This window comes from Cyprinus carpio, chromosome B18 (genome assembly GCF_018340385.1).
Source record: "Cyprinus carpio isolate SPL01 chromosome B18, ASM1834038v1, whole genome shotgun sequence".
Lineage (NCBI taxonomy): Eukaryota > Metazoa > Chordata > Actinopteri > Cypriniformes > Cyprinidae > Cyprinus > Cyprinus carpio.
Genome location: NC_056614.1, coordinates 3745292 through 3879663, shown reverse-complemented (window position 1 = coordinate 3879663; position 134372 = coordinate 3745292). Strand labels below are relative to the sequence as shown.

The 134372-nt window shown below is 37.5% G+C and overlaps 8 protein-coding genes across 13 annotated transcripts; 7 read left to right on the top strand and 1 right to left on the bottom strand.

Moving 5' to 3' along the window:
* Positions 1 to 19538: 19538 nt before the first annotated feature.
* LOC109069416 (eukaryotic translation initiation factor 3, subunit M) lies at positions 19539 to 24907 on the top strand. Its single transcript, XM_042743512.1, has 11 exons — positions 19539 to 19695; positions 20119 to 20251; positions 20344 to 20482; positions 20568 to 20691; positions 21462 to 21556; positions 21629 to 21712; positions 21789 to 21888; positions 21981 to 22062; positions 24121 to 24264; positions 24528 to 24588; positions 24731 to 24907. Exons 1-11 carry the CDS (start codon positions 19654 to 19656, stop codon positions 24852 to 24854), a joined length of 1128 nt encoding a protein of 375 aa, XP_042599446.1. The 5' UTR covers positions 19539 to 19653; the 3' UTR covers positions 24855 to 24907.
* An 8242-nt stretch (positions 24908 to 33149) lies between these two features.
* LOC109069418 (transmembrane gamma-carboxyglutamic acid protein 4-like) lies at positions 33150 to 37373 on the top strand. Of its 2 annotated transcripts, none has more exons than XM_042743599.1 (7): positions 33150 to 33347; positions 33643 to 33752; positions 34006 to 34169; positions 34448 to 34475; positions 35095 to 35233; positions 35355 to 35540; positions 36583 to 37373. In XM_042743599.1, the coding sequence occupies exons 2-7, from the start codon at positions 33653 to 33655 to the stop codon at positions 36608 to 36610; spliced, it is 645 nt and encodes a 214-aa protein (XP_042599533.1). In that variant the 5' UTR covers positions 33150 to 33347; positions 33643 to 33652; the 3' UTR covers positions 36611 to 37373. The 2 variants fall into 2 exon arrangements, with proteins under 2 accessions (XP_042599533.1, XP_042599534.1); XM_042743600.1 differs by lacking the exon at positions 33150 to 33347 and adding an exon at positions 33360 to 33461.
* An 855-nt stretch (positions 37374 to 38228) lies between these two features.
* LOC109069417 (glutamine and serine-rich protein 1-like) lies at positions 38229 to 54969 on the top strand. 2 transcript variants are annotated; one of them, XM_042743511.1, is made up of 14 exons: positions 38229 to 39232; positions 39349 to 39575; positions 41509 to 41609; positions 41699 to 41854; positions 42706 to 46188; positions 46383 to 46639; positions 48252 to 48368; positions 48479 to 48612; positions 49638 to 49858; positions 51132 to 51269; positions 51364 to 51461; positions 52496 to 52642; positions 52789 to 52884; positions 53966 to 54969. In XM_042743511.1, the coding sequence occupies exons 2-14, from the start codon at positions 39490 to 39492 to the stop codon at positions 54104 to 54106; spliced, it is 5175 nt and encodes a 1724-aa protein (XP_042599445.1). In that variant the 5' UTR covers positions 38229 to 39232; positions 39349 to 39489; the 3' UTR covers positions 54107 to 54969. The 2 variants fall into 2 exon arrangements, with proteins under 2 accessions (XP_042599445.1, XP_018941596.2); XM_019086051.2 differs by having other exon boundaries at positions 38229 to 39575.
* A 2223-nt stretch (positions 54970 to 57192) lies between these two features.
* On the top strand, positions 57193 to 72373 carry LOC109069400 (DEP domain-containing protein 7-like). Of its 4 annotated transcripts, none has more exons than XM_042743702.1 (9): positions 57193 to 57309; positions 63385 to 63778; positions 65044 to 65174; positions 65314 to 65506; positions 66904 to 67124; positions 68694 to 68836; positions 69250 to 69375; positions 70561 to 70639; positions 71431 to 72373. In XM_042743702.1, the coding sequence occupies exons 2-9, from the start codon at positions 63393 to 63395 to the stop codon at positions 71643 to 71645; spliced, it is 1494 nt and encodes a 497-aa protein (XP_042599636.1). In that variant the 5' UTR covers positions 57193 to 57309; positions 63385 to 63392; the 3' UTR covers positions 71646 to 72373. The 4 variants fall into 4 exon arrangements, with proteins under 4 accessions (XP_042599636.1, XP_042599635.1, XP_042599633.1 ...); XM_042743701.1 differs by lacking the exon at positions 57193 to 57309 and adding an exon at positions 57398 to 57763; XM_042743699.1 differs by lacking the exon at positions 57193 to 57309 and adding an exon at positions 59459 to 59841 and having other exon boundaries at positions 63370 to 63778.
* Positions 72374 to 73210: 837 nt separating this feature from the next.
* Positions 73211 to 87646, bottom strand: LOC109069419 (cleavage stimulation factor subunit 3-like). The gene is made up of 21 exons (XM_042743510.1): positions 87455 to 87646; positions 86673 to 86774; positions 86430 to 86525; positions 81708 to 81740; positions 80952 to 81049; positions 80167 to 80233; positions 80049 to 80083; positions 79831 to 79957; positions 79601 to 79678; positions 79258 to 79420; positions 78774 to 78883; positions 78508 to 78624; positions 77763 to 77837; positions 77421 to 77564; positions 77216 to 77318; positions 76724 to 76793; positions 75741 to 75936; positions 75397 to 75547; positions 74632 to 74726; positions 74443 to 74503; positions 73211 to 73745 (listed from the first exon to the last, which is right to left on the bottom strand). The coding sequence occupies exons 1-21, from the start codon at positions 87479 to 87481 to the stop codon at positions 73543 to 73545; spliced, it is 2151 nt and encodes a 716-aa protein (XP_042599444.1). The 5' UTR covers positions 87482 to 87646; the 3' UTR covers positions 73211 to 73542.
* A 562-nt stretch (positions 87647 to 88208) lies between these two features.
* Positions 88209 to 90977, top strand: LOC109069401. The gene is made up of 4 exons (XM_019086040.2): positions 88209 to 88538; positions 88866 to 88902; positions 89365 to 90660; positions 90744 to 90977. Exons 1-4 carry the CDS (start codon positions 88393 to 88395, stop codon positions 90909 to 90911), a joined length of 1647 nt encoding a protein of 548 aa, XP_018941585.1. The 5' UTR covers positions 88209 to 88392; the 3' UTR covers positions 90912 to 90977.
* Positions 90978 to 91706: 729 nt separating this feature from the next.
* rpl35a (ribosomal protein L35a) lies at positions 91707 to 94819 on the top strand. Its single transcript, XM_042743509.1, has 5 exons — positions 91707 to 91806; positions 92244 to 92282; positions 92761 to 92913; positions 93754 to 93898; positions 94756 to 94819. Exons 2-5 carry the CDS (start codon positions 92272 to 92274, stop codon positions 94777 to 94779), a joined length of 333 nt encoding a protein of 110 aa, XP_042599443.1. The 5' UTR covers positions 91707 to 91806; positions 92244 to 92271; the 3' UTR covers positions 94780 to 94819.
* Positions 94820 to 96109: 1290 nt separating this feature from the next.
* abcc5 (ATP-binding cassette, sub-family C (CFTR/MRP), member 5) lies at positions 96110 to 133618 on the top strand. Its single transcript, XM_042743507.1, has 29 exons — positions 96110 to 96262; positions 98061 to 98255; positions 108670 to 108818; positions 110334 to 110489; positions 110819 to 110963; positions 114733 to 114966; positions 115177 to 115350; positions 115426 to 115573; positions 116726 to 116874; positions 116965 to 117072; positions 118512 to 118865; positions 118955 to 119026; positions 119155 to 119279; positions 121039 to 121111; positions 122281 to 122484; positions 122576 to 122719; positions 123260 to 123356; positions 123453 to 123637; positions 124789 to 124935; positions 125056 to 125185; positions 126187 to 126469; positions 126571 to 126757; positions 127778 to 127867; positions 127995 to 128184; positions 130210 to 130369; positions 131098 to 131176; positions 131278 to 131391; positions 131487 to 131651; positions 132380 to 133618. Exons 2-29 carry the CDS (start codon positions 98136 to 98138, stop codon positions 132479 to 132481), a joined length of 4284 nt encoding a protein of 1427 aa, XP_042599441.1. The 5' UTR covers positions 96110 to 96262; positions 98061 to 98135; the 3' UTR covers positions 132482 to 133618.
* Positions 133619 to 134372: the final 754 nt, after the last annotated feature.

Below are 134372 nucleotides of genomic sequence, written 5' to 3'. Positions count from 1 at the left end.
AGTATGTTTTAGTCTGAGGTTTTGTTGAATTTACACAATTTTGACCAGCAGGCGTCATTAGCATGTGATGTTTTGAGCGCTTCGAAGCAGTGAATCATTTGCGATGGGAGAAAGGTTCATTTCTCCCATCACTACTTCCCTCAAATGTCTGTTCTGGAAGTTTGTAGGTTTGGCGAACTGATACGAAATTCCGCGAAAAGGATGGATTGCTTTATAGCAGCAACAAATACATGTGTACAGAGATCCACTGGAATTACGACGATAACTGTAGGGGGCTCCAATGTCGCAAAAATACTCAAAAGTACATAGTTGCTTTAAAACCACAATTAAATCAAAACAGACAAAATTAGTTATACTTAAAAAAAAAATGTTATTCATGTGCCCTCGTTATCTTTAATCAAAATAACCTCCCCTCCCACTTGCAAAAACATCTCTTCTCTGATGATGTGTTCACCAGCACAAGGGCCTATTTTTTTTTTCTTGTTCAATAAACCGTTTCACTCGGATATATGTAACAATAGGGAAGAAAAGACTATCTCAGCTTCCTTTTCACACTGACTTTAACATAACAGTTTTTTTCAGTTGCAGCTAGTCTCACAGGTCCTGATCTCCAGCTGGAACACTCCACAGTCTCCTGGAACCAATTACTCAGGTTATGTCTCAATTTGTTCTGGACTTAAGTTCAGTCCAAATGAAGAGTGACATACAGTGATGATGATGATGATGGTGGTGGTGGTCTTTTGAAGAAGGTTCAGTCCAGTAGCCATCACCCCTTCTTTACCTCTTCACCCATGGACATCTGGAGTGCTGGTCTGAAAATGTAAATAACATCTCTGACCTCTGCTTGCTGAGAACTCTGGAGGTGTGTCTGAGTGAGACATAGCCCAGCAGAGCCGATTCCTCAATCCATGCATCATCTGCTTTATAACAGCCAAATATATTGGGGGAATTCCTCACTGAGACATAAAGAGACCAGAAACCAGATTTCACATTGCATTTGTATACAATTCATTCAGCAATTCAGCAACCTTATTAAAGTTACACTGTGATGGACTGGCCATCCATCCAGGGTGTTTCTGAACTGAACTGAAGCTGATTTTTTAAATTTATTATTATTATTATTATTTTTCATAATTGATAAACTTCGCCTAAAGGCCTCCTGTAGCGAATCAATACATTTTGTAAGACAAATATCCATATTTAAAATGATATAAACACCTTTTTCTCACTTCTGCTAACTGTCGTAGGCGGAAGCAGTTCCGGCGGATGACATGGGATGTATGCATAGTGTAAGCCCCGGTTATTATTGACGGCACTGAAGCACCACAGAGAGAGAACAAAACAAAAAAACAGTCATGAATTAAAAGAACAACGGTGCGTTCCAAACGGGAAATATCGCCCTCCAAAGTGCAATTCGGAGTTAAAACAATCATGGTCGCCATATTGAAGGGTTGTTCCAAACTGAAGTGCTCAAAACTGACCACTTCAAAGGGTCCTTCGGAATGAAGGATTTTAAAGGGTACAACTGATGGACACTTCGGGCTCCCATGATCCTTTGCGCAGATTTCTTTGCATGATGACAGAGCTCCATGTGGGCACGTGATGAAGACACAGAAGGGCACTTCAAGAAACAGTTGTTTGGTCCCCTACACCCTTCAACCCTTCGAAACTCTCACTCCGGAGGGTAAACCCTTTGGAAGGATTAGGGAATAGGGATGAACCCTTTCGAATGGAATGCAGGGCATACCTTTGGTAAAGCAAGGAAACTTCTTCTTCTTCAAACACCTCTTCTTCTTCTGTTTTTAATTTATGTCGGCAAACACAAACAAATAGGTGCATTCCTGTCACCTAATGAGCTGGATTGTGGTCAATTTATGGAACAGGAAAAAAGACTAAGGGTATACAGGTATTCAAGGCCAGGCTTTAAGATGGTTTAGATCCTACCTCTCTGAACACTATCACTATTTAAACGGGGACTCACATGGCTTAATGGTCAGAGAGTTGGACTCATAATCCAAAGGTTGCAAGTTCGAGTCTCAGACTGGCAGGATCTAAACCATCTTAAAGCCTGCCCTTAAATACCTGTATAGTTTTGTAATCAATCTATGAGTATGTCCTGATCAATAGCATCGAATGCAGCACTAAGGTCAAGTAAAACTAGCAATGAGATGCAGCCTTGGTCTGACATAAGAAGCAAGTCATTTGTAATTTTAACAAGTGCAGTTTCTGTGCTATGATGGGCCCTGAAACTCTTGAATCTATGAAATTTTTCATAGATATAATTTTTTTGCAAGACGTAATTAATAACAGAATTTCATTTTTGGGTGCACTATTTGGGTGTTTTTTAAATTGGTTTTATAATAGCATTTAAAGATGTGCTGTAACATGAAAAACGTGCCGGGTGAAGTTGAACTGTGATAATATTCATCATATAATACAGCCTCTCCTATTATATTGCTTAATTACACTAAGTGAAGCTCTTGGGAATAATAGTGATGTAACAGTTGACAGCAGAGGCCAGTGAAAGGTAAGAGGTCTCAAAGAGGTCAACTGATTGAATAACAATGTCACAATTCCCTGTTCACTTAGTACAGTGGAATAGATGACATTCACTTCATTTAAGACGTCCAGGAAAATGACAATTATTTGCTTAATGCTCCTTAAGATGAACTGCTTGTGGTATTCCTCATTTGTAAGTCGCTTTGGAAAAAGTGTCTGCTAAATTAATAAATGTATATATTCTAAGTGTTAATCAAGTGGCAAAGCCAAAGTATTTGAAAAGAAAGAATTGACACTGTTATTGAACTGAATTGAATCAACATTGAATTGACTTGAGCTGGATAATGCATCAATTGCCTTCTGTAGACATGCTTTATAGTTGAATTGAACCTGTTTCACAACTGATAAACTTTGAGACACTGACACTGTTATTGAACTGACCTGAAACAACACTGAACTAAATTGAGCTGAATAATGACATTTGTTGTCTTCTGTAGAGCTGCTTTACAGCTGAAATTGATACAACGTTAATTTTACAACGTATTACAACTGGAATTATACAACATTAACACTGTTGTTCCCTTTCAAGGGAACTTCAAACTGCGTCCTCTAGGGGTCGCTATGGGGAACACCTCGTCGTGACCCGCGTCTGAAGCATACATTGAAAAATCACCAACGAGTTGGCCGGCGACAGCCTCTGACGTCACTACCGGCACGACTATAAACAGGCACCGGGAGAACACGTCATTCTCTTCTTCATCTTCACTGACTGTTTTGTTTGAGGCGTGCATCTGAAAGAACCGGTAAAAGCGCTCTTTCTCTGTCTATCATGGCGACTACTAGCAAGCGTTTAGACAATGTGTGCATCCGTGTCGGCGTTATTTGACACCCGATGACACACACGATCTTTATTTTGTTTGGGTAAAGAGCACGCACGCGATGTCTTTGAGGAGGCAATCTGCGTGCATTGTGAGCATTTTTTCAATGAAAAAGCTCCGCTCTCGTTTGTCTCTCTTTCCGAGGAAAAAAAAAGGAAAAAAGGCAGCCATCTGCTTTCCGGACCCGCCGCTGCTGAGGCACGGAGGAGAATGAGCTCGTGAGAATTTCAGGTGGATCTGTCTGAATGATTTAGAGAGGGACTTTCCCTTTCGCGCTCGTCGGTGGCGGACGAGAGACAGCCTCAGGAGGATGATATATCTTTATTGTTGTCCTTTTGAGGATGTTATATCTTTAACACTTTCTGATACTGAGGTTAGTGCTCTGCTGGGTTTTTACCCAGGGAAAGCAGGAGATATTTGAGGATGGTGAAGAAGCTGAGGCTGAGCCTTCTCAATTATCCTGCCCTGCGTATGTAGAGCTGTTGGAGGTTATGGATCGCGCCACAGCAAAGTTGGACTTGCCATGAAAGTACGCTAACAAGGAGATGCCGTGAGGCCGCCTTGATGAGTGTTATCTTTCCGACTATAGCCCTCCAGCTCAGGTGAGCCTTCCATTTCTGCCTGATCTCCACACAGAGATCGAAAGGAAATGAAAGAGGCCGTTTTCTTCTCGCATCCATCGGTTTCGGCATAAGAGTTTTGCCGACATCAAGGCGATGCACGAACACGGCTATGAGAGGATGCCCCCTGTAGAAAGAGCTTTCTTTCTGCGGGGGAGACATCCTCTCTTAATCTCCCTTCTTGCCATCTAAGCCCCTTCAAGAAATACATCTCGCTTAAATGGCAAGGCGCAGCAGCAGGTCAGGCTGTGGCTTTATTACACACGATGGTGGTGCTTCAAGCATATCAGACTGATCTGCTAAGAGACCTGGATAGAGGCGAAGGCCTTTTTCCTGATCAGGTAGCCGAGCTGCGCCGCACCACAGGTCTCTCTCCAGGCTACCAAGCAGGCCGCCTCTGCCATGGGCAGGACTATGGCGACCATGGTGGTAGCGGAGAGACTTCTGTGGATGAACCTGGCAGACATCGGGAAGAAAGAAAAGGCTTTCTTTTCTAAGCTCAGGTTTCGCCTTCTGAACTTTTCGGTATTTCCATTGAGACGGTGATCGAGAAGTTCGGGGAGACGAAGGCGCGCTCCGCTGCTTTCAGATCCTTCGTTCCACGAAAGGTCCAGGTCTGAGCCCGAACAACATAGGGGTCCTGGTCTGTCTCGATCTGAGGATCAAAGACAGGTACAGAAGGCTAGTGTCGCGACTCGCACTTCTCCCCCACCTACGGCCAGGGGTAAGAGGAATCATGGGTCACAAGGATGTAAGCAGAACCTAAGGGATGTGATCCAGATGAGGCACCGTTCTCGTCTGAATCAGAGCTATACCGAGGTATCTACTCGTATCTACTTCTGCTTTTATCCTCCCCTTCCTAATTCCCCTGTAACCACCAGCTCTCCACCTGATCGAGGTTAGGTGGAAACCTCTCACATAACAGTCTCCTATGCTGGACCTATAATGTTTTTATCTGGTTCTATGTTCATAGCAACCACCTTACTGATGGTCCGGACTAAAAGGAGGCGCCCCTTGAGCGGGGCTCCAGCACAGGAGGGTGGGAGTATAAAAATAACCCTTTCTGTATATACTTATGTGTATTAAATTGCTGGTGGTTATGTGTCTACTAATAAACTCTTTGAGTTTCCTTTGCAGTGCTCAGTTACAGTGTTTACTAAACACTTGTCAGCACCAGCCACCCGGCTTCATGTTCCGGTATTAGGCGGCTGAGAACACAGGTTTCTGCGGGAGCCTCCTTGATCATCAGGCCTGGCACAGCACTGCAGGGAATTTCATGGATGTCCGGCCAGGTCACCCTGAGGGGTCTCCTGGCCGCTTAGTTGTGCTGTCGCATCCAGCGGGAAGTGAAGGTGGCAGTTACAGAAGTCTTCTTGTATATGCTGCCTCAGGTGATGCTCCCCTCGCTAGAGGTTTGTAAAATTTGAGCTTGCCTCTCCCGTGCAGTTCAGCACCTCTGCGATGCTTAGGAACCTTTAGGTACACACGCTAAGCTCTGTGTACTTTCTGAAAACCACATGGTGGTCATTGTGCACATGAACACTTTGCGCACTTTCTAAAAATCCAGGTAAGTGGTAAGTGTGCACGCAAGACTCTGCAGACTTTTTGAAATCCTGTACGGCAAGGGTTACGCGCTCCGCCTCGTTCCCTTTCTTGAGATGATTAGACCTTGGTTCCTTGGGCTCCATTCAGCCAGTGTGTATTTGTTTATACACTTCAAGCATCACTTCCCTCAACATGACGGGCTATTTGGGCGATTCTCGTGGTAGCTTAGCAGCGCTCCCCTTTCCCAAGAAGGGTCGCCTATGAGCGTGCTACTCTGAATTCGGAGTTCTCCTCTCATATGAGACTGAGTTCGCTGTTTTTCCCCAGAGCGCTCCAGCATTACTTCCACAGATCGAGTTGATGACTCTCAAACATACTGTTTTGAGATGCATCATTCCATCTATGAGCTGCTCTATCAAAGTGCCACGAGAGCCCCTCCTTAGAACAGTATTTGAAAATCCATGCTATGGTAAGTGTGCACGTGAAGTCTTTGCACACTTTCTGAAATCCACACTGTGGTAAGCTTTGCACGCTAGTATTCTGTGTTCTTTCTAAAATCCTATATGGTGAGGGCTTCGCGTGGTTGCTTCGTGCCCTTTCTTGAGTTGGTAAAATCCCTGTTCATCTTGGGCGCCACTCCACCTATGTATCCTCGGATACCTATCTAAACAGGGTGTTGCTACTGGAGATCTGTTGAGACAGCTCCTTCAGCAAGCTTTTGTGAGAGCAAGCGGTAGCCCCTGTGTGACAGGCAAGACTTAGTATAAAATGCTAGGTTCTTAGCCGTATCCCTTTAAAGGAATCTTTCCTGATTCCAAGCCTTCAGCTCTACCCCGGGCCGAGGCCCTAACAATTAAGTTAGGTATGTAGCTTAGGCCTTTGGCCATAAGGGGTACTGTCACAGACAGCCGTCTAAACGTCCCAGGGGCAACTCCCATGGAAATGGCAGAGTTGGTACTTAGTGTTTGCCATGAATCTGGCCTGCACTCCCCTCAGCATGGCGGCGTGGGTATACTGTTCCCCATAGCAATCCCTAGAGGACGCAGTTCGAAGTTCCCTTGAAAGGGAACATCTCAGGTTATAAATGTAACCATGGTTCCCTGAGTAGGGAACAAGACACTGCAGCCTCTAGCTCCCTGCCATGCTTCGGATGCAAGCTTCAGACGAAGAAGTGAATGACGTGTTCTCCCGGTGCCTGTTTATAGTCGCGCCGGTAGTGACGTCAGAGGCTGTCGCCGACCAACTCGTTGGTGTTTTTTCAATGTATGCTTCAGACACGGGTCACAATGAGGTGTTCCCCATAGTGACCCCTAGAGGACGCAGTGTCTCGTTCCCTACTCAGGGAACCATGGTTACATTCGTAACCTGAGACATTTTCCTGTTTATTACTGTAAAGCTGCTCTGAAACAATCTGTACTGTATGAAGTGCTATAAAAATAAATGTGACTTGAATTTAATAAAACGTGACATTTTGCACCTAAAGGAAAGTCACAAAGAGCAAGTGATCAAAAAATGCTAAAAACTGTACATGTAGTTAAACATGACCACAAAATTCAGTTTCACACAAATCCTTGTATATATTTCTGTGCATGAAACATGAGTGAAGATTAGAAACATTAACAGAAACATTAAAGGGATCATAACTCAAGCCCTTCTTCACTCGTGTGTGAAACCTTCTTACACAATGATTTCCCATCCGTTCACATCCCACTGATAAACACTGCCAGGACTTTGTCATCGCAGTCTCTTTCTACAGTTCCACAGGATGTGTTAAGAGACTTGTTTTGCTTGTCTGTCACATCACTAATCGTTTTTTCTTCTGTAGCGTTCTTGGGCACAAATATTACAACATCTCTAAAATCAAAATCACATGTCACACTTACCGATATAAGCTCTGCAATGTCCTGTAACAGAGGAATTACCCTTTTCAAAAACGCCGCAAAGAAGAAGGGAAAACAGAGAAAATGGAAATTAAGGAAGTGTTTGGGCTCCATAGAATAGGCTAGGATTTCGTAATCCAATGACTATACATGTCAAAAGGTCCACTAAACCAAAACAAATATGGAGAAATAACTAGTGATTTAAAAAACAAGTCACATGATGAAAAATATCTAGTAGTGGTGCCTGCTAACTATTAGTACTGCTTATTTTTAAAGGGAAAGTTCACCCCAAAAAAAATTTAATTCTGTCATTAATTACTCACCCACATTTCGTTCCAAACCCGTAAGACCTTCTTTCATCTTTGGGGCACAAGTTGAGATATTTTTGATGAAATCTGAGAGCTTTCTGACCCTCTGAAGACAGCAATGCAACTGACATGTTCAAGGCCAAGAAAGATACAAAGGACATCATTAAAATAGTCCATGTGACATCATGACACGGAAAAGAAGAAATTGTTTATTAAAGTTGTTATTTTAAACCCAGATTTAGGTCTTTAATCACATGTAAACATCTATCAATGCACATACATTATGGTGTGTCACACATTGAGCTTTGTTGATATATGAACAAAAGCTTAAAAATTAAATCTGTTTATCATATGTGATTGTGTCTCTTCAGAAGACTTGGATTAAACCACTCAGTTCATATTGATTTATTTTACGATGCCTTGAATGCACTTTTTGAAGCATTTGGTTGGAACAGACTTTCAGTGGAGAAACATAAACCACTCATTAAAATATATTTCAAAGATTAATGAAAAACACAGATTTAGAATGGTGTGAATAAGTAAATGATGACAAAATAATTTTTTTATTTTTTTTATTTTTGGTGAACTATCCCTTTAAAGAGACCGTATCGACCTTCAATGCATAACTCATCCCGCTCAAGTTTGTGAACATAAATGACACCACAAATCATGTGCCTTGCTGGGGAAAGATTTGCTATTACCCTTCTAAAATACCAGATTTGTGATTTTTGGCTCATGGACAATAAAAGGGGGAAAACCCCAACAGAACGAGGGAAGAACACAAACTATATCAAGAGACCTGAATACAGATGAGAGGGTGGGCTCTTTCGACTTAGGTTATAAGCAACATAGTAATCACCCAGAACATACATGAAAACTCCAAAAATACAGTAGCAACATCTTAGATTTTACAGATTTTTTTAATTCATTAACTGATTATAATAGTAAAATGCCAACCTAATTTATACCTTTAAAATACACTGACAATCACATTTACATTTACATTTACATTTAATCATTTAGCAGATGCTTTATCCAAAGCGACTTACAATTGAGAACAACAGAAGCAATCAGACCAACGAGAGAACAACAACAGTATACAAGTGCCATGACAAGTCCCAGTTAGTCTAGCACAGAACTCATAGCAAGGTTTTTTTGTTGTTGTTGTTGTTGTTTTCTCCCCAAGAATAGGATAGACAAGAAAAGAAAACGTCCACAAAAGTCACTTTGATTTTTGTGGACCTTTTGATACGTGTAGTGACTGGATTATGAAATCCTAGCCTATTCTATGGAGCCCAAACACTTCCTTAATTTCCAATAACACAGATGGTAATGAATGAGAGCCCCATAATGAATCACAGTTCATCACAATAGTTTTTTCAAGGTACATGGTCTCATACACACAAATACAAAACACCATCTCACACATGACACTAAAATAATGCAATTACATGTTAAAATTTATAACATGTTACTCTGTATAACATACACATATTGGCATTGATGGTTCCATGAAAAACCTTTAACATCCATGGAATATTTCCATTGCACAAAATGTTCTTCAAAAGTGGAAAAAGTTCATTAGATTACACAAATCTTCTTCACACTAAGCAAACATGGTTCTTTTAAGAACAGGGAACTGTTATTTTTTGGCATCACTGCAAAAATCCCCTTTTATTTTTAGTGTAAGATTTAACATAAAACTCTTATATACATTACTGTTGGGACAACAGGAGAAACATACAGTTATTTCAGTGAAAACTCATCTAATATGAAGTGTCACAGGGAATTCTGGGAACATTTTCACTGTAAATTATAAGATTACTTGTTTTGTTGTTGTTGTTTTACTATAAAATTGATTAAAGATATATTACAGTTCATCCTTACACAGTAATGGAATATACTGTTAAAGGGGTGCTATTATGCTTTTTCACTTTTTCAACTTTAGTTAGTCTGTAATGTTGCTGTTAAAAGATCTGCAAAGTTACAAAGTTCAAAGTCCAATTCAAAAGGAGATATTTTATTTAACAGAAATCACTTTTCAAAAACTACAAAAAACGACTTGTTTGGACTACAACAAATATTTTGCGGGATTTGTGATATCACAAGATCGACGAATGGGACGAGACCTGGTTGAGCTGCACTAGAGAAGGCAGCGAGTGTTATCACTATGTCAGAGACACACTAGCTTTCCCAAGGCAGACGAGCTTAGAGTGGTTTACAGTCATCCGGGTTTAAATCACACTCAAATTGATTTGATTTTGACGCAATACTTACACTGAAGCTCGCAGGCTGCTATGGTAAGGTGCATGACATTTCCCAACCAGGCGCCGAGTGCTGCCAATCACAACACACACTGGCCCAGCTAACCAATCACAACACACACTGGCCCAGCTAACCAATCACAGCACACACTGGCCCAGCTAACCAATCACAACACACACTGGCCCAGCTAACCAATCACAGCACACACTGGCCCAGCTAACCAATCACAACACACACTGGCCCAGCTAACCAATCACAGCACATTTCATATTCCAGAAGACGGGCCTTCATTTGATGCAGGAACTATTCCAGCCGTTCATGCCAGACTAGGAAGAGAGTTATTGTAATAATGTAAAATATAATGAAAAATAATAAAAACCTAGCAAAAAACCCATTATCAATTACTCACCCACAAAAAAAAACAAAACAAAATCAAGACCTTGTAAAAGAGCATAATAGGACCCCTTTAACATTAACAGGCTTTTTTACCATAGTATTTTTAAAGTCTTTTACTGTTAAAATGACAATCATTTTTATAGTGTGGTGAGCAACTGGTAAAGAATTAGATCAGAAGGAATCTATTAGCACAGACAACCAGAAAAACTAACACTGGCTTATTGTCACTCTTTGGCCCTTTTACAAATACACCTCATCAAATAAACAATAAAATGAAACCCCACCTAGGATTGAACATTGTCACTGATCCAAGGTAATGCCTCCCTGGTGTGAATGTGCAGAAATCAACTAAAACACAAAGCTGGGAGGGATTATGGAAGGGATTTCTTACCAAATGTATTTCAGAGATATAGTGGTTCTCAGTGAGTGATTTTAAACATCCACAAGAGTATGTTTCTTAAAGTGTGCTTTGAGCTGACCTGAAGAGGGTTTATAGGATGAGTGAGATGATCCAGGGTCTATCAGACCGAAGAGAGATTACATCGGCTCAGAGATAAAATCACAGTACAGTCAACACAGCAACAGAGAGGAGGCTCCCAAAAACAGAAACACAAATCATTCAAGCTATTACTCTCACACTTATCAATACACCTCCTTCCATCACACGGCCCTCTGTGTCATGCTTTATATATGTGTGTTTGTGTGTGTGTGTGTTTGTGTGTGTGTGTGTGTGTGTATGTGTGTGTGTGTGTGTGTGTGTGTGTGTGTGTGTGTGTGTGTGTGTTTGTGTGTGTGTGTGTTTGTGTGTGATGTTTGTTTGTATTTTCCATTTACATTTAAATTTTAGTTTAAAGTGTCTACTTTAATGTTTCAATTCTTTTGTGTTTTTGGAATTTTTCTTAGATAGTAATTTGTCTATAGTTTCGATACAGTTTTAGTTATTTTAGTTCATCAAGTTAAACTGAATGAAAATGGGGAATGTTGCTTTGGCAGCTGGCTGAAATCAATAAGTGACTTTTATATATATATATATAAATATATATATATATATATATATATTATATACAGTATATATATTTTATTTTCAGTATTAAAAACATTTTAATTTTTTAGTTTTTTAGTTAGCTCATGTTATCCCGGACAGCCCCATAAATTTAATATATAGAGATATATGTTTATAATATATATAAAATCCCCGTAGTAACATTTGTATTATGTACATATATGATGATTTATTATATGGTATTATATGTAGCAAGCATATAATAATAATTATATATTTTAATTATATATTCGACTTTATTACTACACAAAAATAATATATTAATATGTATACATTTTTGAACATATTTTTGTAATTATTTCTCTAAATGTCCATCTTTTATATTTACCTATATAATATCAACATGCATTGACAGATTTTAGGATGGATATATATGTACATGACATATATATCCAAAAATGTATTATGCATACATAAACCTATATAGATATAAATGGTAATATGTGACCCTGGACCACAAAACCAGTCTTAAGTAGCACAGGTATATTTGTAGAAATATATTAAGTAGCTAAAGATCATGTTCCGTGAAGATATTTAGCAAACAAACTACCCTAAATAAAACAAAACAAAACTTAAAATTAAAAAAATAAAATGCAAAGAAAATAAATTTAATTTTACGATTGTCTCAATATTTAGATTTTTAGATTTTAGATTTTTTTTTTTGCACCCTCAGATTCCAGATTTTTAATGGAATGAAATCAATGGAAAGCTCATTTATTAAGCTTTCAGACGATGTATAAATCTCCATTTCCAAAAATGTACCCTTATGACTGGTTTTGTGTTCCAGGGACACATATGTGAAAATTTTTGTTCCATTTGTGTTTTTACTTCTAATGACAGTATATTTCATATATGGAGATTTCATATATATAGATATTGCATATGCATATGAGGCAGAGCAGACAGCAAAACTGAACTTCAAAATGAAAGGTATGCTTATATGCTCTTTAGGCATCTTCATATCCGTGGGATCAGTGGAGTGTGAAGCGCCTGGATCTTGTTGCGTTTTTTTTTTTTTTTTTTTTTTTTTTTTTAGCATGTTCATCATCAGGCCATTTTAGCTTTGTGGTAAAAGCCTGTTATCTGTGTCTCTGCAACAGCAGGTGCATGTGAGTCAGTCCACAGGGGCCAAAAGGTCACAGATCAGCTGAGTTACAGTAAAGAAGTTAACATCTTCACCCTCGCACACCCAGCACACAAAGTATGAGACATTCCATGAAAACTCGGACCAAAAACCCGTTCTGTGTGATTTCATCACCGCATACTCTAAACACAGTGTTGTGAAATAGTGGATGTTAACAGATCACACTGATAATCACCATGGCTTTGTGCATTGTGTATTTGATATATATTTGAATCTAAAAAGTCCATCCATTTGGACTACAAAGTTTCACATAAACAAAATTATAAACTTAATGTGATGCATATTTGGCAGTCGTTTATAAATGAAACGGGTATTATTTCTGTAATACACTATAAAAATGATATAATCAGTAAGTCAAGTCAACATGTTTTTATAATTTACCTAATTTCAACTATGTAATAAACTGGATGTGTTTTAAATATACAATAACCAGGTTTATATATTTATTGTCAATAAAGCCAATTTGTTTAAATCTCACACATTTTAGCTGTATGCTTCTTTCACAGCTTGCCATATTTAACCATATTCATCATTTTGAACTGAATTTTGAACTGACTTTAGCTGATTCTTAGCAACTAGCAATTCTTAGCATTATGAAAACATGATTATTTAAATAAAATCTATGATTTTGAGTTCAGAAATCTTACCAGTTTCATTATATGTATCACTGACAAATATGCATCACATTAAGTTTATTTGTTTATGTTTAAACTGTGTAATTCAAATTGATGGAAAATTGATATGCAATTCTAATACATAAATCACAGATACGCAACTAAATAATTTTGAACGTGATATCGTAGAGTTATAATTACACTGGACTTGTGTCTGGAATAAAACTGATCCCCAAACAAATAACTGTGATCAACTTTACTGTTACTCTGCAAAGTTTTGCTGCCAAAATAAAAGTGATTTCATGCAATCAGGAATTTTGCATGATTGCGAAAGATCTCCTCGAGCAGATTTCATGCTCGTTTTTGATGTCCTAGCGTTATGAGCAGTTGATTTGTGCTAATCGATGGAATGTTAGGCTATGTTAATAAGTGCCAGCATTTGGTGACATTATATTAATATGTTTCGGCACATCACAATCTTTAAATAGCTCGAGTTATAAAGCCTATTCCCTAATGAATTAAACAGTTTATTAACATACAGATTAAAAGTGTGAACGGTCTCTCTTTCTGTTTATTGTACTGTAGCATATGCGTTGGTGTTTGCATGCGGGGGAGGGGTGCGATTATCGAATAATAATCGAATAATACTACACGATCTTCGAATATTTTTTTTGCCTGAAATGCCCATCCCTAGAATGGACCCTTACAAACGTGTAATTAAAAATACTTTCTTAAATCATTTAAATTATTTAATTATTATTTTAACATATTAATTCAAAATTTTATTTATATTAAAACATCACTTAACCACAGTAGTGACTGTTGCTAAAGCAAGAAGCTATGCAATCAGTGTCTGAAGATTATGCAATGCAACTTAAGTCATTCAGCTCCTAAAAAGTTAATTTTAGGAATCGATGGCTCTATATTTTTTCCATATGGAAAATCAGCTTAATTTCTCGATGACAGAAAGGTCACAGATGTTATTTCTTCATGCATGATGCCCAGTGACTCATAAAACACTTCCAGCAAGAGAACACACTCAATACATTAAGTAATACTGTAACAGGGTCGTAACTTCAGTCATCTCGTAGACATATAGACATGTTAACGATTATTACTCAGTGGGTACTCACAATCAGTACACACACTGTCCAGAGAAACCGTGCTAATGCATGCTGTAGACTGGAAACTGTACTAACTCCAGTAATATTCATTGTACTCTAACATCTTCCCCCCTTTGTAGTGGGCATTGGTCCCACATTCCTGTCCAGCCCCCGTCTGTTCCTGCGCACCTAGAATCAAGTCACCCGCGATGTGTGTGATTCAGTCAGGCGTGGCGCTTTCTGATGAGGTCACTGACCTTGCTGATAGAAGAGAACGGTCCTGATACGGGGAGGTGAGGAAGGTGGTTACACAGACTGTGGGAACAGAGTCTGGACTCTCTATTTTGTATCTATCACACTAAAGAGGAAATTTAAATTCCAGCAAACCACAGTTCAAACAATCTCAAACAATGTTGCAAAACTGTATAGTTTGGAACAGCTCTTCATCTGCATAGTTTCTTGTTAGTTTCTGATGTCCCGTATGCTACATATATAAGCAGATCCATATATATATATATATATATATATATATATATATATATATATATATATATATATATATAAAATCTTTGAAAAAAAGTAAATGAATAGAAATAGTAGGAAAAAGACTAGTGCTTTTATTAAAAACATACATGTCAATAGGAAGTTTCATCATCAGGGTTTCTGCAGGTTTTATGGAGGTACATTTTAAAGCTTAAGGGTGTTTGGAAATTTGTGTTGTGAAAACACAAAAATACTGAGAAAGATATTCATTTTTAGCAATGCATGCAATATTCAATGGTATGACTATTCGTGTAGTACTTTAATATTTCTGATTTACCACTTTTTAATGCCTTAATTTATGGAAGGGTGAATTAAGACATTTTTAAGACCTTCTTAAGAAACAGCATCACTGAACCTTATTAAAAATAATGGATTTATTGGTTTCGATAAGCTTATAGGATTTGAATGCAAATGTTCAAACAACACTATTTCACGGCAACTACTTTACATTTTGATGAACTGGAGGCTAATTTGTATGAATTCATACAATCTTATTCGTATATTTTCATAAAAGCTGCCGACACCCCATTGATGGCTAGATTTAGGTGTGGAACTTTTCTGAAAATGTTATGTTTTCGTACAAATCACACTGTACGAATTAGTTACATTTTCTCATGATATCGGATGGGTTCATCCCACACAAACAAAGGCAGAAACAATCCTGTCAATTGACAGCTGATGTTTTACATAAATATTATAAGCCAATCAGGAATTCCAAGTTTTTTCAGCATTTATTTATTTATTTATTTTTTATATATAATTTTTTTAAGTTTTCATACAATCTGCCTATACGCCCCACTGATGGTAAGGGGTGGAGATTTATGCTCCACATAAATATTTTTCTAAAAATCATACATTTTTGTACAAATCACATTGTACGAATTTATGTAAAATTGGCACCTAACTAATAACGTTTTCTCATGAGATCAGGTTGATTCATATAATAATTTCCAACATAATTCATTTCAGCAACACCACATGATTGTGTGAACTGCGCTCCATATAGTTTCTTCCTCGTTTCCGATGTCCTGTATGCTACAGTTCAGAAAGATATACACATAGATAAACATGGTGCAGCTGATTGGTTCTTTTCATATCAGCAGCCAATGAACTTGCTGCTCAGTATTCAAATACTTGGCTAGTGTTTGCTGTAGCAGTTGTAGCAGGCTTCAGAAACCCTCCATCTTCCCCAGCTCCACCTGTATGGATATGGAGTGATTCGTGTATTCTATATGGGGGTTATTTCATATATTTTATATGTGCAGCAGCAATATTTCTTACAGGCTCACAGCAGCATGTCCTGTGGATGTGTTGGCAGTAGCAAGACTTCTTGATCTGCAGCAGCAGCAGCGTAGCAGATCTATTCCACCAAGACCAAACACATTAATATTGTCATGTACATTACCATGCCAAACCCTCTGAGAGGAATCACTTTGTATTTTCTTCACCACGTTCATAATAATACCATAACAGTACATGGTAACACTTTATTTTACAGTCCTGTTCCACGTGTAGATACTATATACTTATTTGCTATTACAATAACTGGGTAATAATTTGGTTCTAACCCTGAATCTACCCCTTATACCTAAGCTTTACCCATGTAGTTACCATATACTATAGCACTTCCTTGGGTAAGTACACTGTAAGTAAACATACTGTAAAATAAAGTTTAAACAAGTACATATTAAGGGTACTCTTAGGCACTAATATGCACCCTTTAGGGGTAAAGAAGATACCCTTTGAGGGTACTGCCCAGTTATACCCCGAAAGGTAGAAGTTTTGCACTTTTTTTCTTAAATTAAATTTTTAAAAAGTCAATAAAAATATTTTTTGTTGTTTTGGAAATGATGGTTCCATCAGTTTTTGCTTGTGACACACAGAAGAACTGAGTGGCATTGAAACTGAAAATGCAATAAAAGTGTTTAGTAGTTTTAAAACTACAGTGATCATTGGTCCATCACTGCTGTTTCCTCTATCGGTGATTGTTCCCACATTCTCTCTGGCATTGCGTGGAGGTCACACATATAAGTGTTAGTATCTCAGACCGCTCCCTGTGACTCAATGCAAACAGCCAACCACACAGTCCCAGCATCATCAAAATGAAACTTTTTTTAATGATTTCAGAAACATCAGTGAATAATTCTGAAAAGCCCCTAACACTGGGTACACATGATTCAAACTCTTTGACAATAGTGTGTTTTTCCAATTAAGACTTAAGGCAAAGGAAACATTATTTCATGCATGATGTTAAATATCAGCAGTATCTCCAGCCAGACACATGTATATTCATTCATTTAGACAGCTTTTATAAGATCTACATCATCTCTACAGAAAAACAGTAAGGAAAACCTACACAGCATGGAAGAAATATCCAAGGATTGGACAACGGAATTGCCTTGACCTGAGGGACACGCATAAATCCCCAGAGAGGAATACAAGGAACTGTCAAGGTGGTCCCGCTTGAAATGTAATACTATCATCTAACTTTCAGAAGACCATCACCCTTGTTGTTTTATGTGTCCAAGGTCAGCTTGGCTTTAATCTCCTAATTGCAAGATTGATAACCGGATGCTGGAAGAATTACTCAGACACTAAGATAGACCTTATTTAGGGCCAGATGACTTATGTGACTCATAAACTTTAAACCCAGAATGACCTGTTGAATGCAGAGTACTAAAGCTTTTACATACCTTTCACTTCAGTTCAGTGCCAGTAATTCCAGGCTGTACTTATGGATGTTTGCACGCATGATGTGCGCCTGAATGTAAGCAATGCATTAAACACAGAAAATGAGACTGACTCAGTATATTTTTTTCGAATTAAAAAGGTTTACACAAGATAAATTAATAAGTGGGAAAAGGAATAAGAAATAAAATACATTTGCTATGTTTAAAATTACAATATGTATCTTTATTTAATTCAAGTCCACTGACAAGATATAAAAATGTTTATTTTTTTTTTTTACCCAGGTGCCTTATAAAATTATAATAATGATTTATACACTCACTTTTTTACACTTTAGCTTTAAAGTCATGTCCACTGACAAGATATAAAAATGCAGTAATTTCAGAAAGCTTATAAAAGCTCTTTAATATTTTTAGTGGGGGCCAACACCTTGCGATCACATGACCAGCTGAATACTGTTCACTTTATAGCAAACAGAGCACTTCAACAATGGCATGTTTAACTGAAAACTGCTTTTGTGTGATGCTGATATAGCAGTATAAGTAGGCTATAGGTGTCAGTATATATCCATATCAGGACAAGGTGTGCAACACTAAACATAAAACCCAAAACCTATACACAAAAAAGTATACAAGTAGTCCAGGCCTATTGTGTGCTAGTCCTAGTCTTCTAATGTCCCACGATAGCTTTATGCAAATATTAGTCATTATTATTAGTAGTAACTATTCATCATTGCTTACTGACAACCTCCCCCAGTTAGCTCAGCAACTGCTGCAAACAGATCGCTGAATCAGTGAGCTGAACTCCGACCGGTGAATAAATCTGATTTGTTAATGAATTGTCTCATTTGTCACCGAGATCAAGCAAGTTATTAAAAAGAATCTGCTTTAAAAACTGATTCATTTACTAATTCATTAACTAATTCAGTTCTCAAGTTCATCTCACTCACTCAGTGAAGTCTCTGTTGGTATACTCCTTCACAATGGTCTCAAAACCTTTATTACCTTTATGATTATATTATATTATATGATTATATATATATAATAAGGCAGGAGTTTTTAAACAGGGAGCCACAACTGCTAGAGTGCCCTTGGAAATGTTTCAAACCAAACTGTGTAAAAAATATATATATATAACTAAATTAAATTATGATTACAATGAACAGAAATTTGATTAAGTCAATCATATTAATTTATTTGACAGAATAAATTGGTTGTTTATACAAATATATATATATATATATAGCTTAGCTACTACCTTTAAAAAATGAGTTTTGAGGGTGATCATATTTAGAGGTCTTTTGCATCTAAACGGTTGAAAAATAATCATATTTCCTTGCCTGCTGAGTCTCACAAAAACAACCAAGAAATGTCCAGCTCTTATTTCATCTCATAATTAACACAAAGTGAAAAAATTAGCCCCTTTAGCAGTAACCTACTGTAATGTAAAGTACACATTTGTTTATTAAAAAACGTTTTTTTTTTATTTTTTTTATAATATAATGAGGAAATTACAGTAAAAATTGTGTTACAGTAATAAGAATTTATATATATATATATATATATATATATATATATATATAATATATATATATATAATATATATATATATATATATATATATAAAAACTAAAATTTTTTAAACATATTTTTTTTTTATTTTTTTTATAATATCTAAAAGGTTGGAAACAACTCTGTGCTATGCCATTTTGGAGCTTAACACCTGTGGTCACTACACTTTTTCCACTGAAACCAGCAACATATTCATAAAGTGGTCATGGAGGTCAGTAAATACAGCTAACCTTCAGTTTTGGGTGAACCCTGAACAGATATATATTCAGATCTGCATTTTGTACTGCAAGGGCAATATAGTACTAGTTCTGTTTCCTGAAGCAGAGTCAAAGAATCACGATAAGCTGTTTTATATTCTAATTTTAAATGTTAATTATATCAAACTCACTAACGCGCGCCAATGAACAAAAAAAGTTTTACTGTCCCTTTAAGGGAAGTACGTCATCATCACCGGCAAGTTTACAGATTCTCTTCCGGCCTGTGAACCTAGGCTGCGAGCGTGGATTCTTGTCTGTGCTCTTAAAATATCAAATAATATGAGTGTCCCGGCGTTTATTGATGTAACGGAGGAGGATCAGGTATGTTTGAATAGTTCATAAGCATTTTTGCGTTATCACACACGTACTTTAGCAAAGTAGAAGCATTTTTGCGGAAGCATGCTTGTAGATGCTAACTTATGTTAGCCTTTAGCTGATCTCAGTACAACGTATTGGTACAGTAATAATACATTTAACGGTTTATGTTCGTGTATACGTATTATTTCACTTTATTTTTGGTTGCATTGCGGTGGAAACACTTCAATATCAGTAGGATATTGTTTATCAGCAGTCACGTATCTGCTTTTGTTATTGACAACAGACGTTTCACAACCCACAAATATTACACCGATTGTAACCCGTCTGAAGAGGTTGGGTGATGCACCATGGTGGGATTATGATTTTGTGACTGTAAGAGCTGGATCATTTTTGTATTCATTCATTCATTCATTCATTCATTTGCAGGCGTCAGAGCTCCGGGCCTACTTGAAGTCTAAAGGAGCGGAGATCTCGGAGGAGAATTCAGAAGGAGGTCTGCACGTCGACCTGGCGCAGATCATTGAAGCCTGTGATGTTTGCCTCAAAGACGATGATAAAGGTATGACATGACTGAAGTTAGAGCTTTGCAACCTATAGGTTACATGCACAGAATCACAAGAACATTTCAAGCGCTCTGGTGTTCCTCTGCAGATGTGGAGAGTGTGATGAACAGCATCGTCTCCCTGTTGCTGATCCTGGAGACGGAGAAACAGGAAGCTCTCATTGAGAGTCTATGTGAGAAGCTGGTGAAGTTTCGTGAGGGTGAGCGGCCCTCGCTCAGGATGCAGCTGTGAGTGCTTTTGCTTGTATTGTTCAAATGAATCTCTTTTTTTCTAACCTTGTTCATTTGTTTTAATTAAACTCTTTGTTTGCAGCTTGAGCAATCTGTTCCATGGTATGGATGAGAACACAACGGTGAGGCACACCGTGTACTGCGGGCTGATTAAAGTGGCGGCCTCCTGCAATGCCATTGCATTCATTCCTACAGAGCTGGACCAGGTACGGACATCATGTCAAAATATCATAGTATCTCCTTTCCTGTTTTTAAAAATGCATCACAAGATATTCGGAAGAGTGTCAAAATGTCCAGCTTATATTTTATCCATAATTACCACAAAGTGAAAAATTAAGTCCTCTTTCTCCAGTCTGTAATGTAAAAAATATGTATTTAAAACGCACAACTGCACAGTATACTAAAAGCATCTTTAAACTGCATTTGCTAGTGATTAAAAAAAAGTGTCCTGATGGGTGTGACTGTATTACAGTAAAGAGAGTGAGTACAGTAAATGAGGAAAGTACAGTAAAAAAAAAAAACTTTTACAGTACCAGTAATTAGAATTTGGGGTGGAAATGTTTCTTTTTTATTATTGTATAATAAACAAATCAATGAATCCTAGGAAAGTAGGCTTTTTCCTAGAATCTTTTTTCTAAATGCATGTTATAGAATAACACTTTATCTGTGCATATGTTGCATTTTTATATTTTTAAATCAGTCTCCTAATGTTTAATCCTGTGATTAAAAATGTCAAGCTCATGTTTATCTTCCTCTTGAGTGCCACGCCCACATCTGAACATCCAATCAATAACTGATGCACAGAACCAAGTCCCCACCCTATATCTGTTCTCTTTCTATATGCTTATGATCTGAAAATTCCTTTGTGAGATTAAACTGTATAGCCAACATTAGCTTCAACCCTGAAACGTTTCTCTTAGTATTTATGTAATTAGGAAACGATTCCCAGCATGATTGGGTTTTGTGTTCTGTGCAGGTGCGCAAGTGGATCACAGACTGGAATCTGGATACAGAGAAGAAACACACTCTGCTCCGTCTGGTGTATGATGCGCTGGTCGACTGCAAGAAGAGGTACCTGCTCGTTTGATCCCAGGTCAGCTTGTGGTTTTTGCTTGTTTGGCCTTACACTCTCGTGTCTTTCAGTGAAGCTGCAGCTAAAGTGATGGTGGAGTTACTGGGCAGTTACACAGAGGACAATGCTTCACAAGCCCGAGTGGATGCACACAGGTATGACCTTCTCTTGTCAGTTCTGTGTCAGATCTGCTTTTGTCTTTGTTAGTGATCTACACCTACGCTCTCCCAGGTGCATCGTCCGTGCCCTGAAAGACCCAAGCACCTATCTCTTCGACCATCTCCTAGCCTTGAAACCAGTGCGTTTCTTGGAGGGAGAACTCATCCATGATGTAAGAAAATGTAGATTTTTTTTTTTTAAATGAAAACAGACTTTAAATCGTTTTCAGAAATTCTCTGAATAAAAGGCTTTTTCTCCTTCCAGCTCCTGACTATCTTTGTCAGTGCAAAGCTTGCTGCATATGTGAAGTTTTACCAGAGCAACAAAGACTTCATTGAGTCTCTCGGTGAGTACAATCTGAACGTCTTTATAATTTTCAATCATGACCTTGACACTCTAATAAACACAAATGCAAAGTACACACACAATGTGTAAATTAGTCAGTTTTTAATTAGATTGAACTGCTTTTATAAGTAATTGGGACATGAAGAAAAAAATTCAACTCTGTTTATTATTACCATATATATATATATATATATATATATATATATATATATATATATATATAATATATATATATATATATATATATATATATATATATATATATACACACACTTCATTAAAGGTGATTTTTCTCAGTATTTTGATTGTTTTGCACCCTCAGATTCCAAATAGTTGTATTTCAGCCAAATATTGTGCTATCCTATAAAGTTTAATTATTCAGGTTTCATGTGATGTATAAATCTCAGTTTAAATGAAATTGACCCTTATGACTTGGTTTTTGTGGTCCTGGGTCACATTTTATATTTTGTTACATTATTTCTTAATCTAATTTTATTTTGATATTTTCTTTATTTTAATTTGCATAAAAGGAAAGAAGAATTTATTTTGGTTAATCTAATATAATTGAGTGTTGCTTCATATTTAAAAATGGCTTCTGTGCATTGCTGCACATCTTTTATTTGTTTTTAAAAGCCCAGGCTCTCACACGTGTTTGTTATCTGTGGTGTCACTGGGCCGCTGGAATTTGAGTCTCAGCAGTTTTGGCTCTTTTAAAAGGCAGACGTTAATTAGAGCAGGATCCTCCCTGCCATTGACCAGCGACAGCCAGTTCAGGCCAGTCCTGATAAAGTGTTGATCTAACAGTGAGCACCTCCCTCTGAACCCAAAAAAAGAACGGCTCAATGACCTTCTTCTCATTTGATGATTTTATAATTAACGTAAACAGATTTTCTGTTGAGAGGGTGAAACGGTGAATATTTGTAGTCTGTCAGCATCTTCTTCACCTACATCCAATAACATCTTAATAGAGCATAACTGTAGCTGCTTTTCCATCCACCTATTTTTATGTGCATTTTGGATTATCGCATAAATGGAAACACCAAGATGTGCATAAATTCTAAAACTGTGCATAAAAAAACCTATGCGCACATTTGAGTAGGATAAACTTTTTATCCGATAAGAAAAAATTTGCGTAAACTACAATGGGAACACATTTACCGAATAAATTTCTCCATGTGCATCGAAAAAGTAATGTGACTTTGCGCTATGAGATGGCATAACTTGACTAGCAGCAGACCGATCTCGTTCACAGCATCTATATGTTGTTATGGTTATTCTGAAATGCCTGAACAAAGTCTGTCCTCAAAGTGTTTCTGTATAATTGTCTGTGTTCCCAAACAGCAGCATCCTCCTCCGAAAGCAATGACCGCATTTATTGTGTTTCTTTTGCTCGCTCTGATGTGCAGGTAATTTATATCATATATGAAAATTATTTAAGTAGCTTCTCCTAGTTTTCTTAGTAATATTTAGTGCCACAGTTTACCAGGAAGTGACGATTTTGTTCTCTTTGACTCCTTGGATGGAAACGGTGCTTTTTCACAAATACTTTCTGCGATATTCCAGTTTTGCACATAAGTTTCATTCGAATCTTTGGATGGAAACATAGCTAGTGTTTTTACCATCCCAATTTTTCAGCGTATATATTTCCCATTAGGATCTTTGCGAATGATCGAATTGAATCAGGAACAATAAAATATTGATAATTATGACAATTGAAGTCATTGCCAATAAAATATACATTATTTTTTTTTATACGTTTAGTCATTTAGCAGAAGCTTATATCCAAAGCGACTTACAAAGGAAGACAATAGAAGCAATCAAAATAAAAAAGAGCAGTGATATGCATGTGCTATAACAAGTCTCAGTTAGCTTAACAGTATATGTAGTAAGGTTTTTTCATTTTAAATTATATAATAAATAAACAGAAAACGGATAGAATGGAAAAAAAATAGAGCAAGCTAGTGTTAGAGGCCTTTTACTTATTTGAAGCACAGTCCAGTGGTGTAATGTTGCGTTGAAGATCTAATTAAATACTGAATGCTTCATGTTGTGTTTTCAGGTTTGTCTCATGAGCAGAACATGGCAAAAATGCGGCTGTTGACGTTCATGGGCATGGCGGTCGAGATGAAGGAGATCTCGTTCGACACCATGCAGCAGGAGCTGCAGATCGGTGCTGAAGATGTGGAGGCCTTCGTCATTGACGGTACGGCCCTGCACTACCTTTGCTGACTATTTCATATCTGTATATTTTTAAAGTAACTGTTTTGTCACTACATGTTATTTTTGCATCTGGTCATTTATGTTTTCACCTGCTGTGTTCTGAGTCCAACACAAATTTCTCTGACTAAGACAATAAAGTAAAACCTAAGCTCAACTGTGTGTGTAAATTGAATGTTAAAAAAGCTTTGCTCCTGTGTTTTTGTACAACCACGCATACTTACTGTGTGTCTTCATGTGATTTTCTAGCTGTTCGGACCAAAATGGTCTATTGCAAGATTGACCAGACACAGCGGAAGGTTGTGGTGAGGTAAGTCATTACCTATTTTTTGATTTCAGACTAATTGAAAACATACAAATACACTAAGATGGTAAGCAAAAGTAGAAGTAGTAGTAAGGGTTGTGTTTGAAGCCCATACTGACGTGATCGGCTTCTGTCTCACTTCCTGTAGCCACAGCACACACCGCACCTTTGGCAAGCAGCAGTGGCAGCAGCTGCATGACACACTGTGCTCCTGGAAACAGAATCTGGCCACCGTGAAGAGCAGCCTTCAGACGCTCTCTCCCTCTGCCTGACACAGCTGCTTCTGTTTTAATACACATCCAATAAAACACCAATGAAGACCATGTTTCTGCCTCACTGTCAGTGCTGTATAAAGGATAATGGACCGTTGGTCCATTGGACAGTTGGTCATTATTGTAAAACGAACCCACTTCAGGGTCCACTGGTGTTTTATCACTCTGAAAGTGTTTATTTATTATAGTGACCGACTGAATGAATGTTATCCCACTTATTACAAGAGTAACTCAACGTATAAATGCTGATTTGATAAAAGCATGAAGTAATAGCACCTCTCCAACAAGCCTCCTGATTTGACATTTGTTCTAGTCATTACCTTAAGTATATAAATATAAATGTAAATATAATTTGTGCATATAACTGTGTGAACAACAGTAAATCCAAAAAGTTGACCAAAAAATTTCCATTTCATTTAAAGGGGTCATATGATGCAATTTCAAATTTTCCTTTCTCTTTGGAGGTTACAAGCTCTTGGTGAATAAAGAAGATCTGTGAAGTTGCAAAGACTAAAGTCTCAAATCCAAAGAGATATTCTTTATAAAAGTTAAGACTCGTCCAAGCCCCCCTGAAACGGCTCGTTCTAACACGCCCCCACATCTCTACATCACTATGTGGGATGATTTGCATAACGCCGGCCAGATGTTAACGTAAAGAAATGTGGCGTACCTTTTATTCTCGTTGTAGTATTGTTGTTGCCACCGCCGCCATGTCGTATAGACGCTGTGTGTTTCGTTGTGAAAGTGAAACTACTTTGTTTGGCCTTCCAAAAGAGGATGATATCCGCTTCGTCATGCCTGGAGCTGATCCGTGCTGGTCGCTGAGGAAATACATCAACTTCGCGCTGTGGATCGCCATTTTATGCTCAAACATACACACTAACTAAAATTCAAAAAGTGTAAAAGCATAATAGGACGCCTTTAATCTGGAGGGACATGATTTAGCGGCTCAGTTCAACAGATGCAGCACCATGAGGCGCATGTGAACCGATCATGTCCTCCACATTAATACCAGTTTCAGCACAAAATAAACATGACTAAACATCCAAAGGTAAGTAAAAATAAAGAGTACAACTTTACAATCCATATCCTGTCTCATGTAATCTCTCAATCAGTGTTTCAGCTGCTCAAAGATGTCAATATAAAGGCTAAACAATGTCACAATGTACCTCATATAGATATCCAAAATAATCTATATTGAATCGAATCGAATTGTTAATCGAATCAAATCACAAGCTTGTGAATATGAATGGAATCGTGAAATTTGTGTCAAAACCCTAATATAGAAGATAGTTTTTAACTGTTGTGAAGTAATTATTTGCTCAAAAGAAGTATACACAGAGGGCATGCAATTTCAGACACAGCCATTGATGTAGAATACTTTCAGAATTGAGTGTCAAAGACTGAAGAGATGTGAATGATGAAGGAAATGGCCTGCAGAAACTGGAAGTGAATAAGATTCAACTGCATGTGTCTTTATTTAGCAGGACAAAGATGAACTCTGGAAATGAGAGGATATTATGATAAAGTAAGACATTTTTTAATCCTTTTTAGACATGATAGTAGTTGCAAAACAAGTCAAATTCAACACATTTTCAGCACGGTTGATTTTGACACTGAACACTTTGAGGTTTAGATGAATTGTGGGAGAAATGTTTCAATGAAATGCAAAACTTTCCGTCTTCCTTCCCCTCTCCGTTCGCACTCACTATCCCAGGTTAACAGTTCATGCCCAAACGATGTGTTGTGTGAGATTTACCAGTTATGTCTCCTTTTCTCTATCCACCGTGTCCGATTTCATGACCCCGCTTTATCATGATCTGATACAGGGTGAATCATATTTCTGCTCTGAGAGAAGTCGTAGCTAATGTTTCTTATCTCTCTGGTTATACGGTGGCCCCACAAAGCACTTAGGCACTTAAGACACTTAAAAATGAATTTCTTTGCATTAGAGGATGTATGAAGTATAATGTCAGTTCTGTTCTCCTGAAGCTGTAATGACATTACAAAAATTTTTAAATCATTCAAAATTATTAAAAAATATTTTTTTCTTTAAAATGGCATTAATGTAAAATCCTAAATCAGCTATTTTAATTAAAAAAAATTTTTTTAAGCAATTTGGTTAAATTATTTAATAACCAAAGATGGACAACACAGAATCCCACTAAAAGAGATTCATCTGAAAGCTAAATTTATTCTATATACAGGTATATGGACATATACATATTTATTTGCCCATAATTTACCTGAAGATATGTCATAATAGTAACACTTAAATTAAATGATTTCATTCAGTTAGTCCATAGGTTTAAATTAATCATGAAGACTATGCACTGAAACATCTAACTCACTTAACTTTTGAATAACTCCATTAGTTACGATTAAAATTATTAAAATAATAAATAATAACATTCAGGGGGTGGATTTGGGGGCATCATATCCCATTTATTTCCACTACAAAATTAAATTTTTTCTAAAACAAAAATAGGAAAACATTAATGTGTCCACAGATTCAATGTGTTAATTCATTTTTTAAATTATCTACATCCATATTTGATAAAAAATTCCTCTAACAAACTTCCTTCTGCAAAACACTTTGCTTTGTGCTTTATTTCGTTAAAATAAATTCCTCTTGGTTTGATATTTTGATATATATGCCTAATTCCATTACTTTCAGACTTTTTCAAGTTTTTAAGTTTCCAGTACCCTTTATGGGGGGCTTTCTGTACATATTTCATAACTTTGTGTGATAACCTGTTTGTTTTTAATAAAAAGCCTGCATGCAGTTGAGTAATAGTTGGGTGATTTTCTGCTGAGCTTAAAATGCTCTGCCAAAGCTAATGAAAGTCGATATCTTAATTTCTGCGCAAAATAAACAGAATAAATCTTTTCCTCAGCGCGCGTTTGTAAACTTGGCATACTTCCGACAGTATAAAACATGAATTCTGTAACATAGCAGGAGGTATTTCCCATTGTAGAGAAATTATCGCATTTCCAGCAGCAGACCACAGTTATCCATCATTATTCATCCAGAGCAGAGCGCATGTTTAAAATCCTCCGGGGTTCTGACGAGTTCAACGTCGTCTGGTCTTACACAGCAGATAAAGACAGGAATGTGACTCTTATATCAGTTCACTGCCAGGCTCGGTGCGGACAGACGCTGCTTAACTGCCTCACCGGTCAGTGCAGTGCAGCGGGCCGCGTATGGCAAGCCGTTTTAACATTTAATTAGGATGACCATGTATTAGTTTTCCAAAAAGAGGACCGGATGCAGACGAGGAGGGGGAGGGGAGGGGGATTTGAGGGGGGTTAAAATAGTCATTTCCATACCTAAAATATATATTTTACAGTCACTGTTATGCAGATTGATCATAAACACAGTAGAGGTCTTCACGGAGGAGAAGTACAACATGTTCATTGATCAACATCCTTGTTGATCCTGGAACAACATTCCAATCAACCAATCAGAATAGAGGGATAACTTCAGGAAATTTCAGTTTTATGCTTATGGTCAGGGTTAGGTGCTATGAATAAATTATGGGCAGAGTTAGGTTTAGGGGTAGGGATTGGGTTATGTCTGTATTTTTGGAAAGTAATGTTGATCCAGGATCAACCAAAGATGTTGATCCAGGAACATGTCTTACTTGGAAAAAATCACCTGGGACTCGAACTGGAACCAGTACGGGTTCGGGTCTATATTTTAAATGGTCAGCCGGGTCCGGGTCGGGTCCCATTCTATTACTTCGGGTCCCAGGCCTATTTAACATTGTGTGTAATATCTGAGTCAATCGGAGAACACCGCACCCGCCAGTGATCAGTGTCAGACAGCACTTTGCATGTGTTTTGTATTGTTTTCTTTTACTGAAGAAGAGACGCACATGTTATTGAACACGCACACAGTAAAGTGTAACGCACTTCTTGTTCTGTGCGTTTTTTGCTAAAAATAATTGTTCTGAGTTGTTTATTATAACCAACAAAAAGTATTGTTATTGTAGTTCAAAAGGGTAAACGCAACAGTCGAAGTTGACGCATGATGGCAACAGTGTAAGAGGCAACAGTGTAAGAGTAGCCCTTTCCATGGGAAAAAATGCGGACTTGACAACCCTGCATCCAACGTCAACTGCAGGAGTCAAATTTGACTGATCATGGATAGAGAGTAAGGAGAGAATAAGAAAAGCTGATTCCCAGACATTTTGGGCGATTTAGAAATAATGGGCGGATGCATTTTTTAGGTCCAAAAAGAGGACATGTCCTGGAAAAAGATGAAGTATGGTCACCATGATTTAATCCTTAAAATGTATAGAATCTATTTTCATGCTACTAGTAAGCCCACTCATTTTTAGCTACTAGCATTGAAAAAAATCATACCGGTACATTCAAATCTGTGTTTGCACAGCTGCTGACACAGAGAGCAGATAGTTACCATGTTTAGGTAAGAAACAGCTTCACAAAGAGTCTTTTCAACTACACAGTATTATTTCTATCTTTCAGTCATTCATATTATTACAGAAATACTGGGATAAAAGTCAGATATAAACATTGATGTCTATGGTTGCGATCAAAATAGAGCAAATCACTTTTTGGTGATTTTGCATTTAATTGATAGGACAGTAGCTAGACAGAAAGTGAAGTTGGATAGAGAGAGGGGGGATGGGATCGGGAAAGGTCCGCAAACCGACACTCGAACACAGGACGCCCGAAGGGCTGGCCACGAGGCTATTGGTGCCAACCACTTTTTCATAATTCTAATATAAAAAAATGGTTTATTAAATATATTTATATTAAATAGATACTTATTTATTAAATAGATAGTATTTATTAAAAAGTAGTTAGTATAAGATTTGCTAAAGGGGTCATAGGATGCCCATTTTCCACAAGTTGATATTATTTTTTAGGGTCTTAATGAAAAGTCTGTAACATAGTTTGGTTAAAATGTTTCAATGGTAGTGCAAAAAACACCTTTTTTACCCTGTCAAAAACAGCTCTTTTGAGAGCACACAGTTTTGAAGAATTTTCCTTTAAATGTTAATGGGCTCTGCTGACCCCGCCCCGCTCTTCCATGCTGCTCTCTGAGGTACTGTTTACTTTAGCCGCGTTCATCATGAAACTTGCTAATGAGCACATTATTAGGAAAGGCGATTTGCAAAGCTTCATTAAAAAAAACCTTACACTCACTTGCTGGATCATGAATGATTCGCGCAAACGTAGATGCATTTATGTAGATCGGGGGCGCATTCCCTTCAAAAACAAACGTAATCCACTGCATCTTCAACGGCTCAGATGTCGGGAGTAAATGACGACTGCTATGTTCATTATTACATCCGACAACAAAACACCTCAATCTCTTAGGAGTCATTCTTGTCTACATCTGCTCCGGCGGTGAAAAATGGTGGACTGATGACAGTCACTCAGGGCGGGTGTAAGGTAAGACACCATTCCAGACTATGCTGAAATGCTACTGTCAATTAAACAATAATGGGAGGGGCCTGTCTTTGTGATGTCACAAAGACAGGCATCTAAGATCAGCTTGATTTGAGAAAGGCGTAAAGATTTGAGCAGATTAATTTTTTTTTTAAATCATTTTAGGGTGGTTGTGTACACACACTGCCAACACACGTTTTCAGTTCAAACAATTTGCAAAAGTGCATGTAGCATCATATGACACCTTTCAGAATAAAAAAAGATAGTAGTGTCTAATAAATAAGTAGCCTACTAGTACCTAATGAATAAATTGGATTTACTAGTATCTACTGAAAAGTAATAGTTTTTATTCAATAAGTTCTATTATCTAATGAATACTGAATAGTTGATATCTGAATGACAGATACCCACAGAATTCAATGGTAAACATTTGAAATGTGTTACTAGTAACAGTGGAATAACAGTAGTCACTATATTTCAATACACTTCTTCAATACACATATACACTGTATCTAATAAATATGAACTAGTATCTAATAAATCAGTACTATTAGCTAAAGAATACACACTAGCAGCTAAGAAGCCTACTAGTACTTGATGGAATATATACTGGTTAGCTAAAAAAAAGATCAATAATAATAATTACAAATAAATAAATGCACACATACATTAATACTAGTAGCATTAAAATAGATACTAGTAGGTTTTGCATTAAATGTTAAAACAGCTTGCCATAGTATGCTGCGGCAACAGTGTCCAGACCCCTGCTGAAATAGTGCAGCCTATTACTGTTCAATTAGCACCAGTCTCCAGGAGGAGCACAAATACATCACTGCTGTTAAACTGGGGACTTTTCCTGGCTGAAGATCATCTGGGTGAGGCAGAGGAGGAGTTGCTTTCCCCAGAAAGCATAGCTATGAGGCAATCAGGTTATAAAGTGATGAGGTTTGTCTGTGCTGCTTGATATGTTCAAGATATTTATACAAATGTATTTGTTTTTTGCGGTCTCCATGGAGCATGAAGTCATCTTTTCAGCTGCATGGTAATTCATTGAGAGCCTTGCTGATGTTTCATAGATGACATGAACATACATACGGTCCTGGTAAATGTTTTTTATATAGTTCAAGACGTGCTTCTGTACATTTAACAATGCTCTTGGGAGTTGTTTGGACCAGAAATAACTGAGGTTAATTACAAACATGCAGTCTGTAATTATATCCTGCACTCCTCAAGGGTCAGAGACAGTGCTTTAGTCTCCAGTTTACAATCTAGATTTTAGATGTCAGCTTAAGTCTGAAGATTGGAAATTGTCAATTTTCTCAGTATACATAAGTTTTTTATTTTTCTATTAGTGGTGTTCTCTACTGGTGTTGGTTGTAAATAAATAAATGCATACATACATATTTATTTATTTATTTAACTGAGCCAGTTGAAAAATAATAACATAACTAAACTAAAATGACAAAAAATGACTCAAACTGAGAGAAACACACAACAAAATTAGTAAGACGTCAACTAAAATTAAAATGAAAACCAAAAATATAAAAATAAAAACAATCCTTATATATATATATATATATATATATATATATATATATATATATATATATATATATATATAGTGATTTATATATATATATATATATATATATATAAACCTATAATAGTATCTCAGTGATATTAAAATAACGAGTAAACTATATACTATGAAATAAAGGTAAAAAGTTATTTTCAGGAAATAATTAATGAATTAATTGTTTCTCATTAAAAAAAAATAGTTTAATATTTTGTGTTACTATTTACATTTAATTTTATAGAATGTTTTGATTCACACGATTCTGAAAATTAAATTAAACATTTGCTCAAAGCTTTTAAACACAAGAACTGTGGACAGAAAGTTTTCATTGCCATCTAGTGGTTCATGAAAGTAACATCCACCTGTGGCTGGATAAATAAGAAACAATAAAACAATAAAAAGGAAACTCTGACATCATTTACTCAGCCTCAAGCTATTCCAATCCTGTATGAATGTCTTTCTTCTGCAGAACACAAAAGAATATATTTCGACAAATGTGTGTAACCAAAGATTTGATGGTCCCTGTTAACTTCATTTGTATCCTTTTTCCACACTGTGGAAGCCAGTGGGGTCCATCAGCTGTTCACTTAATCATACTCTTAAAAATAAAATTTCAACAGAAGAACAACTTGAGGCAGATTAATGTTTATTTTTGGGTAAACTATCCCTTTTTCGAATTTTTCGTATATATAATTTTATTGTTCCTTAATTGCGAATAAGAAATTTGGTAAACAAACTAAAAGGTTAACGTGTCTAAGAGCCTTGTCTCTTTTGTTTTCATAAAATCTAGGCTAATAATGTCTTCACAGTGGAGAAAACATATTTACTAAAGTTAAAATCAAAATTACAATCAAAACTGTCAAAAATGACAAACGTCATGAATGTAAGCTTGTTTAGCACTGACAGGATAGATGCAAAATGTTAAAATAAACCCCATTAGTAGAGTATGTGAAAGCACCCATGCAGTTTCGAGTGGGAATAAATTAAGAATCCTACTATGACGAAGGCTTTTTTTTTTTTTTTTTTTTTTTTTTCAGTTACATAAATTTGAAAATTTTGAGAATTCGCTCACAACGTCGGCCTTTCGGCGAACCAAGTAGTCGTTCTACGCAAACGTCATATAACGTAATAAATATTCATGAGCTAATCCTTCGTCATAGTAGGTTTCGGTGAAATCGGGATTTGCAGCGATCGATTATTCAAGTCTGAGCAGGTGTTTCCCAGTTCAGCCGTGTGTGTGTGTGTGTGTGTGTGTGTGTGTGTGTGTGTGTGTGTGTGTGTGTGTGTGTGTGTGTGTGTGTGTGTGTGTGTGTGTGTGTGTGTGTGTGTGTGTGTGTGTGTGTGTGTGTGTTGTAAACGGAAACTGTAACGTTAATTTCCTGGAACGCAACAAATGACTTTTCGTCCAAAACATGAACGTCTTCAGGTGCTCTGTGGAAATTAATTAAAGTCGAACGCTAACCCTATTCTCTGGAAATATAAACTAACACCGAAAGGTGAGTACTTTGATAAGCTTCCTTCACATTCTTTCGGTTTCGACCTTTAAAGCTGAAGACTTTTTCATATTAAAATCGAATTGGAATCTCAACTTCTGGAATAGCACAACATGGGTGTGTGTGTTTCCATTACGAGAATTAAACATGATGCTTTTATTAAAGTAAAATTGTAGTAACCAAGGTTTTTTTTTTTTTTTTTTTTTTTTTTTTTTCTTCTCTTCTTATTGCGTATTTCAGTGGAATTCAGTCTTGTTTTCCTTGTGGTTGAGCAGATTTTTGTCCTTTTCTCCCACAGTTGACTAGAAATGCTTATATTTGTCCTCCTGCTGTGTCATTTCACTTTATGTGGACACTGTGCATGTGTGAGAAAAACCCTGCAAACACCAGCAGATCAAGACAGTGAAGGTGGGCAATGCTTTCAAACATTTACATTTTGTTTTTAAACACAATAACGAATGCACATACTCCTGTTAAAATCCTAGCATGATCTAAGATAGGATAAGATATGATAAGTGACTTAGTGTATGTATTTTTATGCTTATGTATGCAGATGAACTTTACATCTCTATCAAAGTTTAAGTATATGTAACATTATGTCTGATTATTGCATGACACTGTATTTTCAGTCACATTTGACGTATTTATTGGTGCTGTGTAGTGTTTGTTGTGGACCAGGAGGCCAACACATTTTTAGGACGTCGCCTGCTGTTCAACCGCTTCGACTTCGAGGTCTTCACCCCGGGGAATCTAGAGCGGGAGTGTAACGAGGAGATATGCAGTTACGAGGAGGCTCGGGAAGTCTTTGAGAATATCCCTGATACAGTTGAGTAATCCAGTTATTATTGTTGACTAATGAATTTTATTCATTACACAGGCTGTGACAACCACTCCTAGTTAAACGACATTGTCATGTGTACTTGCCCATGGGTTGGATTTGGGCAGATAACAGTACAAGTGAGGATGATGATTAAAAAGTGACACCAGCGACACACTCCTTTCACTCCCAACATCTGATTATCAGTGCTTTTTGATATTAACACCCATTTGTTTATTTCATACTGGACATGAATTTAATTCGCATTTAATTTTTGGTTTGACAGAATGACTTTTGGAGGAAATATACAAAGGGTGAGTTTTTGTCATGCATACACCTGAATGATTAGAAAAAACACTCGACTCTTCAAATGTTTATCTACTAAAAGAAACCCGTTCATCCAGAGTTCTTTGCATATTATTTTAATATTCCCAGTTCACTAAAGTTTCATTTTAAACCATTTCTTCATTGTGTCGTCGTGTGTGTCTGAAAAAAAAAAAAAATCTGTGTTTTTTGCTTTCCGTTTGTGTGTAATCCTTTACATGTACACTATCAGTAAAATGTTTGGAATTATTAAGATTATTTGAATGTTTTTGGACTTTTAAGACTCTTAAGCTCACCAAGATTGCATTTATTTAATCAAAAATACAGTAAGAACAGTTATATTGTGAAATGTTATTTAAAATGACTGTATATTTTGAAATGTAACTTATTCATGTGATGCAAAGCTAATTTTTTTGCACCATTACTCCAGTCTTCAGTGTCACGTGATCCTTTTTACCAGTAGTGTATGTACTAACTTCTATTATTTCAAAGAATTTATGCACAAAGCACTGTCATATATATAAATAACAATAGTCATTAAATAAAAACTGTATTTTAAATGGACTTTATTATTAGATTTATGATAACTATTTCCTCCTGTATTCATAGATAAGGATGAATCCCAATCAAAAGTTGATGTGACAGCATTGCTGGTGGGCATCATCTCCGCTGGAGTCTTTATTGTTATAGTTGGCCTCCTCATCTGGTACTTGTGCCAGGGGAGGCATAAAGACCATGGCTTCCGAAGGTAAGGCTTCACGATAACAAGTGTGAAGCACATTCTCTATGTTGGGAATTATGAGAACTGAGTTTTCATTTACTGTAGGGACTGGAGAGACTGATTGCAGTGTTTTGCCTTTTAAATTTAGTTCATTTAGACGTCGATCCAACCGAAGCAATGCCTCGGTGATCATCCGGAGACTGGAGGAGGTCTCTCTGCATCCTATTCCTCACACAGGCTCAGATGCAAGCCCAGATGCTCCTGGTTTACCTTCTTATGAACAGGCCATCGCCATCAATGGACCACATGATGTCCCACCGCCACCGTATCCTGGGTACCAACACACCTTTTCATTTATTCTATTCCCTTATGTAATCTGTTTCATTTTATTATGTCATTTAGTTGCTTATTACCAACCATTTGACGTTTCTTCAAAATAAAAAAAACAATTTAAGTATGTATGTTAATTGCCAAAACAGGCAGCAATTCACGGTTAATTGTTTCGCTTGAGAGCAGAGTGTTAATCATTGTCTGTTTCTAAATGCTAAATGAAAAGAATAATTCACCAAAAAATTAAACAAGGCAAGGCAAGGAAATGCAACTTTACATATACTAAACAGAGGAGTTTGTTTCTTCATCAGATTTGGAGAAGTGTAGCTTTCCATCACTTGCTCACCGATGGATGCTCTGCAGTGAATGGGTGCCGTCAGAATGAGAGTCCAAACAGCTGATAAAAACATCACAATAATCCACACCACTCCAGTCTATCAATTAACGTCTTGTGAAGTGAAAAGCTGTGTGTCTGTAAGAAACAAATCCATCATTAAAGCATTTTAATTTCAAACTTTCACTTCCGGCCGAAAATATGAGTCCGTAATCTATAATGACGGTTCCTCTAGTGGCTAAAGGCCATGCATTGTTGTTCTTTCGCATCAAAATCCACCAACATATTTGTTTAGAACTATTCATAACTCTAAACTGTTCCAGACCAGACAACATTTCCACCTTGAAACAAAAAATAAACTATATAACACTAACAAAGCAACATTATCTAAAGATTATTTTTTATTTTAGCAATGTTTTGAAGTTTAAAACTCCTTAAGATGGTAATTGATAGACTGGAGTGGTGTGGATTATTGTGATGTTTTTATCAGCTGTTTGGACTCTCATTCTGACGGCACCCATTCACTGCAGAGCATCCATTGGTGAGCAAGTGATGGAAAGCTAGGCCTGAGAGAGAGAGTAAAAATTTCAGAAAACTGATGAATGTTGCTGCCTGTTTTAAAATATATTTTACACAAGCAACAATCTTTTTTTTTTCATTCTTGTTAAAATGATTACACATCTAATTCCACACGTCTTATATCTGTCCACAGTTCCAGGCCAGGCAGCATCCGACGATAACCATATCATCGTTTTCCAAACTGAATCAGGACGGACTAAACCACTTTTTCTTTCTATGAACTGAAAATGTGTTAAACCAAAGGCGTTTGGATTTAATACACTGGAATAAACCACTAATATAAAGCTGCATTGCAGCGTTTAGTCATATTAGACAGTGAATTAAAATCACTGAACATCTCTGGATAGTGTAGACAGTTAGAGCTACCTAGAAAGATAACCTTTAAATCTAATTCTAAACCTTACAATTCTTTGTAATAGTTTTTCTTTAAAACTATAACCATTGAAAACCAGTTTTATATTAATAACTGTTACAATAAAAGACAGATCATAATGTTTTATTTAATATGGTGGGCTTTTATGAAGGGCAAATCATTTTATCCCTTTTCAGTATGTTATAGTCCATTTTAACGATCTAGTAGAGAGTGACGTAGAACCTGTGTATTTACTGGATCAGTATTTGGTGTCCATTCTGTGATCAGCACACCAAAAACAAGATAACCTCCTCTGACATCACGGCACTTCTGTCAGGCTGTGCATATAGATAACTAATTCTGTTGCTTTCGTTTTATTGAGGGATTTCAGTTCATTCTACTGGCATGAACACACAGCTTTAAAGGGCACTTTGCCAAGCGGCTGCTACTGTACAGGTTTCTGGAGGCTGAAGCATCCCTTTGATGCATTTTAAATGATAATGGCTGGGCTCTAGTGTTATCATTATAGGGATATTAATAGACTTTATAATAAACTTTAGTTTTTGTTTGAATATTTTTGTATATTAGTGTTGTCTTGTTACATTCTGGTGGATGATGAAAGTGCTTGGCATAATTATCACTAAAGCTATTACACCGAAATAACTTTTAGGTACAATGATAATACAACTTCAAGTTCTATGGAGAGTCAGATATTGTTTGCAGATGTAAGGCAGGTTAAAGTGTGTTATGAAAGTTCTGGGTAACTTACATTGGTGACATTTTAGAATAGGGAACACTTATTCAACATTTAACTACAACTTTTCCCTCAATAAATTCCTAATATGCTGCTTATTAAAAGGTAGTTGTTAAGTTTAGGTATTAGGGATGTAGAATAAGCCATTAATATGTGCTTAATTACTACTAATAAATGGCTAATATTCTAGTAATATGCATGCTTATAAGCAGTTAAGAGACCCTTAAATAAAGTGTTACCCTTACATTTACATAAAGCCTACTTAAAATCCCAAACAAGTGTGTGTACAGTAGTTTAATGTACACTACTGCTGAAAAGTTTGTAATAATTAAGATGTTTTTAAAAAAAATGTAGCTGTCTCATATTTTTGTGCAAGCTGTGATATGTTTCAAGATTCTTTGATGCATTTATTTAAAATATAAATGTTATGAAATATTATAACAGTCTTTACTGTCACTTTTGATCAAGCAAAGCACGCTTACTAGATATAAGTACTACTGTATTTTCTTTCTTTTTTTTATCAATTTTACCCCAATCTTTGAATGGTAGAGTATCACAGTTTTCACAAACATATTAAGCAGCAGCAACAACTTCGACATTGATAATAATCAGAAATGTTTCTTGAGCAGCAAATCAGCATATTAGAATGATTTCTAAAAGATCATGACACTGAAGACATACAGCTCTGCCATCACAGAAAGAAATGACATTTTACAATATATTCAAATATAAAATGGTTATTGTAATATTGTAATGGTTATTGTAATAATAAAAAAAGTTGTAATAATTACTGTTTTTCATCAAGTAAACAATGAGCACAAGATACTTTTTTCAAGAAATTGTATTTATTCCAAAACATTTTGACCGGTACTGTACATTCTTCAATATATTTGGACACTTTAGCCACACTTAAAAATAAAAAGTAAATTTATTACACAAAATTTAAAACATTTATTTTACAGGAAATATGGCACTAGTATACTTTTCAAGCAAAGCATGACAAAGATGTTTAATTTTGAAATGACTAAATTATATACTTAACAGTGGTTCTCAGACTTTGTCAGGTTGAAGACCACTTCAATAGTTAAAAATTGTGGACCACATCAAACCATAAGTAATCAGTCTAAAAAAAAAAAAAAAAAAAGCATTATTGTTTATACCCTCGTTTATGCACCCTGTGATCGATGTATCATATAAAACTAAATGCTGCATTATAAAGTTATGTATTTGCCAAACCACTGTATTAGCAAACCTGTCTTAAAAGTTATTTCTGAGACACAAGAAAAATCATTTAATATTTCATTATACAATACAATGGCATTAAGATATCTTATTGTAGCTGGTTCACAGTTCTGTAAATCTCCTCAGAAGAATAAGAAAGTTAATATATGGGCCAAATGATAACCTGTAGCTATAAGAACAAATGGGGAAGTAGAGGGCATGCACTATCCATTCATAATAATAACTGTTTATGATTACAATTTAAAGGTGTATTTTGGGGTAAGATTATCGACAGGGAGAGGGTATAATAATTGATTTAATTTTATTTACAGTCTCCACGGGGATACAAGCTGCGCGCGCCTGTGTGTTTGTGTGAAGAGAGAGAGAAAGCAAACGAGACAGAGACTGAGAGAGGGGGGAGAAAAGCAAAAAACTTCCATCTAAAGTTTGTCGGAAGTGAGTGTTAGGGAGAAAACGCCAATATGGGGACTTGAGGCAGCAGCGCGTCTGTGTCTGTGTGATTCTGTTTGGGGGCCACGAGCAGCGATCCTCACCCTGCGCTTAATCCACAGCACAAATCCTCCGTCAGACCCCCGGGACCGGCGCTCGGATCACCGCAGGACACACGACGTCTGAGGAATATGTGATTTTCTCACGCTCGGTTGAATGTGTAGCTGTGTCGGGCGACGCGCGTCATTCCCGATCCAAGGCGGATGATGGAGAGGAACTACCCGAGCCCCAGCTTCACAGAGACGGTCAGCGCGGCGGCTCAGAGCGCGGCCTGGGCCTACAAACCTAGGTACGAGAGGGCGGGTCACCTCCCGCAGAAAACTCCGGTGATGGAAGGCCTAGCGAAACACACACATACACACGCATATGCACACACGTAAAAGTGTCAAGGCACATATAAAGCTAGTTTTAATGGAGTTAAATAGCTGCAGTCTCTCGCGCAGTTACACACCGTGATGATGTTTGCACATCTGCTCAAATCTCTGATCACCTTTAAACCCGCACTGCACTTAAACATTAATGCATAATTATTCATTTAGGTGTATGTCTTGCCTATGAATCATCCGAGAGTGCAGGATAAGGACTGTGTCAGCTTGTTCGCGCATATATAAACTTACACAGCAGTCAGAGAGTCTTTGCAGACATTGAGAAGGTTTGTAAACAATTGATAGATCAGTGGTGCAGAAGGGCCACGTGTCTGCAACTTTACACAAAGTGTCTTATTTAGTTCCGTCTGTCACTGATTTCCCTTCAACTCCCTCATGTGTGGCATCAGTGCATCGTGTTTATATGCATAAAGTGCCTTCCTTTATCAGGCGACGATGTCAGGTGTGCTATTTTACAGTTATTATGTGTTCAGTGTAGCATGTTAACATTGCATTTAAGTGCAGAAGCTTTAATGATGTTTTTAAGACAGTGCATGTGTCTGATTGTGGACAGGTGACAAATTTCTGCTAGACACATTATAACTGACCCACTTAGTTTAGCGACCTTATTTTTGGAAATTCCCATGAAGCGTGTACTGCATAGAGCCATTCATAATTCCTAATAATGCACATTGTGATCTACTGTATTTTTTATGCCTGAATCTTTCTAATATGTCATAACACATGACGCATCAGCCTGGAAACTATTAAAAGATAAAAATGTAGTGTATTATAACTATGGTTATAATTATGAGGTCTTATTAGCTGTGTTATAATGCATTAGGAATGCATTTATAATGCAGCGTGTTATGTTATATAATCCTGCTTGTATTGTGTGCTTTTGTCAGAAGTAAGCACCAGGTGGTTTGCAGTCAGAACACGGGACGGTTAGTTTATTACACTGCATTAGTATGCAAATAATTGCACAGGTAGTTCCATTCGCTCATTTGCAAAAATCAGAGTTCCCATCTTTTATTTTAGGGTTTTTGAATGCTTTGGTTAAATTTACATTGACACCAAATTGCAGAAATAAATGGCGTTAATTTACCTTTATAGCCAGGGAGCAGGAATGAGAATTTGTAGTGTACCATAAGAAAACACATCTAATAGGAAGCTAATAGGAATCCGACAGACTCGAACTAGCTGATGGATATTCACTCTGTTAGTTTATGCAAGGTCTGTACAGACATCCACGCTGAAACCATCAAAAACAGCCAGGAAACAAACCCAAATGAATCTCCCCAGCTGTGACGTTTACTTACGCAGATGTTTATTTGGCAAAATATACTGAGCGGACTTTCCTCTGTTTAGCAAGAGATGTGGCATTGCTAAAATCATAACAGACAAACTAACCAAATAAAATAGTTTCCATATGTTTTCTCTGACATCTGTCTATTGTCTTTGTAGTTCATTTTCGTCTCATTAGCTGTGAAGCATAGCCTTCATATTACATTTAAAATGTTGATATGTTATGACAGAAAACTTGTATAAATATGCATATAAAACTAACCAATCTATGCAACTATTACTAGCCTATTACATACACTACAACTACCAAACTAGTCTGCATCACCGAGAATTTGCGTAATTCTGCTATTATGTCTGAAATAGTTTGTTTTTGTTATACTAAATAGTTTAGAGTTACGCAACACCTCTACAATGTAATTTACGAAGGTACTGTATATAAATGTGCCTATCCTAATTGAATATTAAAGATCTTTGCGTGAGCTCAAGTTTGTGGTTGGATTTTTAAATGTACAAAATATATCATCTAAAGGTGGCTTTTTTGCTTTCTAGTTCTAGTTATGGTTCTACACAGTTGGACTCTGAGCTCCTCCAACGGCAGACCTTTGCCTCTAGTCACCAGCCAACGTTTACCACCACCCACCATCCCACAGGTGAGCTAGAGGTTCAGGCTGTAATGAGATATAGTTACTGCTTGAAGTCATTGACAGCCTGTTGTCTGTCTGTGATATCTCTCTCCTAGGAGTGTTTGACTCAAATCAGCACAGCACCGCCAGTAGCAACACTACTGAATCATCGGTCATGAACTTCCTCTCCGCTATTGAATCTAGAAGCCTTCAGGCTGGACCTGCTGGCTCTACTCTTCTCCCTTCGTTTAGAAGCCCATCCTGGCAAACTGGTAAATATACATTAGGTCTCTTATTTAGAGAAACCACTGATGTTTTTGCTGCACCATCTTATCAGCGATGATTGGACTCACAGTTTCTCAGTTGCCAGTAATCTTTAAAGGGTCATGAAGTAGATAGTTGGGGTTAAATGAAATAAATTAGCTGATGGAAGGGGGAAAGAAATGAAATATGATTTTATTTCCCCTACATTCCATGTATAATAGGTCATCATTTAGTATTTCGTGAACATTTTCCACCCTCCCTTAAAATTAAATTGGCAGTTTTTGCTGCCTAGCCTTAAAGACTCTTATAAACTCCCTCTTTGCATGTGAAATGAATTAGCACATTGCTGCATTTACACGCAGGTTGTAATTTTGTTGTTGTGTCAATTATAGTTTGGACTGTTTCATCCTTTAATAACAAAGTTTGCATTACAGCATGACAAGTTCACAAAACCATTCTGGCCGAAATGCATCGCTAAAACTCTTATAGTCAGACTGAAAGAATCGGGTTCCTTATTACCTCTCACTCTTAGCATTAGATCTTCTGGTGTTTAATAATAGTAGCATCAATCATGTGTTCTCCTTTTCATCTCACTGTAATTCGGCATGTTTCCAAACACTGAAACAGCTGAATGAATATGTACAGAATGAGACATTTTTGGAGTTTCAATAGATGGATTGTTTGGACTAAGGAAAGTTATGGTTTAAATGGCACAATAAACTCATCCTCATTATATGAGCCCCTTAATTGTTGTGGCAACAGAAAGTGTCATTTTAATGCAAAAGGAAATTGGTTTAGAGATGATGCGCAATTTAAATGCCACTTGCAGTATGTCAAACTTTCATTTTTTCTGCTGTAGGTGCAAACTCTTCAACAGAACTTTATCTCACCGGAGCCCTGCATCCTTCAGGAACGTTCCCGACGCCTTCTGCGCTCACATCCTACCAGCACCCTAGTGCCTTTCCTACCAGAAGTTTCACCACTACATCAGCATCCGCTGTTCAGGACAGCACTTTCAGCTCTTCAAATGGTCTGCTATCCCCTAATGACCCTCTGCTGCAGCTCAAATCCTCCCAGTACACTGTGCCAACTGCACTTGCTTTTAGTGGTACGTCTCTAGGGGCTGGCTTGCCACCCCAGTCCTCCACCTATCGCTCAGCACAAGAGTCAGCCCCACACCTCCTCCAGCCTCAGTTCAGCCTGCTGTCCGCATCCTTGGGCAGCTCCCAGCAAGCCCCTCAGCCTTACGGTGGCCCGGTTTTCTCAGGCTCCATTGAACGAGCACTTCAACGTGAATGTAGTGTGATCAAGCACCACCAGCGGCCTTCTAGCACCCAGCCAGTTCAGGAGCAGCTGGCTAGCGGTGCTCAGCACTCCTTACAGGGTTACCTGCACGACGAGAGTGACGTTTCATATCAACAGGACCCTTCCCCGCACACACCCTTACCCTGTAGTCCTGCGGGTGACCCTTCGCCCCTAAACGGCACCACACAACAGAAGACAGCTTCTCAGGCAGCGCTGCAGCAAACTCAGGCCTACGTTTCTTCTGCCCCCTCCCCTGGGTTTTCCAGCTCATCTGGAGTAAAGGTTAAAGACGGTTCTTCCAAAATAGTTCAACATCCCAGTGAGAACACAGACACTCAAGCCCAGGCAAGCTCTCCAGGCATGCAGCCACAGAGCTACTCCTCCCCAGCCCAGAAACAAAGCCCAGTGATCGCCAGCCAGTCACAACCGTACACATCAACGCAGCTTCCAGGTCTGGTCTCCGTTAGTGCCTCGCACACTTATATCACATGTCAAAGCCTGTCGAGCAACCTCAGCCAAACACGAACCTTCTCGTCTAGTTTGCCTGAGAAGCTTCCTTCCATTTACAAGACCTTCCCATCATTTGCTAGTCAATCTGAAGCTGAGACATCTGTGAGCCAGTCTCTGATTTATTCCTCGAGTCAGCAGCAGGATTTGCCGCCTGCGGGAAACAGGGAAGGGTATGAGACACAGGTGCAAACTCTTTGCATGGGAAGTCCTTCTCAAAGTTATTCTTCCAGCCACTCTCAGGGCCTGCCAACCATTAGTTTCTATACCCAGGGGCTGGCATCTGCAAGCATACCTTCGCAGAACTATGTGTCAAGTCAATCCCTAACCCCCATCCCTTCCTTCTCACCCAGTCGTGCCAGAAGTTTATCATCCTCTAACCCAGGACAGGATTATATCTTAATGCAGTCTCCTCCTGGTAGTAAGACAGACAGTGCTCTTTTACAGCAGAAGTACTTGTCATCTGTTCAGTCATCAGCCTCCTCTCCTGCCGCTCACACCCAAGCCTTACCAAACAACCAGTCCTCAATTGAGTTAAAACCACATCAACAAGATGATCGAATGTTTCTTTCCTCAAAAGAGGGCTCTGAAGAGCTTCCTCTTGAGGATGTGCAGGCGTTACAGAAGGGCTCTATGGTGACCTCCTCTCAAACCCTTTCAGCCAATGAAGTCGGAGCACAGAACAACACAAAAAATGATGTTTATGTAGTTTCGAAAATGGAAGACAGGCACAACACCCAAAGTGTCATTCGTAGTAACTCCAGAACAGAGGAGCAGATCCTTACACATTTGGAAACCTCAAAGGAGCTCGCTACCAGTGCCAATACTCCCTCCGACGCCAAGAGTAACCCTTTGTTGATGCACTCCACCCATGCACCCTTGAGTGCCGACCAGCTGAAACAGCATACTCTACTTCTGAAAGGCTCCAGTTCTCAGCAGCAGAACCTTCAGGGTCAGATTATCAGAGTTCAACCGACAGATCCCAGACACCTGTCTGAGGACCAAGCACAGTTCATCCGGGTTCCCGGTGCCCAATTTCTCCTTGATCCCGCTCACATGATTGTTCTGCAACAGCCTGTACTCACCTCAGGCCAGAATCAGCCCAAGCAGACTATGTACATGCAGTCCGTACCAGTCCAGTATCTCCAAATGAATAGCGACACTGTTAATTTGACCGTTAATGGGCGTCACAACCAGCAAGTTGTCTCTCACCAAGTGCCCAACTCGACAGAGTCCACTAAACAGGACCCAACACAAAAAGACAACTTCAACCAGTCAAATCCTCATGAAGCAAAGCAGAACTTTACTCTCAGTTCTGTATGCTTTCCTGACTCCATGCTGTTGGCAGATGAGAGGAACATCCTGTCAAATGTCGATGACATTCTTGCTGCTACCGCAGCCGCCTGTGGCGTCACACCACAGGACTTTGTCAAATCCACATCATCTGATGCCGACTTGTCATCGGTAGCCAACCCTGTAGACTCCAAGTGCAATTTTCAATCAGCTGAGAACAGACTTGATAGTTTCCCATCTCAGCATATGATAATCGCTAACTCGCCAGCCATGACTATAATTGGTGCTCAAACGACATACTCCAAAGATGAAATGGAGGGACACCAAGTGTTTACACTCACAAACTCTAATAACCAACCTGAGATAAGAAACAACTCTGCACAACAAATATCTGACAAGGTAGCAAACACTCATGAGAAAAATAATGTGTTACCCAAAGGACATTTTGTAAACTCTAGCCATGGCTCTGTTTTGAATGCTAATGGACTTGTTATCAGTAATACAACCTCCTCTGACTTTCAGTTGTCTGGCCAGGATCAAAGTCAATCAGGACATCAGAATACTGAAAACGCATCAAATAATATAAGCCAGCCGAAGGGATTGAAAAGCCTTAAAACCGATGATAGTCATATTGGACATCCAACAGATGGCCTTCCGAAAAAACGTTCCAGATCAAAGGGTTCTTCGAAGCAATCTGTTGAAGATGAAAATGGCCAACCCAAATCTCAGAAAAAAAGCACACAAGTTAAGCGTCAGAATTCACGTGCCAGTGAGGCAAGTTCAACTTCCACCTCAGAGGTCTCAAATGAAAGCTACCAGCAGCAGGAGAGAATGCGTCAGAAGTTACGAGAGGTTGAAGAAAAACAGCCGGAGGTTAAAACTGGATTCTTGGGCTCCTTCCTGGACTTTCTTAAATCTGGATCCAGACAAAACCTATCATCTCCACCGATACGGTCGCCCAATCGCACTAGAAAGCCTTCAGCCTCCAAGAGGCCTTCTAATCCATTACTTATTCCTTTTAAACCTCCCCCTCCTTCAACCCCATTGATATCTCCAGATCCTCAAAGTGTCATTTCTACAAAACGACTTGATGAAGAGCTCCAGAGGAACCTGGAAACACTGCCGACATTTTCCTCTGATGAAGACGATTCAGTGGGGAAAAACCAAGATCTTCAAAAGAGCATCACCTCTGCACTGTCATCTTTAGACGAGCCCTCAGACAAAAAGCAGAAGTTAGGTATGGAAGCTCCCTTTATGTAGACATTTTCTTTCATGATTCATAATGAACATTATTGTATAATATGTAGAAAAGCTTCTAGAACTGTATGTAAAGGTAAAGGCATGTTGCTTAATATTTGATTTTGTAAATCACTGAAATTTTGGTATTATGATAACCCTAGTTCGTCCTCTCGTTTCAACATAAACCATCAGGTGACAATACAAAGCAACTTCAGACCTCCAGCACACAGCCTACTGATGCCAAGCCACAGGACCGACAGACTGCTGCACAGAAGATGTCTGCGGAGGAGTTACTGAGGGATGTGCCTCCAGACAAGCTAGCTGTTCAACTGAACTCAGTTGCTATCGAGGGCCTGATGGACGAGGAGCTGTCAGATAGTGGAGGGGAGGGCATGTACCGGGAGCGAGACGAGTTCGTCGTTAGGAATGAGGATATTGAAAGGCTGGAGGTATGCTGGGACTTTTAATGAACCTGTCGAAGTCAACATTTCAAGTCAACAGCATGCTTTTTTTAAACAATATGGAACAACCACGTGCATGATCCAGTCCAATTAAATATGCCATCTAGTTAAAAAAAAAATCAGTAACAGTAACACTTTAGTTTCCGGACCAGTTCTCACTATTAACTAGTTGCTATTTTGCGTGCATATATGACTAGCACATTGATTGTTTATTAGTAATTATAAAGCACATATTAATGCCTTGTTCTGCATAACCATATTTTAGATGCCTTAATCATACCCTGTACGTAAGGGATAATGTACATCCAGCCAGTTGTTACCGCAGAATAACCCCCGACAGGGTGATCAGGATCTTGTATCACCCTAAAGGAAGTTATTCTGCGATAACAACCGGCTGGATGTACATTATCCCGCTTATTACACAGCTACTTACCACATAAGTAAATAATTAGACACGAAATATTGATTTGAAATATCTGAACGCAAAGCTACCGTGAACACAGCAGTTGCAAGCAAGAGGCAAGTTCAAACTAGACAGACATTTAAGGGAAACAGTGCAGTTTAACCACTTATTACACAACATTTCACCACATAAATAATTAAGGCAATAAAAGATTTAAGACGAAAATGTTTTAAAATCTTACCAGTTTGTTAGTTCTCTTATAATCCATTACAGCGTACAAAACAATCGTAGCAAAATGGCAGCAGCTGTGTTTGTATGAAACGAGAGCGAGTCTGCGATACCAGGATGACATAATTAAACAATTGTACACCATTTTGAATCGAGTTTAAGTATTTTATTAGCTAAACAAACGCAAAGCTTCCACCAAGAAAAAATAGTTCAAGCAAGAGTACAGCGCCGACTGCTGTTACCAGGATGAGCCTGTTATCAGCTTTTACCGGTTGTTATCGAGGGATAACATACCTCGTAATGTCGCGACAGACCAATCAGAATCAAGTATTCCACAGAGCCGTGTAATAACTAAACTTAACAACTACCTTACTTTCTTTTAATAAGCAGCAAATTAGGCATTTATTGAGGCAAAAGTTGTAGTTAATAGTGAATTGGTCCCCAAAATAAAGTATGACCAATAATTCATAATATGGAGCTAAAATGGATTGTGAATGGCGTTTGGTGTTGAGTCTAAATTGTTGAAATTACATTGTGACGTATCATTTGTGGCTGAGCAGTTATTGACGTTTTCACCTCCTGTCAGTTATCAGAGACATAGGGCAGACTATCTGTCTGTTTTATTAAACCCTTTGTCTCTTTAAACTAGTGCTGTCAAACGATTAATCGCATCCAAAATAAAAGTCTTTGTTTACATAATATATGTGTGTGTACATTTATTATGTATATATAAATACACACACATACAGTATATATTTTGAAAATATTTACATGTATATATTTCTATTCATATAATTTATATTATATATTAATATATTTAAAATATAACATTTTTCTTAAATATATACATAATAAATATACACAGTACACACACACAAACAAAAACTTTTATTTTGGATGTGATTAATCGCGATGAATTGTTTGACAGCACTACTTTAAACCTTTGATGTGTTGTGTTTTTGGGTGTAGATCACATTGAAGGCAGGGGTCGAACCACCAGCCATCTGGAAGGTTCAGAAAGCCCTGCTACAGAAGTTCGTACCGGAGCTCAGGGACGGGAAACGAGTGTTCTTTGCCACCAACAGTGTAAGTGCCAGTACAAAACATTAGTTAATGTGGCATCATAGTGTGTTTTCTGTGGGTATCTCAAAATGCCATGAACAACAGGCAGTGTCTTATTCTTTTTTTTTTTACAGTATTTGGGGTACTTTGGTGATGCTAAGTCCATGTACAGGAGAGTACATGTCAAATTTCTTGACACTGTCAACAAGCGGGAGTATGTTAGAGTCTGCAGCAGGAAACCACGATGCAAGCCCATGCATTCAATGAGGTACAGGCCGTATGTGTCTTACTCTATCAGTGTCAATTCAGCTAATGGAGAAATAACTTTTGTTTTTTTTTTGAGTTGGATTTAATTAGTAATGTTGACAAACATCTTTCCTCATTTATGGGCTGTACGTGGAAGTGCTGCATGTACTTATAAAAAGTAATAGTAAATTAATAATAGTAAAATGTCATTACCAAGATGTCTTAAAGTCACACTGAAATGAAAATCCACCTCATCTGGTTTCTAAATGTGCATTACAGATTTCACTTTAAATAGTTAATCCGTGCACTTTCATTTTTAACATTCTTTGTCCTTGTAATGTATAATAAAAATTTAATTACTGGATCTGTGAAAAAGTCAGACTTCTCTCTGATGATATATGCAGGTTTTTTTTCCTATCGTTTAGTCACTTAAGCTAATGAATATGCATAGACATAAATAGACAATAGGCTTCTGATATTATATTATATTATATTACCTAGTTATTAAAAACTTTGTATGTGTATACACACGCACACATATATAGATAGATAGATAGATAGATAGATAGATAGATAGATAGATAGATAGATAGATAGAAAGATCATAATGCCATTATAATGAGATTTTGACAATTTTGCGATTAAACTTTACCTCATGTAAACGCAATACTTCAGTCTAAATAATGCGGTTAAGTTCATAATCGCAGCAAGCATTCTCATATTAGGTGACGTACACCTAAGTGTATAAGTGAACCACATACAGATGAGTTTTTGCTATTCTTTACTAAAATGTCAAGCCTAGCCACAGGCCTCTATTGTGCAATCCCACCCAGCCAAATATTTTTCCATGGAACATCAATCTCCTGCCAGTGTGTTTGAAATCTTCAACATCAAACTGATCCCACACATTACTCTGTTCCAGCCAGCTAGCACGAAATTCACAGTATTTCACTTTCCATCAGAACCACTCCCTTGTTGACTGCGCTATTGATAATCTACATATTATACTCCAGAAATAGCATTCATTTATTTATTTGTTTTTCCCAGAGGCTCTCAGGCCAAAGCTCTTCTGGCCCAACGATTCACTGCGGCGGCTGTGTCGGACTCTCCCACGCAGAAAACAGCACAACAGAGAGCTCTATCAAAACCCAGACCCAAGCAGCCGAAAGCCAAGGCTGAACCGCCGCCTAAAAAGAGAAAGAAGTGGAAAGAAGAGTTCACGACATCTCCCTCCGACTCCTCGCCGGAGGCTGTGAGCGAGGATGACGGTGAGACTAATTGGAAATATTACTAATTGGAAATAAAATAAATGAAAGATAAATATAAATAAATTAAACCTTAATAATTACAAAAACTAATAAAGACAAAAGCGCATAACAAAATGATTAAATTACTAACTAAAAATTCTAATGAAAACTGAAAGTAGAAAATAAATTAATAAAATTGTCATTAATAAAATTGACAATAGTACAGTACAGACCAAAAGTTTGGAAACATTACTATTTTTAATGTTTTTGAAAGAAGTTTCTTCTGCTCATCAAGCCTGCATTTATTTGATCAAAAATACAGAAAAAACAGTAATATTGTGATATATTATTACAACTTAAAATAATAGTTTTCTATTTAAATATACTTTAAAAAAATAATTTATTCCTGTGATGCAAAGCTGAATTTTCAGCATCATTACTCCAGCCTTCAGTGTCACATATAACATCCAGTCTATCACATGATCATTTAGAAATCATTCTAATATTCTGATTTATTATGAGTGTTGGAAACAGTTCTGCTGTCTAATATATTTGATGAATAAAAAGTTAAAAAGAACTGCATTTATTCAAAATTTTAAAAAAAATTCTAATAATATATATTCTAATAATATATTTTCTTTACTATCACTTTTTATCAATTTAACACATCCTTGCTGAATAAAAGTATTGATTTTATTTAAAAAAAGAAAGAAAAAAAAAATTACTGACCCCAAATTACTGACCAGTAGTGTATATTGTTATTACAAAATATTTATATTTTAAAAACATAGCTTCTTTTTTTATTTATTTTTTTACTTTTTATCAAAAAAGTATCCAAAAAAAATAATGAATCATTGAAAAAATATTAAGCAGCAGAACTGTTTCCAACTTTGATAATGAATCATCATATTAGAATGATTTCTAAAGGATCATGTGATAATGATCCTAAAAATTCAGCTTTGCATCACAGAAATAAATGATAATTTAAAGTATAATAAATTTAAAAACAATTATTTTAAATTGTAATAATATATCACAATATTACATTTTTTTCTGTATTTTTTGATCAAATAAATGCAGGCTTGATGAGCAGAAGAAACTTCTTTCAAAAACATTAAAAATAGTAATGTTTCCAAACTTTTGACCTGTACTGTATATAAATAATACTAAATAACACTTGTCTGGTTGCTGTTGCACCATCATTTCTCATGAGAGTTTAGTAAGGATCAGTCTGTGTGTTGATATTGTTCTACACTCCAAATCCTTTCTCCAATCCCATAAATCCTTATTTTAGAGTTTACACCTCCGGTTCCATTCGCCTCGCGTTTCCTGAACACCAGAACGATGAAGGAGACCTTTAAGTGCTTCGTTGAGCTGCTGATCAGCGTAGCCCTGGACGCGGACGTCATGAACGCACTAGAGCGAGAGAACGGTGAGAAGTCGGGGATCAAACTGTCTGATTTGTAACCGGAGTGTTAATAATTGGCACATGGTGAAGCTGACCTTTGTGGCTGATCTGCCTTCAGACGAGCTGCTGCTGCCTCACATGAAGAGGGTGGACGGAATGATCACAGACAACAGGCGGAGGCTGCTGCCCAAACTGCGCATGGGTCAGATCTTCAAAGTGAGTCATGAGTCACCATTTTCCATTTCGCCGTCAGTATATCACAGTCCTGCTTCAGTTCACTATAATAATCACATTCAACACTCTGACTAATAGCTCAGGCAGAATAAAACCTTTTTTTTTTTTTTTTGGTTTCTCTTTTGTATTGTTCGGGTTGAATTAAAGGAAAAATTTTACTTAACCCCAGTCCATCCAAGATTTAGCATTACATCACTTGCTCAACAATGGATCCACTGCAGTGAATGGGTGCCGTCAGAATGAGAGTCCAAACAGCTGATAAAAACATCACAATAATCCACACCACTCCAGTCCACCAGTTAACATCTTGTGAAGCAAAAACTGTGTTTGTAAGAAACAAATCCATCAAGACGTTTTAACTAAAAACCATTGCTTTCGCTGAAAATATGAGTCCTCAATTCATAATACTACATTCTTCAGTTTTTAAATTTTCTTCAGAAGCTACAGTTCAAAGTTAAAATGCCTTAATGATAGATTTGTCTCTTACACGCAGCTTTTCATTGCACAAGACTGTTAATTGATGGACTGGAGTGGTGTGGATTATTGTGATGTTTTTATCAGCTGTTTGGACTCTCATTCTGACGGCACCCATTCACTGCAGAGCATCCATTGGTGAGTAAATGATGTAATGCTAAATGTCTCCAAATCTGATAAAGAAACAAACTCATCTGCATCTTGGATGGCCTGAGAGTGAGTTCATCTTTAGGTAAACCAACTAGATGACTAGTAATCAAGACCACCAAGCTGTTGGTTTTGAAAATATGTACTTTTAAACATCCTTACTAGAAAGGCTAAAACGTCAAATACACACTTGATTCTGTTACCAGTGAAAGAAAGCCCTGCTCTTCACATGCACACACATAGAGATATTTTTGCAGGCTTACATAGAAATTTGTACTGTACATTAAAACTTGATTAAGACTAATGAAAACAGGACTGATGAAGATCTGTGCATGTAAACATAGTCACTGTTGATTTCAGGATGTGTGTTTAATGCATGCTGTTTTGTGCGTCAGAATGCATTAGACAGCTTTCCTGAGCTGTCCGTGGTGACCGAGCTGAAAACAGACTGCGAGACTCCCGTTTTTAAAGTCAGGTTGAGTGGGAGGGCTTACAACAGGAAAACCATGAAGCCCTCCAAATCGCCCTGCAAACTTCCCCTGGTGAGTACTGCAGGTCTTGCTAATACCAGATATCCTGATCTCAGCTAGTTAAATTGTTTCACCACTAGGAGGTATACCATAATGGCCTTTAGGTCTCTGTACAGTAGATATACAGTTGAAGTCTTTTTTTTCCCCACTCTTATCAGGAATACACAGTGGATCAGCAGAAAACAAAGTGGTTGTCCCTGTATCACTCTCTACAACACTATAAGTACCACACATACCTGATGTGTCTGGAGGAGGTGAGGCATTAATGTGTGTGTGTGTGTGTGAGTTTTTGGATGGATAACCCATCTACTAGTCCCTGCTGACAAGCTCTAGGGATCTTTGAAAGAATCTTGTTTTGACTAGCAGTGCTCATATCAGTAACGGCTCTGACGTGTCTGGTTTTATCCTCAGTGGTAAAATACTCCACCTCACGCTGTTTGCTTTATCAAAATAAGACCTAAGCGTTGGCCTAGCGAGTGAAATAATTACTTGAAGCACTCCATGAGATTTTAACTTAATATTTAAAAAAAATAACACATTTTCATATTCACGGTTCTCTGATGTTTAATGGTCTAGTGATGAACCGATAAACAGATTAATTTTTTTCTTTTTTCATATTATATTGCAATTAGTTTGTCATGTGGACACTTCATCTCATATTGCTTCTGCTGAAAACAACAAAAGACCTCTTTCAGGGTCTTCATTAGTTTTATTATAAGTTTTAACTGTAATTAAAAAATAAATAAAAACAAATATAGTACTGTTTTTAATTACAGTTGTACTGCAAATTAAAAAAGAATAAAATTGTAACGTTCAACCCTTGAGCTTTTATCATTTTTAAATTCTCAGACTTTTATTTTTGTGGAATGTTGGTGAAATTCTTCTGTCCACAGAAATGTTGAAAATGATTTAAATGTGTAAATAAAGTGAACCAAGCCCTACACTTTTTTTATATAGATAGATAGATAGATAGATATAAAGATAGATATATATAGAAAGATTTATTTATAGATATATGTAGATAGCTTTTGATAATCGCACTAAAGTATATTGCATTTTCTGTTTCATTTCGATTAATTGTGTTGCCCAAATTATTTATTTGTAATTTTACATTTGATTTAATAAATTATATGCCTTTCATCAACTTAACGCCCCCTGCAGTTCCTTCACGTCCAGCTGTGGTGCTCATTTGGGAGATTCGGGTTTGAATCTGGTTGCTACTACTGAATAACAAACGCAGAACACCCTAGACAGTTAGAAAATGTAAAAATCTAGTTTGTGTTTACAGTGCTGTTGTATTATGTTTCGTCAGTGTCTTTCTCTCTCTCACATCAGATTCGGTTGTTGAAGTCGCGAGGTAAAGATCTGGGGCAGGAGGAGACGGTTCAGACTTGCATGGGCAACAGGACATGGGTAGAGGGCCTGTTCGATCGCTTCGGGGAGCTTCTGACACAGGTGCAGCAGGCCTGCCTTTGAACAGAAGCCTAGATTCTGCTGATAGACAAGCATATATGGCAATGAGCATTCATAAACCTGATGAACCTGCACTGCTGAGGACAGACATCAGTACGAAGAGACTGGGAGGGTTTTATCAAATGGACATAAATAGACCAAACGGCTGCCTTTTTCTGTCATCCACAGAGACAATGGACTGTGGTTTCACATGGAAACCCGCTGTAGTTGAGTGTTGTCTGTACCGAATCAAGGTCTGCGTCCTTTCCTCTGATCAGTAAGGACCAGGATTGATCTGTTATGCGATACATGCGTCTTGCTGAGAACCGGAACCTTTGGTTTGAAAGAATAATATCAGTCTGTGATTATGGTTTGGAGGGCTAGGTGATTCTAAAAATGAAATTATACATTGATATATATGTAAAACATCCATTTTTATGCCAAATTTATATATGATAAATGTACATTTTGTTTGTCAGAGGACTCTCATGACGTAATATAGAACACTTAGCCGATGTGCTTTTAAAACTCTGTTTGTTAAAACGGAGTTGGTGCAATTCTAATACCGCTTTTGTGATATTTTGTTGTAATAAAAAGCTTTTTTTTCCAGAGGTAAAAACTCTTTATACTCGTCTTTTTTCTTTTTTTTTTTTCAAAACATTTATTTTATCTCACAGATTAGATGTATTTTTCACAGAAGGAAATATTGTGGTCATATGCACATTGTATACAACATATAGGAAGTTCCTTATTTGGTGACTTTGCAAGTTTGGAACGAATACTGTGCCGACAGCATTGGATTAGTTTTTCGCTTTTCAGGTGTAGCTGTGTTACACACTACAATGTTTTTGCTGACATGTGAAAATAAATTTCCTATTAAATGAGAACTTTGAGTGAGTACTTCATTTATGAATGATCATCGATTGATGGCTGAAAACTGGTTTAATTTTAAAGCTCTTTTGGTTTATTTAGTACATCATTACGCCTTTAGGTGGCGACAGTGACTGACTGAGTGAGTGAGTCATTAAATGTTCACTGATTTGTTCACACATGAAGCAAGGGACTTAATGAAACATTTAGTCATTGAATCGTTTACTAAACTAATTTTGTTCATAAATGGTATCATTCTTGAAAGAACCACCGCTAGTGTGTCTTGTTGCTCTGAAAAGTGTCACATGAGCCTAAACCGGAAGTCATAGACTGTGACATCTCTTTTTTTGTCTTGTCTGTTGTCCTTGTTCCTCTTCCTGCAGTGATGCTGCAGATTTCTAAGTGACAGTAAGCTGTGACCGGTGATTTATCACTTAACATACTGACATAGCTCCACTGGGAGAGGCTGGTTGATCTTTAGCCTGGTTTTACACAACTTTACAAGATTCAAATAAATATATAATAGTTACTAAATTCAAATAAAATGAAGCTTTGGGTCCAATATCAGATGAATTATGAAAAAAACTCAAATATATGTGTTCCATGCTTGTGCTCTACAAGAGTATAATCAGAATCTCTTAACACTTCTCTATACCCTTGTGAAAAAGAAGTAAACTTTAGCAAATAATATAAGTTAAAATAATATAGTTCAGTGTGAACTGAATGTAATGTTTTCGAATGCTTAATTCCATGTTATTCACAAGTAAAAATGTGTAATTGTTCAAATTTATATTAAATGCAATTGTCTGAACTTGAGTGCTTTTTTTTGACCCACTTAAGTAGGACATCACATCTTAATATGAAATTTTGTAACTGCTTCTGTTGCCTTTTGAAATATGGATGAAGTGTACTGCCGAATGTACTGACGAGCATTTATGGTAAACTAAAATATGCCTTAACATAATTTCAATTGAAACTTGTATGTAAATAATTGTAATTTTACATTTGTAATGCAATTTAGCGGTAATACATTTAAAATACATGTGCTTTAGTATGATAGTCAACATCAGAATTGTGTACTATGAAATTATTCATATGATTTAAAACTTCTATTAAAATGCACTTTTTAAAAGTACTTAAGTGTGTTAAAAAGATCATTAAAAGTGTCTTTTAAGTGTATACTTAAGTGGCTTTTTACTTCAATAATATTATATTGTAAGAATACCTTTTTAAGTATGCTTTTAAGATTTTAAGTACACTACAAGTGCACATTCAGTACAATTAAGCACACTTCTTTTGCTGCTCTGTAGTTGTCTCATGGAAAAACTGTTCAGTTGTGTGTCTAAAACTGTGTTACTTCAGTACAGCTGGTCAGTGGACTGATGAATAAAACATGATTGTTGCAAGCCACAATGCCGCAAAATCGAACATCTCTGTGGCTGGAAACAAAGACCTCAATGTCCACAAATGGCCCGTCATGAAGGAAGCCACTGTACAGTTCAGTCTAGTGAGGGGCGTTAGTAGATTCCAGGCTGCGTATTGCAGTACTGGATGTTTGTCCAGTCCCAAATGTCTCAGACACGTGAATATGGATAGGAGCGTGCTGCTGGGGCAGTGTGGGAGCAGAGCTGAGAGGATACCGGTCAACTCATTGTTCTGGTTTCACTGAGACTGGATTCTCACTTATGGGGACAATCGATGGGCAATTGATACGATCCACCCACTAACCATCCATCCTGGAGATACTCAGTACAACAGACAGGAACTTCAAGAGCCTAACGCTTCATTTTAACAAGATTAGATTTTACCAAATCAGAATTGAAAAGTCCATTGAAAGTTCTAATAAAACTTACAAGGGGGAATCTCACAAAACCCATCAAGAGCAAATCTATCTATCTATCTATCTATCTATCTATCTATCTATCTATCTATCTATCTATCTATCTATCTGTCTGTCTATTTCTATATCATCTCATATAAATGTGTGTGTGTGTGTGTGTGTGTGTTTACATGTATATATTTAATTGTAAAGTATGAAATATTTTATTTATTATTAGATGAGATAAGATTTTTAGCTTTATTACAGTAAGGACAACAGTATTTTTTTTTGCACGGCAGTAATGAGAATTGGGGGGATGGGCTTGTTGTCAAAAAAAATTGTGAAAAAATGTCATAAAGCATGTCATAGTGCAAAAACGTCTTCACAAAAAGACTTCATTGTCGAGTGCCATTTACTTCTTAGATGATTTTGAATTCAGGTGACATGTGAGCTGGTTGGTTCTTCAAGAGATTCAAGCATTCCTCGAGACATTTCATACCTGTCCTGTGACGTGTCAAACATGACCAGACCAATAAATGTGAGTACGAGTGCATCTCCCTGGTCATCATTTATTATCCTTTTAACATGCCCTTGTGTTCCCATAAAGCCCAGGTGATAAAGCACCAGATGGGCAGTTCAGGGGAAGGGAAGGCGGCTCTGGGTTCTTGATAAGAAAACCGGAACAACAGCCAGGTATTATGACCTTGCTGACAGGTTCTCCAGCATGATTTAACCCTGAGCTGTAGGAATGTGTTGACTCAAGAGTTAAGAGAAAATGCTTTAACCTGTGACACAGGTATACACAACAACATCACCGCTCATGACGAGCACGCAGAAACATGCAGAACCAGTTCTGATGACACGCGTGCGTTTTTAGTGGATGGAAGCGTAACTTTTAAGAAGAGCTTATTTTGTTTTTATGGATTTTTAATTCGATGTATTTTGCATGAGGTCAACTCTGGCAACTCTTCATCTTCTTTTGTTCTAACTGGGTAAGTGAACACTTTTTTTTGTTTGTTTTTCAACTTTCTTACAACTTTCTATAGCCTAGTAGGCAAATCTCAAACCTCTCAAACAAACCCTAAAAGTTTTTTATCTATGTCCTTTAAAAGTTTTTATGGACTAGTTTTCATGACAAAATATAAGTGTTAAATTCACAGAGGTATGTGGCAGATTGTGGATGTTTGACTGGCACATACTGTTTGAATCAGTGTTTGTGTGTAGCCTATTGAAATCATGCACAAGCGCTCCGTGGCCGAGGGGGACAGTAAAAGGGCTAATGACTTGAGAAAAAGGAGTGAATGAGACCCCCTGAAGAGTGTGAAAGCTAGCATTGAGAGGCAAATTCTGTCTTGCAATCCTTTGGCCTGAAATCTCTGACAAAGATAAAATCACACATTCTCACTTTTTAACAGCCCTATACTGTTCTCAAATTGTTGTTACCAAAATCTCCTTCCTGGATTCAGCTCTATTCACATTATTTCATAACATGTCCATTAAAAATCATAACATCCATCTGAAGGTTTTTATGGGGATTTCATTGGCAATGATTTTCATGGCGGGTGAAGTAGGACTTGCAAATGCATGCTATTAAGAACTGCTTAAAAATGTACCAGTGGGTTTCTTATAGCAGAGACCAGTCTATGCATTAAATATGCATATCAAATTACAGTTTTCTCAACCCCTGTTATCCAGTCTGTTAATATTTCTAAGTAGCTCAATCCTGGTCAGGCTAAATTCCTTGAACTTTACACCCTTTTGTGCGTTTCAGTGTTTCAAGTCAAGTTTTCTAAGAACTGAATTGTCATTTAAAACCACACACCATGCTGTGAGAGCTGTGTTTATTTCACGGTTATCAGACGACTTCCCGTTCAACCAGTTGAGACCAAAATGCTGAAACAAATCATTTTTAATTGTTTATGATCTTGATAAGCATCAACAAACCTTCACAGAGTTTCATTTGACCTCCAGAGGCTAATGATCAAGGTTGCACCTTTACTTTCAGAACAGTTGATGATTATTATTTTTATTTTAATTTACTTGTAATTATTTATTTAATTATTTTAACTAGCCTAATACATTTTAAGGGTTCCCGGTCAGGCTGTTTACATTATAATAATAATTAAAAAAAAAACATATTTGGAATCTCATCAAATCTAAATGTCATTTTGTTTAAAATGAAAGAGAAATTTTGAAAGAAAATGAAAGTACTTTAGCATATACCCAACACTTATGGAAACAGTAGCTATATTTTAAAAGAATACATTTAACTAAACTGAACATGGTTTTGGACACTTAACTGAATATTATTTACAAGTACATTAAAATGTATTTATAGCTTTTTAGAAATATATTTGTACATTTTTGATAATTTGATGCAGTTTAAAATATATCAACTTTAAATGAAATATCGATTAACACTAAATTTGAATTAATAATCAGGTATTTTACATGTGCTTTTGTTAGTCATCACATCAAATTAAGTGTAGTATTAAAATGTAATGATTGAAAATGTACAGTAGAACTTTTAGTTTGACATTATTACAAAGTGTTCTTTTTGTGTTAAAGTCATAAAAGTATCTATTTATTTCATTAATATTACAGTGTATGGCAGTACAGTTTTTAAAAATATTTTTATAAGATTTAAAGTAGCCTACAAGTGTAGTTAATAAAATTAAACAAGGGTTACCACAGTTTTACTGTAGAAATGTATCTGGGGTATTTTGGGGGGAGCCATGGTTACTAAATTTCTTGTATAGCTTAAATGTTGATATCTCAGAAAACCACGAAAGGCCAAAATAAGTTTTTATAACGGCATTATTTAGATGAAGTGGTGCTTGTTTAGCATTTGCAAGTTTCGGTGACTGTTTGAGTGTAAATGAACTCATTATTATGCTAATGAGCTCTCGACTGCCCTCGTGACGTCACGGCGGGGGTGTGAGAGCGCGCGGGCTGCGGCTGTAGATGAGTTCAGAGCGCGCGAGTGTGAACATCAGCTACATACTTTACAGCACGAGACCGAGGCGCGACACAACCGGCTTTCACCCCAGCTACATGCACAGACCTCCAGGTAGATTTCTGCGTCACGACTGGCTGTTTTGATTTTATTTCGTGTTTGCACATTTGATATTTGAATGCATAGGCACCTTTGTTTTTAACTAAAGTGTAAATACTAAATAGTTTCAATAAGATTAAAATAGGCATATTATTGCATTTTTATGTCGGAAATTGTTTTTTGTCCTTACATTTAGGATTTGTCTTGTAATTGTGGTTGTCTGTAATTGGTAAAATATAGAAAGTGTATTCTATATATTTTCATTCAAGTTTTCATTCAGATGCGGTTTTGCATTTACAGTAGCCAGAGGGTAAAAGCATTTGGCTTGTCTGTGCTTGACAAACTATTAAGTATTATTCATGCACACTAACAAATCAACAACAAAAAATGTCATGATGTAACATTTTTCATGATTCAAGCATGTTGTTGTGGGTAATTCTGTTTGGGCATCATATGAGAAACATTTCATTAAAACTAAGTCACATGGTATTGTCATTCCATTGCTGTAGTATACTAGCATCGTACTTGTTTGTAAGGTTCAATTACTTTTATATGCAATAAATTATTTCAAATAGTTACCACTTAACACCAGAATCTCAGCAAGTAGGCTACTAATACAGTTGTTCAATCAGGTGTGTGCAAATGAACTAAAGCCTTCATGATGTGAACATAACAAGGAAGTTTCCTTATCAACTAGTTTATCAGATGGAGGGATGAATCTGACGAGTCTAGTCAAATCTAGCCATTTGGAAAGAAAGTAAATTAGTTTCTGGCTTGATAAATACAGCTTTTCCAGATTTGCTTATTTGCTTGTTAGGTGTAAAAACAGTGATACGCACCCTTGTGAAAAAGAACTGTACTTCTAGATTAAACTACATGTATATACAACAATGCTAATGAAATAAAATGCATAATGCTTATGAAAAAAGCCAACTAAAGGTACTACTTAAAAAGAGTACTTTTTATAACCTCTTAACACACTTATGTAAATTTTTATAAAAAGTGCTTTGTAATAGTCAAATTAAAAATTTTATCCAACCAATCTTTTGTCATGATTTAAATACACTCAATTTGATGTGTTCACTAAAGTGTAAAGCCTAATTAATGTTTCTTTAAGTACAAATTTAAGTTTTATTTGATGTTACTTTTAAAGTTAATATATTTTAAATGTACTAAATTAGAGATTCATCATTACAAATAGGGATGTTCATTTAGGTTATTTTTCCAAACCGACAACCAACGCTCGTTAACCGATTATTAACCGTTAACCAACAAGATTACTTTAAATTAGAATTAAATTAAATTAGAAAGGTTAAGTGTCTATGACCCGTTAAAAATACTAACATTTGTTTCCAGGGCACTTCTGTGAGCAGAGAAAAACATAATAAAGCTAGGCTATATATATATATATATATATATATATATATATATATATATATATATATATATATATAAAAAACGCGAAAAAAATAGGCCTATAAGATAAATATATTTTTACTTAAATAATAAATTAAGAAAATGACCGAAAAACACAGTTTCGGTTCATTTTTGTGCTGTGCAAATGGAAACCAGATGGCAGAAAGCGGCATCCTATTTTTCTTTAGGCTTATTCTACGCACAAAGCTTTGTTTTTATTGTGAATGTACACAAATAAAGGCAAACCATTTACAATTCCGATTATCTTTGACTAAAAGGAATAGTTGCTTCCACTATTAGAAGGAAACAATTCAAGTGATTGTGCTGGCGCCGCATGCGCGCACACAGTTAAGCTTTGCTACCTTGACAATGCAGCCTGTTCATTATCATAATAAAATACAGTCAGTCAAACATATGGAAAAAAAACACACTGCTCAGTTTAAATATGTAGTAAAATCTGTGCCATTAAGTGTTATCACCGTACTGCCGTGATGTTATGCAAAACGCGAGTAAAGTACATAAATAATAATTTGGCATTCAAATACATCACAAATACGGAAACATTTGATTTTGTGTCGAATGAGAGGACCAACGTTGGTTTCAGTTTAGTTTTAGCCTAAATGAATTCATTTTGGCTTGTCGTTTACAGGTTGCTATAACTTTTTAAAGACCTATTTTTAATTCTTGTTCTTCTCTAAATACTGTTAATTGAAAGGTTTTGTTGTGGAATGAGGGGAACTAAAATAGCCTAGCTATGTTTACAGTTTATTATAATGTTTGTAAACATTTCGCGTCGGCATTAGGCCTATTTCTGAAAGAAATAATAAAATGGGACTTATTATAAGCGACATGTTTTTTTCTCTCTCTCTCTAAAAACAAAATTTTTTATACACACGGAGCATGCAGCAAAACTTTTTAAATATTTTGATAAATTGCCGAAAATAAATAAATAAAGGACTTTTTAAACCGTTTAACTGATTGTATTAATCGTTCAAAATTCTTAACGTTCGGTTAACCTGTTAAAATGAACATCCCTAATTACAAATGATTATAAATATATGAAAAAAATACGTGACATACAATTTTCAATAGAAATGACATTAAAGTATGTTTTAGTTTGTCATATATACATGTCGGTACATTCTGCATATATTTCAGTATAAGTAATTATGAAATTACATATAAAGATGTACATAAGTTCTATTTAAGTGGCTCAAAAGCTAATGTTCAGCTAATTCAATACAACTTTAAACGATAATACATTTAATTTAATTGCAAATTACTTTCTAGTCTGTTTCTGTAATAACAAGTACTCATTTAAAAAATATGCTAAAAAGTACTTGTTTTTTAGAGGGGCAAACAATGACTATATTGTATATTCACACAGCTAGCATTAATCTGCTGTTCGCTGCATCTCAGATTTCCCAGCAAAACTCTTGAGCCACAGTCTAGAGAGAATCTTTTGTATCGCAGCCAGCTGTTGTCCACTGGATGCAGAGCCTTCATTGAAGACTAGGGGTGCGTCTCTATGTAATCACAACATTCATAGCCACGCCTAGAAATATCCTGATCCCTGATGGGTCATAATCATTACTTCAAAGCTGCACATAAAATTCAGCAGGAAACACTTCTTGCGAGAAATGATCAGCCGGTGTCATTTATAAGGCTTATGAGGTACAGTATTGATCTTGGCAGCGGATGCTCTTTGTGTTGGAAGCAGGATCTGTAAAAGCTTTCTTTAGTCCAGCGTTACAGCCGTGAGAGCAAAACATGGGAAACTTCATGTTCTGCATCTGTCAAGATGATTATAATGATAAAGAGCTGAAATTAAATAGCTGAAACCTCTTGGTCCAGTTTCAGAAGCTTCATTGTGTAGACTTGTTCCAGTATGAATAACAGACATTTCCAAATTCTGTGTGTAATTGTATTCTTATAATTCATTTAAAAATGCAAAACTCACCAGTATTGGCATGGAATGCCTAGTTTGTGTCCACAGTTTTTTAAAGCCTGACTAAACGTATTAAATGCATCTCCTTTTAGTCAAAAGCTATAGATTTTTGTAATGTGTGGGAAATCAGAAAGACAAGAATGGAGGCTGAGATCATTATTCTGGCGATTCTCAACCAGTCCATCTCTCGACAGAGACAGGGATGGCTGGGAAACCATTCCGAGCCACGTACATCTGGACGAACATCATCAATAACCTTCAGACGCAGGTGGAGGTGAAGAGGAGACGCCACAATCTGAAAATCTACCATGACTGCTTTCTGGGCTCAGAGGCCGTGGACGTGGCTCTGGCTCACATCATTCAGAGCAAGATCTGTGGAGACGACGAGGTGCCTCGTTCCAAAGCAGTCCGCCTCTGCCAGGCTCTCATGGAGGCCAGAGTCTTTGAGGCGGTGGACACTAAGGTGTTTGGGAAAGAAAAGAGGCAAGCCAAGTTTGAGGACAGCAGCTGTAGTCTGTACAGGTTTCTAAACATGCCGACCCCAAGCGCATCAAGCTCAGAGACCATCGATAGTGAATACGACAAAAGGTAGGTCAAAACACCTTCGTTCAGTGAAACTGTATAATCAGAAAACATAAGAAACTTGAAAGAGGTTATAGACCTTCTTCTTAATGCTTTCTCTGAAATACTGTGACCTGAAAGGAATCAATGTTATTTCAGACCTGTAGGACCTTATTTCATCTGTTAAACATAAAAGGAGAAATTTTGAAGACTGTGCTGGCTGCTCTTTTCCATGCAATTACAATGAATGGGGAATGAGGCTTTCAAGCTTCTAAAAGGAGGCAAAAACACCGATAAAAGTATCATAAAAGTGGTCCATATACAATTCCAAGTTATTTTTTTAAATGTAAATCATTTGTGTGAGGAACCAAAAATGAAGAGACGTTATTCATTGATAATCTCGCACATGACATGCAAGAAAAAATAAATAAATCATGCTTACGATTTACTAATTTGTACCCTCGATGTACTAAAACGTGCACACGATTACAATTTCGTTCCCTCGATTTGCTAAATTGTGCGCACAATTTACTAATTCGTTCTCTCTGTTTATAAATTGTGTGCATGATTTAGCAAATTGAGGGAATGAATTAGTAAATCGTGGGAACAAATTAGTAAATCGTAAGCACGATTTATTTAGTTTTTCTTGCATGGGCTCTGCACTAATGAACACTTATGCATGAAGTCAAGTTTCAGTGATTAACTTCAGAAAGTAACTTGACCAATTGATTCGACAAATCATGTTCACTGATTTTATGATGCTTTTATTGTGATTTAGCATCCTTTTTGAAGCTTGAAAACATCCGTTCCTATTCACTGTAATTTAAGTGGATTAAATTTATTTATTTATTTTACAGAATTATAACAGAATGTTAATTTCTGGGAGGACAAATTTGTGAAAATCAGTGGCAGATAACAAAATGTGTGGATAACATGCAGAAAAGTGCATTGTGTTTCCATTTACAGTAGATACAAGCGTATCGCAAAACTGGTTAATCATTTGCTTGTTTTTAGTTGCATAGAGATCTTACAGAATGCTTGGTATTTTCTAGGAATTGTTTTTCCTTTGAAATTTTATACTTTGAAATACCTAAACTCGATGGAGGTTGCTATGAAAAGCCAGTCCTCTATAAATGCCCATGAAATGTCAACATCACAGTGAATCATGGCCTAAAAATCCTTATTTGGTGATTCCTACAAGAGTGCATGAAACTTGTTCAGCTTGATCCTTCATTGGAAACTTTTTCAGACATATGACATACTCATTCCTATTGTCTGATTATTTTCTCCAGGAAAGAAGACTCTGTGTATTCAAACAACTCACCTGTCAAAACGGAGAAGTCTCTGGAGGATGTTTTGGGAAATCTGAACATGAGCACAACCATCACACCACAGATGATGAATCTGGGGTTATCACAGGAGTGTATGTTTTCTTTGGAAATATATGCATGCTTTGTGTAATGTCATGAAATATAATGTTTTTTGACTGTTTGACAAAATTGTCATAAAATCTGTCATAAAAGCATTAAAGCTGACGTGTGTCGTGACTGTGTCTGTATCAGTGATGGATGAAATATGGCAGCAGCAGACGATACTAAGGCTCCTGAAGCTGATTGAGCTGCCGCTTCTGGAGAGCCTGTTGGAGGGCCAAGAGAGCCCTCGACCGCCCCTCCACAGCATGGACAGCGACCCAGACCTCCTCTACACCAGCAGCTACCTGGACCGTGAGATCCTCAAGGCCTTCAGTGAGGCTCAGTATGCTGATTATTTCCATATCATGCTCCATCTCTGTTCGTTTAACTCTCCTTTTTATTCTGGGGTGTTTTAGAGTTGCGGTGACAAAGCTAGAGTTTTACATTTTGTTCAAGAAATATACTGGGCTTGCTACAACACAATGCGAAAAACATCCTTCACCAGAAATGTTGTAATAATCTTAGACTTAAATTGACTCAAAGAGAAATATAAAGTCTATGTAATAGTCAAACTATGTAACTTATAGCCCCCTAGATGTTAAAAAATAAAACTGAATGTGGAGTATTGATTTGGTTGTGCATCTGCAGTTTTGTGGTTTTTACAAACATTTAAACAAACAGAGGTTTATGGAAGCCCATTTCCGCCACTAAATATAAAATTAAACAAGGTAATTGTGACTTTTTATCTCACATTTTTTGACTTTTTTTCACAGAATTGTGAGTTATAAAGTCAGAATTGTGAGATATAAAGTTGCAATTCTGACTTTTTTCTCGCATTTGCGAGTTTATATCTCACAATTTTGACTTTTTAACTCGCAGTTGCGTGTTATAAAGTCAGAACTGCAAGATATGGACTCTCAATTCTGAGAAAAAAGTCAGAATTGTGAGATAAGTCGCAATTACCTTGTTTTATTTTTTTATTCAGTGGTGGAAATGGGCTTCCATAGAGGCTTGCCTTTTTAATGATTCATGATAATTTTTTTCTCATTTGTTGTGACAACGCGGCACTCTAACCACAGCTGGGGCCTGTTTCATAAAACACGTTTACCATATAAGCCAGGTTTATTTCAGTTAGTCTGACTTATTGTCAGCTGATTTGGTTCAAAATAAATCAGACTAACTGAAATAAACCTGGCTTATATGGTAAACGTGTTTTATGAAACGCGCCGCTGGAGCTTCTTTGATGTGACACGGAGGGGCGAATGACATATGTATGCAATTTCCCACGAAATCCGTCCAGACAGTGTTAAAATGTAAATTATTACATATTTTTTTAAGTTTTTGGGTAAAGACAAAGTTTGGAAGATGTTTTATTTTTTTTATTTTTTTTGCGCTCTTTCATTAATATTTTGTCTTTTTTTTTTTTTTTTAATAAAAAAAAAAAAAAATTCAATGCACAGTAATCTGCACTACATGTGTTCAGCTGAGTGTCAGCTGGTCGTTATGTAATAGTTCTGTTTGAACCCAAACCGTGGGACATGTTGTTTTCTCCCACTCATGTTCAAGAAACGTTTTCCCACACACATTCTGATGAAGGAAATCTCTTAGTAAACTTACATCTTCTCGTTTATTTATTCTGTCCTTGCCTTTTAAGTCTTGTGTATTTTTAGATGGCTGTGCTTTTAATTGACTCTTCGTTATCTTTGCATCATTTTCTTTCCTTTTTGATCTCATTAACAGAGCAGACAGCTGGTTGTCGGCAGCTGTGGACTGTCTGGAGTTTCTTCCTGATCAGCTGGTGGTGGAGGTGAGCCGAGGACTGGCCAGGTGTGCGGAGGAGACGTCCCAGTATAAGCAGCTCCTCTACAGAGCCCTCGTTCAGCACTACGGCCAGTCGGACTACCCACCGCTGCTCAGCAACCACGTCTTTGACATCCACTCAGGCGTCTCCGAGCTGCTTGGTGAGAGATCAGTCCACTATATGTTAGCTTGACCTGACTTTTATATGAAATTAAACTTATTAGCTTATTAGTGGCCCCTGTGAAGATGAAGTATACTTGTTTTCATTAAAAGAATATACTTGCAAGAACTGAATGGACACTTAGTTGCAATAACTAAAGGCAACTAATGTATATTAAATGCAATAAGCAGTTAGTAGAACATAAGAGTGCAACATTAGCCAGTCTGACCTTAGCTTTGTGAAATTATACTGAATAAAAACAGCAGATGGGCTGAGTGAAAACGCACATTCACTCACTGACAGCAGGTGGCGCTTGTGGAACAGCAGTGGAACAGCGTTTCATTTACTACCACTGTAAACATTAATATGCATTATATGGAGGTGAGAAAAAAGAAAATACTAAACTTTTCTGAAGAAGTCAGTTCATATAACCCCTCACCCCCAGTTCAGGATTTTTTTCCATTGTTTTGTGTTTCATAAACAGTGAGTTTGCTCTGACTGCTACAGTATTTTCTCCTCTTTGTGTTCGTCTTCAGTGTCTCCGACTGAAGTTTTAGTTGTGTGTTATTAATGCTACTGTAACCATTAGTCAGAAGTGTATGCAGTTAACAAGTATCTCCTCTCAGGTCACGACGCTGTCTATGTTGCTTAGCCAGTTGTACCAGTTATGTTAGGTTGTTTTTAGACATAATACTGTGTGCATAATTCAAACCAGCTTACAAATATCACCCAGCATTATTAACAACCATACATTACATTCTAGCAATGTACTCCAGGCAGTTTTTCAAATGATAATTAAGAAAAGTAAAACTACATAAATAACAAAACACCCTACATAAAATTAACAAAGTAATGCATCTATTTCAATTACTTTATTAATGTAACTGATTACATTAGATTACTGTAAATCATTTTGAAACATTTACAGCTGGCAGGGTTAACCTTACAGTAGTACGCAACACTCATTACTGTCAGACTTTCATCAGTTGAATTAAGATTATAAAAATGACATTTTAAAGCACAGCCACCACAAAATCTGACTTTAGCACCACTTTTTACTTTGACATCATTCTGAGGTTAAATACTGATTTAAGATCATATCAAGATATCGTTCAATGGCTATGATACTGTTTTTGAAATCAAATCTTTGCAGCTCTGACAGGAAACACTGATATGTAGCAAAACAAAGCTAATCTTAAAAAATAAAGAATATACACAAGCCTAAATAGGAAATAAAAGAGTTATTAAATAAGCATGTGTCCTAAACTCCTGAAACATTGGTGTCTCATATTCTAAAGCAGTCAATGCAATTTAGGAAGGAAATCAGTCATGTCTGTGTGTGTGTGAAAATATTCAGATGTAACCCCTTTTGTAATCATAATCTAATTTTTATAAGTAACTGTAATTTAATGACACATTTTTTGCAGTAACTGTAACGGATTACAGTTACTTTTATTTTGTAACTGTTACATGTAACTAGTTACTCCCCAACATCGACTATACAGGCCACTGGAATGTCATTTAAGATTGGTCTGAAATGACTGTATTATATTCTTCTGCGTGTGTGCAGTGAACGGGAAGCAGGAGCAGGCGCTGGAGTCTCTTCAGCTCTGTCTGAAGCTGCAGGATTCTCGCAGTAGAGAGGAGCTCCGCAGGTTACTGCGCTTTATGGCCCTCGCCGCCGGCCCTCAGGAGACCAAACTACACAAAGAGGTACGGATAATCTGACGTCTAGTGGAGACTGAGAAGTACTGTTTGAGTGTGTGTTCAGTTATGCTCATGTACCGTAAATCAGTTATTTGTAAAACCAGTAATGGATGATATGAAGTGCTGCTGTATTTTTAAATGACGGTGTTTGGAAATCATTTGAAAAATCGCTACAGTATCTGCACTGAAACTGATGCAGATCTTCCGGTATGTTTGTTGCTTAATCAGACCAGTGCACAGTACAACAGTGTTTCTATCACACAAAAGTGTCATTGTTAAAAGCAGAAACTAAAGTTGCCATGCTTGTGAAAATCATTTATTGCTGCTTTCATCTGAAAATCATTTATTACACCTACAGAAATGCCATTCCTGCATCCCTACAGAAACTTGACAGGCTGTGTGTTTGTTTTGCTCTGTAGATAGAGAACAGAATGGCAGTGAAGAGGGCGTTCTGCAATGCTATTGTGTATGGGACTAAACTAGCCAAGGGGAAGGTTGATCTTCTGGTTCTTTTCATGATGGACAACCACCACGACCTCTTCAAAGTGAGTCAACAGCTCAGACCGGCCTCTAAAATCATAAAACATTGTTAATGACATACAATTAGACATATACTGTATAATGTGCACAACTGTGCAAAGGTTTGGGGTCTGTAAGAAATGCTGTTTTATGAACTTTAAAGGGATACTCCACCCCAAAATGAAAATTTTGTCATTAATCACTTACCCCCATGTCGTTCCAAACCCATAAAAGCTTTGTTTGTCTTCGGAACACAATTTAAGATATTTTGGATGAAAACGGAGGCTTGAGACTGTCCCACAGACTGCCAAATAAACATTGTCATCGTCCAGAAAAGTATGAAAGACATCGTCAGAATACTCCATCTGCCATCAGTGTCTCTTCGTATCACCGTATGCTGTGTATGCTCTTCTGTATCATCCGCGCCACAAGGATGTGCTGTTTCTACATGTATTTAGCTTTGATTTGAAAGAAAACAGCGCATCCTTGTGGTGCGGATGATACAGAAGAGCATACACAGCATACGGTGATACGAAGAGACACTGATGGCAGATGGAGTATTCTGACGATGTCTTTCATACTTTTCTGGACCTTGACACTGTTATTTATTCGGCAGTCTATGGGACAGTCTCAATTTTATCCAAAATATCTTAAATTTTGTTTCCGAAGACGAACGAAGCTTTTATGGGTTTGGAACGACATGCAGGTAAGAGATTAATGACAAAATTTTCTTTTTGGGGTGGAGTAACCCTTATAATTCATCAAAGAATCCTGAAAAAAGTATAATGGATTCCACAAACATTAAGCAGCAAAAACCGTTTTCATGTGTTGGTAATAATAAGCAAATCAGCATATTAGAAGGATTTCTGAAGGATCATGTGACACTGAAGACTGGAGAAATGATGCTGAAAATTCAGCTGCGCATCACAGAAATAAATTACATTTAAAAATGTATTTTAAACTGTAATAACATTTCAAAATATTACAGTTTTTACTGTATTTTTGATCAAATAAATGCGGCCTTGGTGAGCAGAAGAGACGGCCCAAAGTTTCAAATAATTGTTTATATCAGCATATATAATAATTGTAATAGTCCTTGTGTTTTAAAATGAGACATTCATCTGCCTTGTGAATAATTCAGGTCATGGTTCTCTCATAAAAGTGTGTTTCTGTGCCTGAAGTGTAATCACTTGACTGTGTTATTGCTCTAGATTCCCGTCACTTTGCACAAACTTGTAAGTGATAAACTGGCCAGTATCATCAAAGGAACAGATCCGGATCTCATCACAGGTAAATCTACACATTTATATAAAATACATGAGAACATTTTTCATGTCTTTCATGCTGGCTAGTTTTTTTTTAATTCAACTTTTACAGTAATAACAGGATGAAAATACAGGAGAATAGACAAATATTGTTCCCACTCCACCTCAACTTAAAATAAATAAATAAATAACAATTAAATAAAAATTAAATAAAAGCCAGATTGAAAATACATTTAAAAAAGTACTTGATACATAACTATACTGTAATACAGAGTATGTCAAGCATGTAAAGAATACATGCTGAATCATTCAAGTTTACAAATAAAAAAATTTAGCCATATATCAAACAAAATCCTTACAAAAATAAAGTATCATGCTGCTTAGTGCTTACTTTTAAGAATCATCCTGAATTACCAAATCATCAAGGTAATAAAACTGACTGATTAAATCAAAAACCTTGGTAACACTTTACAATCATTACCTAACATTAATAAACAATGAGCAATATATTTGTTACTGTATTATTTATTTATTTTGTATCTTTGTTAACTTTAGCTAATAAAAAAGAGCTATTTATTGTTAATGTTCCGGTTCATTACATAATACTAACAGATACAGCTTTTGATTTTAATAACATATTAGTAAATGTTGAAACTGACATTAACTGAGATGAACAGATGCTTTCGACGTATCCATCATTGTTAAGATTATTGTAAAGCATCACCGCAGTCTTATCATAGTAGATGTTTGTGAGCCTTACTTGTAAATAAAACATGTACGATCGTTGATTTTCTGAGAAAATCTTCCCTCTCTTAGGAACAACGTACTGTCGGCGTCTGACTGGAAAAGATTACCTGGAAACAGTTCAGAAAACTACCAGAGAAGAGCTGTGGACGTTACTGAAGACTATTCACGAGAACTCCAAGCTCTCTCTGAAAGAGAAGCGCCGTCTGCTCGGACAGTTCTACAAAGGACATCCTGAAATATTCGTGCAATATTTTGGCAACAGAATATCCAATGTTTATATTTAAAGATCTTCAGTTAATTTTATATGTATAATATGTAAAAAGTATTGTTAATATGTATATATTTATACCACTGTTATATATGTATTGATGGAGAATGAGATTTGTTGGACAATTAACATATTTTTTCTATTCTTTATCAAAATGATGATATTATATTACCACTTACTGCCCAAAAAAACAACTAAAATCCTACACTTCAGAAAAACAGAAATCTGTCTTTAAAAGAAAAAAATAGGCTACAAAAAAAGTTAACAAAGAGTCCGAACTGCTTCGAGTTCAACAAGTTCAGAATTTGCTCGGCGGGAAATAGGTGGGTTAGTAATTACAGACAGATGCTGAAGGCTGAATTGTGAAGGTGGTGAATCTTCTAAGTGCATATCCTCAGTTTCTGTCCTCAGATAGTAGCAGATGCATTAGAAGGCACACGCCCTCTTAGCAAAAGTGTGTTAAAAAGCTTATTTTAACTACAAAGATGGTTTCAGTTGTTTTTGATATATTAAATGCAAAAAGGGAGGCATAAAATGTACAGCAGACACTAAGAAATTTACAGTCAAACTGAACCAGCACATAAATATTTTATGTGGCCCTTTAAAAAGTAATGTTGGTGAGCATTTTTGTGCTGCCAGGAGATGACCAAGCAACTAATGTCTGTTTTAACAGTGTGGAAACTTATATTTGCTTAAAAAGCTAAATATGGAGATGAAATAAACTTATCACAGAAAACACAATAAGATCTTACTGATAGTTATAATAGTCACTTGTACTTTTTTGTAGTTTTGTAGCCTCATCCAAAAATATTCACTCTTATTCAGATTAGGATTATTATCATTAGCTAAAACTATATATATATATATATATATGTGTGTGTGTGTGTGTGTGTTTCAGCTTTCATTCAGTTACTTGATGCACTAAAATAAACCAAAAAAGTATATAAAAATTGATTTAAAAAAATATAGACATCTAACACATTACCTAAAAAATGACAGCACCTTTAGAAATATATTTACTGAGAAAAATGGTGATGTGGTCAATACTTATTTTACCCGCTGTGTGTGTGTATGTATATATATATATATATATATATATATATTTTTTACTGTAAATGTGCTGAAAATGTGTTATTGTTGTGGAACGAAGTGTCATAATTCACAATAATTATATAATTGTTATGACACTTTGTTCCACAATAATTACACATTTTCAGTAAAAAAAAAAAAAGAAATTTTGAGAATTTGCTTATTGACGTTTGTTCTGAAAAAAAAAAATTATATATATATAATGCAACAAATGTAATTGTGCTAAAACAGCTTGCAATCAGTTTATGCTAAATATGTTTGTTTTTTTAAGGTAAAATTGACCTGGAGATATTTGTGTGAAAATCACATCTTGGTCTTTACAGTTGTCCTCAAACTGATGTGCTGTGTCTGGTGTACTTCCTGTAGTGTAAAGATATCCTCTGCACTATAGTGCATCCTTGTGGTGAGCACAAATACTCTGACATTTGTTTCAGAGATCAGAGATTTATCTGGCACACTGCTGGGACAGTGAAGTCACACACACCACACAAGCACTTTTATCATTTTGTTTTATTGGAAGCAAGTTGTGTGTGATCCTCAGTTCACTACAAAATGAATTCAACTCTTCCATCACCAGCAACTACACATGACAAGTTCAGAACTATGAGGCAAAACAAGAATAAAAACTTTATACAGTATAAACCACCCAGTTTTAAAAAATAAAACTGTTAAAAAGAAACTTTGAAAGCACTGAACCAAATGGAGATGAGCGATGACTTCTGCAGGCTTCACAGTAAACCAGAGAGGAAGCTGGACGCGGCTTTAATTGTCTCTGTGTTGTTCAGGTGTGTGTGTGTGTGTGTGTGTGTGTGTGTTTGAGCGGCTCATCGGATCCTCTTCTGCTGTCGCGCTCGATAGATGTCGTGGATGGGAGGTGCGATCGATCCTTTGTCTTCCTCCTCATCTGAATCAGCGTTAGGTCTTTTCAAGGACTTGTTTGCCACAGCGTGGTTCTCCACAGGTCCGTTTCCTTCGCTGCTCATCTCGAACTGCTTCCCAGTGATCATCTCCACAGCAGCATCAACCGCTAGAGAGAGAACCAGAGCGTGAGCTTTATAGTCCATGAACGTCTGAATCTCACAAAACCTTGAAAGAACGCATCACAGTTGATCGCCTTCACATTTTGTTACTTAAATGCCAAACAATTTTATTAAAGAGTGAAGTGTGTTATTAATTACGTTCTTTTTAAATTATAATAGCTTTAACAATTTTTACTAATAATGAGAAGCTATCAAAAGTAATAAGAACCACATTATATTACCTTTAACTCACCATTCAAAATATTTTATTAGTAAAATTTTTCAATGTTTTCAGAAAAGCCTTTGGCTCATGAAGGCTGCATTTATTTGATCAAAAATGCAGTAAAAGTAAATTGTTATAATTTAAAATAACTCTAAAATGCAATTTATTCCTGTGATGCAGAGCATTACTCCAGTCTTTAGTGTCACATGATCTTTCAGAAATCATTCAAATATGATTTGCTGCTCAAGAAACATTCATTATTAAAGTAGAAAACAGTCGCGCTGCTTCATCAATTTAATGCATCACTGCTGGATAAAAATATTCATTTCCTTCAACAACAACAAATCTTACTGACCCCATACTTTTGAAAAGTATATCATTGTAATTTGAAACATTTATAACTTGTAGTTATATTTATTGTACTGCTGTTTAGCACAGCAGACTGAGATGAGAATAATGTGCTGATATTCTGTGATACTTACTCTCTGGTAACACACATCTTCTGAGAGACTCTATCAGCTCATCAACCTGCACAAAGGGACCCTAAAAACAAAAACACTCTCATGATCACACTGTCTTCAAGTCTGTGTTTAAATGTCTTGAGGATATCTTATCTGACATGCTACGGTTTCGTCTAAAGCATTTAAAAGAAGGAGAGGTGTTGAACTGACTGTAAAACAGCTGGGAGGAGGCAGCAGCTTCATGAGGATGACAGCAGTGGTAGGGACAGGAAACACTCCTCCAGGAACAGGATGCAGGCCGGGAGCTGTCAGGAGGACACGTCACCAAACTCATCAATGCACACAATCATCTCACTGCACAACTGGGAATGATCTATCCACATGTATTTCACAAACTTTTTCCCTCTCACAATTACGACTTCTTATGAACTGAGAGATAAACTCAGAATTGAGGTGCATAAAATCACAAACCTGAGAAGAAAAGGCCAAACTTTGAGATAAAGAGTTGCAATTACTTTTACTTTTTTATTGTGGCAGAAAAAAAAAAAAAATCCAAGATGTATACTCAGAATTCTTAAAAAAAATAAATAAATAAATAAAACTCAGCATTGTGGGATGTATATCATACTTGGAATTCCATTCTTAGAAAAAAAATCTGAAATTTCTGATGTAAACTCAGAATTCTAAGAAATCAAATTAGAATTGAAAATCAAGAAACCTTGCGATTGCGAGAAAGTCAGAATTGTGGGCCGTAAACTCAGAATTCTGAGAAAAATGTGAGAATCGTTGATGCAAACTTGGAATCCCAAGGAGGAAAAAAAAAGAATTCGAAGAAAAAATACAAAATTCTGAGAGACAGAGTAGCAAGAAACAAACTCAGAATAGTGTGAATGTGCAGAATCAGGCTTCCCAGGGATCCTCAGACGAGGCGTCTCGGAGTTGAGTGGTAAATGTCTGTGAGGTGCTGATACTCACGTGCTAGATGACGTGGCTGGAAGGGGATCATCTGGCTGGTGTCAGGTTTGGGATACTCGGGTTTGCGGTCGGCCTCGTCTTTCAGTGCAGGGGTGGAAGGAGTGACCACCGCCTCTGGCATCATTGCTGCGTATTTGGCACGAGACACGTCCTGCCAATCAATGCGTTCAGATGATAAGAGGATTGCTGTACTTAAATTACTGATGTACTTCATACGGTACAAACATATTCATATTGCTTTCTTGCGTGCTGTTTTCTCTCCACTGGCATTATTGTTGTGTGTTTATTGTCATCGAGAGAAAAGCACGCAGAATGATTGCGAATGATTCTATTTCCTGTCGTACCTTGTAGCCGAGGGCTTTGAGCTCGCAGGGGGAGCAGGGATATAAATCCATGAACTTGTATCTGTCCACCAGCAGAGCCGTCTCCTTTCCTTCATACTCGTCTTTGAAGGCCACGAAACGCCTTCGCTCCACCTTCAGGATACTGGCCAAGTCTCCAATGTTGCTTTCAAAGGCCAAGAAGCGCGCCCAGATTTCCCTGTTACACCAAAATCACACGTTAACATTCACTTTACATTTAACACTGGGTTAAAGTGTTAAAAAATCGAAATATTGAAAAAAATCGCCTTTAGAGTTGTCCAAATTAAGTTCTTATCAATGCATATTACTAACCAAAAATTACGTTTTGATATATTTATGGTAAGAAACTGACAAAATATCTTCATGGAACATGATCTTTACTTAATATCCTAATGATTTTTGGCATAAAAGAAAAATCAATAATTTTGACCCATACAATGTTTTTTTTGGTTATTGCTAAAAATATACCCCAGCGACTTCAGACTGGTTTTGTGCTGCAGGGTCACATATTTGAAAAATGCTCATGATCCCTCTTATTTTGTTTCAATTATGAACATTTTGCACATTCTGCAAGGGGTATGAAAACTTAAGAGCACAACTGTATTTGTTTGCACAGCTTGTAAGCTGTAAAATGTATGTAAACATATGTGTGTCATGCTATCACAAATTCACAAGATATTTTAGAATCCTATTGAGAAAAGTCCGATTCAAACATTTCCTTGCTTCAATCTGATTATTTCTGGTTCCTGGGGAACCTCTTTTCAATCTGACTGAGCCATCAATTAATTCACTAACTTGCGTGAAACATCAAATGTTAATGAGTGTTAGTCCAGAGTTAAAATAACTCCGACTAGAGCAATTATAAAGTGTCAGAAGCCTAGCAGATAGCTAGTAATACTTAAGAGCAAATTAAAAGAAATAAATGGTATATATTTGCGAAAAATAATCAGTAAAATCCCACTAACCCAGATTTCTCAGGGGAAAGACTGCCGGACGTCAGGACTCTCTCAAACAGGACTCTGGTGTTGTTGTCCTCTGTGATGGAGGGAAGGGCAAACAGCTCAATAATTCATTGTCATTTATGAAAACTCACTTCTGGCCAGGTGTTTTACTTCTTTTTCTTTTTTGGTAATAGCCTAGCGACAAGATAAACACGGCCGATGTTTACTGCATGGCAAACACCGTCTCCTAGCTATCTGCTTTATACAGGAGATGGATGCTTAGTTTGCTCCTGTGTCAGATATCATAAGCGTGTGTAAATAAACAGCCATCTCGAGAGCGTGTCAATAATACACAATCTCTCAAAGCTTGGGCTGAAACAGTTTTTCTCCAGCGTTGCACCGATGTGATACAGGCTGGATGAAATATGACAGGGCAGAACAAGTGTAATACATGTCACCGATTGTTTGGAAGCAGATTAAAAGGAGACGTGTGCATGGAGGGAATAGCGTTCTTACCGTTTAAGTGAGAGAGGTAATCAATGTACGCCAAAATGTATTCAGGAATGTCACCGTATTTCTTCAGTCCAAGCTCAAATATCTTAAAGGCCACAGATTTGTCCTGTCGGCAAATGAAAAGACATCCAGATACTTCGTTTTATGTCTGGATTACAGATATTGAGAGATTCTCAAATATTTGAATGGTGAATATAAGAGAAGTTACCTTGCTGCAGTAGTACTCCATAAGAGCAGCGGTGACGTACACGTGATGCCGTGTGCGAAGATCCTCTCTGGCCTTCTTAAAGATGGTGCGGCCAGACTTGATGCCTTCAGCTCTTCTGGCAAATTTCATGTACTGGATATAGACCTGAACAATTCAAGAGCACCAAAGGACAGTCACTCTTTATACACAGTGAAAACAAGGAATTCCCCAGATACTTCTGGTCAGCCATTCAAAATAATTCCTCGAATCACTCAGAAATCAGACACACTAGCAGGTTTTACTCCAGAGCAGCCATTTTATTATTATTATTTGTCATTTGTCTCCAAAGAGAGCTGAACTCACCAATGTAGGGTCAATATCTTCTATGGCCAGGAGGCGGTTGTAAATACTGTGAACCTTCTCATGCTTCATGCGACTCTGCGAAACACAGGTTAAAAATATAGATGGACAAAGATCGAATTGTCAGATTGCAGGGAACAGGACTTTTTTGCTCTTATGAAATAAAGTTTAATTAATTGTTTAAGCTCCCTCCCAAATAATGAACGACAACAAACATTAAAAATAATCATGACAAATCAACCAGGGTTATTATAGTTAACTAAATATAAAAATACACATTTTTTTTGCATTAAGATTTTTTTTATAACTAAAAAATACTACTAATAAAAAAACTACATGTATAACTAAACATAAAAAAATTTCAAATATACAATAAAATTTCTAAAAATGTAAAATAAAAATGAAAGTGGTATATATAAAATTCTATAAAATTCAATATTTAAGTAACACATAGGTTAACATCCACATATTCAGTACTAAGAAACTGAAGTGAACTATTCTTACAAATGCAAAAAAATAAAAATAAAAAACCCAGGTTATCTACATTTAGAAATCTTAAAGATACGGTACAGCCTATTTAATTGTAAAGGTAAAACAATAGAAAAGACATAGAAAACTGCGATTAAACCAAATTGCAAGAGACCTTGACTAACATAAGCAGATTTCATGAAAGACCTTAAAATGCAGCAAAAGTGTAGAACAGGCTTTTATAGGTAATAACAGCTCAGGTCATCCAGAGACATCTTACCTCTTCATAATCTGCAAAAGAGAAATAGAGCAGCATGTTCTTCTTGAGCAGAGTTCCTATGGCACGCTCGTAGATGTTAGCGGCCTCATCACTGAACAGCTTGGCATTGTTCATGTCCTGAATGAGGAGATCATGAGTGCGATTAAATAAGATTAGCATTCAACACAACACCTAAATGCAACCAAAGAGAAACAATTCTGTAACCATTTTTAATGTCCATCACCAGCGGTAAAACAGTGTTTATATAAAACGATTCGCAAACCAACCCCTTTTTCTGCCAGCAGTTTGCTGGACTGCTCCAGGTACTGGGCAGCTTCGTACCAGATGTCCGGGTGATGGCCGAGCACCAGAAGGCACTGCTCAAAGGCGAACATCACTGCAGGTGACAAATAACAAATACTTTCAAATCTTCTCCATCCATCAGCCTGAGACTTAACTCCACCAGAGAAGATTTCAGACTGTATTTTGCAATTCACTTCAGTCCATTTGTGTTTATATTGTTGCAAAATGTAAACTGTAGTATTGCACAGCTCTGTATTTAAAGATAAGCATGTTATATTAACATATTAAAGCATATTAAACTCAAATGCATATTTGCAAAATGTAAACTATGTTAACGTCCATACGGCATGAAGATATTATAAACATTAACATCATGATTTTCTGTATAGCTGCTCTAAAATAAATGATAGCTGTTGTAAAATAAAGCAGATGCTCTACTCAGGACTAATGAATCTTCCTGTAAGTCACCTCTCTTGGTGATGAGGGTCTGATCTTCTGTACGCAGTGGGTTGCTCTTCTCCCATTGGATGTATTTCTTCCACATCTCCACCTGCTGGGCCTCCTGTGGGGAGTTCTGGGGCGGCACCGAGGGGGCGTTCCGGTCCAAACCCTTCATCACCGTCTCATACTCCTGAACGGGATTACAATCACACCATCAGTATAGAGAAATGACAACAGAGGAACATGACGAGGAGAAAGAGATGCAGATGCGATTGTGAGAGATTTCAACGAATAGTATTTTATTTTTGAGCTTTTTTGCAAACCACTACTGCTGTATCCCATCATACACTTTCACCCATGCAGAACTCACCTTGGCCACTCTCCTGGCGTTCATGTAGTCTCTGCTCCGGTCTTCAATCATCTTTTTGGCCAAGTGCACGTTTATGCCCTTTATGATGAAACAAAAGCTATTTATGGACGGTATGTGCACATTACAATCAAACTAAACAATAGAAAGCTGAAGATAATGTGCTCCTAACAAATCAGAATTCTCGCTGAGTGTCCTGAAGCAGAATAACACACCCATCCATAATTTCTCACCTCTTCATACTTGCTGTAGTCCCTCCAGAGCTGCTCAATGTTAATCATGGGGTTGACGCAGCCTCTCTGATAAACTCGTCTGACGGCTGTGATGCGCTGGTTCTCAGCGTATGACCCCACGGCCTCTCTAGAGGCAAACATAGAGAGCCCTTCAAATGCCTAAAGAACTTCTTTAATGACCATGAAATGTGTTTTGAAAATATAAATGGTGTACTTACACTCCTTTGAGGAAATTGATGTAATCCACCCAAATCTGAGAGAAGGAGAAGAGTTTTGAGCTAAAGTACTTAAAGCCATAGAACACTTTAGGATAGAACGAACTGCCAAAACGCTCACCTGATAGGACATAATCTCCATCCCAATCTTATCCAAGGCAAAATCATAAGCCTGTGCCATCTTTTCCCTGCCAAAGGACAGCACATTGTTAGTATTTCAAGACACTTTTCTAACAATGCACAAGAAAGTGACCAAGTGATAAAACCATCAACCAATAATGTGCAACTTAAAGTAAAAGTAGGCCTAAATCTGTTAAAAAATAAATAAATTCAGGTCCAGAAATCTTAATTTTTTATCCCTCCCATACAAACTACAGTAGTCAGCATTTGAAGTGGATCAAAAAAGTTCAAAGTTGTCACAAGCCAAGAACACATTTTGCTTTTAGGACAACTTTGATGAAAGGCTTCGATCCACTTCAAATGTTGACTAGTGTATATTATCAGCATAACAGCGAGAATCAATTTGGTTATTAATAATTGTCCCTCTTTTTTTACTTTAATGACAAAACTTGATATTCATGTTATCCAGCATTATTTCAGGAAGTTTCAAAGAGCATCTTGTGTTTCCATGGAAAATAGAAAACCAGACATGATAGTTTGCATAGTCATCATCAAAAACTGACCTTTTTGATAAGCAAACTAATTATAATGCATGATCAGATTTTATTCCTATTCATTCTACATCATCTGTTTTAGCATTCAAGTAACTTCTTTCTAGATTTTGAATTGTGTCCTCAGAGCTTTCTGAACCCTCTGTATATTAGTGTATTATCAATCACCTTCTCCTCTAGATTAAGTCACCTGATCACTACTTTAAAGCCATATAAACACAACTGTGTCACATACTTATAGCTGGGCAGTTTCCCTTTGGTTTCCCGTACATATGAGAGGTAACACTTCCACAGGTCAATGTGCAGAACCTTCATTAAGCACCTCTGAAATAACTGAGCAAGAGAGACACAAAACACAGCACATAAAATTACAGTACGGACTCATGCACACACACTTTTGATTACAGCAATCCTTAAACAAAATATTACTGTGATAGTAACACCGTACAGACTTAGGATAGAGAGAAGATTCTAGATTATGCTCTAAGATTAAGTAAAAATATACTGAAGTTATAATTATGCTGCTTATAATCATGCTCAGTATAATCCTGGATGATTAACATTCATATGTCATTGCATTTGCACGGTAATCTAAAGTAATGCAAAGAATACCATGTCCTAAAAACCACAGTAGCACCATGGTCCTTTAGTGTTACAGTTTTCAGAAACGAAAGGGTCATGTGAGGTACCCAGTGTGACTGATGTTTTGTTGCTAAAATGCATTAACTGAACTGGGATCAAAAAAGACAATATATCCAACGAAGAATCAGATCTGTAATCAGCTTTTCCTCATTTTATAACCTCTGATTGCTGGATTTAGAAGAGCAAACAGGATATTTCTAGTCAAGCAGGGTGTTATTTTACTTCATCTTGATGTTTACTCTGCCTGAGCTTTTAAGGTCTAAAGTGGTGACCTACATAAAGCTTTTATCTCACACCTGTGAATCAGAGTAATATCACACGATCAATACATTCGACAACAAACGCTTACCTTTTCAACCTTGTCATAGTTTTTAGCCTTGATCTGTGGACACATTTGAAAACCAGTATTATTAAAAAGTGATGGTCTGTAGAAAGACTGATTTTCTCCACACACAAACCCTTCAACGTCAACAATGTGACATTCACACAACTCTGCATACTATTGTGACAGTGAGGTCAATTTATTAAAAACGTGTGATGCTGCATATAGTCACATGATTCACTAGAGTTTGAAGAATTACTCATTTTGTGTGAGTGTGTAGACAGGCCACAAAGCAACCGATGGGTATTGGGCATTATGTGTTAGTATAAATATAAAATTTTTGGAGTGCATAGTCCTAACCAAGCATCGACCCTATGAGCTGCATCTGAAGCTTTTACAAAGCTACTGTTTTTGGCTCAGTAAGTAAAACAAGTACTATAGAGTTGGGAATGTGTCATATGAAATATCACGCTCAAATGATGAAGATAACTTACAATACAGGTTTACTCAAGTTTATTTCTCTTATTCAGAATCCTCAGAGGTTACAAATCAACATTTAATCATTTTTGTAGTAACATTTAAACCTATAAATTTATTAAATAAATGATTTGCTTTGAATAAGAGCCAACAATAAACACTGACATTGTAATACGTTTATCAAAAAACACACACCAAGAAAACAATCTCGTATCATTTCTCACCACTACATCATACACAGAAAAATAAAACTTCAAGGCTCAACAATAAGGATTTATCTCTGCTGGCATGACACAAATATAATAAATAGCTTTTTGTGTGTAAGAGAAAAACGATATAATTTTTCATTAAACTCTATAATTTCCCCCAAAGTTGCCACAAACTGCAATGAGAGTTTTAAAGGAAGCTGTTGGGATGGGATATAACAAAATAAAAAAGGTAACTGCAATTGAACTCACAATACAGAGCCTTTTCCTCACGATTCTGAGTTTATAAAAGATTGGGAGTTATAAACTAACATCATGCAATTCTTGAGTTTTTTCCCCCTTAGAAATAAAAATAAACTTTTTTGTGAAAAATTGTGAAATAAAAAGTTGCAATTATATTTTTGCAAGTTTTCTAGTAGCAGAAAAAAACAACTGTGAGATGTAAATTTAGAACGTCGAGGAAATTGTTAGTTTTTATTCCGTGGTAATGAATCTTGCAATTCTGACTTTTCTTTGACTTGCTAGAAATAAAATCTCAATTGTGAAATAAGCCACAATTTTCTAATTCTGTGCGGAAATGGGCTTGCATGGCTATGAATTCATTAACATGCTTTACAGTGCAAAAAAAGTCTTTTGCTGGTCCCTCACACAATTTCCTCCACAAAAATCTTCATTTATTAGCCAGTTATAATAATGATTTGCAACAAATGCTTAATAAATCACAGAAATCCAGATGTTTACATTTGCAAGGCATAAACATATCATGGGATGCATGATTTAGTAGTGAACTGATAGGGCAAGTGATTCTGGGTAACTGGCCTAAAACTCAAAGTCAGAGTCATGAACTTATGCAAGTTTCAGTATTCTGATCAAGTAAATATATAAATGCAAATGCATTCCTAAAGACAAACAGCAGGTAAGTGTGAAAATTCTCTGATAACTGATTTTAAACATTTAGGGAAATCGTTTGGAGAACTGTGCTATGGTAGTAAAAACTAGATGAGCGAGAACTTGCAAGAGTGAAGCGGAAATACAAAGACTACCTGAAACCAGATGTTTGAACCTTAGTCAGAGCAGATGCCACGTATTGGCAATTTTCTCCAAATTATTTCACTAAATGATTCAGAGGTACAGAAACCATAGGATTGTGTAACTACCTTTTTTTTTTTTTTTTTTTTAAATAGACTACCAAAAAACGATTGGGCATTATCAAACAGACCATCAGGGACTGAAGCATTTTGACTGATAACAACATGTATGCTAAAAGCATATTTCTTTTAGCTGAATTATGTTCTTAATTGTCTGTGCAAGTGTACTGTACTACATCTTAGTGTAGCAACATTAGAAGAAACAAAAACTTTAACAGAAAACAAATCAAATTGTTAACATTAGATTAAATGGCTGCTGTCATCACTAAAAGGACAGTTTACCCAAAAATGAAAATCTTTATCATTTACTCACCCTCATGTTGTAACCTTACTTTCTACTATAGAACATAAAAGAAAAAAGTAAAAACATTAAACTGTTTTCCCTTCATGCAATTGCACAGGCAAAACAAAAAGATCTTTTAAAATGTCTATTTTGTTCCACAGAGGAACGTCATAATTTTTTTTTTCATTTCAGAGTTAACTACCCCAAAGTCCATTTCAGATAACCTCTGTGGTCCTTCATAACGTTAAATCGCATTAGCATGTCTAAGATCAGCTGTAAGAGGCAGCTAGCAGTGTGTCTGTGCTCCAGGGCAAATGGTGAGAGCCTGACATACTTCACCAGCCACTCAACAGCTCCAAATGAATCAAAACTCAGTGTGAAAAATACAGGTACTGAGGCAGAATGGCTCTGGGGCACGATCACTGCGGACTGCCGTCTCCACGCCTCGGACAGATGCACGCATGCACACACACTCACTGACACAAATTACAATGCACAGTACAACGACAAGCCAAACTGGTTACAGTGCATTTATTACAGTAGGGGCAAAAAGAACAGTTTGGTCAAAACCAAGCAGTTTTAACTAAGGGTGGAGAAGCTTGAAGAATCATCAAACAGCAGTTATTTTCATGATTAGAAATACTCAATCATTCTGTGAGTAATCTGATCCAAATCAGTGCATAAACACCCAAGTGATTTCTTCTTGATTGTTCTAATATGCACCTTATTTTTGACTTAAATGTGCAAGGCTTCCAGTGCCACTGACTTCCCATTATTTTAGCTGTACAGATACAGTCTGTTGTGTTGCTTGCTATTGCAAACTGTGTTTTTTTATTATTATTATTCATTATGAAGATCATAAACACACTGCTTTGTAGCACTTTTACTGTTTACAGCACTTTGTTATTCTTTAAGTGCCTAGTAAATCTGAAGGCTTGCACATTTAAAGAAAACAGCTTCACGTTGCAAAATAAGGTGAATACTACCTCAATTGAGTAATGAATCGCATTAAAATTTCTAGACCTTTTAAAGTTAAATGATAACAGCAAAAATTTGTTTACGCTTAGCGGGTGGGGAAATCACAATTGGGGATCTGAGACTAAGAAAACTGATATTATTATTATTTTATATATATATATACACATACATACATACATACATACATACAAAAAAAAACATATATACATACATATATATATATATATATATAAAAACACAGCTCTCCAATTATTTGGACATACTATCCATGGTGAGGTCTCTATTTGGAGAAAAAAAAGTTGTGGATGCGCGATTGGAAATACAATCCTAACTGCCCCTCGTCTAAGATCCATCCCAATTGCATTTTATCTTTCGGATGCAGTAACGATTAAAACCTTTTGAGCCCGCAAATCAAAATTTACACAAACACTTCAACTCAAAAGAAAAAATATATATTTATTTTAAAGTGATCGAGTTATTGAACGGAATTGTTTGAAACGTTTCTACAATGCATTCACAATATTTCTGCAAGCTGCTGAAACTAATTACAAAAACGAGTAGTAACATTAGTCTTAATTTATCTTGAAGAAAATGTAGGTTATTTTATTGATATTATACGCATTTCTTTGGGAATGAATCATGACAGTTTTGGATTGAAAAATGAGAAACTCTTCTGTGTACTGTTTCACTACTATTAATAATTCACCAAAAACATTTTGGTCTATTTTTTTCATAACTTTATATTAGGAAAAAGCAAAAGCTTATTTGAGAGAACAGTGGACGGCAACATTTGCAAAGGTGGGATAGGTCAGTGTTTTACGGTGGGGCAAAGGCTCGATGTAATGATCAACTTAGGCAGAAAGAAGAAAAAAAATGACTACAATCACCCTCCACCAAAAATTTCTAAGAGTATTACAAAATAAGTTACACATTCAGCTTTCTTAGTGGTATTACTTCATTTATACCCAGAGAAAAAAAATATGATTTGCCAATTTAATGGGCAAAAAAAAAAGATCTAGAAACGTAAGTGACTGCACTAGTTAATGTGAAGTTAGTGGAGTTAAACGTGTGCACCTAAATGTTACATGTAAGATACTTACCATTACAATAATTAATGTTCCTAAACCGCACACCTACATATGAAATTCATGCTTTTTTTCTCCATATTCCCTTAAAGAAATACCTTGACATGTAAAAGCATGTGGCCAGGTGTTGCATTTTGTGGTGGCGAGTGTGCACTTGCAAAATCCCATTTAATTTGCCTCAGGATTTAGACAAACTAGTTAATGTGAAAAACAACATAAAACCAAAAACAAAAATCGACAAAACCATAAAAAAATAAATAATAATATGGACAAAATCTTGAATAATTAACCACAACAACCTCAAAGAAATGACACAGGAGGCAAGAAATTGACACAAGTAATAAAGGCTAAAGCACTCCAATACCATTAAAATCGTTTTAATGCTGTTGCAGATAAAACATGCAACAATATCACCTCATAAAAGGAAAAGAATGACGTGAGAACCCCTAATGAGTTTCCCTGGACTCCCTGAGATTATTTTGCATTGCTGGTGTCGTGTGAATATCACATTGTTGATCAAAATGCACAGATTTAAAAAAATATATATATATTTAATTAAAATAAAGTATAACCTCGGCTTCAATGTATAGCTTCCAGAATCTGCCCGAACTGGGAAACTGGGCGACAAGTCGCTCGTATGTCTTCCTCGCTTTGTCTATGGGTTGATTCTAAAAGAAGCGAAATTCATTTACATACAGAATCATAAGGTACGTCCCAAAGATGAAACAGCATCAGGTGAGCTGTCAGAGACCCCCGTTCCCTCCCAAAAACACGTCACCCCGGGTAAGAAGGAATGCAACCCTGTGTCACTAAACCTGTGCTTCACGAATCAGTATGCTCCAAGCGTCGAGGTCATACGGGTTTTCTTCCAGCTTCTTCTCTGCTTTCTTCACCTTCTCTGGGATGTACTCCGCCGCCTGTGGAGGGAAACAGAAAGGTGTGATATGAACGACACGTGCAACTGAAGAAATGAGTGCATATTCATATTTTGGACGTGTATATAACCATGAGCCGAACTGCTATGTTAACAGATCTCAATCTCTGACCATGAGGTTTTGCAAATCTCTCACATCAAGCACACGTCTTTGAGTCTCTACTGATGATATATAACACAAAAGGGTCTAATAAACACACACAACACACACTCAGGGATTTAAAACCACCAAAAACACGTTTAACAACAAGAGCTCCTAGTTGAAATACAGCTGTTGCATTTCAAAACGTGCCTTTATAGAGAACATTTTCACACAAAAACACAACCTCTCTTAAATACTTAAAGATAACTAAGTCTCATCGTTCAGTTAGCGTATATTTTGATATCTGAACTCTGAGGGAAAGTAACAACAATGGCATCGTGGCGCTGCGGTCGCCTTTCATCTGAGCAACAGCGTTACGTCAACGTTTCTCTATTCTACTGTCGCCACGATTTCACTTATTACAGTAACGCCAAGCACACACTCGACGCATTGTATCATAGACGTGCTTTTAACTCGTAAACATCGACACAACAGTCCGCTTCAGGAGCGATCTCAGCGGTTACAGGCCGCGAACACGAGCACTTGATCTCGCGAACACTCCACGTATGTCTTTACTTTACCTGGTCCGGAGGAGTTTCGGTGGACATGATGGAATACGAGTGCGATCCGAGTAAAGAAACGTCGACTGCTCAGCTATCGCAAATAAACTAAGCGCAGACCGTGGTTACTGCAGCATTGTTTATGTGTGCAGACTCTTTGTGCGGCCGCTCGCCTCTCACCGCGCACTAAAATGGCAGCAGACAGCCCGAGCGGAGAGGTTGCGCCACGCCCACCGGAAACGTTTTACTTCAAAATAAAAGCCGCTCGGAATCGAATCGAATGGTCGTTAATAATAACAATAATAAATTCGAAATATGATTTAGCATACAAAACAAATGAATTCCTTGAAGTCACTTCAGTAGGCCTATGTGTCATGTTTTAAATCGCTAGCTTGTTTGGAAGGGAAGCTACATTTAGGTTACATGTACTATTATAACCTCATGTAAACAGACGATGCTCCATTATACAAATAACTAAGTACAGACAAGTATCCTTATTTACTGTTCATTAACACGAATTGCATCTATATGTGTTTATGTATTGATGAAATCACTACTTTGTAATAAAATGAAAAATATATTCCTGTAAACAGTGAAATATATTCATCTAATATATCTATTCAGTCAGATATAAAGTATTCCAGTACAAGCAATGTCCATGAAGTAAATTTTTTTTTTTTTACACTTTGTTTACAAATCGATTAAATATCACAATGTCAGACTATTTAATATGTTTTTTTTAAAATCACATATAGAGTATACATGTTATGTGCATTCCTCAAGCAGCAGTCGGAATTCCACGAACATTCCATTAGAATGTCTGAAAGAATCAGCATCACACACTAATGATGTCACAGCAGTGCACTATTAATGAAGCCGCAGGAGTCCATGAGCCACACTCATCTAGAAATTGGAAATTTACTGTAATTAGTGTTGGATTATAGTGGCTTGTGATAACAATGGCTTGTGATAATAGAGTTCAGTCAGACAGTTACCGAGAACTGGCTTCTGCGGCCCATTTGGCTGCACAACTTGCTGTACCACAGCTGAAGGATGCCACTTTTCAGTCAGTCATCTGCAACTTTATGTGGAATTTGACAGAGCAGTATGTCGGTTCTTTATATTAGTGTAATTCTGTTATATTCTATTATGTTTTATACTGTTCTCTTTTAATATAATTATATTATCCATCAATCCATTTTCCAATCTGCCTATGTAGGGTCTATTCTATTCTATTCTATTCTATTCTATTCTGTTCTATTCTATTCTATTCAATTCTATTCTAAACTGCTTCTTCTATGTATATTATATTATATTATATTATATTATATTATATTATATTATATTATATTATATTATATTATATTAAATTATATTATATTATATTATATTATATTATATTATACTGTATTAACAATTGTCTATTTTTCAGGAATTTGGAAGTGATACAGGCAGCATTAAGCTACCCGGTAAGTGTAGTTTTCCACATTAATTAATACGCTATAAAAGTGTACTGGATGTATGCGGATAAAGCTGGATATATTTATAGTGGTTGCAAGTTGGAGTTATAAATTCAAGCTGTGATAGGGAAATCTGTAAGGTTTAAAATGATACATATAATTGTTAAGTTAGAACAGGAATGACGTATTTTATGCATTTGAGTATGTGTGTGTGATGCCAGCTAGTCCATGGATGATTGCTGTTAGCGGAGGATGATGGTTTTACTCACATGTGACTTGCATAAACATATTTTAGTATAAACACATTTACTTTGAAATGTCGCCCTGTGAAAGTGAACTGATTCAAGCTGTTTTGGAACAGAGCAAATGATCTGTGGATCTGAATATACCATAACCTAACATAAACTTAAAGTGGTAAAAACAAGTTTTGCATAATGAAACCTAAAACTCATTTTGCTTTTTTTCACACAGTTCTCCAGACAGCAAATCTATCAAATGCTGACTTCCATTGTAACATCAGCCGCCACAACTACAACTGATTTAATACCAAAACTGTCTATGATAGTAGGAATGACTCCGTCTGCAGTTGTAAACTCAAACAGGCCATCAGTGTCCTCGTCCACTGAGGATAATCATCAGGACACATCAGAAAGACCAGTGATCCTGAAGATGGAACAACTTCCATATGTGTATCCACTTGAATCACATTTTGGGATCACGGTGGATGGTCTCCTCAGCAGCGCTGACTGCGATTTCAGCGACTCTCTGGGTAAAGACAACTCGCGTTCCTCTGAACTCGCTGGCATTGTGGTGGAGGAAGTTCTTCACCGGGTGAATGTGGTGATGCACAACAGCGTCCTGAAGATCAATGCAGCCTCGTCACCATGCTTCGTTTACTTCCGCCCTGACGATTCCTGCACTGATGTTGGGGAGTTACTGATCAGTGGTGTCACCCGAAAGCTGAGTGCTTTACATTGCCACATCTCCCGCGCAGTGGCCACGACAGCCATCGGCACGGTTCTTGCAGCAATAGAAGGCAAACTCCCATGCGCTCTCAGCCCGAGCCATTGGGTGGAGGTCACAAGCAATGTTATTGACTACATTGTGGAGGATGTCATTAGAGCCTGGTCAAACAATCCCTCTGCAGCATCCAGATTATTGGAAACCATGCCTGTCCCAGTTCTGAGGCCGTCTTTTGAGTCATCTGAGGGAGGAATGTCACTCATCCTGCTGGAATCAAATCATCCCTCATGCAGTGACAGGCCAAAGACCAGCTTATTTGATTCACTGATGACCGCTCTATATGTGTCGAAGTGCAGCGGTCACTTCAGCTCACAGGACAACAGTCACGCAGCCTCGGAGCGTCTGCATCAAAGATTTGCAGATTTAATGAACTGCGTCTTACGAAGCAAATCGAGTGTCTCGAAGGAGGTCAGAATGGCAGCTATAGACTTTCTCCTTTATTTTGTGGAGGAACTCGTGCAGCGGCTTTTTGTGTCCTCCGCTTTCCCCCGTCCTGCGACACTCCCTGAAAATACTCCAGTAATGCCCTTCATCATCACAGAAGAGGATTTTGGTCTGACAGTGGTGGATCATCTGGGAGAGCTGCTGGTCAGTCAAGTTTTCGACATGCTGGGAAAGAGATTTCCATCTGGTGAATCTGTCAAGAGTGATCAGAAGAGTCATGACGTGTCAATACAGGAGGATCTACCAGAACTGACCTTCAGAGAGAAACTAAAGATGATGAAATCAAACGTCCTTAAAAAGGTCATTTCTCCTCCGTATAAGTGCGCTACCTACTCTCTGTGCTTATTTATTGAAATAAAGTCTGTTTTGTTATTTGTTTGCAGCTTAAGAATCCTTTCAGATCCAAGAAGGAGAGCGAGAACAAGGATGATGATGAGGAAACAACAGAGGAGAACGCAGACGGAAATACAACAGCTCCAGAACCCAAAGAGAAGAAGTCCTTTTCAGGGTTCACGGTTTCCTTTTCCATGAAAATAAAGTATCTTACATGATTTTAGTCTGCAAGTGCTTTTTTTTGCCCCCAAAGAAATCCTTGCAGCTTGAGGTTGCAACAGCAGGGCTGGCTGCGCAGGAGCCCCTAAATATAGTCACTGAGAGTCATTAGAGATCATTACTGCTCTAATGTCCTTAGAAATTTGAAAAATATGTAAAAGCAAGCCGCTGGGTTCATATCTATAACATCTGCAGAAGTTTGTGTTGTTGCATGTGTGTGTGTGTGTGTGTGTGTGTTGAACACAGACACCTTGGTAGACTCTCTCTCTCTCTCTCTCTCTCTCTCTCTCTCTGTGTTTTTGTATTTCATGTATTCTCTCTATGTAAAGGTTTACGTGCATATGTATTTTTGCACTTTGTTAACATTTAGCACTTTGTTTTAAGGTACAGAAATATATGTACAAATAAAGAAATAATATAAATAATTTGTGAAAACGTGATCTATATGTACACTTGTCAAAAAATACAATTGTTAAAATTAAAACGAAATTAAAGAACACATTATTATTATTATTATTATGGTGTTGTTGATGATGATGATGATGATGATGATGATTTAGGGGCAACTGGAAAAGTGGTACAGGTGCATCTCAAAAAATTAGAAAAAGATATTTGACTTTCATGAGTTGTAAGCTTTAATAATCAAAATTAAAACAAAAAAAACTGTTGAAATGTTTTACTTTACATGTAACGAATCTAGAAAATATGAAAATTTCACTTTTTGAAATAAGTTACAAGTATTTTTTTCTTTTTCACGATATTCAATTTTTCTGTATAATTTACAAGCGGTAAAACGCTTTCATTTTAGTCAGGCACATTTTCAGACACCGCTGCTAACATTTTCCCAGCGTTCCTTGCGAGCGGCCTTTTCCTCCATTTTTGAGACGGAATCAGGTGAGCGGTTTAGAGCTCGACTTTAAAAATGTGACATTTTACCATTATGCGATGTAAACTAAAGCACAATATCTACCAGTATTAATAAAAACAGACCTAAAGTCCACAATCCGCGGAGCTGTGCCTCGTGCGGCAGAAGATGCTTTAGATTTTGAGCGGATTGTGAGCTGCAGCTGCTTCAGGCTAAACTCACCCTCAGTGCTGTGAACACACGCGCTTTAGGTGATCATGTGTGCGGGGTTCTGCTCTGATACTCTTGTTTTAAAGACGTAGTAACAACTATGAGCTGCGTGTAACTTTGTGTAAGAATTAAACCGCGTAGCGTCAGACTAAAGGTGTGTGTGTTTTGTTGTCATATTATGTTTGTGTGTGTGTTACACAGCTGTATATTCACTGCTCCCCAGACTAAAGGTGTGTGTGTTTTGTTGTCATATTAGGTTTATTTGACCTGGTCAGACCATCATCATGCCTGGCAGGTGAGACATGAAAGCTGTCACACACACAATCTGAGCTGATGTGTAGTTCAGAGTGAAAACAGGAGTGCGTTTAATATTATTAAGCCCTTTAATACTGCAATACTCTGCTGAAAAAGCAGTTGTACAAACATTTTATCATTTAATTAATAGTTTTAGCAATTGTAAAAAGTGTTTTGCTATATATAAAAGCTATTAGAATTTCATCTTTCTTTGTTTTTTCATAGAAATATGTAATGGTTGATTAGTTTGTGTTTCTAGATAAAGTTGTATTTTTCCCTGCTTGATATTCTCACTGTGTCTGTCTTTCTTTATGAGCCACAAATGCTGATGTATCAAATAATGATTAAAACTCAAGAATTGAAAAGATTCAGTAAATGGTTCCATTTATAAATAAATAAGTGTATGATTATTAAATGTTGCTTGGCTCACACATAGAGCTGAAGACAGATAAAGCGGTTTTGCCCTGTGTCTCTGTTAGGTTGTGGAGCAAGGCCATCTTTGCTGGCTACAAGCGTGGCCTGAGGAACCAGCGCGAGCACACCGCTCTGCTCAAGCTCGAGGGAGTCTACAATCGCGACGAGGTCGACTTCTATCTGGGCAAACGCTGTGCCTACGTCTACAAGGCGAAAAAGTGAGTGATGCACAGTGAAGTCTAGGGCTGTGCAGATAATCGAATACGATTTTCATGCGCATCTCTTCAGTAAAGGCGCTCCTGTGATTAGTAGTATATCTCCAGCATGTACGTTGCCAAGTCTGTGGTTGTTTTTTCATGTTCACAGGTTGAAGCGACCACAATACCAATAACGTGATATTTAGCCCCTAAAATGTGAATATTACCAAGGCAACCCTGCCAAAAAAACGTATATTTTAACCCCGGGATGCAATTTTTATCGGGGAACCTCCTGGAAACGCGATTGGGCTAGTTTTGGACTAGTTTTGAGAAGCAACTGGGCAGGTTTTGTTTTGAAAACCTGGCAACCCTGATCTGAATGCACGTGCTGGAGATATACTACTAATCACAGGAGCGTCTTTACTGAAGAGATGCGCATGAAAATCACATTTGATTATTTGCACAGCCCTAGTGAAGTCTCTTATGTGTGTGAGGGACGACTCGAGTCTGCGCTGCTGTCAGTAATATGTTTTCATGTTACGACAGTTTCTTTGGTATTATTCCAAAAAGTTCTTAATGCATTTTTTTTTTTTAATCTAATATGTTTAACCTTCATAATCAAACTGTTTTTCCATTTTATTTAGTCCAAAATAGCATACACATCATTAAAAAACATACAAAAAGCTCAAATTTGGAAGTAAAGTGGGTTATGAATAGCTTTCGCGTTGACCGTTTGAATGTAATTGTGAAACATATTTTGACATTTGCGTGGAGAAACACGTTTCATCATTTCCATCGATGGCCTTGTTTGGTTTCTGTCAGTAGTTGGTGTTATTTAAAGTGTTTTGTATGTTGTCTGAAGAACACCGCAACACCCGGCGGTAAACCCAACAAGACGCGCGTCATCTGGGGTAAAGTCACACGGGCTCATGGAAACAGTGGAATGGTTCGTGCCAAGTTCAAGAGCAACCTTCCAGCGAAGGCTATCGGGCACAGGATTCGTGTGGTAAGGGTCTTAAAGTTTCTTGCTAATCTAACACACTTGTAAGGCTGGTTACGCTCTGTGTTTGCCAGTGTGTGTTGTCCAGTTTCATTTGTCCATTATATGCATGCTTTTATAATGTGGCAGTGACGAAAAATTAGTTTTTAAGATCGTGCCGGTTTAACAATTTCACAAGCTCTTGCTGATGTAGTGCTACCTTGTAAGTTTTAATCAAGTTCGTCTGTTGGCATTTTAGCAAGTATGGTCTCTTGAGCTTTACTGTGAAGTTTTGTCATTGAAGGTAAATTAATTGATGATATTCCTGCAGTGAAATGGCATTTCTTCCAAAGTTATGCTAGAAAGGAAGAACCTTGAGTAAAGAACATTTCTGAATTTAATGAGTGTAAGAGCCATGTCACTAGAGCAACTTGGTCTTGAACTTTTCCTTCCTCGAGGTCTCAGTGGGGGTTTGTAGTTCTCTCTCATGTGGCAACACACCTGACGAGAGATTTTGGTAGATCCTGTCGTATTTGATGTTTGCTAGGGATGTCAAACTCAGTCCTGCAGAGTGTAGCTGCAACACACCTGTCTGGAAGTTTCTCGTGTGCCTAGGAAAACCTTGATTGGCTGGTTCAGGTGTTAAATTAAAAGCCTGCAGGACAGGACAACCCTGATGTAGGATGTTTGGGCACAAATGCATTCCCTTGTACTTTACAATCTGCTTCAAGTTTAAAAAGGGCGTGAGGGTGTGGAGTTATTGATGCTGTAAATGTATTCACTTGAATTCGCTCCTGTGTGCAGGTTATGTTTGTGGCAGAATGTATGAAATCTCAGGTTCAAGTATTCAGCAATTAACTAATTTTTTTCCCTTTGTTTTTCAGATGCTGTACCCATCACATGTGTAACCTGCTTTTGTGTACAGACAATAAAAAACTGGTCCAAAAAGTTGCCTGTCTGATCTTCCTTCAGTATACAAAGCATAGTCTCTGCAGCCACTTTGAAATCTTGCTGGCTTGTGCTATTTTCTGCCCAGTTTTTTGTTTTGTTTTTCTTCAGTAGAACACCGTCTGAGAATTGTAGTGTTTGTATGGAGCCAGATTAGCAGAGGAACTGATGCTCCAGTTAAACTATCCATCTGTAGAAGAACTGAAAAGAGAAATGACAGGTTTCATCATCAACACTTCCTCACTTATGAGGACTGTTCGGCAGGGTTTAATGTAGATCAGGATACAGACAAAGGACGCTTGACTTAATGGTATGTAATAGCAGCTGCTGAGCTTGTAAGAAACCCCATTCAGTGACGTTTACCTGTCTTCATTTGACTAAATTAACCTGCGTAGTCAAGCTAGAGTTTTATACATCGAGTGTACAGTGCATACAATGAATGTAGTGACACAGTCAAGGCTATTTGGACACTAAAATATATATACACAAAGTGGTGTCCTGTGATGTTGGGCAGACAAATGTGGCATGATTCTAATGTTAATATTTATATCTAGTAAATAAAATTGCTTTTTAAAGTGAAGCTGGTAAGTGACATTAGAAAAATATGTCCTGTATCACAGATACAACGAGATTGTAATTAAATTATCTACTAATATGTAATAGATTAGTAGCTCTCTTATTAGACTAATTGATTTGTCTGAAGTGTGTGTGCACGCACGCACACACATATATATCTGAGAGTAACGCAATTTCGATTCTCTGTATGTATGTACTGTACATGTGGAAGAATTGACAATAAAGCAGACTTGACTTCATATATATAATGGTAGATAAGCACATTGGCTTTATGCAATGACTTTAATCTACAATGATTTGACTTAATTTATAATTTAACGTTTTGTTGAACTTGCAGCTAATGTATAATTAGATTGATAATACACTTGTTTAATATATACTGATATTTTAAATCATTTTTGGCTCCGTGTAGAGAGGAAATCCTGGACATGTTTTTGTGTTGCGACATAATTGCGGGTTAGTGTGCGTCAGATGTAGTTACCGATGAAACAGTGAAACGAGAGGAATATTATCCACATATTTTGCAGAATCATCATCGCACTGTACTTCGTGAAATTGTAAAATTCCACTCCAGAGCCTCGCGCTTGTCACCACACTGCAATACTAGCGCTGGACTGCAGAGGCTGCGCGTCGCCTTTAGTCGCGCGATAAGCCCCGCCCACTAACAGCGCTCTGACGAGGAAGTGAATTGTGGGTAACGTAGTTTCACCAAATCCGCACTTTAAACGATGTGAACTTGTAGCGAACGCTCGCTACACTACACTCCCCATAACGGCGTCCATTCCGAGTCCTTCAAATAGCTTGTTTATAACGAAGTTGTTTTGCTTCATCCGCTGTAGAAGAGCCGCAGACCAACCAGACGAGCAGGTAACGTATCCGCAGCAGAGGACGCTTTTATCTTTTATTCGCTACGTAAAATACGATTTATTGCAGGATAATTTGCATGTCACACATCCGTGATCCTGACACCATCGTTTAAAAATGTTTTTAAACGGTTTCCGATTTTAGCATCATTTGACATGTCAAGGTAAATTATTACATCGACTTTTAAGAAGATTAAACAAACAACCAAAACGCATCTTTCACGTGATTATGCGCTAATGTTACCGCGATGGACATCGGCTTTTCTCAGTGTGTTAGATCCTGATGTAGATCTCATCTATTGTCTCAGTAATGATGTACTGTATGTAGACGGGACTGAAACGCATCTGTACAACTCGTATTATTTTATAATGCATAATGTTTAATTTACAGTCCAGATCAGGATGCATATATGCCACAGAATTAAGTGGGTAATTAGTATAAAAAAATGCATCGATGGCATTATTACAATAAGAATGGGATTAAGTCATATAAGATGTGCTCTTTGCCAAAATATAACACAGATCTGTTTCGGTAATGCTAAGTATATAACTATCCCCGGGGTTTGTTTAATCTAAAAAAAGCCTTTAGATGTCCCTAAATGAAACCCGTGTGGTTTGAGGTTTTCAATCTTCTTTTTGGGAACTGGTTGTTCTCTTCTGGTCAGAGGAGATGTGGGGCCTGTTACACTCAAACAAACACGAGAAAGACTTAAAGCTTCAGCCAGAGTCATCTAATGTAGTCTCCATTTGTGTTTTTATTGTGTCTTCAGAGATCGTAGCTATTAGTGTAATAGTGTATTCGTCAGATACAAGCCGCTCTCTCGCTTTACAGATCAATATATATTAATATCTGACAGCATCATATCTGTCCGGTAATATATAAAATACTGGCACGTGTTTCAAAACCTAGTTAGCAGTCAACATCAGTAGTGCATTATTAGTAGCAACGTTTTTGATCAATGCAGGTGTGTGATGCATGATAAGAACATGTTCGGGCATATCCCATAAAAAAAAGAAGAAATAATAAACTGTATTTTGCTTAAAGTAACTGAAGTAAGTAAGTTAATGAAAGACCATTGAGATGTTTTGGGTTATTGCATGCAGTTGAGCACATTTCCCCCTCACTTTCATTACCGGGATGCAATAAAACCTCATTCTTATTACTAAAAGTAAGTGTAAGTATGTTAATAAATGCTGTTAAGGCTTACTATAATATATGTATTTTCTGTAAAAATGGCTTAAAAGAATTGCTAAACATCTGGCTGCATTATAGGTGCATGATAATTCTAAGAGATAATATAGAATATTGTAAGTATTTATACATAAGGATAGTATTTGTTGTGCTGCCGTTCATCGATGCTGATGTAAATTAAATAAATTATATTATTTTAATGTGTTTATTTACCTCAACACTGTAAAAAAAAGAGCTAGTGGAAATCGCAAAACGTTCGGATGGATTACAGTCATGATAATTTGGTTAGTTGTCATGAAAATATTATATCGTTATGGTCCTTTTCATTTGATTTTGTGAAATTCAACAAGAATGTACTACTCAGTCTGGCCAAAATGCTATTTAGGTAGGCTGCCCACTAGGTTTTGAGACAACTGAAGCGCCTACTAAAAAGTTTGTCCATGCAGTCCATCTGTCCGTTATTTACATACAACAATACCATCTTGTCAGACTTCAAATGTAGGCTTAAATGGGATAAAATGGGATTTGCGCGTATAATGTGCTCAATCGATACTGTCTAAATAAGAGTAACACTTCCATTCATGTTTTAACCCGCCTCTTCTCTCATCAGTTCAGATTTGGAGACTTTGACAAGATCAAGCTCAGAGAAGAAGCAACCAAAGCGCTCCTATGTTGGTAAAAGAAGATGAAAGGACATGATTTGGGAAAGGACTGTCTGGCATCTGGTTCTGCGTACAGGGCCGTATCGTCCAGAGAGACCCTCCCTGGACCTGAAGCGGACCATTACGAGCTGTCTAAAGTGCAGGTTAGTCCATCATATACACGCATTGGCATTGCTTAGTGTTTTCAGATTTGTGATTAGACATCAAATGTTTGAGTTCTACTTCTTGTTGAGCATCCTCTCATAGTACAAAACACCATACAAATACTCAACCCTTATTAAACGCTTATAAATGGCCCGTTCACACCAGAGCTGAAGAAAAACAATATCATTGAAATCACTTTCAGAATGTTTTTTCCAGATGATGATCAATAAAAACACTGATAGCCAATCAGAAGATCTTGAGCATTTAAAGCAGCAGACAACAAAACTGCACCGTGCTTATAACAAACAGAGCTTTATCATACATCGGCGTGGACGCTAATATAATTATTGTTATAGTTATCATTATTGGTGTGAATGGGCCTTTTTTATAAATCATTCTATTTACAAAAATGCTGCAGCTGAATGTTTTTCATGACGTTTTTATTATTGCTTCATGCTTCATATTTTGTGGATGTGGACAAAACTAGTACTGCAATACTGTGACATTATTACATGTACTGCTCTTTGCCTTATTGAGAAGTATTAAAGAGAGAGTTCTCCCCAAAATTGAAAATTCTGTTATTAATCACTCACCCTCATGTCGTTCTAAACCCGTAAGACCTTCGTTCATCTTCGGAACACAAATTAAGATATTTTTGATGGAATCTGAGAGCTTTCTGACCCTCTGTAGACAGCAGTGATATTACCACGATCAACACACGGATACATAGCGAGGAGATGTGACATCAGGGGTTCAACCGTAATTTTCCAAAGCTACGAAAATACTTTTTGTGCGCGCAAAGAAATAAATAATAACATAATATTTTCAGAGTTCTTCTACTCGAGTTACCATCTTCTGTATTTTGTAGAGTACCCCAGAATGAAAATAAAATAATCAGCATTGTTTATGTTCAGCATGCACGCACTGTCTACTAATGTAAACAATGCTGATTACGTTCAGGGAAAGCGCGCAAATGCAGAACGTAAACAACTCTCATTATGTTGATTATGTTCTGGGGTACTCTCCAAAACGGCGGAAGACGGTAACTCTGGGAGAAGAACTCTGAATAAATAATGTTATAATTGTTTTCTTTGCGCACAAAAAGTGTTCTCGTAGCTTCGTAAAATGACGGTTAAATTCAGTCATCATTTAATCAATTCAAACCTGTGTGACTGTTTTTGTCTTATGTGCAACACAAAAGAAGCTTTAGCCATTTCTGTCCATAAATTGGATGTCAAAGCGTGCCAAAACAACACTGGACCTCACTGACTTTCATTGTGTGGGAAAAAAAAACCTTGAGACTTGCATAAAGTCATACAGGTTTGGAACAACTTGAGTAGATGATGACAGGATTTTAATTTCTGGGTGAACTAGTTCATTAACATTAAACTGCTGCAGCTGTTGTTTGTGCTCATAAAGGTAGCCAAACCCTTTGTCATGTCAGTCGTATTGTCCGTCACACTCCTGCCGTCAGCATTTTTTCAGCATGTTAAGAGAGGGTCCTGTGCTGCCCACAATTTTCTTTGTCTTTTTCCATCGAGCTACCTTTCTCTCTCTCTCTGTATCTCTCAGCCACTCAGTTCAGGACTACTGATGCCGTGTGTGCAGGCAGTGCTTGTGATTGGCTGCTCAGCCTTTATTTAGAAGCTGGATCTGTTTACATAATCTAGTCCCGCCTTTTTTGGCACGACAGCCAATTGCGATCCTGGGTTCCGGTGATGCGTCCAGCAGCCTTGCCTTCTGATAGGCCGATGCCCCCCTCAGCGCTCAGGCAAGCTGTATGTTTGTGCAACGTGAGAGCATTAGAGGGACATGGAGAGCGGTGAGGACTTCCTGCACGTGCTGAGGAGCATTGCAAAACGCTTCACGACAGGCTTCTCTTATTCGTCTAATCCAGCCAGACTTTTTTCGCCTTTTTTGTAGCGTAAGGCTGACGTACCTCGAGGCGCTTTAACATGAGTGTTACGTAAATAATGTTAGGCATTTCACTGTTGTGTAAGTAACGTACACAAAAGTGCTGTTATACAGTTTGTACTCTGTTCATTTCTTCAGTATCTGTTTTCTGGAACCTGAGCTGCGTTCTCAGCATGTCTTTGGTTTCTAGATCGTTCTGTTCCCTGCATTCTGATCAGTCCCAGATAAGGCTTTTTTCAAGTCGGTTTCCCATGAGAGCTTGTGACAGAGTTGCTAAAGCTGTGCTGATTCGTGGGGCAGCTGGCTGACAGAAGAAAATTAGCTTTGTTTATTTCTGTGCGTTTGAAATGTCCTCAGATCTTTTCTGTCGAAAAAGATAAGGGTGCTATGATTTGCGGAATCCAGTCATGAAAATCATTTAGTGTTTAATGTGGAATACCACAGAATTTTGCAAATTTTGAAGAAACGTTGACAGAAATATATTTGAACGTAATAATAATACAAAGAAAGTAATTTTAATGCAAGTTATTGAAACATAATTTTAAGAATTAATTTTTTTTGTTCATGTTTGAATTTAAAAAAAAATAAACACCCCACATTCAACACCATATTTGGCAAAAACAAAAATAACTGTTAAAGGAGCCATGTGTAATGTCTGGCAAAAATATCTAGTCATACTCCACATTCCATACCAGATGGGGGCAGTATGCCTCAATAAAGTGAATTGGTCTACTCTAGAGTAACAAACGAGAAACGGCATAGTCTCTATGCTCCGCCCCTACCTTCACAACAACCCTAGAGCCATAGCCGAAGCCTAAGAGGACGTTGGGTGATGTCAAGTGATTTTGAAACATGACATCTTCAAACTACTCCCCTTCACCTTTACCAGTGAATATGTTCATATTCGTTTTGTTCATATTACATTTTGAGTTGTATATACACATTATTTGAATTAAATTAATTTGACAGACAGCATTCTGTCAACATCATTGGTCAACATCAGACAGCTGATGTTGACCAAGCTAGCGCCAACCAAACGTAACCAGAGCTGCCAACTCTCAAGCATTCACCGTGAGACACGCAATTGACTCTTTTCACACGCTTTCAAAAACTTGACCGCTCTGAATATAGTGAGTGAGTGCGCGCGCGGCCGGGACGCTCTCTCTCTCTCTCTCTCTCTCTCTCTCGGGTTCATTATCATCGAAGACATTTCAAGCTTCTTAGGTAATGTTACATTTTAGCATCAGCTTGGTAGAGACGGGCTTTGGTAGATAACAGGTGAAAACCGGATCGGATCTGTGGGTAAGTTATAGCTAGCTAATTATCAAACGCAGCTACGGTTAGCCATCGCTAACATTAGCACGTTTATCGAACAGCCTTCGATACATTTCTATGTTATAACTTCCCGAAAAAAATACGCAAACATATAAAACAAACTTCTAGCGAAATACTAACAGCATCTTACTTACCAATCCAAAAGAAATGTTGCAAGTTCGGAGTCGAACCTCATTTCTTTCAAGTCCATCAGTTGTCTCCAGCGATGGAAAACAGTGCCGATGTTTACTCTGTTTCGGCTCCTTTTCTTATCGGATTTGATTTGTGATTCCGAGCGCGGTTGGTTCCCTGTGTTTTCCCATCCTTCCGCTCTCTTCCCCCTGAACTGAAATGAAGTAGTGGGCTGTACTTTCCACTCGATTGACATCAGGTTCAAGTACGCCCACAAGCCGTGCGAGTTATTCGTGTATTGCAGGTTGGCTGGTGGTTATGTTGCCCGCATATCGCCTCCCATGGCTGAAACTGGTATTACGACACCTGTCGGGCCGTGGCTAGTAATGCTAATGCTAATTAAGGTTCATATCTCTGCAGCACTATAACTTGACATTTTTTTAATGACATCATCGCCCTTATTTCTTCTCATTCTTTTGATGTGTGTAGGTCATTTTTTGGATATTTTTACCTCAATTTTTACACATGGCACCTTTAAGGGAAAAGTTCGCCCAAAAATGAAATTTCTGTCATCATTTACTAACCCTCATGTCGTTCCTAACCTGTATGAGTCTCTTTCTTACGTTGAACATAAAATAATATTTTGAAGAATGCTGGTGAACAAAGAGTTGATGGTCCCCATTGACTTCTAGTATTTCTTTCCCAATGGAAGTCAATGGGGACCAAAAACTGTTTGGTTCCTCAAAATTCTTCAAAATATCTTCTTTTGTGTCATTTTTGGGTGAACTGTTCCTTTAAATTTTTCAATTTGATTAAATATTAATAAAATAATTACTGCCGTTTTTGATGATACATTTGTATTTAAGCTTAAAACACAGAATACAGAAAAATTAAAACACAACACAGAATTTTCCCATTTTACGGACATATTTAATACATCACAGATGCATGCAAATGTATAAATGAATCTGATTCTGTCGACAGAATCCATTAAAATATGGAGTCCTACATTTTTATTCACACATGACTACAGTGTTTTACTTTTAATTACTAAAGTTCTATCATTAAAAAAATGCTGGGTTTACTGATGTTAAAAGTGTAGTAGTTATGCTTTCAGATGTTGGGATTATTCATGTATGTGTGATCTTGCTCACACATAAGCCCAATTTCCTTTTTTTAAATCTTAGAGACAAAAACACTATCCCACATTCTGCCCACGCAATGTCCATCAAATAAACGAGCCAACTGAATGCTATGAAAACAACAAATTATTATACCACCTGTCATAATAAAGAGAAAACAAAGATTTTAGTCTGTCAATAAAAAATTTAAATCTAAAAATGTTATTGTGTTAAAACAAACACACCCCTACCCCAAAAGGATCTCGCCCCTATTTTGATAGCTCCGCCTCACACATACGTACACAACCCAGGCAACGATTATGACGGAATCTCCTGTATTATTATCTGCTGTATTAAACATACTATCTTACTTTTCGGACACACTTTGGGAGCTGACGCTTGAAACAGACAGTGGAGGAGGTTTAGTTGCTCCAGGAAATGAATGTGTCTTTATCATAGCTGAAGGGAACGACAATACGATTGCAGATGAATAAACAAGCGAAGATAACACACAAGCATATTCAAGCAAAAGCCAGCATCTATTAGTTCTGTGAAACAAAGCAATGTTACTCAACTATCGAGAAGAAACAAAGCAACCTCGGTGTCTGTTCGCAGGCCTTCCCGCTCCTTGAGTTCTCTCCAGCGCTGGAAAGCTGATCTTAAATTTACACGGGTCCTACTTCTTGCCTTTATTGTAAGCTTTCTTTTGTTCCGCAGACGTTTTCCTCTTTTGTTTTGTATCCGCTGATGTCCGTCCGGTGCTCTGAGCGCTCTCTCCTCCACATCATGAGTAGACACGCCCCTTACTGCTGATTGGCTACAGATTTGTTTTGGTATTTGGCACCAACTCAATTTTCTAAACCGTTTTTGAAAAAATGCATACCCCACCTTTAATGTGTGGTAAGTAGTGCCACTCCGTAGTAGAGTAGGCTACGTGTGATCACGAATCTCGAAAGTGAAAGTAAAAAGCGAACACACATTCATAAGTGATTTCAATATCCTGCATATTAATAACGGCTCCCTGATGCCTGCAGTTTATGTACAGGATAATTACCCAGAGATAGAATTGTGAGAGAAAGCATTGAAATATATTTTTTTCATATATCTCGTATTTATTCCCTTTAGGGGTGCCGTAGTAATTGCCATTACCTTTCAGGATACCGTATTCGGATTCGGGCTCATCCCTAATTAACATAATAATATAAATGGCCTCCTATGCCTTTCAGTTTGCATTCTTGCTGGCATTGTTTATTTACCATTTGACAGTAAATGGTATCTGAAAAAAACATTATAAAGACTTTTTTTCTGCCTTTCTTTCATAGACAACAGCAATAAATATATTATAACATTAGAAATAGCCTATTATTTCTAAATAGCTTACACAAATTGGAGGACTAACCAATACAGAAAGCTAAAAAATGGTTTTGGTAATCACCTATACTGTTAGTTTAGAGCAGCAGTGGCACAAACCTTACGTCTTTTGTTAAAACCTTACATAAGTTTGTTTTAATACATTTGTTAAGCACTGTATATGATGAATATAGTTTGAATCTCTATGTAAAAAATGAAAATAAAGATAATAAAGACGAATAAAAACACAAACTCCGTGTTCACCAACAGATGAGAGGAATGCTCTGCAGGAACCTGCGTTCACTTTGATCACGGTCACGTCTTATCCTGTAAAAGGCGGTTATGGAGCGTCTGATATTTATATTCAGACAATTACACGCTGTTATCCCATTACAGTTCCTATTCTCATCAAATACATGCACTACATGTTGACTTTTAAACCTTAATTTAACGTTCAACAACAGATATTTCAGCACAATGACTATTGTTGCGCTGAGTGTTAATTGTCTCCCTCTCTACTGTGTTTCATCTGTTTGACATTTTCCCCCTAATATTTAACCATTGACTAGCCATTCAACATTACAGTATAATTGAGAGCTATCAATTTTTTTTACCTTTATTAAACTTTAAAAAATAATTTCTAATTTAAGTGAACTTAAAACAATTTTCACATAACCCCTTTGTAATAAATATTATTTACCTGTGCTCTTCATCAGAAATATACAGAAATTTAAATAGAAGTTATCAAACACTAAATTCTAAATTAAATAGAGATAAATTTTTAAAGCTATAAAAGTTATCGATTTCCTATTTTTCCTATCTTTGATGAACAGACATCACAGCAGCTGGTTATAAGGTTGTTTTGGCTGCTATTTCTTTAAGAGCTGTCGCTGTTGAATGTGACGCGGATCTGTTTTCTCTCAAATCTCTACCTTTTCTGACCTACTTCAGTTTTTAAAGTCTCTACTAATGAACTGACACATTGAATTGGGTTTGTTAGATGAGGGAGACAGTGCTGGGCTGCTCCAGGACAGTTTGGAAAACCATTTCCGAGTTCTTACATGTCACTCATCTATAATATATTACATGCATGCACAGTTTAAAGCCAGCTTTAATCACCTTTTTGGTAACTTTATGACTTAACTGACCACAACATTGCATGCACGTAGTTTAATTTGTGCTTTGATATGAAAAGATACAGGCTACAGCGTGCACCGGCACCTTTGTGAGTGCAATTGAACAGCACAAGCCCAGTACCATTTCCGCGCTCGTTTGACTCGCGCCTGGCGCTGTAGTCAAGTTGGAGCACGCGTCTGAAACATCTCTGGTTTGATGTGGTGGTAAAGACGTTTTGCAACTAAATAAATGCACTTCTTTGCAAGAAAATAAGAGACAGAGGCAGCAGTTGTGAGTGCGGTGAACAACACTAGCCCAGCCCCTGTGTTAACGGCGTTAAATATTTATAACGCATCAAACTGAAAAAATTAAACACCTGCATTAAAGCGCTAATTGTGACAGCACTACTAAATACTATTATAAAATACTACTATTATTTATATAAAATATTATTTATTGTATAATAATATTTAATAAACAACAACAACAGCCATCATGAAAGTTGCTAGGCAATTCAGTCAAAAGTACAAAGCCAAAGACTGCCGATTAGATTTACCCCAAATGAATTATTTCTCATGTTTAACTACTATAGAGACATCAGAGCCAGCTGCACATTCCAGAAGATGTGGCCGAGGTGAGGCTGCTCTCGGCGATTTCATGAGCGCTGAACGACCGCTGATGTCCTGGAACTCACATCTCTGAAAATGTTGAAGCTAATCTTCAAATAGACATTATCTTTATTAACAAACCGCATATTTGAAGTCCAAACAAGTACATCCTCGCCTTAAAAAAACTTTTAAAACTACAGTCCCGTGACACAACAGCTGTTGCTGTTATCAGTAGAATATCACACCTCTGGAAAAGGCTCTCAGCCAATGAGATTCAAGGACCAGAAGGAATGTAACCATATCCACACACACACACACACACACACACAGTTCTTTCCAGTCCTTGAATCCAAGTCAAAATGCAGAAGTGACATTGCAATATTAGTCTGACGACAAGAAAAAATGACTAGCCAAAGGCCAAATGCCAATGTGTGCATAGAGGATAGTTCATGTAAATTAACTAATGTTAACAAATAGATGCTTATCCTAAATGTTACCATATTAGGAACCCTTTTGGAATTGCTCAGTTTATTCCTTGTATTTCTCATGATGGGAGATAGTAGATGAGCAGCTGACTTTTGTTTGATTAGTATCACTAGCGGTGTTTGAAGATGCCCACCCTGCCTTTTAACTGAGAGGCTATAAAGTGCATGCTGTTCCCTTTAGTGAGCTAATCCGGCTGGCTTTTTCTGCCTCCATGGTTTTTAAAACATGTTGGAGTCTGCCTTTGCTTACACACACACATATACGCAGACACACACTCGGACTGCTCGCAGCACTTAGCCTGGATGTCAGCAGAATACGCCACAGCGCTCGTCACCCAGGGCAACGGCCCATATAATCGCCTGTTGTCTCAGCTGGCTGCAGGCAGCACAAACTTCATTGGTGTCTAGCCTGTTATAAAATAATTTGTTTGTTAGAGTGGTCTTTGGCACACGTCGCAGTGTGTAGCTGCACGTGGGGTCAAGCACATTTTTATTATTATTTTATTATTATATTATATTTAATTACATTATTTGTATTATCATTTGTAAGTCGTTTTGGATAAAAGGGTCTGGTAAATGTCTAAATGTAAAATGTGAGAACATTGGTCACACGTTAGTTTGGGGACCAATTCTTACTATTAACTACAAATTTTGCCTCAGTATACGCCTAATTTGCGGCTTATTAATAGTTAGTAAGGTAGTTGTTAAGTTTAGGTATTGGGGTAGGATTAAAGGGCACCTATTATGCAAAATCCACTTTTACATGGTGTTTGGACATAAATGTGTGTTGGCAGTGGGTGAACACAACCACCCTACAATAATAAAAAAGTAAAATAAAATCCACCCACTCCTCATTTTTAAATCCCCTTTAAACCAAATCAGTCTCACTAGGCAAGCCGTTTTGATTCTCTGTGCAGTGTGACATCACATTGCATAGGGCTGGGCCACGGTGGTTGATTGACAGCCCTGCATTGCTATAGTTTCCACCCTCCGTGGTTGTACACTGTCCTCCATTTTCTTCGCTTTCGAGCAGCTGTAACGTCAACAATGTCTCATAAGCAAACCAGGTGCTCTGCGTTTCGATGTAAGGCTGAACATAAGAGTCTTCATTTTCTCCCAACATCTAAATCTTAGGACTGCTTTGAACGAATGGTTTGAAAATCTTTGGAAAATTAGATGATATTCAATGCATATTTTGAGAAAGCAAACATGTATTTTTACCTTGAATGCATGTAAACCTATTGTGACTCCCAAAACAATATGAGAAACCTTAAAAATGGCATAATAGGGGCACTTTAAAACTCTTAATATTTCAACAAAATTAAATAATAATTTTGAATATAGCTTTATCCAGTGTCCAAGTGTATGCAAGTGAGTGCATATTTAATTAGATAATGCTTCATTTCCAAAATTAAACACAACTTTTCAGAAAACTTGTAATACAAAACAGTTGTGCTGTGATTAATTAACTGGGGAAAGTTACATTTTTTGGCCTATTCAGGCTGTGTCTACATTAAACAGTGTTTTCATTTTAAAATGCTCTCCATCCACACAAGCATTTTCAAACATTTTCCAGAAGTTTCACATCATTGTTTCACCTGAACATGCGTAAAACCTCATAAAAGCTCACAGAGGTGATACAGATGGAACAGACATAATAAAGTTCTCACAATATTCTTCTGCAACTGCCCTCATGTTTCACATGCGAGAAAATTTTCTGTCATCTTTGCTGAACTGTGATATGAAGAGTGTACAAAGTAACTTATCTTTTGCAACAGTGTGAAAGTGAATAGCACATAACAGGCACAATACAGGTATAAACATAGATAACTTTCAGTACAATATGCGTCACGACTACTGTTTTTACAGTCCACACTGCATTTAAAAATGGTGTTTTCACATGTATCCACTTTTTTAAAAAGCTTTGTTTTTAGTGACAACAATGCAGGCTTAGTGTGAAAAGAAGTAAACTATTTACTGTTTACTATTCAACTATTTTGCCTGACACATGACTTGAACACATGTGCTGAATTTACAGTTATGGGCTTCATCAGCTGTCTGTGTTTAAGGTCACGTGCAGCACAAGACTTGAAGTTCCCTTGCATGATGCAGCGGTTTTTCCCCAAAGCGTTATGGGTTGCATGGTTTTAGGAGTCTAATTAGTTTCCTTCTTCTTTTTTTTTTTTTTTTTTTTTTTTTTGCTGATGGTATTTTTCCTTGCCCAAATCATGCTGACGAACATGTCTTCTTTCATTTCCTGTCAACATTTTTTTTTTTTTGCGTAGTCACATTTTTCCATTGAAAAGTGCTGCTATGCAATGTTCAAAAACAAACCTGGCAGCTGAACACCTGATCTGTTGATGTTTCTCTCAGGATGCTTTTGAAACAGCAGCGAGAGCTGAGGGTGGCCTCTCATTGGATGGGAGCAATGCCGCTGACGCAAAAGAGTTGGAGGACGAAGTCGGGAGAAGCAAATACCACCACAGTGTCTGTGTACTCAAGCCCATCCGCTCCACCAGCAAGTAAGTTACTGATCAGTGTGCCTTTCATTTCAGTAAGCAAATCATGATGGGTTATACTGTGTCCATTTTCAGATGTCTACATGCTTTTGAAGGTCAGGCTCTCAAATGTCAGTGACTCAGTAGACCTGAGATGCCAGTAGAAGAATTTTCTGAAACAATTGTTGACAAACTGAACTATTTGATTAGATAACAGTGTCAGCTGTTAAGTGGTTGATAACAGCCTTAAAGAAACAGTTCACTCAAAATGAACATTTTCTGAAAATGTAGTTGGATTTAGCTTTTAGCTTTTATCACTTGCTCACCAGTGGATCCTCTGCAGTGAATGGGTGCCGTCAGAATGAGTCCAAACAGCTGACGTAACATCACAATTATCCACAAATAATCCACACCACTCCAGTCCATCAGTTAATGTCTTGTGAAGTGAGAAGCTGCGTGTTTGTAAGAAACAAATCTATACTTAAGGCTTTTTTAACTTCAAACCTTTGCTTCAAGCTGAAATAAAAGGTCCTCTATCCATAATGTTGCTTTCTCCAGTGAAAAATTTGTCTTGTCTAAATCAGGGGAGAAATATGCATTTCTGTGTATCCCAAGGGAGATGAAATATTGAGTTTAGACAAGGCCAATATAAGGGCAAACATAATGAACAATTGTAAATTAAATTAAATTTTGTTTGAACTATGTGCTCAAAGTAATTAAAATAAATAACTTTCTCAAATATTGATCAATGTAAATATGTGAATAAAAGCCTAAATTAAAATCTGTTCATCATATAAAGCAATTGAGTGTCTTCAGAAAATTTGGACTAATCCGCTGAATTCATTTCACATTAGTTTTACAATCTCTTCATGAACTTTTTAAAGCGTCAAAGTGTTAGTTGCATAGACCGTCAATGGAGGGACAGAAATCTCTTAATTTCATTAAAAACCTTTTAATGTCAGTATGTTAATTCAATAAAATAATTTTCAAATCTTCATTTGTTGAAGATGAATGGAAGTCTTCATGAGGTGAGTAAATGGTGAAAGAATTTGGGATTCAGACACCAAAATGATACAACACGGGAGACAAGAACATGCAAGTCCAGATACTGATACCAATTTCAAGATTCGATTTGGTTTCAATACACAAACTTGCAATTTTTACAATTATTGGATGGGAGGCATGCTATAAATACTGTTTTATAAAGTGCTTTTCACAAATCAGACTAGACTAAAATATAGATTATTGGGATTATTTAAGAATTTATGATGAAGAGTCCATCACTTTTGTCAACCCGGCCCTAGTATAAACATCTTTGTTGAATTTTAACAAAAGCCAGATTTTGGTAAAATTACAACCCTATTAAAATGTCTCAATTAAGCTCAAATGACAGAGTTTTACGAGACGTACCCTGAGAAAGGCACATGGGACTCAGGCTGGGTGGTCCTAATAAAATAAACCAAACGGCACTGAATTTAAATGCTGCAGTTTAGAGACTGATCCACGTCTCCTGTCCTGTTTTTCACTCTGTCACCACAGGTATCAGCATCCAGTCGACAACGCTGGCCTCTTCTCCTTTATGACATTTAACTGGTTGACCTCACTGGTGTTGTTGGCCCATAAGAAGGGTCAGCTGTTTCTGGAGGATATATGGGCTGTGTCGCAGTTTGAGAGCTGTGAGACCAATCATCGCCGGTCAGTACTGATATATGACTTCTTATCACAGATCAAGCACTCATCCGACTAAAATATATGTAATTCAGGCCTGGCAGGTGCAACTTTCTGTTATAGTACTATGTTGATACCAAATAATGTCAAATGGTAACACTGCCATAAATACTACACTGAATGACTGATAAACCATGATAGTTTCACAGTATTTCAAAGTACTTAAAAGAATACCTTTGCACTGGCATGGCTCATGTCCAAATCAAGTGGTGTTGCAGTGGTACTTCTTGGACCTGGAGCCAGGCCTGATGTAACTGGGAGATGCATTGCATGTTAACAAAACATCATTTCCACAGGCTGGCTGGGCTGTGGGATGAAGAAGTCAGGTCACGAGGGGACGGGGCGTCTCTTCGTCGTGTGGTCTGGCTTTTTTGCCGCACACGTCTGCTGCTGTCCATCCTCTGCCTTATGGTTACTCAGCTCGCAGGCTTCAGTGGCCCAGTAAGTAACACCATCTCAGCTCTGTTGTGTCTTTCTGGTGTCTTTTCCTTCGATCTATCTCTCTCTCTCTCTCGCTCTTGCTCTCTCTGTGTATTATGAGCTTAGACCCACCTATCAAATCCTGCCCCCCTCAAATGCTCAGGTGAGTGTTCAGATGGGGAATGAGCGGTGTTTTACATCGTCACTGGGCCTCAGAAGTGATCTGCTTTACCTCTGAGGTGTTTCCAGTGTGGCTCCCAAAACCAATTCATTTAACCATTAGTGCTATTTATAAAGTGCCTTGATGATGACTTGTGCCAACACCAAAAGAGTATTACAGTTCGTCTGCTGCTTTTTGCCAAATAGTCTGGCTCTATTGTCAAAAATAGGGGGAACTTTATTCATTTAGATGTTATATCTGCGCCACTAACGGCACCAAATGGAATCGCAAGCTATTTGAGCTGCCCAACTGTGTTGGATGTAGCAACATTAACTCAAACGTAGAGTGCATTAGGGTCAGGTAATTTTTTTTTCTTAGAATTGTTTGGTTCCAGAAGTATTTTTTCCATTAAATATTCCCATAGGGATTTAAAAAAGTCTTTGTTAAAGCGTTATAAGCCACAAACCAACGCAACAAGCTATAAGGTGAATCACAACACTGCAAACTTATTTGCAACAATATTTGCAAACAATATTTGGAAATCATACAAAAGTACAAAACTGTGCATTAGTGGGGGAAGGAACTACAATCCCATGAAGCATTGCAAATGACATAATCGAATAAAAGTGACAGTATATCGAATAAATATAACTAGTGCTGTGCGATTAATCGCATACAAAATAAGTTTTCGTTTGCATAATATATGTGTGTTTTGTTTATTATGTATTTATAAATACACACACTTTCATTATATATTTAGAAAATACTTACGTCTATATTTATATTCATGTAATTTATATTATAAATAAATATATTTAATGTATAAACATAAGATATAGTTCTGAAATATATACTTGTGTGTGTGTGTGTGTGTGTGTATTTATATATACATAATAAATATACACAGCACACATACATATATTATTGAAACAAAAACTTTTATTTGGGATGCGATTAATCACGATTAATCATTTGACCACTAAATATAACACAATTCATTTTATCTAAAGAAACAATATATTGTAAGTTCTATACACACACAAATATATAAGTATTTTGATAGCATAGTGAGACCATTTCATTTATGTTATTTGCTGTGCCTTATGGGAGGCAATCTCTGATTGGGGGGATTTTTGCACAGCTTTATGGGTAATGTAGTTTTTCCCAGTTTTAAAACGTATTCTTTAAAGGTGAAATAATGGTTCCAACAAAACATTTACCATCAGTTACCAACCTTGTAGCTGGCAGTAGGACTGTCTTTAAAGGTTTAGAAGTTAATTGTTAAAAATCAATTCCCCTCTGGAGAAAATGAATGGAAAATTTTACTTCCGCAACCTGATTGCTCCCCGTTTGCTGTGAGTTCTGGGCAGGAATCGGTTCTGTTTGGTGCTGCCAGGTGTGTAGATATAATAGACTTTATTTTAAAGCATGTCTGTTAGTTATGGCAAAATGTTATTAATCATAAACATCCTGTAGTTTTAATAAAGCTAAAGATAAAGGACTCGAAACTTAGTCATCAGTTCCGAAAACAGGAACAAATTTATTACACCTGTCCAAAAAACAGCTGCTCTATGATCGTGCAAGTCTGTGTTTGTCTCTTGCTTTCCAGGTACCAGGTGTTTTATACCTGTGGTGTTATTATTGTGTAGACAAGGAAATTCTCTAAGAATTCTGTTCTTACGGTCCACTATGAAATGCTAGATTTGGGGTACAACCTGAGTTTAGGGGCATTGCATGTAGCACAAGCGTAGCCTAAAGAGAAGTCTCCTTAGATCAGGAGGATAGGCTAACACTTTCTTCAAGGAGAGCTTCTGTCACTGTCCCACCGTGGGCGACACAGCAAGGCTCTGTCTCCTTCAGGCTTTTGGAGAAAACCGGGCTTATCAAAAGATTCTGTTTAATCATCAACTGCCTTTCTCTCCCTGTTGTCTATATTTAGCAGCTCCTTGTAGAACATCTCCTTGAAGAGATACCTGTCCTTGCTCTGATGACTGAGGTCAAGGGTGGTTTGTAAAGGAAGGTGGGTGTCGGGGGGGGGGCGGGTTCAGATTGGAGTTAGGGGTCAGAGGTCGCTGGGTCCCCATGTGTGTGACATGTGACAGAGGCTATTCTTTAGACTCCACAGGGTGTCCGTTTAACCTGCGGGGAGAGCACACGGCAGGCAGAGCCGGTGAGGATTCCTGGGAGGTAAGGGCATGTTTCTTATGCAGGGCTGGATCAAGAGTTAATGCTGTTTGCTGCCCGTCTCTCTCTCTCTCTCTCTCTCTTTTTCTCTTGCCTTCTCTCTCCATTCTGTTTCGCTTCTCTTTTTTGATCTCTGTAATTATTCTCATCTCATGTGTATTGAAATGATCCAGCGAGATGTGTCTGAAAGGTTGGGTAACTGGTTGGCAAATGATTGCGCAATGTATGTCCAATGACGGATGTGGGCAAGATTTTACGCTGATGGACAATCGATTCAGACTTCTCCAGATAAATACCAGCGAACGGAAAACGGACTTGCCGGGGGGGTTATATTGCCGGGGTTTTGGACTGAAACGCTCTCAAGTTTTGACAGATTCATGAGCGTCCAGGTCGTTTTCAGACCCGCACCTCTCGTCCTCAATATGTTGCTGGATTTTTGACCAATTTCACGGACACCTTTTTCGGGCAACTGCGGTGTAAATGGGTCTTGTAAGATGTGCGTCATTCAGGGAGGGTGATCGCTGCCCCACTAACCTCAATTAAAAATAAAATGGGACAGCTTTTAAGTGATGACAACTCCCAAATGGACTCTCAAAGACCTTATTTTGTGCAACAATGTCTTTTGTTTTTCTTCTCACGACAAAGTATTTATTTGCCTGATCCATGTTTTTCGACTTGCTACGTCTTTGTACATTTTTTTCCACAAACTGCTGATGTTTCAAGTTTCAAGGTTACATATTCAAGGTCTCCTTAATAAAATCTAGCAGCTGTGTTCAACCACATGGGTTTGCACTTGTTCCCAGTTAATGTCTGCATATCCTTGATTGTGTATGTGCATGATATTTGAGAACGGCGTGTGTGCGCGAATGTGTGTGCTTGGATGACTTTCTTGAACTGTTTTCTGTGTTTTGTGCTTCCGCACACTCTGCTACTAATTTAATTGATATTAATTTTCAGGTGTTAAAACAAAAGTACGTCTCCATCCTGTACCCCAACCTGGTGTGACTGTAGGTAAAAAAAAGTCTTTGACTCCACAAACAAGGGGCATTATGTCCATGATTGTATCACATTGCTTTGTCTCCCGCACAGATGGTACTGTCGGTACTGTTTCATTGTCTCTCTTGTTCTTTTCCGAAGGCTAGAGAAAAGGGCCGCATAAGGTAACGAACTATTAGAACACAGGCAGACATTCTCTCTCAGTAGACGTTGCCGCTCCCTCACTGTCTCCAATGATTAGAAGCCGTGCATTTTATGATGAAGCCCCACACGTAGCATACAATGATCTGCATCTCTTTACCTGTCTCTGGCCAATGCTGTAATCAGATGTCTTATGATGAGGAAGGTCATGAAATGTAAATGTCGCAGTGCTGGTGCACGGCTGTGTTTGTATCCTCAGTCACGCCTGCTGTGTCCTGTCGCCCCCTTGCTCGTCCTCCCTCTCCGCAGGCATTTGTCGTGAGGCGGTTGCTGGAGTACACGCAGATGAGCGAACCCGACCTGCCCTACGGCCTGCTGCTGGTCCTGGGCCTCTTGACCACCGAGCTGATTCGCTCCTGGTCCCTCGCCCTCACCTGGGCGCTCAACTACCGCACCGGCACCCGTCTGCGCGGAGCCATCCTGACCATGGCCTTCCACAAGATACTGCGTCTGCGCAGCCTTCGGGAGAAGAGCATGGGAGAGGTACGGTGTTGAGATTGGGCGGGTGAGGAGTTTTGGATTAATGAATTGGACATTTAGGAAGGTTAGGCGCAGATATCCTAGGGTGTTGAATGGTGAAGAGATGAAGAGTGAAGGAAAATATCTAAAGAAGGTGATGTCCGCATATATTTAATGGTAGTCTACGATATATCTCGGGCGTCTTGCTGACGTACGTGTCGCTTTTGTCTTTAGCTGATCAATATGTGTTCGAGTGACGGGCAGCGCATGTTTGAAGCCGCTGCCATGGGCAGCCTGTTGGCTGGAGGCCCCCTGGTGGCCGTGCTGGGAATGGCATACAACGTATCCGTATTGGGGCCGACGTCACTGCTGGGCTCTGCTGTATTCATCCTCTTCTACCCCACTATGGTGAGCTTTTCATTCAGGCTCCGTGTTGTGTTTCCAGTGGGAGTTCCTGTTGTAATGGCAGTGTTTCTCCTGTAGATGTTTAGCTCCAGGCTGACGGCGTACTTCAGGAGGAAGGGAGTAGCCGTGACTGACCAGCGCGTGCAAAAGATGAATGAGATTCTGAACTACATCAAGTTCATTAAGATGTATGCCTGGGTGAAGGCCTTCTCTCAAGCTGTACGAAGTAAGTTGTTTTTTTAGCGTGTGTGTTTGGCTCGGTGTTAGGTTTTCAGGATTACTTATAAACTAATGAAGTTTGATTTGTTTATGTTATCTGTTTTAATTTTAGTTAAAGTTGTAGTAATGTTTGTCATTTTATTACTTTTTTTTACTATGTCTGTATAGGTTTTTTAAGTTTTAGTTTTTAGTTTTATTTTAATTATTTTAGTACTTCAACTTAAACTAAATGGAAATGAAATAAAATATTTATATATATAACTGACACTGAAAAATATTTGTAGTGTTTTATTTTATTTCAGTTAATGTTTATTTCAATTAATGAAAGTATTTTTTTGTAGATTTAGTTTTAGTTAACGATAATAACCCTGGTTGTTGTTGTTTAGCTTAGTGTTATTTTAGTATAATTGATATACTGTTGGAGTTTTTATTTACAATTTTATAATTTATCCATTTTCATTTTAGTTAGTTTTAGTAATTTTGTGTTTTTGTAAAAAGTTAGTAGTTTTTTAATATGCCTGTAGCTTTTTATTTTTAGTTTTAGTAATTCACCGTAAACTAAATGAAAATGAGAAATGTTTCAGCAAATTTTTATTTAATTTAAAATAAAGATATAGATATCTCTCTCTCTTTCTCTCTCTCTCTCTCTCTTTATATATATATATATACACACACACACACACACACACACACACACACAATTTATATATATATAAATTGTGTGTGTGTGTGTATAGATTCACATATGTAGTTGTTTTTGGCGTTTGGCGTAGTGTTATGTTAGAATCATTGTTACACCGTTATACCTTTTTTTTCTTTTGTTAATATTTTGAATTGATTTTAGCTTTATTTTTTGTTTTCATTTAAATGTTAAGATTAGAAATTTTGTTGTATGCATTTGTTATTTTTATTTAATTTCTTTATTTTTTTTTAAATATACTACAATTCAACTCAAACTAAATGAAAATGATAAATGTTGTTTGGTGAATAGCTAAAATATTTTTTCATATATATATATATATAATTTTTTTAATTTATTTATTTTTTTTATTTAAAGTAATAATTTTTTTTTTTAAGATTTTAGTTTTAGCTAATGATAGTAGCCTGCTTTGGCCTATTTCCATGCAAGTGTTTTTGCTTATTGCATTCCATCTAACAGGAATTCGAGATGAGGAGCGTCAGATTCTGGAGCGAACCGGATATTTTCAGAGCATTACAGTCGGCGTGGCACCTATCGTCGTGGTGATTGCCAGCGTGGCCACATTCTCCACCCACATGTTGCTAGGTTATGACCTTACCGCCGCACAGGTAGGGTTACATTGCTTGTTTGGAGGTGTAGGCATTACACAGTATTAATGTACTCATGCACTGACTCTTTACTTCATTTCTTTTTTCCAGGCATTTACTGTCGTCACTGTTTTCAATGCCATGACCTTTGCCCTAAAGGTCACTCCATTTTCTGTCAAATCTCTATCAGAGGCATCTGTCGCCATTGATAGGTTTAAGGTGAGCTTTCTCTCCTTCTTTCTCCAGATAGTTACTTCTAGCTTTGTTAAGTTTGGCAGTGTGTATTTTGCATGTTGTTCTCATAGGAACCCTGTTCCTGTAAATCCAGGTATTGGAGCAAGTGTTATCATTGAGGTGTGTTTGATATGGTCCAGATGGATGATCTTGGGGAATTGACTGAATAAGATGGGAATGGAGCTGTTCTTGTTGGCATATTGAAAAGCTCAAGTTGCCATTAATCCTGCAGATTATATCTTCGTTTCTTCTGTTTCTGACTTCAGTGGAAGATACAAAAAAACACATAAAGTCCCTTATACGTGACTTGCATCATGCTTCAATGAACTTGCACATCAAAAGTGTTGGAGATACCATCATAAAAGGGCAGTTTTATGAAGATGTTAGAATAAGAAAATGGAAGTGGACCTGATAAGGGGTAAAACATGGTAAAAGCAAGAGAAAAAGTGTTTTATTTGAGCTTGGAACTGAAGAAAAGTCTCTTCAAGACTTCTTGAACATGGGTTCACATCTAAAATTGCTCAGCTTCATACATCTGGACCAGACTCTCTTCCATCTTGTTTTGTTTTTTTGTGCCAGCATCACATGTTACTGAAGAGTGCTGCATAAAAGATAACTTTTCGTCTTTAATCCTTTAAAAAAGCAATAGGATTTTCCATTGGCTTTCAGATTGTTTCATAAAATAATCTGACCAGCAGAAGTTTTATGATTCTTAAATTATCTGTGAAGGTTATCATGCTGAACAGAACAATGCAACTTGAATTTTGCATCCTAAATACAAAAGCCAGGAGTAAAAAGCTACACATAGGTTTAAAACGAACTACGCCACAGTTGCATGACTTCAGTAGTGGTATCAATGACTTTTAGTCTTTATTTAAAAACATTTTCCCTGAAAGTTTAAGAATAGTTTGCAAGAGTATGATTCCAAAAACACTGTGAGGCTGTGAAAGCAACTAGTGAGTAGATGAGTTTAGCTTTTTGGACGTTTGATGTCCCAGACAACCTCGGTAGTCATATTTATCCACTTTTAGCAGCTGCATTTCGAGTAAAAGCTTTACAAAAATCACAATTAAGTATAACTGGTGTATGTTGTAGAATCACACGTAAAAATAACTTGTGCTTGTTAAAGACAGACCTTATTTCAGGCATTTAAGCAAAAACCCATTGACAGTTGAACCATGAAGTGCTAAAATGCTCACTCATCTCCAAAATTTGGCCTACAAAAATACATTATTTCTGCAGCACTCTTCAGTCATGCATAAAATGAACATGCAGACATCCTAAGACAAATTAAGTTATTTAATAGCTTGGAAAAAGACAAACAGCGTCTGTGTACTCTGTGAAATTTAGCACCTGTAAATTAAATGATTGTGTTGTGAGACGAGTTCCTTTAATCTGTTTTCTGTTTTTTCATTGTCCTCCAGAGTTTGTTACTGATGGCCGAGGTCAAGATGATCCGTGAGCTGCCAAGGAATCCGTCCGTTGCGATCGAGATGACCAGTGTCAGTTTGGCTTGGGAGACTGGTGGTCACAGCGCCCAGCCTTCGCCCCGCGGTACACCCTATGTAGGTCTTGGCATGAGAGGCTGTCGCAAGAAGCGCCGGCAGCGTGACGACCCAAAACATCACGGGATGCTAGAAGAGGAAACGCATGGCCAGCTGTTGAAAGATGTGTCTGTAGACATGGCGTCCAGTCCTGAAGATCAAACCCTTCAAGTGCCGACCATCAGCCAACGGCTGCAGAGAACTCTTCACTGCATCGATCTCTCCATACAAAAGGTCCTCGCCTTTCTCAATGCTAATTCGTTAAAGGTAGAGATAACAAAGAATAATCATGCTAATAATCATTTCTGTGTTTGGATCTTCAGGGGAAGCTGGTCGGTGTCTGTGGCAGCGTGGGAAGTGGCAAAACATCTCTCATCTCTTCTATTCTTGGCCAGGTGAGCGATTGTCTGATTAGAAGCATAAAACAGAGCACCTGTCCTTTGTCTAGGTTGAAGGCTACATCAATTAGATGTGTTCAGAAATCCTCTTATCTGTTTAAACGCCTGTTCTGTGTGTATCCCAGATGACTCTTTTAGAGGGGACTATTGCTGTAAATGGAGATTTTGCATATGTTGCACAACAGGCCTGGATTCTCAATGCATCCTTCCGTGACAATATCCTGTTTGGCAAGGAAATGGAGGAAGAGAGGTGAGTGCCAAATAAAAGGAAGGTGTAGAGGCCCTGATATACTCACAGCAAACTTCTTTTCGTTATTTGCTGAAGAAGTTCAAAGTACTTAAGCAGCGGTTTACTGTTATTGAACATCCAATTCTGTCTGTTCTCCTGAGAGCGGCATTTAGATGAATGTGTAAATATGTGCTGCGCGTTTTCCTCGCAATGACAAAATAAGCACACAGTAGAAATGACAGCAGTGAAAAAACAGCAGTTAAGAAAGCATCTGGTCATAGTGCTGTGGATATGTTTGCACCAGCTCTGAAATTCAGAACTCCAGTCAAGTAAAGTCATGTCACGTTTGTTTACCATAGCATTTTGTACAATAGATTGCTTTAAAGCAGCTTTACAGTTTCCCCGCCAGCAATTTTTAAAACAGTTGCCAGCCATCGGCAGCATTTTTGATCATTTTCACAAAAGTTTAATGCCCCCCAGAATATTTTGTTGTATGAATATCTGGACATGCAATATGCCAAAACAAAGAACAGAGCCTCTGCTTTTAAACAAAAAAAAAATATCAACACTTGAATGTGGGCACGTTTCATTAAAAAAATAAAAAAATAAATGGAGCAATAAAAGCTAAGAAAATCGTGTTTTTCAATTAACGATGATCAAAACATAGATGGAATAGATCGCTTCCATCAACACATCCAAAGCTTGCACAGTTCTATACCACTTCTTAGACAAACATTTCATTTAATGTTAGGAAGTTTTGATTTATATGCTGTTTAATGCTTGATGATGCGTTATTTTACATATGCATCTGCTTATATGCGCAATTGCTTGTTTCTGCTTCATCGCCGTGTTTTGATCCAGACGTTCAGTACTCTTTCAGAGTGTAATAGTGCCTCCTACCATACACCAGTGAAAACACAGAAAGCCAGAAAATTCTGTGATTGGAGGGAAAAGAGTCAGAGTCTTCAAATTCAACTATAAAGCAACTCTTCAGAACACATTCACCTATTACATAATCATCTCAGAGCAACAGTAGTTTGAAGGCATTTACAAGCTGGAGCAAACTTTTCTGGAAAGTTTGTTCTGACAAGCTGTTTCGAGCTTACAAAACAAACTCCATCTGACATCGGTTTGGCCTGATTTTGTTCTAATTATGAACAACGGGCAGTCATGGCCTAATGGATAAAGAGTTGGACTTGTAGCCCGAAGGTTGTGGGTTCAAGTCTCTGGTCCGGCGGGGATTGTAGGTGGGGTAGTGAACAACCAGTGCTCTCTTCAGCCTTCAGTACCACGACTGAAGTGAGCACGACTTGAATCATGTGTGTGTGTTCACTACTGTGTGTGTGCACTTATATTGGTGAAACGCAGAGCACAAATACCAAGTATGGGTCACCATACCTAGCCACACGTCACTTCACAAACATTCTTCAAAATGATGAGTATCTAGGGGCCTTAATACTGGACACATCTGTACTTTTTTGGTTTGCCAAATGGCTGCACTACATCAGTGTAATGAGTAATGTGTTTGAGTATGTGTGAAGGAGACTAAAGGGCTGAGCAAGTGAAACAGGGCTGCAGGTGGATTGGTGAATGTGACTCGGCAATAAAATAAAATGAGCACGCATGACCTTGAATGCTTGTGCTTTGTCATTGAATAAACTCCACCTCTTGATATATTTAGAACTGTAATGACACCTTGATATTTTACCATTAAGAGTAAGCATTTTTGATTTTTAATGCAGGACATTTTATTCTCCTGTATTTTTTATGTCTCCTGCAGGTATCAGGCAATTCTGAGTGCTTGCTGCTTGAGACTAGACTTGGCCCTCCTCCCTGATGCTGACCTGACTGAGGTAACACGTTCTCTACAAAAATCAGCAGATACACATAAGCCTGTTATGCATTGCACGATTTACAACATTCTGTTCTCGTATTCTTAGGTTCAAGACAGCAGTCCAAAACAGTGAATCTAATCACTAGTATACCAGCAAATGTTCACTATGAACACTATGGCATAAATTATACATTATTTAATACATTTTTATAAAAAAAAAATAAAACAGCACAAAAGTAAAGAAAGAGTGCAATCTATATTATCGTTTTCTTTATATGAAAAAAATGCAGTCTCACAAGTGAAGTGATGTACGTTAACAATTTGGGTCGAATGTTATGTAATATAATGAAAAAAATATTATGCAATGAAAAACTTTCACACTGTAGGCTATTGAACTTATCTTTATTTTATGACAGAAATCCTTTAGGATCGAAGAAGTGAGGTTTAGCCTACGTTTACACAACAACAATGTAGTCAAAAAATTTCCCTTGTGTTTTTAAAAAGTTTCACATATACACGCCAATGTTTTCAAAACACATATCCACAAAAATGGCCAAAAACGCTGTATTATGTATGCCAGTCCAGTAGTTGGCGCTGACACCTTCTTAGTAAACAGTGCCTGTAGGGAAGTGATGATTATATGATGTATATGATGTGTCTCCATTGTTGGTTGTAATATTGATGAAGTAAATCCACACTTTGCTGAAGAAGTGTTAGCAAACTCTCAAGCAGCAACAACAGTACCATATACTCCGCCATTGTTGTGTATGTTTGTTTGCATTTGCCTTTAAAATCGGCACGTACTGCGCATGTTTACATACCTAACACGTACTATGCATGAGCATGATGTCACCGTTTTCAAAGATTCCCGTATCGGGTGTTTACACGGAAACGATAATGGTGGCGTTTTCAAATACGTGCACTTTGAAACCCGTTTTTAAATTATGCCGTTTTTAAAACACCGTAGTCCTGTAAACAAACAGTCAAAACGCATTAAAAGTTTCCCTTTTTTGGCTGAAAACGTTGTGTAAACGGACCCTTAGATGGTGAAATTGTGGCCAAAATTGTACAGTGTGCACTGGGCTGCAGACCAGAGCTACTAATACAATAATAATTCTTTGATCAAAAAATAAATTCCCCTTAAAATGAAGGTTTGTTTTTAACACATGATGGGATTCCCTCTGTCAGATTGGAGAACGTGGTGCCAACCTGAGCGGCGGGCAGCGTCAGCGGATAAGCCTGGCTCGAGCTTTATACAGCAACAGGGATATTTACATTCTCGATGACCCTTTAAGTGCTCTGGATGCCCATGTCGGAAATCACATCTTCAACAATGCCATTAGAAAACATCTGCGTGGCAAGACCGTCATCTTTGTCACTCACCAGCTACAGGTATTATAATGTCATGGCCAGTCATGTGAAAAGTACTGTAAATGTATTTCTAATTCAGCTTCCAAAAACCCTGTCTTATTTCTGTTATTAGTATCTAGTGGACTGTGATGACGTGATCGTCATGCGTGACGGCAGCATCACAGAGCAGGGCAGCCATGAGGACCTGATGAACCTGAATGGAGACTACGCCGCCATGTTTAACAACCTTCAGCTGGGAGAAACACCCATCTTTGAGGTCAGAAAACCTCACCCTCATGTCAGGATGAACCTCAATCATCATTGCATTGTGTCCAGAACCAATGGGTTTTGACTAATTTGGTTCAAGGAATAAAGACTTCTTAAAAAAATTTAACCTGTTCATCCAAACCAATTGTTGCTTCAGAAGATTTGGATTATACAGTTTGGATGAATTAATTTTCCTTTTTTGGATTCTTCAGAATATCTTCTTTTGTGGTCTGCAATATAAAGAAAGTTTTTGAGTAACACAAGGGTTTGTAAATGGGTGAATTATCCCTTAAGATCATGTGTTTTGTTTCGGAACGCATGAAATCGGGAAGATGGTGAAACAGTTCAGAGACAGTTCATCATCATTTTCCTCTTGTTGCTTCAAACCCGCCTGACTTTATTGCTTCCGCGAAATACAAAAGGAGAAGTTTTGAATGTCTGCACAGCTCTTTTTTTTAACAGAGCCATCGGTTCTTGCAAGTCATTGTGTGTTTCTTGCATATTGAAGCTATGGTGGAGCTTTCAAATCTGTCATTTTGTGTCATCTCAGGTTCCGAATAAGAACTCTGGGAGTTCCCTAAAGAAACCCTTAGAGAACAAGAAGGCAGGATCTGTCAAAAAAGAAAAATCAGCCAACCAGGGTGATGGTAAGCACGAGTATGCTAAACAGTAAATTACACTGTGTTCACATTTAGGCATGCTTTACCTACTGATTTACCTCACTGCTGTCTGTTTTCTTTCAGGTCAGCTGATGCAGGTGGAGGAGAGGGGGAAAGGCTCAGTGCCCTGTGCGGTGTACAAAGTGTACATCCAGGCTTTAGGAGGCTGGCCTGTCTTCCTCTTCATCCTTGCCCTCTTTGTTCTCAACGTGGGCAGCACAGCCTTCAGCAACTGGTGGCTCAGCTACTGGATCAAACAGGGCAGCGGGGTAAGAGACCGTGGGCAGTTCGGAGCAAACGAAAGGCAGAAAGGCTTCAATTCCGTGAGACCAGAGTAGAAGTGTTTAAATATTTCATGTGCTTCTGACCTTCACCGGTGTTTTTTTTTTTTTCTCGTTTCTTTCTAGAGCTGTTACTGTTAGTGTGTGTTCACACATTGGAAATCACAAATGATATTATTAATTATATATATTTTTTTCATATCGCAGTGTATATCACAGAAAAACAAAATATCGCGATGTGAGTTTTTTTCCAATATCGTGCAGTCCTGAGTGAAATGTCTACTTTCAAATAAACCAATTTAAATGGAAAACAATATTCTCAGATTAGATAATCCATGTGAAACATGCTTAAAGGGATACTCCACCCCAAAATGAAAATTTAGTCATTAATCTCTTACCCCCGTTCCAAACCCATAAAAGCTTTGTTTGTCTTCGGAACACAATTTAAGATATTTTGGATGAAAACCGGGAGGCTTGTGACCGTCACATTGACTGCCAAGTAAATTACACTGTCAAGATCCAGAAAAGCATGAAAAGCATCATCAGAATAGTCCATCAGTGGTTCAACTGTAATGTTATGAAGAGACGAGAATACTTTTTGTACGAGAAGAAAACAAAAATAACGACTTTATTCAACAAGTTGTCTTTTCTGTCTCCATACTTCACTGTAACGCAAACTCTGTATGCTCTTCTGTGTCTGCCGCGACACAAGGATACGTTTTCTATGTGAATTTACAGTCTATGGAATTTACGCTTTGATTCGAAAGAAAACAGTGCATCCTTGTGTCGCGGCTGACACAGAATAGCGTGAGCAGTTTGCAGAGACAGAAGAGACGACATGTTGAATAAAGTCGTTATTTTTGTTTTCTTCTCGTACAAAAAGTATTCTCATTGCTTCATAACATTATGGTTGAATCACTGATGGCAGATGCACTATTCTGAAGATGCTTTTCATACTTTTCTGGACCTTGACAGTGTAATTTATTTGGCAGGCTATGGGACAGTCACAAGCCTCCCGGGTTTCATCCAAAATATCTTAAATTGTGTTCCGAAGACGAACAAAGCTTTTACAAAGCTCTAGTTTATCAAAGAATTATTAAAACATTAATGCAGTGTGTCTGTGATGTCTTGCTCAACAGAACACGACGGTGCAGGTGGGGAACAGTTCAGTACTGAGTGAGAGTATGCGTGATAACCCTCTGATGCAACACTATGCTGCTGTCTACACCATGTCTATGGGAATCATGCTCCTTCTCAAACTACTGAGAGGCATTGTGTTTGTTAAGGTGAGATTTTACATCATATCGTTAATTTTATAGCGATTGCAGTTTTGCATGATGGTCTTGCTGTGTCAGAGAATGAGCTCCATGTTTCAGCAGGTGATCTTTTGATTTGTTTTTTTTAAGGGTACTCTGCGTGCCTCCTCAAGGCTCCATGAGGAACTTTTTCAGAAGATTCTTCGTAGTCCCATGAAATTTTTTGACACGACGCCCACGGCTCGCATCCTCAACCGGTTCTCCAAAGACATGGATGAAGGTGGGACCTGATGGAGGGTTAGACTGTAGCACTATCATCAGATAGGGGTGTAATTATACGATTGCTAATTTGTAGTGATTGTTTTTGTACTGCTATCTTGACTAGTATACATCTGTTGTGGACAGTTGACAGCTTTTCATATTTGCCTTTTATAAAGCAATGTTTTCTAACCTCAATAGATGTATACATCATCTTGGGTCAAACTCTTACATTTAATCAATAAATGTAATTAGAATAATAAGACCCTATAGGTTGTTTCCAGTCAAATAAAATCAACAAAACCTACTTTTTCTCTGCAGAAATGGCAGAGAAGCTGCATCTGATGTGGCATTTAGATGTGGTTACTCTGCAATTACGATTGCATAAATAATATTATGAATATTCAAATGTTTTTTTAATGAAATGCTTATTTAAATATGAAATTAAAACCATCTGTAGGTGGCTGGAAGTCTGAGTAAGTTATTGAGTCATCCGCTCAACTGATTCATTCAAATAAATCATTCAGGAACGAAGCAAGTGTATAACAGCATCCCAAATGACGCACTATACACTATGCACTTATACACTATGTATTCAACCATGAAGTGTATGAATTTTATAAGGCTATTTAGTCATTAATAATCAGATCCTGATAGTCCCTTCCCCTTCATGACGTAATTAAAGCTGCGACAGTTGAATGCATGAAGTGTCCAGCATGTCACACTTCGTTTCTTCGGTTATTTCAGTCAGTGGTTCTCAGACCTGTCCTGGAGGAACACTAGCCCTGCACATTTTGTATGTCTCCCTTATCTAACACACCTGATTCAGCTCATCAGCTCATTAGTAGAGACTGCAAGACATGAATTGACATGACAACTATTTTTGTTGTGTGTAAAATGCAACTCAACAATATTAACTACAAAATCAATATCACATATGCAATCGTTTGTTCTTTCATGAAAACTACAATTATGATATTATCATTAGGTAAACTCTTACCTGTTTCACATTTCTTCTCTCAGTGGACACACGTCTGCCGTTCCAGGCTGAGATGTTCATTCAGAACGTGCTTCTGGTGCTCTTCTGCCTGGGTGTGATCGCCAGCGTGTTCCCGTGGTTCCTGGTGGCAGTAGGGCCACTGGTCCTCCTTTTTATAGTGCTGCACGTGATTTCTCGGGTCTTCATTCGAGAACTCAAACGATTAGACAACATCACACAGTCACCTTTCCTGTCCCACATTGCCTCCAGCATTCAGGGCCTGACCACAGTGCATGCTTATGGGAAAGAGGACGAATTCCTTCACAGGTAAATGCTGGGATCATCATTTTAATGCGTGTTTCTCCTTAAACTTCTCCTTAGACTTCCAGTGAGCGTGGTTGATGGACATTGTCTGTGTTTTCTTCCAGGTATCAGGAGCTGCTGGATCAGAACCAGGCTCCCTTCTATTTGTTCAGCTGCGCTATGCGCTGGCTGGCTGTGCGTCTGGATGTGATTAGCGTGGCTCTCATTAGCATCACAGCTTTGATGATCGTCCTCATGCACGGCAAGATTCCTCCTGCATACGCAGGCTTGGCCATTTCCTATGCCGTGCAGGTGAGGGGAAATTGTGTAAATGTTGTTCTTCTCTTTTAAATGAATGGTTCCCCCAGAAATGAACATTCTGTCATCAGTTACTCACCAAACCCTTAAAGCCTGGCTCACACTACAGGAGTTTTACTTTTAAAACTGGACGAGCCTTAACTTTTATAAAGAATATCTCTTTGGGTTTGAGACTTAAGTCTTTGCAACTTTAGGGATCTTATCTTTTCACGAACAACTTGTAACACTCCAAAGAGAAAGGAAAACTTGAAATCGCATCATATGACCCCTTTAAACTCTTGAAATTCTTGAAAACAAGCTTGGGATATGGTTGATGTAAATGTTTGCAGTAATAATAAAAGCAACACAGCCTATTTTCCAGAAGTAAACCACAACTGATGATGTCAAGTGGGACTGATGCCCTGAAGGCAGAATAGCAGATGCATTTCTCATCACTGCTTAGAAAATCCCACATACTTTGCATCTGTGGCAGACTGGTGCACATGCCATTCTGTGCATGTTATGCCTTTTGTCTGATTGGTCTTCTGCCAAAATGTGAAGTGAGAAAAATGCATTCCATTTTAGCACCTTTTCCTCCTGAGTCATCATTACCTAGTTCTACTGGTAAGCAGGTGGTATACAATTGATGACGCAAATGCTCTGTGGTTTACAGCCAAATCATACGATGTGAAAATAAACCCACGGTGAAGTAGGGAGGGAAGCAAACTCAGGTTTGGACCAAACAAAACAAGTGTGAAAGACTTGATTGACAAGTGTAGGATGCCGTAGACTTGCGTATATTTCCTTCAAATGAGATTTGCATGAGATCAAATTGCCAGTTAACATTTGCTCACACAACGGAAGCTATTGTATTGTATAAAGGAACAAACAAACTCGTCGCCTTGGCTAGTTGCATGCCATTTAGTCTAACTTAAAGTACTAAAATAACTGAAACAAATGAACTAAAACGAATAAATAAGAATGAATTGTAACTTTATAGACATAGCATCCTAACATCTCTTTCATCTCTCACAGCTTACAGGGTTATTCCAGTTTACTGTTCGCTTGGCCTCTGAGACCGAAGCGCGGTTCACCTCCGTAGAGAGAATCCATCATTACATCAAGGTAATAGTCCTGCATCATTCCAGCTTGACATTAAAAGCTTCTCTTCCAGATCTGACGTCTGTTGTGTTGTCACTCTTTTACGATGAGTTCAGAAAGGATGACGTTCTACTCTCTCTCTCTGTCTTAGTCTCTGTCTCTGGAGGCTCCTGCAAGGGTGAAAAACAAGGCTCCTCCGTCTGACTGGCCCCAGGAGGGTGAGATTGTGTTTGATGGGACAGAGATGAGGTACAGAGACAACCTCCCGATGATACTGAAGAAAGTTTCCTGCACCATTCGACCAAAAGAGAAGGTCGGGATTGTGGGACGAACAGGCTCAGGTCAGTCTCTTCTTATGTCTTTTCTCATCAAGTATGATATTTAATTTTAATTTTCTTTTTTATTATAATTTTGGTAAAACCTACAAAGAATTCCATCCCACAGATAGACATGTGCCAGTATTCGGTAATGCGATATATATTACAGTAATTAATATGCACGATATCGTTATCGTGGGCACTTCAAAATATCGTGAATAATTATTTTTTTTTTTTAATGCATTTTAAAAATATTTTCCCCATCAACTGGTCACAGTCCACAACACCGTGCTGTGTCCGTAGACTGTATAAAAACATGGACGTTGACGTGGCGTCACCCGTAGATTTCTGAAGAGTGATTTTGAATCTCAAAGTGGGCAGGGCCTGTCATCACCATCTTGGCACTGCGTCACTCCCGGGAGCTGGTTGCTGAAACCACGCCCACCTAGCGCGACGGCAGTGACAGCAGCGGCAATCCACCTGTCACTCAAGTGGCCACACCCTTAATTCTGCAGAACTTTAAGGGTTAATATAATTTAAACGATGAGTTATAAACAAAATTCACCCCCCTCACAGTTGTCATGCAGGACAAAATTAGCTATATAGACAAATCATTTTTGTACCAGTTTTTTTCTGCTGTAAAGTTGGGCATTTTAAAGGGATACTCCATCCTGAAATGAAAATTTTGTCATTAATCACTTACCCCCATGTCTTTCCAAGCCTGTAAAAGCTCCGTTCGTCTTCGGAACACAATTCAAGATATTTTGGATGAAAACCGGGAGGCTTGTGATTGTCGCAACACAGGATGCACTGTTTTCTTTCAAATCAAAGTGTAAATATATCCGTAAACGTATCCTTGTGGCATGGCTGACACAGAAGAGCGTGCACTGCCTGCGTACAGCTCAGATCCACGAAAAATGGCTCTACGCTGATGTGGAGAGACACAGAGGAGACAAATTGTTGATGGCAGATGGACTATTCTGACAGTGCTTTTCATACTTTTCTGGACCTTGACAGTGTAATTTACTTGGCAGTCTATGGGACAGTCACAAGCCTCCCGGTTTTCATCCAAAATATCTTAAATTGTGTTCCATATAATAGCTGTTCAGATTTTTGTATTCACAGTGGTGTTCATCACAGCGCCAAATACTTAAAAATGTGGACTTAATAGGCTGTATATATTTTTTTTTTTACTCTTTTACGTTTTATTCTGGACTACAAAATTCTTCATTGTTTGCTCACACTTTACATTAAGGCTCAATTAATTAACATTAGTTAATTCGTTAGTAAACAAACTGTCAATGAAAATTTCTTCTAAACATTCATTAATCGTAGGTAATTTCAATATTTAATAACACGTTAAAAATAAAAAGTTGCAACTGTTATTTAATGAACTAATAACTTCTGTTGCAAATGTAGCTATTGCTCATTATTAATGTTAATGCGTTAACTAATGAGATCTTATTGTAAAGTGGTACTTATTGGTCTTTAGAATTCTTTTGCACTTTAATCTGTGTGAATGTTTTTACTTTATACTTATTTGTGTATTACTTTATTGTATGTAAATGTTCAGTTCTTTGTGTTATAGGAAACAAGTTATTAAACCTGTTATACTTTGACAACACTTGTTTGTAACTAAATTTCAATACCGTGATAATACCGTAAACAGTGATAAAAACAATAGCAATTAATTGCATCATGAAAATTTTATACAGTCGTATGTCTACCCACAGAACAAGTTTTGACTGCACACAACTAAAAATAAATATAATTAATAAAAATAAAAAGAAAGTCTGTTATTTACATTTGGCTTATTCACATAAATAATAATAATAATAATAATAATAATAATAAAAAAGTTTATGATTTTAAATACCTTAGTATTTTATAAAGACATCATTAACTTTTAATATAAATTCTTATGCATGTCAGATATTCAATTTAAGGTAACTTTTAGAATCAGGAGTTTTTATAATTGACTTTCATGGTGAAAATAAAAGGGGAAAATAGATGAATGTGTAATAAATCTGCCCTCTCATCTGTCCTCAGGGAAGTCTTCTCTGGGAGTGGTTCTGTACCGGCTGGTAGAACCGTGTGGCGGCTCCATTAAGATTGACGGTGTCAACATTTGCGACATTGGCCTTGCTGATTTGCGCAGCAAACTGTCAATCATTCCACAGGAGCCAGTGCTTTTCAGTGGTACTGTCAGGTAGGCGGGACCTCCTCTGACTTATGCTGTATCCCAACTGATTCCCAAAGACCATTTCACACATACAGTCGAACGTAAAATTATTCAGACACCTTTAACACCTTTCTCACATTATCACAGTTTATTCACTATAGTTTAGAAAATGGTAATTTTGCCATTTTGCCATGGTGCCTGAATCATTTTTGGTTTATCTGTATTATGTTTGGCGTCACCTTTCACATGAAAAATGTTCCAGAAGGATGATTTACCAAAACTGCAAGTTTGAAAAGCAAATTAAAAAAAACAAAAAAAACAACTGTAATATGTAACCATAGATTGCACTTCAGATGAGGTTGAAGTTGAAATTGCTTGCACTGTAAGCGTCGCGTTACAATACTTGACCTGTGTGCAGTGCACTGAGAAAAATTTTTCTAGCTTGCCGCTTCACATGCATTAAGAACAAAATCTAAACTGAATTAAGCTGGATCATGACACTAACTTTGCAACACTGACACTGTTATTGAACTGAACTGAATCAGATGAATAATGATATCATTCATTTTTAGCTGTTAAGCAGGTCTACAGAAGTCAATTTAGTTATATAATTGAGAATTTAAAAAAAAATCTTGTTTTGGTAATTGGAAACCATCTATATTGTATAAAGTGTCTTAATCCTGCTTCATATGAATGTATTTATCTGTCAGTTTTCTTCATGCATCTGCGTTCTGTTCTGTATTCTTTTCAAACAGATCCAACTTGGATCCTTTTAACCTGTATTCAGAGGAGCAAATCTGGGATGCTCTGGAGAGGACACACATGAAAGAATGTGTAAGCTAAAGAAAACCCTTCAACAGTGACACACCATGTATAACGTTTACACTGTCACAGTCTTTGTGATTGATGTCTGGCATCTCCTCTCTGTTGTTCAGGTGTCTCAGCTGCCTTTAAAGCTGGAGTCTGAGGTGGTGGAAAACGGGGAGAATTTCTCGGTGGGTGAGCGGCAGCTGCTCTGTGTGGCCCGAGTTCTTCTGAGACAGTGCAAGGTGAGTTAACATCTCAACTGGAATCAGCTGATAATGCAGAACAGACTTTGTCTCGTTTAACTGGGTCATCCAATTTGTGTCCCCCTGATTCTTAGATCTTGATTCTGGACGAGGCCACAGCGGCTATGGACACTGAGACTGACTGTCTGATTCAGGAGACGATTCGTAATGCGTTCCAGGACTGCACCACGCTGACCATTGCACACAGATTGCACACGGTGCTCAGCTGTGACCGTATCATGGTGCTCAATCAGGGCCAGGTATGCTGTAGCGGTCTAATGACTAGTTTGGATAAAAAACCTTTCCATTAAGGGGCAATATTTGCCCCTGGAATTGATTATTGGGGGCAGTCTTTATAAGTACTCAAAATTTAACCGATGAATCAATCGATCAGAATGCTATAGACCAATCAAGTTGTATCAGCATCACCAAAAGCCATCTTTACGCTGCAAAGGTGGAACAGAAGCATTAATAGGTATTTAAACTATAGCTGCATAATGTAATTATTCAAGGAAACAAGCTAAGACAAAACAGAATGGTTTATGAATTTGTCTATTGCTTTTAAGCATTAGAAGTCAAAGAGTTCAAATTGGTTTTGTTGGTAGCATGACGAGAATTCTTCAGAAAGCCTGCATTTTTAGCGGAATACCTCTGATTGGCCACTGGATTCATAAGCTCATTAGAAATGTGTGTGATTGGTTATAATGCTCAATGCTGTGAAAAACGAGCAGAAAATATGATGCAGTGTTAGTTTACTTGTGCAGAGGCAGTTTTCTCCTACTTGTCTTGAATTTGGATGTCATTTTTGTTCACTTTGGTGGCCCCGGACCCCCTTGATATCCGACCCTGGTGGGACGTAATCCAATGCTCCACGGTTCCTTCAAACATACTTGATGAAAGAAGCCCTTTTTTCTGTGGTTCTTCTATTTACTGACTCACAGCCTTTTTCTTTCTTTCTTTCTTTCCTTTTTTTTTTTTTTGGACCCAGGTGGTGGAATTTGACGAGCCGTCCAAGCTCTTGGCGAATGAAAACTCGCGCTTCTGTGCGATGCTGGCAGCGGTGGAGAACAAAATCTCTGTAAGAGGCTAAAGGATGTCCGAGCCAAGGTTTCACTCCCGAGGACCGAAGGGAACATTCTCCATTAATATTCCAGACATTGCTGCTTCAATGTTACTCCCTCCTGCAAACCTGTAGGGACCCGGGGAGGGAGAGTATTGTATTTCCATGAAACTCATGGGCTGTCATTAGGGGCATGCCTGTTAAGATGTACTACTTGTGAGCTTAAATGATTAGGTCAGGAAACACTGATATTTACATAACGACGTGGGGAAATCAGTTTCAATTCATGCAAACTGGTATGTTTTACAGAGTACATATCTCTGTTTATATATATTTACAAGGTGGTTGCAGAGTGCTTTTGTATTGATTCTGCTGATCTGTGTACAGTATGTAATATATACATGCATTCAGATGTATCATCTTTCATTACAGTTTAATATTTTTGACAACTTGACAGTCTTCAGTACATGTGTAAATGTTGTCTTGTGACTTGAACCCTAAACTTTGGCACAGGTGACGTTGTCCACAGGATGTTGTACAAGCACTGAGTAAGTGGGACTCTTTAAGAGAAACAGTGCTGCTTATTTACTGTCTCCTTGTTCAGCACACCAAGGATTCAGTCTTATTTAGCTAAGAGGCCTTTGTATATTTATAGCCTATTTCCACTGTTAACATTTTTGCCTGTTCCTTTTATTTTTCCTCTTATGTGGTATTTTTTTTTGCTCTTTTACATATGAAAGCATTTCTCATTTTGGCTTGTTTTTGCACTTTGTATTCACCTCTATAGGAGGTCACTGACGTTGTTTTGACTTTGTCCCAAAAGAGGCGCTCGTCGAGCATAATCTTAGCAGGCCAAATTTGCTAGAACGGGCCTTTTGTTTGTTTTGTGTGTGTGTGTGTGTGTGTTACGTTGTCTATCACAGCACTGGCACAAAGATACCGCTCTGAATGGACTTTCTGAATCAGGTTGTGATGGTGGTTTGTGGTCTGCATGAAGGGGAATCTGATTTCCAACAAGTCCCCTCATCAGACCCTGCAAAAATGTTGTCATTTCCATTTTTTTCATAGCCTTAGCATGATTTTTTTAATTGCCTTGTGAAAAGGGTGGAAGGAGAGCAGGAGAGCGCACAGTCTCTCCGCTGTCTCAATAAATTTATTTTAGGTTTACCCTTTCTGTGTCTGTTTCTGGATTACTGAGAGATGATTAACTATAATAAAAACGTGACACCAGAGTGAAATGCTTGTAGAAGAAGTTAAGATGTTTATTTTAGTCATTATACACTGAAGCAAAATTATAATTCAAGTGCCTTTTCACAGATTCAATTCTGTTATGCATCCTGCTATTCTGCCATTACCTCGTAATAATTACCTCCCATTTATTTTTACTTCTGTTCACCTTAAATTGTGCATTTATGGCAATGCCAAGAAAAGAATATTACAATTTCTGAGAGAGACAGAACCAAAGAAAAGTGATATACTTGAGTATATGGCAGATCTTCCATTCATTCTTTCTGTGGATGAGAAATATAATTACTTTGGAAGAAAGTACATAAACTATAAACTACGTCCAGTCCACAGTCACATCCGGCCAATGAAAGAAAGCAGGACAGTGTCCAGGATGACAAGGGAAACCAGCACTTTCAGAGATTAGAACAGCGCACTTGTAAATGGACCCGAGCAGCCAATACATTATCAAATGCTTATGCAGGATGGATCTTTTCAGAGTTATATTCCAGAATGATACCAAGGTTCCTGACTTCATTTTTAGTTTTTGAAGTCAAGCACTCGCCTTTGATATTTCATCTTTATTGCCGAATATAATTACCACTCCTTTGTCTTTAGTTAATTCAACGTGGAATAGCCAGCTGTAAATTTGATTTATGGCCTGGCACAGGTAGACTTTGTCACTCGGGAATAGATC

Excerpts from the sequence above, each read along its gene's own strand:
- LOC109069416 (XM_042743512.1), top strand. The coding sequence starts at position 19,654 with ATGAGTGTCCCGGCGTTTATTGATGTAACGGAGGAGGATCAG. Across the intron at positions 22,063-24,120 it reads AGACTTCATTGAGTCTCTCG|GTTTGTCTCATGAGCAGAAC; the intron begins GTGAGTACAATC and ends TTGTGTTTTCAG. Across the intron at positions 24,265-24,527 it reads GGAGGCCTTCGTCATTGACG|CTGTTCGGACCAAAATGGTC; the intron begins GTACGGCCCTGC and ends GTGATTTTCTAG.
- LOC109069418 (XM_042743599.1), top strand. The coding sequence starts at position 33,653 with ATGCTTATATTTGTCCTCCTGCTGTGTCATTTCACTTTATGTGGACAC. Across the intron at positions 34,170-34,447 it reads TTGAGAATATCCCTGATACA|AATGACTTTTGGAGGAAATA; the intron begins GTTGAGTAATCC and ends TTGGTTTGACAG. Across the intron at positions 35,234-35,354 it reads AAAGACCATGGCTTCCGAAG|TTCATTTAGACGTCGATCCA; the intron begins GTAAGGCTTCAC and ends TTTTAAATTTAG.
- rpl35a (XM_042743509.1), top strand. Across the intron at positions 92,914-93,753 it reads TACGTCTACAAGGCGAAAAA|GAACACCGCAACACCCGGCG; the intron begins GTGAGTGATGCA and ends ATGTTGTCTGAA. Across the intron at positions 93,899-94,755 it reads TCGGGCACAGGATTCGTGTG|ATGCTGTACCCATCACATGT; the intron begins GTAAGGGTCTTA and ends TTTGTTTTTCAG.
- LOC109069417 (XM_042743511.1), top strand. The coding sequence starts at position 39,490 with ATGATGGAGAGGAACTACCCGAGCCCCAGCTTCACAGAGACGGTCAGC. Across the intron at positions 49,859-51,131 it reads GGCTGTGAGCGAGGATGACG|AGTTTACACCTCCGGTTCCA; the intron begins GTGAGACTAATT and ends TCCTTATTTTAG. Across the intron at positions 51,270-51,363 it reads CGCACTAGAGCGAGAGAACG|ACGAGCTGCTGCTGCCTCAC; the intron begins GTGAGAAGTCGG and ends ATCTGCCTTCAG.
- LOC109069400 (XM_042743699.1), top strand. The coding sequence starts at position 59,736 with ATGAGTTCAGAGCGCGCGAGTGTGAACATCAGCTACATACTTTACAGC. Across the intron at positions 59,842-63,369 it reads CTACATGCACAGACCTCCAG|TCCATCTCTCGACAGAGACA; the intron begins GTAGATTTCTGC and ends ATTCTCAACCAG. Across the intron at positions 65,175-65,313 it reads TCTGGGGTTATCACAGGAGT|TGATGGATGAAATATGGCAG; the intron begins GTATGTTTTCTT and ends TGTCTGTATCAG.
- abcc5 (XM_042743507.1), top strand. The coding sequence starts at position 98,136 with ATGAAAGGACATGATTTGGGAAAGGACTGTCTGGCATCTGGTTCTGCG. Across the intron at positions 108,819-110,333 it reads CCCATCCGCTCCACCAGCAA|GTATCAGCATCCAGTCGACA; the intron begins GTAAGTTACTGA and ends CTGTCACCACAG. Across the intron at positions 119,027-119,154 it reads TCTCTTCTATTCTTGGCCAG|ATGACTCTTTTAGAGGGGAC; the intron begins GTGAGCGATTGT and ends TGTGTATCCCAG.
- LOC109069401 (XM_019086040.2), top strand. The coding sequence starts at position 88,393 with ATGGCTTGTGATAATAGAGTTCAGTCAGACAGTTACCGAGAACTGGCT. Across the intron at positions 88,903-89,364 it reads AGGCAGCATTAAGCTACCCG|TTCTCCAGACAGCAAATCTA; the intron begins GTAAGTGTAGTT and ends TTTTTCACACAG. Across the intron at positions 90,661-90,743 it reads AATCAAACGTCCTTAAAAAG|CTTAAGAATCCTTTCAGATC; the intron begins GTCATTTCTCCT and ends ATTTGTTTGCAG.
- LOC109069419 (XM_042743510.1), bottom strand. The coding sequence starts at position 87,481 with ATGTCCACCGAAACTCCTCCGGACCAG. Across the intron at positions 80,084-80,166 it reads TGGAGATTATGTCCTATCAG|ATTTGGGTGGATTACATCAA; the intron begins GTGAGCGTTTTG and ends TCCTTCTCTCAG. Across the intron at positions 75,937-76,723 it reads CTTTCCCCTGAGAAATCTGG|GGAAATCTGGGCGCGCTTCT; the intron begins GTTAGTGGGATT and ends TTGGTGTAACAG.